Source organism: Periplaneta americana, chromosome 7, assembly GCF_040183065.1.
Source record: "Periplaneta americana isolate PAMFEO1 chromosome 7, P.americana_PAMFEO1_priV1, whole genome shotgun sequence".
NCBI lineage: Eukaryota > Metazoa > Arthropoda > Insecta > Blattodea > Blattidae > Periplaneta > Periplaneta americana.
In genome coordinates this window covers 144,451,702-144,595,880 of record NC_091123.1, presented here as the reverse complement: position 1 = coordinate 144,595,880, position 144,179 = coordinate 144,451,702, and the positions used below count along the sequence as shown (strand labels likewise).

The following is a 144,179-nucleotide window of genomic DNA, read 5'->3' as shown; positions in this document are numbered from 1 at the left end:
GCGCTGTATTTTACTTTAAACCTCATTACCCAATTTTGACTTACACCACTTCTGCTCTCAACGGCTCAAATAGCGACCAAAAGACAAGGGGGAACAAAATTAACATTATGAAGTCGAGATGCAATAACTCTTTATATTTTTGTTCACACATTTTTAATAAATGGAAAACAATTATTTTACACTAGAAGATGTTGTGTATGTACGATTTTGAATAAGCAACAAAATGTGTCTTGTACATTACAATACGGATTGAATAATTTAAAAGTAACTGCGTCCACTTACACAGCTTTCGAAACTGCTGGAGTATTACATCATTGTCGTCATAGGCCTAATAGAAATATTATTATGCGAAAATAAACCTTTTGAAATAAAATTTCGCCAGAGCCTCTTCTTCGATTTCCACCTCACATCAGCCTTATTACTTCTGGCAAAATGTTATTTAAAGAAGCAATTCTAAGCCATAGGGCGCATAATATCGGCTTTGTTTGGTTCGTGGAAATCTACCGGTACATATTTTATTTGGTTATTTAACGACGCTGTATCAACTACGAGGTTATTTAGCGTCGATGGGATTTATGATAGCGAGATGAGGCCGAGGATTCGCCGTAGATTACCTGACATTTGCCTTATTGTTGGGAAAAACCTCGGAAAAGCCCAATCAGGTAATCAGGCCAAGCGGGAATCGAACTCGCGCCCGAATGAAACTCCGGATCGGCAGGCAAACATCTTAGCCGACTGAACTACGCCGGTGGCTCCGGTACATATGTGCTGGTAAAAATCGTAATATACTAATTTTCGCTGCAAATTTACGAATCCTCGAACACATATCATGGTCTAAGGAATTGTAAAAGCTAAAGAAGTCCTTGTCCTTATACGTACATTTCAGCAGTGCAGTATGTGGAAGATCAATTAATTTTATCTGCCACTCTAGAGGCAAATTTCCTGCATTTGCGGAAAGGGGGCGACAGAAGAGCTCTATTTTGTGTTGAATCATTTCCATTTAGCGTCTTCGAATACTTCATTTCTTAATAATGCAATGTTTTCCACATATTAAGGACAGTATATTATCTCCTTGTTGGCTTCCAGGTTAAATTGTCCACTTCAAAATAACCAGAGGAAAAATGGCCACAAACCAAAATTTCGAGAACAAAATGTTCAAGGGAAGAAGTTCAGTAAAAAATGTCCACAACAAAATGTCCAATATAAAAAAGTCCGCATTCAAAAATGCCCACAAAAAAGTGCATAATTAGAAAAAAAAATCCGTAATCATTTTTTACAGAAACAGTAACCAGGACTACAATGTAAAATGTTTTATTGAGATTGCTAAGTAAGAAATTAATGCATTATCTCGATCTTTCATTACTTAAATATTAGGCCTACACGTAACACAAATAAGTAACAAATTTGTACATTCATATCTACATTTTAGCCCATATTATTCTGAAGTTACGTGTAGTACTCATTGCGACAAGTGCAGCATTCAGCTTTTTCTAACCGCTTTCTTGAATATGACCGGTTTAGACAATCATGAAATCTTGATCATGAATAAAACAGGTTGTCATTCCGTGGATACTTATTTCTTAATGGTTCTGGGTTTAGGCGGCCATGACATCGTGATCTTATAACCTCTCCAACTCGAAATATTTATTTAATGTGAATTTATGTCATCATAGAAAAAATATATTGTATGATACACATTCGTAAATTTATATTTTTGCCACGAGTGTAAAGATTGTGAAACGAGGCGAAGCCTGTGCCTAAAAGAGGCCCTTTGCAAAATTGTCTCACAAATAAATAAGATATGAAGGAGTCCGAAGCAAAGGGGTACAAGTGACATTTCTGGGAATATGAGTTAAGTGCATGCAGGGTAAGCTAAAGCATATGAAATTTTAGTGGCAAAGGGATTTATATTTTAAGCACATCACACGCTAGAATTTAAATATAAAAATTCACGGAATTTACGAAAGCTTAGTACTTTCGACCACATTTTCTAAAAAATAACTTAAGTGCACGTTTACCCCTTTGCTTCTGACCCCCTGCTGTCTGATTTATAAGAAAAATGTATAATTCTAATTATTATTAAATATTATTAAGAGAATTAAGTTATCATTGTTACTAAGTTATGCAAGAAAGGTCACGTGGCCGCTGATAAGAGACTTCTAAGGGACACTAAATGCAATAAGAACACTTTGGAATCTGAGTGTCTTTGCTTTTAAATTAATGCTCATGTAGGATTTAAGGGCTTGGGGATGGGACCAGTCTCAGTCATGGCTGAAGTAGGATGGCCCATCTGTCAACTCGGATTCATGGTTGCTTTCAGATCACCTGTTGATATGTTACAGGTCTAATAGAGTAAATGTTATTGAATGATTGCGTCTGAAATAACTTTCTCCCTTTGCACAGCACACTGCGTAGGCTGCATCTACCATGTGATGAAATAATTTCGGAATGACGGAATTTTTCAGTTACGAAACCACTTCTTCTGTAACGGGAAACTTCTCATCTTCCGATCTTTACTCTACAAACACAATAAATCCTAGTTAACGTCAGTGATTGAATCGGCGTTCATCGCACTCTAACACAAAATTCAGCTGTGGAATATCTCACGGTCATAACGTCCGTTATTGAATCGGAGTTCACCGCGCTCTAACACAAAATTCAGCTGTGGAATATCTCACGGTCATAATGCCCGTTATTGAATCGGAGTTCACCGCGCTCCAACTCAAAATTCAGCTGTGGAATATCTCACGGTCATAATGCCCGTTATTGAATCGGAGTTCACCGCGCTCCAACACAAAATTCAGCTGTGGAATATCTCACGGTCATAATGCCCGTTATTGAATCGGAGTTCACCGCGCTCCAACACAAAATTCAGCTGTGGAATATCTCACGGTCATAATGCCCGTTATTGAATCGGAGTTCACCGCGCTGTAACACAAAATTCAGCTGTGGAATATCTCACGGTCATAATGCCCGTTATTGAATCGGAGTTCACCGCGCTCCAACACAAAATTCAGCTGTGGAATATCTCACGGTCATAACGTCCGTTATTGAATCGGAGTTCACCGCGCTCTAACACAAAATTCAGCCCTGGAATATCTCACGGTCATAACGTCCGTTATTGAATCGGAGTTCACCGCGCTCTAACACAGAATTCAGCCCTGGAATATCTCACGGTCATAACGTCCGTTATTGAATCGGAGTTCACCGCGCTCTAACACAAAATTCAGCCCTGGAATATCTCACGGTCATAACGTCCGTTATTGAATCGGAGTTCACCGCGCTTTAACACAAAATTCAGCCCTGGAATATCTCACGATCATAACGTCCGTTATTGAATCGGAGTTCACCGCGCTCTAACACAAAATTCAGCCGTGGGATATCTCATGGTCATAACGTCCGTTATTGAATCGGAGTTCACCGCGCTCTAACATAAAATTCAGCTCTGAAATATCTCACGGTCATAACGTCAGTTATTGAATCGGAGTTCACCGCTCTCTAACACAAAATTCAGCCGTGGGATATCTCATGGTCATAACGTCCGTTATTGAATCTGAGTTCACCGCGCTCTAACATAAAATTCAGCTCTGAAATATCTCACGGTCGTAACATCAGTTATTGAATCGGAGTTCACCGCGCTCTAACACAAAATTCAGCTCTGGAATATCTCACGATCATAACGTCCGTTGTGAGACTGAGAGAACATGATGCAACAGATGTCACATGAAACATGAAGTCATCGGCGATAGCTAGAGCTTTGCAGGCCGGAAGGACGATTCTTCTGATTCATTGTCTCCCCGGTTAAATATCAATACATTCCTGTAACTTACAACTCAACACTACCAAGAAACGGATGGCTTGTTGGTGATGAACATGACCACATACATGGAATGTGGCCTCATCATTAAACACAAACACAATCTTCTCTAAGAAATGCTCATCTCATCAAGCATCTACATCAAACTCAGATCGTTTGGGTTTATCAGTTGGTTGGATAGCGTGTAATAACTACAGTTTGTAACCCGTAAAACGGAGACATTTCTTTAAAACTTGATGAACTGTAGTTTTTTTCAGACGTAGATTTCGAGCACAGGTACGCGAGGATTTTTTGGGGCTTCTTAGGTGGCTATCCCATATAGCTTCAACAGACTCGTCACTAACCGAAGGCCTACCAGAACGTTTTGGTCCAAAAAGCTGCCAGTTTCCTTCAGCTGCTTATCCCACAGGTGAATGTTATTTCTACATATGTGGCGGCTCTTCATTGTACACGTGACGATATTCACGAAGAACACGCGTCACGGATTCAAATTTTCTAAGCCACAGAACGCATTGAACAAACAGAATATCCCGTAAATATTGTTATTTCTCATATAACCTAGTAGGGCCAAGCTTATATTAACTTTCTGTAGTTATGCATGTGTTGTGCACGCGTCTGTTTCGCATCATGTAAAAAAAAACAACTGAATAACATTTTTAAATATATTGCAACTCCTCCCACATGGACTATAATAAAGCTTTCCTACTAACTCCCCTTGTGTTTAGGGATGGACTCGTTTACTTTTTCAGATTGTCATTTTATCGGATATGACGTGAGCATTTCCATGGCAACTGAAAATGAATTGAAGGGTTCAGAATCATAGTGGACCAAGCGCCATTTACTAAAACTGTAGAAAACAAGAGTTAAAATGAAGTTATTACCATAATTCAATGGGAACATATAGCAAGTAATATAAAGTGTACACATTCAAACTAAATGATATGTCAATCTTCATTAAACAATGGTATTCACTTAACTTTAACCCTTGCTTTCTCCGTTTTTAATAAATGGCTCTTGGCCCACTATGACTCTGAACCCTACAATTTTCGTCCCAAAATATTGTTTCACTTTTTCTATTACTGTAGATCGAATATACCCTGAACATTACATGTCAAAATACACTTAACACGTTACCGATTTCTGTTGAATTCACATAGAGAAAAAACAGATTGTCTGTTCATTGTAATCCTTTCTTTCTACTGAAAAATGGTTAAATAATTAAGCAACAGAAAATGTCGTTAAATTTTATTTCTCAACGTTAGGGGAAGTGAATGTAATAAATAAATTATCTGACAATACATGGCAAACATGAATTTATAAAAAAAAATATTAGAACAGACTGAAAAGAGAAGGTCGAGAGGGGAAGACCAGGCTGGAAACAGTATTCTAATTGTGTAGGATGTCAAATGCATTAGTTACGAGGCACTTCAGAGGAAGTCTGATAACAAAGAGAAGTACAAAACCGCTGGAAAACGATCTTCTGTTTTTTTAAATGTGAGGAAGTCAGAAGCAAAGGGGTACAAGTGATATTTGTAAAAAATGAGTTAAATGGGTCCAGGGTAAGCTAAAGCTTAAAAGAATTGTGGCAAGAGGATATATATTTTAATGACATCGCACATTAAAATTTAAAATCGAAACTTCATGGAATTTACGAAAGCTTAATCATTTTCAATCACATTTTCTCTAAAGTAACTGAAGTGTACTTGTACCCCTTTGCTTCTCAACCCCTCATATGACGTGAAGCGGTCACTCAAAAAAGGCTCCAACGAGCAATTTTTTCAAAAATATATTTTTTCCATTTTATTGTATCTCTTCAGAAGGCGCATCTGGGCAGTAGAAACAGGTCCCAGTCATAGTTATAATTCCAGCAGAAAACACGGTTGGTAGAGAGAAGGGCCCAATTATTGCTTTGGGACCTTAGCTATTGTAATAATACCGTATTTCAGTTTGTAGGAGATCGGTCCTTACAGTTGGGCCCTCCTTCTCCCAGCTTCGTTCGTAAGAATATTATTTCATAGGTTATAATTCAGTAAGTTCACAATATTGCACATTTTATAGTTTGGAGTTCCAGTTTTGTTAGTATGACGTCACATCCGTTTCAATTTACTTAATGTAATATTTTAGAGTTTCATTTGTGTTCAAATTATATTAATAATAAGAATTTAAGAGGAATTTTATTTCTAAAATAAATTGTAGTATTGTAGAAGAAGGGTCCAGTTCTGTTATTTTCAAATTATAATTAAACCCTTTTCAAGCAGTCGTTAAAAGAATAAAATTATACTACATATTCTTGGAATTGCTTTAAATATATGATGTTAAATAATTACTCGTAACTTTGTATCGGTATTTAATACTGAGGTATTCCGTTTTTTTGTTTATCTCGTAAAATGACGAGTTGGACCCTTCTTTGAATGACCGCTTCAATTGAAGATTATATTCCGTCACCGCACAGCAAAATTTGAGAACGAATGAATTGGGTTGGATATTGTTACAAAGTATTAAACGCATATTTCCTGAAATGGTAAGGAGAAAGCGTTTATTAACGTGGTTGCTCCATAAAAGAAAAACCTCCAATAATTAATAAATATCCTGACAACGCAGCTATATCAAAATTGAAAATTATGTAAACTTAAAGTGTAAACAGCGCACCAGTAGTGAATAAATAAATAAATTAATTAATGAGTGAGTGAATGAGTGAATAAATGAGTTAAATAAATAAGTATATAGAGTAGAGCGTCTCGTTTAGGCACAGTGAAAACGTAAACAAAGTGCAGGTAATGTGTGGGGAGAGCGAGCTGTACGATAAACACGAGGGATGCACAAGGTTTTAGTTTCAACATTTATGGCGGAGTATTAATTGAAATTATATTTTCCAAAAACACACAAAACAAAAGAACACAAATTGCATAACGTTATCATATACACATTTTAACAGACGAGCAATTGTAGCGTTGAAATAATTCAATGTAACAAATCAAATTTGCTACTTATATGATGTTGCTTGAAAGCAACATTTTTTACGGTCATGAATTTCATTCTCTGTATGACTAACGTAATATCACCGTCTTCTGTACTGTACCTGAATAAATTGAAGTTTAGGAAATAGTGTTGTCACTTCAGTGTAGTTTTGTTAATTCGACTACAGAAGACGCTGGTATTATGTTAGTCATACAGAAAATGAAATTCATGACCGTGAAAAATGCTGCTTGAAAGCAACATCATATAAGTAGCAAAATTTGATTTGTTGTATTGAATTATTGCAACGTCACAAATTGCTTGTATGTTAAAATGTGTATATGATAACGTTATGCAATTTATGTTCTTTTGTTTTGTGTGTTTTTGGAAAAAATAATTTCAATTAAAGCTCCGCCATAAATGTTGTAACTAAAATTTTGTGCATCCCTCGTGTTTATAGTACGGCTCGTCCTCTCCCACACGTTACCTGCACTTTGTTTACGTTTTCACTGTGCCTAAACGAGACGCTCTACTGTAAGTAAATAAATAAATAAGTAACTGAATAAATAAATAAATAAATGAATGAATGAATGAACATGAAATTTAGTTACAAAATGTTATAAGATGGAACTAAATATGTGCTCCAATGGTAGCAGAACAAAATAAAATAAAAACAAATTAATGCCACTTATATATAGAAAGAATGAACGACTCTAGAACAATAAATAAATATGAACTTACTAATTGGTAGGTAAGACACTGAGAGGCCCAGGCAATTTGGCTCGATCAAGAACGGAACAGTTTGCAAGCCTAATTCGTAAAGTAAAGTAGAAGAACAAAGTTATTCTATCCTTGTCTGTATAAAAATCTTATCTCTAGATGATCAGAGCAGGGGAAGTCATAAAATATGAAACAGCGGCATTCGGAATTGTGCGTGTGGTTAAGGTAGCGTCAAGGAAGCTTGAGTGCAACCACAGCATGCGTAACAGGCCTGCATGGACATTTGTTTCCTGTAAACGGTCGTCAACAAATCGAAGTGCACACGATAATTTAAGAGCTTGCATAAGCTAACCAACATAAAGATGTAAACAAACGGTGACTACACCCTATAAATTGTTATATGCTTCATAGGATCACATTAATTTTATTGAGTAACTGATAAAACCGCTATTTATGTAGGAATTTGTAAAATAAACTTTCCACGATCGCTCTCTTCAGATTTCCAGTTGCCCTTAAACTTATAATAATAATAATAATAATAATAATAATAATAATAATAATAATAATAATAAATTATTATTTATTTATTTAATCTGGCAGAGCTAAGGCCAGTAGGTCTTTTCTTCCGCCCAGCAAGACTCTAATTCTAATTGAATACAATTGGCTTACAATAGTTATTACATTAATATCTAGACCGTACAACAACATGAAAGTGAATAATTTTATGTTTTATTTAACGACGCTCGCAACTGCCGAGGTTATATCAGCGTCGCTGGTGTGCCGGAATTTTATCCTGCAGGAGTTCTTTTACATGCCATTAAATCTAATGACATGAGCCTGTCGCATTTAAGCACACTTAAATGCCATCGATCTGGGCCGGGATCGAACGTGCAACCTCGGGCACAGAAAGGCCAGCGCTATACCGCCTGTGCCACCCAGGGCGACATGATGATGAAAGTGAATAATGAAAGTAAAGGTATATAATGAAAGATACATAAGTAATGTTAGTGAAACAATAATAAATATTGATAAGAAATAATAATAATAATAATAATAATAATAATAATAATAATGAGATAATTTAAATATTTATTCTGTGATATATATAACCATTAAACATTGAGAAACTTGTAACAACTATATTAAGTTAACGAGAATTGTTTGAAAAATATTTCCTTATTCTATTCTTAAATTGGTTTGATGTCTGACAGTCTTTGACATTACTCGGTAGGGAATACCAAAGTCGAGGAATAGCCACAGTGAAAGAAGATGAATATGAGGATGTTGGGTGGCAGGGAATGGATAATATTGAGGAGTGTTGTGATCGTGTGTCTAGATTATGGTGGATGGATAAATTTTGAAAACGAGACTCAAGATAGACAGGAGTGGAGAAGTACGATATATGAAAGAGGAAGGAAAGACAGTGGATTTTCCTCACGAGTGTTTGCATTAAAATCTTTCTCAGGGAAAAGGGTAGAAAGTTCTTGAATCGCCTAAACGAGTGGATTAGTGAGAATAGTTTTTTACAAGTTTCTGCAACTTGAATGTTCCAATTTAAATTTTTATCCATATAAATACTTAGGTTCTTTACTGATTCACTGAACGGAATTTCGGTGCCGTATATTTTAATTGGAGACAAATTTGGTATGGTAGTAAAATAAGGTTTAACGAGAATTTAAGAGTGGAAAGACGGCCGAAAATCACTGGTGTATTTTAACGAAGTTCTTCAAAAATGAACTTTACAACCACGGAAAGAAAATTATGATCACAACATTTGAGGAGGTGGGTGAAAAAGGGGCTATTTTTCAAAATTATACCGTTTAGTAAATTTCGATATGTAAAAAAAATAATTAAAATAATCATGTACATTTGATATTAAAAATTTTCCTCTTTCCATAAGATGAAAAACAAAGTTGAAATAACCTTATATTAATGATTTCTTTTGTATTAATCAAAGCATTAATATTTTCTTTTTAACATATATTGACTAACTAGTCCATGAAAATCAGTCTTTTTTTTTAAATGCTCCTGTACGCCTATATTGACACTTTCACATTAAAAATACGTTTTCTTCTTCTTTACTGTCAGTCACTCTTTTTTTTCGGTTTAGATGGTACCAAACAATGGACAACAATATTGTCTTGGATATTTTTATCTACAGTTTTCCAGAATGAATTGAAACATGTACTTTGTTGTGTCATAGTTGTTCTTAAAACAAGCTTACAAATACTATCTTAAAACACTTGCTAGTGGATTTGAATACTTCTTTACCAGAGTTGGTCACATATGGTAACTTACCATTGTCTTCACTAACGTCTTCGTTTCGAAATTCCGTAAACATGTCACTCGTATGGTAAATTATCACTCCCTGTAGGTCTACGTAAATAATTTTTGTACACCAGCATTATAGATAATCTTTATCATTATTCAAAATCGTTCATAATATGTTACATAAAGCGTCATGACTTCTATTATGACGGCATAACATGTGCCATAAAATTATTATGAAATAATTTTCAGTACAATAATTGTTAGTACATCACTGCTGTTATTTCTCTATTCATTCTTTTATAATGTCGTATAAAAATAGCATATGAAACATGTTTTTAATGTTACACAGTTATTGCATTCGTTAAAATTAATGTGCTTCGCTCATTTCCTAATCATTTACTCGTACAATAAAGTATAACATTATAGACCTAAACTAGTTTATTAGCTAATATACTATTATTATTGTACATATTTTTAAATTGAATATGTGAATTTATTTTAAATTTTTGGATATTTATTTGGAGCGTTGCAGGATGATAGAGCATTGGAAAGGCAGATTTTGTTTTGTTTAGACATTAAGTGATCTAAATATAGATTTAACAAAATGGCCGACATACAACAGTGTTGTTTTACACTACTTACAAATCCAAAAGTAGCCTCGGAAGGGATGTCTGTTTCTGTTGCTAAATAGTATAATTGACGCGCTTAGCGCACAAATGACACAACCCACAAAATTTACATATTCAGTTTATTGCTTTAAAGAGCTTCTCATATTGTTCTTTTCAGAGTGTACATCGGCCTAATCACCATTCCCAGTTTTTCCATGACATTTCAACTCAATTTTCGTTTGTGTATCGCATTTCGCGCACTGTTACAAAGAGATAAAGTGAAAATATAATTTTGTGGGTCGGGCCATTTGTGCGCTGAGTGCCTCAATTTCGTAATAGTTAATAATAATATAGTCCTGAAGCATAAATCATATGAAATGAAATATAGTACCTATATTGATTTTTTTTTCATTTTTTATTTACGTTTCACAGTATTGCCTCCAAGTTTCGACAGATTAGGCTTGTACTGGATGTAGACGGAAGTTAAAGTTGCGATAAAATTCACTTGTTTATAACCTTTCAGTTATTATGCAAGATTCCGGTTACCAAACTCAGCAGGTTTCTGTAAATGCGTTCCATCGTTTCCTCGATCATCCGCGAAATTCCAGGGCAGCTGGAACTCGGTACTTCCCTCTAGCAGTCACAGTGTATCCCACTTACTCACTCCGACAGGACGGCCGGCACCTTTGCGTGCCCGCTGTGCAACAAGTTCTCAAGTTCGATTATAAAGCGAACAATAAAATGAGAAAAAGCTGTCCATAGCCAGAGTGGACCTCCACCGCTGTCTGAGTCTCGCCTCATACATTGTCGTGTACACAGAGATTTAGGAGGAGCTTTAATGCTGAGAAGAAGACACTTCCTGCGTTCGAACCCCACGAATGCACTGTGTCCCAAAAGTGGTGGAGTTTCAGAGGGTTATATTTTTTGAATGAATAAAAGTAGACATGTAGACATGTAATATTACTGCCAGTTGAAAATAAAACTCTCAGAGTTTTTCGTCTGTAAGTCTGAGGCACTGAACCAAAAAAAATACGATAACAATCGAACAAATGCAATAATTTTCAGTGTTGTTCTGTATGGTTGTGGAACTTGGACTCTTACTTTGAGATAGGAAGAGAGGTTAAGGGTGTTTGAGAATAAGGTGCTTAGGAAAATATTTGGGGCTAAGAGGGGTAAAGTTACAGGAGAATGGAGAAAACGTTGGAGATGGGCAGGTCATGCAGCACATATGGACGAGTCCAGAAATGCATATAGAGTGTTAGTTGGGAGGCCGAACGGAAAAAGATCTTTCAGGGGCCGAGACGTAGATAGGAGGATAATATCACAGTCTAGTACTCGTATATACAGTCACGAAGCTTGAGTTGTGAGGGTGCTAGGAACAATAGACTGTGCCGGTACTATTTCGCATTGTCTGTAATGAGGCGATATTAGCGATCCTAGTGGTTAGCAACTATCTATGGATGCATATTTACTACGTATTGAGTTTCGTGACTGTATACAGGGTGATTCAGACCACCCGTAACAGTCATTATTTCGGAAACTAGTGCATTAAAATTTTTGAGACAAAAATATTTTTAACTAAAGCACATGTGAACTTTCACTTGAGCTTGATTTCATCAATCAATCTTAACAGGAAGTAGGGTCAGTGGCGTATCACTTTAAAATTTCAAATGGGAGTAGTGGTCAAATATGGTAGCTTTTGATAGAGCTCTTCAAAACAAACAACTTTCAGAGGAAACGTTTTTATTAATTCCTACTCTTTCTATGAGAAAACGTACAAAAAAGCAATGGGTGATTCGGACCACCGTTAAGTCATTTATTTCGGAAACTAGTGCATTAAAACTTTGGAGACAAAAATATTTATTACTAAAGCACATGTGAACTTTCACTTGAGCTTGATTTCATCAATCAATCTTAACAGGAAGTAGGGTCAGTGGCGTATCACTTTAAAATTTCAAATGGGAGTAGTGGTCAAATATGGTAGCTTTTGATAGAGCTCTTCAAAACAAACAACTTTCAGAGGAAACGTTTTTATTAATTCCTACTCTTTCTATGAGAAAACGTACAAAAAAGCAATGGGTGATTCGGACCACCGTTAAGTCATTTATTTCGGAAACTAGTGCATTAAAATTTTCGAGACAAAAATATTTTTAACTAAAGCACATGTGAACTTTCACTTGAGCTTGATTTCATCAATCAATCTTAACAGGAAGTAGGGTCAGTGGCGTATCACTTTAAAATTTCAAATGGGAGTAGTGGTCAAATATGGTAGCTTTTGATAGAGCTCTTCAAAACAAACAACTTTCAGAGGAAACGTTTTTATTAATTCCTACTCTTTCTATGAGAAAACGTACAAAAAAGCAATGGGTGATTCGGACCACCGTTAAGTCATTTATTTCGGAAACTAGTGCATTAAAATTTTCGAGACAAAAATATTTTTAACTAAAGCACATGTGAACTTTCACTTGAGCTTGATTTCATCAATCAATCTTAACAGGAAGTAGGGTCAGTGGCGTATCACTTTAAAATTTCAAATGGGAGTAGTGGTCAAATATGGTAGCTTTTGATAGAGCTCTTCAAAACAAACAACTTTCAGAGGAAACGTTTTTATTAATTCCTACTCTTTCAATGAGAAAACGTACGCAAAGACAATGTCATCAATATTGAGAAATGTTACAATACGAAAAGGGGAAGGGGTAGTTTACTTGTATTCACGCCTGCCGGCCACCAGGTCTACACTCAGCCAGGTGATTGTGCGTGTGTACTATGTTAATATTAAATGTATTTATCTAGTTTACATTTTCTTTTCGTAACATTACTCAGTATTAATCTTACTCCTTATAAACTTCAATTGTTACATGCACTTCATCCAATGATTATCACATTATCGTTCATTAGTGGTTTGTCTTTTTCTACCTTCAGTCTACGAAGACTACAAATGTTCCTACATTACCATCGCGGAAGGCTTATCCTGGTGAAAAGGTCTCAATTAATAAGAAAAAACTGGAGGACTTACAGAAACTATTGGAGTACGCCCACCGTTAAGCAGGAAAAATAGTATTTTCCCAATGTTTGCAGCGCTCTATTGCGGTAATGGCCCGAGAGGAATGACTGATTGCTGTACAAGAAGATAGGGTAAGAATAATCTGAACACTTAATGTCTCGATTTTTTTTTTTTTTTCAAATTAAACTCTTTATCCATTAATTTAAATTTAATAACAGCGAAAATCGTTGAAATAAATCTTGCAACGCAGCTCACGTCGTGTGTACTAAGTACAGCAGAGGGGGAGGGGAAGGTAAGGAGTGCAGGTCGCGCTTGCTTAGAGTTATTGCACAAGCCGTGATGTTGCCAAATGCTTCATAGAAACATAACGATTTCCGCTAAAACGGTGAATGTTAGGAAACAAACTTATTTAGATTTTTCAAATCTCTCCTCATTATCTATTAGCAGTTTCATTTTGGTGTAGAGGTTCCCATCCACCCTGTATTTTATTTTGTTACTGAATTTCTCAGTCTAATTTCAGTCACATAGCTGACATTACATTTTGTAAGTTCTGTGATGCCAAAGAAGGTACGGAGGAAATTGTTTTACGAGAATATCCGTTTCTATTGCCATTTATTGCGTCGTAACTCGTCGTTGTGATGTCATTTCATCGTTTTCCAATAACCTCTATGTTGAAAACGGACGTTAAATAAATAATTACAATTATGTGGTATGAAAATATCAACAAAAAAGTCCAAATGCATGACATTCAGCAAGAGTACAAATGTTGAACATTTGAGCATAATGGAATAATAACAAAACAGGAAAGGGATATTGCTACATCACGGATGTGTATACAAAAGAAAAAAAATTCTGAAATGTCTATATTAGTGTCCACAAGAAGTTTATGTTATAAGAATATTGATATCATGCTCATTTTCCGTATGCTGCTATTGTAAACACTATTCTCTGCTGATACATTCCTTCTGCACACCTTTCAAAATAATACTTTGCCATTTTCATTGAACTAATGCTTCCGAATTTCTTTAAAAAGTATCAAGAGCTGCAGAACGTGGTACTTCTAATAGAGTAATTAAAATAATACTTTGTTGGGTACTTTCACCACGTCTTTCAAAAGACGGCTCAAGATCGAGTGGCGAGTAGGACTATCAGAAGACTTTCAGTCCTAGGATCATTCAGTCCATTCCAGGTCAGTTTGTCCACTTTACATTGTCCACAGTCAGATAGTCCATCTTCATTTGGTACACGGACATTTTGTACACTTCTTTTTTTATCAATAAAGGATTCGTCCATTTTCAGTATTGTCCTTTAATACCATAGGTCCACAAAATATGTTGTCCATTTTCTTTGGTCCACATTTCTTGTCCATTTTTTCTACAGTCCATTTAAAATACAAGACAAGTTGAATCGCAGTTAATAGAAAACAATTTCGTCATTATTAATGTGCTTCCTTCTGGTTTCCATGGTAGTGAAATCGAACTTAAGGGAAGGGGATACTGGAAATTTGAAATTCCTTGTTTTCTCCTTAAATCTTAAATTTTTTTGTGTTCTGAACAACCATATGTATAAAATCTAAATCTGAATATTAGGTTTTAAGGAAAAAAGCAAAAAGGGGCCCAAATTTGGCACTTAGCGTCATTTGTAACTATTTACAAAAATTGATATAACTCAGTTTTTTTTAGATATTTGAGAAGTTTTTTTTACGATTAGATTCACAGCGAAGATTTACTACAAAATGGCTTCACTTGATTTTTAATATGCTCTACAGAAATATTACAATTTATTTTAGAATATCTTGGATTTTAGTTTCCGAGTACATTTCTTTGCATATTATTAATTATTTTCATATTCAATTTGAACATCAAATTTCTTATGAAGCCAAATCTTCTTAAATAGTCTGTTTAAGATCTGTACAAAATTTGACCTTCCTATTTTTGTTAGTTTCTGAGTTATATGAATTAATGTTTAACACGGTGACCAAAAAAGCAATTTACGGAAAAACATCTATAGGGTCACTTGATATAAACTTTCACTTGAAGGGCCAGGCAATGATTGTTGTGAGCTTACTATATTTACTACTTTTTTTTTACATTTTCTGCCTTATTTTTTAAGCAGTTCCTCACAGTTTTCATATTATTTACAAGTCTAGTCTTCTATCTGCTAATCCTGCCCATGATGTGTAGGCCTAACTAACTATATATACAAATGCACTATAAAACACAAAACTACACTAACTGCAACCTATGTAATACACACTATTTACATACTAGAATCTACGGATATTCGGAAGGCGGTAGTCTGCTAGCGTTTGCGTCGAGAAACCTTAGCCGTTGTATACTGTAAGCATGACACCAAACAAACCCTCCTTCCTTCACTAACAATATTCTTTGCACGATTCTCAATCCCACACCACATGCTTCTGCAGTCGTTTCTTGCGCGTTGGCAACGTTGCAGCCAGCATCAAGATGGTCGGCAGCGTTCTGCTCGTCAACGTTTTTAAAATAATTATACACTTTAAACACTATTTTTCGCGTCTCCCTGTGCAATACTTGTCTTTTTACAGTCTCTCCTTCCATTTATTTATCTTATACACACATAGTAAATGTTAGTTTTACTTATTCAATGTATTGAAACAATCACATGTAAAAATCGAACTCGGAAAGTACTTGTTACAGACTGATTCCGATTGGTTCTACTGTACAAGCTTGTGACGTCACAAGCCAGAAATGCTACGGCGCATATAGCAGCTGACCGCCTTCCGTACTGTAAATTCAATCTTCACTTCTGCCCGACCCGCACGGATAAAATTACTCAGACATGCTATCTACTGTCCGTACAAGTGGTTAATTACTTAACGAGGCCCTTTTATTTAAGTTATTTTAAACAGTTGTATAATATTACGTAAACGTCCAATTCCTAACAGAAATTAATGTTTTCAGAAAAGAGCTAAGACAGCCCAGCCACTAGCTGGCGAATAAAAGCTGGTGGGGGGAAACCGAGATACGACGTAGGCAAATGGACGATAGTACCTGTGCGAAAATGATTCAATATTGAAAGCTCTTTCGTCACTGGAAAACGCGAACATATTTTTGGAACGTACTGTTTACTATGACTGTATATGCGGTCTTGGATCTGTGTGGAGGACGATTGAACTCATTAGTAGAAGGGGTGGGAGTGAAGTACATTCAAAAACTCAGGTACAATAAAAATTGAAGTAAAAATAAAATGATGTCCCTGTATAAATGTTTCAGACACTATTTCTGCCAATACGTAACAACTACATTTCTATACTTTAGATCAAAAAATATTTTCAGCATGTCTGACAAAAACAACTGAAGGAATAATACAATCTCCTGCTATCTAGTGAATAAAAAGAAAAACAATTGGAGAGAGGGCTGCCACACTATTGAAGAATGAAATTATACAGGGTGTCCAGGGCGTTTAGGGGTAAGATGTGTACGGTAATAAATTGCAAGTACACTGTGTTTCTAAACTGTGTAGTTGCTGCTGGAGTCCATGCATTGGCTTGTGACAACAGCTAAACATGTGTTCTGTCGTCACAAGTAAGCTTACCGGAAAAGGTTGCTATGGTGTTAAGTAACACTGCCATGAACACGAAAATTGTTAATCAATTTTAAAATTCGTATCCTAGTTGGGAATTCTTCCATGCCTGGAACTCGAAACTTATACTTGTTTTTTTGAAAGATGGGACATGACAGTTAAGCGGCCGAGCTTGGAACTACAGTGCTATGTTGCCAATATGGACTATCATGCAGCCAGCTGATGGAAGCTAGCAATTGACGTTAAGATGGCTGACGTTAAAACATTCATTGACAATTGACGCGAAGGCAAGAAAACAATACAAAAATCGACAGAGAATCAAAGACGAAACGTACCAATGTTAACATTGTGTGCACAATAAATGTCGCCAAGAGAGCTATTAAGCACTCGCCATGTGGGAAGGGTAAGTTTGGCAACTCAACCGTTGTTACCATAGCAACAGGTCTACCACGCTATGTGACATTCAGTTGTTTTTTCCGATCGCAACGCTCCTGTCATGTCCCATCTTAAAAAAAAAAACAAGTATAGTTATAAAATTTCTTTGTTTGTGCACAATGCTTCCAGTTAAAAAAAATTTCTATAGAAAATGCCTATTGATTTATTGAAAAATATACCATGTTTCAGCAAACTGCATAACACAGAAAATAAATTAGTAACATTATGATATGAATAGGAATGAATGAACTAATTACAAAAGAATTGAAAATTACACCTATTTATGAACATCTCAACCACTATAGACAAAAATGGCTTAACCATGTCAATAGAATGGACCGTTCCAGACTCCCAAGACAAATTCTCCGCTATATACCACATGGAAGACGATCTTTGGGACGCCCCCTGAAAAGATGGACGGAGACCGTAACAGGCCACTAGGCCTAATACCTGCCAGGACGATGATGATGATGTTGATGATTGTCAATTGTTTTCGTTCGCATTCCTCAGTCTACTAAAATCCACACGTGTCCAGTGACCAACCCTGTGCAGCTATCGTAACCCTAGCTACTACACGCATGTTAACAATGCTTCAATCCCACGAATTCCCAAAAGCGTAACGGTCACAAGCAGTTATAATACAATACCAGTGCGTTTAAACCCAGATAATTAAATGCGATTATTTATTCGATTACAGTGCTCTCAATACGGATTTTGTTTATAATTGGTTCTGTAATTTGAATAATATAATCAGATTTTAAAATTACGTTCTCTAAGTTATGATATATTCGTTGTATAGCATTGCAATTACAACCATGCCCATGTAAACTCTAGAATGTTTAAGTGAGTGCCTATTCGGGAAAAATATCCGTTACCATTTCTGTAATAATTTACGCCAGTGGTTCCCAACCTTCCCAACCTTAGAGTGTCACGGACCTCTTGAAGCTCATATTTCATTTTGGCGGTTCCCAAAAACATTATGTATAATTTAGGTTGATAATCATGTTCTTCTCATTAAACCTTTGATTAATGTAGTGAATTAAATAGCCTTTTATTAAATTGACAACAATATAAAATTTCAGATTTATCTTTTGAATAGGCTTAGGTATGCTTAGGTAATCCGAAAATACATAAAGAGGCCTATAAATTGCTGCGAAAAATGAAACCAGTTTTTTTTAGGCTTACATAATACCAGAAAATGTGCTCTCACACAAAAATATGCTGCTGCAAATGGAATTAAATATTATATTGCATTTCGGGAAACAGGAATATATGCAACAGAGACGTTGTAGGAAGCCCCTTTTTTAAACTCGAGTCAGAAGATGATATAATAAATTCCAACTGTCCCTCTTCTTTATAGACAGGCAAACTAATATTTTCCAATTCACTGTGGCTAAAGCAAAGAGATGCACTATCACCTTTACTTTTTAACTTCGCTCTAGAATATGTCATTAGAAAAGTTCAGGCTAACAGACAGGGTTTGGAATTGAACGGGTTACATCAACTTCTTGTCTATGCGGATGACATGAATATGTTAGGAGAAAATCCACAAACGATTAGGGAAAACGCGGAAATTTTACTTGAAGCAAGTAAAGCGGTAGGTTTGGAAGTAAATCCCGAAAAGACAAAGTATATTATTATGTCTGGTGACCAGAATATTGTACGAAATGGAAACATAGAAATTGGAGATTTATCCTTCGAAGAGGTGGAAAAATTCAAATATCTTGGAGCAACAGTAACAAATATAAATGACACTCGGGAGGAAATTAAAAGCAAAATAAATATGGGAAATGCGTGTTATTATTCGGTTGAGAAGCTTTTGTCATCTAGTCTGCTGTCAAAAAATCTGAAAGTTAGAATTTATAAAACAGTTATATTACCGGTTGTTCTGTATGGTTGTGAAACTTGGACACTCACTTTGAAAGAGGAATAGAGATTAAGGGTGTTTGAGAATAAGGTTCTTAGGAAAATATTTGGGGCTAAGAGGGATGAAATTACAGGAGAATGGAGAAAGTTACATAACGCAGAACTGCACGCATTGTATTCTTCACATGACATAATTAAGAACATTAAATCCAGACGTTTGAGATGGGCAAGGCATGTAGCACGTATGGACGATTCCAGAAATGCATATAGAGTGTTAGTTGGGAGACCGGAGGGCAAAAGACCATTGGGGAGGCCGAGACGTAGATGGGAGGATAAGATTAAAATGGATTTGATGGAGGTGGGATATGATGATAGAGAGTGGATTAATCTTGCACAGAATAGGGACCGATGGCGGTCTTATGTGAGGGCGGCAATGAAAGTGGGGGTTCCTTAAAAGTCATTTGTAAGTAAGTAAGGAGGAGGTTTTTTCATACAATTGTATTTTCAATTGCAGAAAGGACAGCCTAATATTAATGTCAGTCAATGAAGATATACGGGTGGAAGGGAAATAATTCTGCAGATGTAGAAAGACGGTAGGACACATATAAATGAATAGAAAACCTATTTTACGTTTTGTGATTAAATACACGGTTAATTAGAAAATTAAGTTGGATGTTTCAGCAGTCAGGCAACATCGCCGCTAACATACTCCTATTTCTTCTCGTAATACAGAGGAACGAACTCAGGTCTGTCTCCCTAGGTGAACTACCTTCCACCTCCCTCTCTGGCTACAATATTGCAATCCGGTCGCATCATTCAGTGGCTTGAAATTAGTGGTTTTTAAATTAAATTTACTCGAAAACCGTTCACGCTATTGAAATACGCCTGACGGATAACTACAATGTGGCAAGTGATCTTTCGGTAGTGAATTACTTATTTACATACGTAAATTAAGAATTTTGGGTCACTTGCTCAAAATGTCTTCCATTACGTTCTATAAGCTACACATGTGGCTCCTATGTAGGCTATCAAGTTCTGGGACACTAGCTGTAATTACATCATGTAACACTGCGTGGATTTTACCCTAGATCATATATTATATCCCAGATAGGTCGGCCTTATAGGCTTTGACGTTAACAACTTTTGTCAGGTTTACTACGCTGCCTTCTAGTTGTTACATAAGGAGTCACGTCATAATTCCCATTTTAATTGCATTAGCGACTGTACTGCAATCTCGCGTTCGTTTACGGCGGACGGGTGGCGATCCTGGCAGTTGTTCTCTTCAAAGTGCAAACGATTTTAACATAGCGATGACCTATCTGTATCTATTTTACTTAATCACTTATTGCACCACCCACTCACTTAGCTGCCTGACTTCTATTGACGTATTTTTAAACATGTTAGATACACAGTACAGCAACGCAAACGTATCTACCTAAGAAGTCGTATGAGTTCTGTTTACGCACGTTTCGACAAAGCTTTCCAAAGGCTACACAACCATCGAAGAATTGTGTTGTTAAATTATTTAATAAATGGTGAGAAACAGATTCCTTTCTGGATACAAAAGAAGAGTTGTGCACGGTTATATAATACGCAATATCAGTGAGGATGAGCTCTAGCGAGTGTCTCACAACTTCATACTTCGCTGCAACATGTGTATGAAACTTAATGGAGGACATTTCATGTATGATTCTTCCCATTTCCTTAAACAAATAACTCACTAGTTAACGCGGAAGGTTACTTGCTGTACGCCTACTGTAGTACCGTGAGACGGCAAGAACGTTTTTTTTTTTTTTTTTTTTTTTTGTGCTAGTTGGCGATCTGATTGTCAGACTGTAGTGCCTACAGATGGCAGGAGTGACAGTCCCTTAGATTTGATTCGTTCTATATTTTGTGATTGGCATTTCGTGCGTACATGGGCGTTAATTCTGACATGAGAAGGTTCAACTTGATGTTGGCCAATCACAAACATTAATTGTGATTGTCATTGGACAATAACAAGACCAGCCTCCTACATGTGAGAGTTAACGTCGTCTATGTAGTCCACGAAATACCAATCGCATTGCACGAGGTATTTTCTCACATACAATAAATATTCAATGTTTTTAAACGAAATATCCATATGGGGTGGCGCTAGAGTTTCTGGGATGTGACCTTGACTACAGTGCCCTGTTACCTTTGCAGCTGTGAATGGTACCACCTCCTGAATAAACGTCACGACAGCGATCTGCCAATCCCAATTTGTCAGCCTAGTTGTCCACAAACTGTTGCAAAGGTAAGATACTCGCACTTAACCTCTCGATTAATTATTTCATATGCCCAAAACAGTGGCTTTGGTTTTATACTATTTTTATTGGAATTTCGTGCTTGCGTGCGAGATGATTCAACTTGGTATTGGCCAGTCATAATCATTAATTGAAGACCTCCCCGGAAAAAGGATGTAACTTAACATCAAATTTTTGAAATATGTAATGTAGGTGGAAAAAGTAATTTTAAAGCATTTATTTATAACAGTACATTTTTACGTTCGGTCAATATAGAGTATTCACCAGCCACCGAGCGAATAGGCCTATTGTACACTTTTATCACCGCCAATGTGGCGCTATAAACCATACTTTTATCACAACCACAACACATTTCAATTCTTATTGTACTATATATATATATATATATATAGTCCACACCTGTGGAGTAACGGCTAGCGCGTCTGGCCGCGAAACCAGGTGGCCCGGGTTCGATTTCCGGTCGGGGCAAGTTACCTGGTTGAGATTTTTTCCGGTGTTTTCCCTCAACCCAATATGAGCTGGACCCCGGACTCATTTTACCGGCATTATCACCTTCATCTCATTCAGACGATAAATAACCTAAGAAGTTGGTAAAGCGTCGTAAAATAACCTACTAAAATAAAATAAAAAATATATATGTATAGAATTATTACTACATTAACACATTTAATACATCACAAGACATAGACTGAACGAATTAAACGTAATTATTATGAAAGTCGCCATATTTTCTTCATGGAATTACGATCCATTTCCACGAGATGGCTACCGACACCAGCAGCAGGGCCAGTAATATATGCAAACGAAATTATACTAAATATGAGAAATGTTACTTCAGGTATGTAGTATTATGTGACAGATTAGGTTAGGTTTGATTAGGTGTGTAATATTATGAGCGAGGTTAGGTTAGGTTTCATTAGGTGTGTAGTATTATTACTAAGTTGGCGACACTGAAACCCACTGTTACATTAAATAAATATGGTCGAATTCTTCATTCACTCGCGACGATTTTCGTATAATTATAAGTAAGGTACGTATTTAGGGTGGATTGGGTAGGCTTACAGCTCTCCCAGTGATCACATCAATTTCTACTAATCAATACTATAAATCCAAGACATTTTCACAAGGTACCTTATGTTCAACGACTGAATACACTTGCATCCTTGTTCAGTCAAATGTAGTCTAATGAAATATGCCCCTGAAATTATTTTATTTTCTCCTGAAACATGAATTACAGTCAGCGGCGGCTCTACATAAAGGCGAAATAGGCTGCCGCCTAGGGCCTCGCGTCTGAAAAGGCCGCGCGACTACGAATAATATTTAAAATTTGATTTTTCATTAAGATACCTGCATATGTTTCCTTTTATTTACGTGTTATTTCTTCTTCCGTTCCCACATTCTTAATTTATTTTCATCCTTAATGGAATGTAATAATAATTGACACCGGAGTCAAGCTTCCGAAGTGCAGTCAGCAATGCATTCATTCATTCCTTTCTTTTCGATTGGCTTTCTTGGAACTCGTATTTCCGTTTCTCCCGCTCCACGCGCAGTGTTGCCAACTCAGAATTACATTTATCGCTGCACAAACTTAAAAAACGCTAAACTGTAGTTAAAAAAACTAGATTTTTCTTAATACATCACTTCCAAATTCGAAATACAAACTATACATCTTGGGGCAAGGCGTAAGTGCAACAACATTTTTCAAGTCTTCTCAATCCTGCTCGAATGGTCAAAATTGTATTTAGCTTGGGTTTTTCCACCCTGTTCCTGTGCTTTTTCACAAGATTAATCTGGCTAAATAGCCTCTCAGTCTCTGCATTTGAGAATGGCAGGATAAGGAAATAAAATGCCAGTTTAGCTAACTCTCTGAACCACATGCATCACTGAAAATCTGCAACCTAAAATTTTGGAATGAACCATAATGAGATTTAGTTGTATGTTCAACTATGTAAGCAAGTTTTAATCCTGGTTGAGTGTAAGAGAGGCCTTAACTCTGTCAGGTTAAATAGAGCCATTATTATTATTCTTCTTATTTGGTTATTTTACGACGCTGTATCAACATCTAGGTTATTTAGCGTCTGAATGATATAAAGGTGATATTGCCGGTGAAATTAGTCCGGGGTCCAGCACCGAAAGTTACTCAGCATTTGCTCGTATCGGGTTGAGGGAAAATCCCGGAAAAAACCTCAACCAGGTAATTTGCCCCGACCGGGATTCGAACCCGGGCCACCTGGTTTCGCAGCCAGACGCGCTCACCGTTACTCCACAGGTGTGGACGCCATTATTATTATTATTATTATTATTATTATTATTATTATTATTATTATTTAAATTTTAAACAAATAAATAAAGCCATTATTATTATTATTATTATTATTATTATTATTATTATTATTATTATTATTATTATTATTTAAAATTTAAAAAACCTAATATTTCTAATCCTTTGGAAATTGAAGTAACACTCACCTTTCCCCAGAAGCGTGTAGTGTTGGAAACATTTTTCCTATCCCCAAAGTTAATTTTCCGCCACTGTATCTCAGCAACTATTGCCGAGCAACAGAAAAACACTCGCTACTCTTTTTGTGTTTATCTCTAACAGCATGGGTAATTAAATCTGAATATTTTGCATTCAGTATCACCTTACACCATTTACACCGAGCTTTCGAACTATCACCGGCAACTTCTTCCACCCAATTTTTCAACAGTATGTTTCTTCCCCACATCTCTAAATTTTTGTACGTATGGAGTTTTACGCGGCATCGTTAAAATTGAATGAAGTAGATCAAAAATATACTGGACACTTCGGAAATAAATCACAGTCGGTTCGAAATCTGATTTCACATTGAGCTGGAGCTAGAGATGGCCGATATTTCACAAACCGATATTTTGTCACAGGTATTTTTTTTTGTCACAGATAAACCTGTGACTGATGACGTGAAATATCTGTGACAAAATATCGCTATCGAAATCTGCTCCGTATTCAGTATTCTGTGACTGATATTTTCTCCTCTACGTCGTGAGTTTGCGCATGCGCATAATACAATAACAGCAATCGGGTGGAACGATTTAAACAACAACAACAACAACAATAATATTAATAATAATAATAATAATAATAATAATAATAATAATAATAATAATACTATTGGTTACCAGTACTTTATCTTATGTAAAATCCTGTCTAATCAACTGTATTGTTTTGTAATTATTTTCCAATATTTTTCCGAATACTTACAGTATGTTTCGTTAATTTTTATTCTATGACTCAATATTATAATGTTAATGCACGACTTAAAATAATTTATTCAGTTTATATATAGAATAAAAAGGATCAATTTTTAAAACGATTAGAATAATCACATAACCTCAATTTCTCCATATCCAACTACATTTAAAAATTATCAAATGATTCACTATCGACAATATAACCTCTTGGTACATCAGGTTAAGTTTCGACATGTTACTGTTTAGTTAGGTAGGTATTTATTTGTTAATGGTACATGTACATAATTTATTTGTTGGATTTTCCCATAGGCTATAAATCACTGATGTGGGGTGTGTATAGAGAAATCGTATTCACATTTCATTGCTCTCTAATATTTCCTGTTAATTTTTATCAGTGTGACAAAATATCGGTGTAATTCATGCATATTGTGCTTACTTATCGATATAAAATATCGGTGTGACAAAATCACCGATAAAAGTCACAGATATTTAATTGTCACAGTCACAGTTGTCACAGATACTTGAAAATATCGTTTAAGCTCATCTCTAGCTGGAGCACAGTCGACCTTGGCTGGAGACGTGCCTGGCAACAATGGATTTGGTTTTAAGTTTTAAGTAGGCCTATGTCTGGTTACATAAACTATAATGCGGAATGAAAAATTAAATAATAATTTAGTTTATTATCTATTCTCTTCATGATTAAATACATCAATTCATTTACAAAAACAATGCATACATTAGATCAAGAGTTTAACGAATGCGGCATACCTTATTTGTACAACAACAATGGATGAGGCAGGAAATGGACGTGGTTGCACGAAAAGTAAATAGCTAGCCGCTGACGGTAAAATTCTGTAGCTGACCATAGTCCTGAAAACACCAGATTTAGCTACAAAACCACTGACTTGGCAACACTGGTGCATGTTCGATCAACAATGAGGAAACATTATAAATAATGATAATATTGAAATAATTATTACAAATTGTTGAATTAAATTTGAAATATTCAAAACATGTTATACAACGCCGATAAAATAATGTATATTTTCTTGAATTATAAAGTTCATAAATACAGTATTCCATTACTTAATAAAGATGTAAAATTACTTGACATTGTCACTCAATACAGATAAATTCTAATGCGTCATATTTATGTTACAAGCAGTATCACAGTTAACATCTGACGGACAAGTAAGCCAAATGGAGTTAATAGAAAACGATATTTTACACTCGCACAATGAGAATGTGTGATAATACCAAACTAAACTCTGGTTTATGATTAACTAACATTGTTGTCCGCAAGTACATATAACATCTTTAAAGAAAAAAAAAACTTAAAAATATCATCTCCTTCTGCCAGAATCATCAAAAAACGCCAAATAAATAGCTAGTCGCTGACGGTAAAATTCTGTAGCTGACCATAGTCCTGAAAACACCAGATTTAGCTACAAAACCGCTGACTTGGCAACACTGGCGCAGGTTCGATCAACAATGAGGAAATATTATAAATAATGATAAAATTGAAATAATTATTACAAATTGTTAAATTAATTTGAAATGTTCAAAACATGTTATACAACGCCGATAAAATAATGTATATTTTCTTGAATTATAAAGTTCATAAATACAGTATTCCATTACTTAATAAAGAATTTAAAATTACTTGACATTGTCGCTCAATACAGATAAATTCTAATGCGTCATATTTATGTTACAAGCAGTATCACAGTTAACATCTGACGGACAAGTACAGGTAAGCCAAATGGAGTTAACAGAAAACGGTATTTTACACTCGCACAATGAGAATGTGTGATAATACCAAACTAAACTCTGGTTTATGATTAACTAACATTGTTGTCCGCAAGTACATATAACATCTTTAAAGAAAAAAAACTTAAAAATATCATCTCCTTCTGCCAGAATCATAAAAAAACGCCAAATAAATAGCTAGCCGCTGACGGTAAAATTCTGTAGCTGACCATAGTCCTGAAAACACCAGATTTAGCTACAAAACCGCTGACTTGGCAACACTGGCGCACGTTCGATCAACAATGAGGAAATATTATAAATAATGATAAAATTGAAATAATTATTACAAATTGTTAAATTAAATTTCAAATGTTCAAAACATGTTATACAACGCCGATAAAATAATGTATATTTTCTTGAATTATAATAGTACATTATGCAACGAGCCTATAATGAAGGTAATTAAGAAGCGAGTATGGATATTTATGAAACGAGCGCAAGCGAGTTTCATAATTTTCATACGAGCTTCTTAATTACCATTATAGGCGAGTTTAATACGACTTTTAATGCTCGACCATATTTCTAACTTGATATTATTAATTTTCTTTGTATCTGACCTTGACCAATGTCCCGTATGTTGTGAGATGTGCGCAGACGCGAAAGTATTGATTTTTTCCGAGGAACAGATGTCCACATTGACCTTGCTAGGCCATAAGAACCTACAGAGATAACACTGAAATTAAATTAGACATTGAAAAACGAGATGACAAATTGAATTTATTTGAATATTATTTACAATTAACGCTAATTATTATAGTAACAGAACATAACCTTCTGCGACAGTATTGGATTTCCAGCCTCCGTGACTTTTCGCTAATTCTCTTTCGATTGCATATCCGAGAATAATCGATACTTGCGGTTTTATAACGGTAGAAAGCTGACCTGTCATTGGCTGAACAGTTGTAACCTGAGTAGTCATTGGCTGAAAGACCTGACCTTTAATGAGAAGGTGTACTTTAATGACATGCATTAAAGGTCTGCTACCAGGTGTATAATTACTACATTTTGGCATGGTCGAGCATAAAGTTCATAAATACAGTGTTCCATTACTTAATAAAGAATGTAAAATTACCTCACATTGTCACTCAGTATATATAAATTCTAGTGAGCCAAATTTATGTTACAAGCAGTATCACAGTTAACATCTGACGGACAAGTAAGCTTCGTTCTTATTACGGTACAGTAAAGTTCCAGTGTTGTTTATTCAGTTATTCTTTCCCAAGAGAGTTATCGTTTTTTTTTTTAAGTTTACCGTGTTATGTTTTCCTTGTGATGTCCGGGAGAGAACGGGACAGAGGTAGGAAATTCGAATCAGGACATTTAAAAAGGAAAAAAACGAGCGGCGATGGAGCAATTAAGGAAGAAGTTATGCGCTTCAGTGTATATTAAGATCAGTGAAACAGTGCCCATAACTGAGTATCCTGCGAGAAGTGATGATTTGACCCTTCAAGAACCCCCCACTTCTACAAAGAGGCTAAATGTGAGTACAATCAATCTAATGAAAGTAATATAAACGGTGACACTGGTGGTGCGTCTTCTAATGAAAACGTTAATGCAGCAGGTTCAGTTACTGAAATAAGCACTTTTGAACCCCCCCCCCCTCCCCAACGATGTTTACCCTCTTCTGTTTCCCAGCCATGGACCGCTCTATTGCTGTATAAAATTTCTCCACATCATCTGGCATTACCCTCAGATAATTCCGCCTCTTTCTCCATATGTCACTTCAACAATGACACTCGCGATCTGATTGGTGGAAAAACGGTGCCGTTCACCAGCAACGGTCCTTGACCCTGAGTGCTGTGATTCCGGAAGCACGACAGGCTGACCCTGATCCATCTGACCCCGACCTGATTTACCGTGACGTCACAACTAACAGATCTCTTATGGCAGTGTTGCCAGAATGAGGGAAATTGCCGTATGCGAAGGGAAACTTTTAACATGTGACCGGAGAGAACGAAAATTAATTGACAATTGAAGCAACATTTTAGAAAAATTAGTGACGATTTCCGTTACTACAGTACACGCATGTGTCCCTGCTGGTTTATTAATATGCCTAGAGGAAGTAGTATGGTAGCAATTGGAGACATCTTGAAATATAAATTATCCATTCACAACTTGATGTGATGAGCGACTGCCGGCAAGAACAATATTCGTGTTTGCGATGACAATATCGGGCCGTACTTATGGCAATCAGTAATGGCATAATAATAATATGCGTTACAAGAGCGGTATTGAAGTTTTCATGTTTGAGGAAAAGTTTGAAAAAGCGAAACGTAGTTGAGCTTTTTTAATTTTCGAGAATTGAAAGAAAACATACCGCTCGTGTATCGTACATTATTTTGTGCGAAGATCGTTTATTACATACCTGAAAGAGGAATTTCTAATTAGTTGCAATGAAATCTCCATCTTGGTTTCTATTCAATGACGGCAACTTCGGAAAACCAAAATATCTTTCTTTAACATTGTTGCTATAAAATGTTTTCTGTGTTTACTATACTCCAGCAGGCCGTGATATACGTCTGTCTTTTTTTTCCCCCAGTCTATAAATGCGAACTTAAAACAAACGGTAAGGTTATGTAATGATTTATTTTTCATTTTAATATTTTAACAATATTATTTATATAGGTAACATATTGCAGTAATAACATCGGCATCTGGAATCTTGTTGATTTTTTCACGGCTTCCTTAATGTTACTTGCATCACGAATGCAGTAACTTTAGTGGAGTTGTAGAGTTTACTTAATTTTTGCAAATATTTAAAAACAATAATTAACAGTGCAATTTAGGTGAAATTGCAGTGGTAAGTTTCCAATTTATAATTATTACTATATTGAACGTCTCTAAAAATAATATGTTAGAAGCCTAAAGCAGTAAAATCAGTATGTCACTTAAGAGGTAAGAAGAGGAAAATTGTTATGTGTGTTAGGTTGGGAATACTGAATGTGGAATTTTAGACTTACCGCGGATTGGTTTTGTGCGGAAACCAAGCAAATACGCACGATCTCGCACAAAAGTAAATTGTAGAACACACTCTTGAGGTTCATTTCTTGTTTGCACGCACTCTTAAGAGATGTCGGTGACAATATTGTTCTTTGAGTTTATTACTTTATTTTTATTTTATTTCTTTTGCTTTCTAACGCAGTAAATTCCTCGCATTCCGTAAACTTATATTTCACATCGCAAGTTAATATTTGAGTTCAACATTTATACAATCCTAATCCTTTTCATTCTAATATAACTTTACAGGATGTAAACGATATAAACTGCTAAAAAAAATACTAGTGATAAATTACTGAACAAAAAAGTGTAATAAAATTTTTCTGTAACTTTTGTGGTTTCCCTAGAAAAAAATGTTATCTGGAAGTCTAACGTTTTTGGAAATTATAGTAGAACGTCATAATTTACTTCGGTCCGCCACGTAGGCCTACATTGCAACTTTGATAATATCCTTATTTACAAATCAGAGTATTCTGTTGTCTCTCTGTTGTGGTGGTGTTAGCGTGTATTGGACGGAAGGTCATTGGCAATGACGTTCACATTTACTCGAACAGTAAATATTAGACTACTATCAATCTTAAAAACATGGTATTTTAGGAATTAAGAACAAAAACAGAATTTCACTAGACATCATGTTTAATAGACCGAGATGTACAGTCTGTATAGTTTTGGCAGTAACTTCCACTACTCTCCTTATATTGTGTGTATGTGTATGTGTGCGTCACTTTGAGAGAGGAACAGCGAAGATAATATTAAAATGGATTTGAGGGCGATGGGATATGATGATAGAGACTGGATTAATCTTGCTCAGGATAGGGACCAATGGCGGGCTTATGTGAGGGCGGCAATGAACCTCCGGGTTCCTTAAAAGCCAGTAAGTAAGTATGTGTATGTATGCGTGTTTTTTTTTAGTGAAACGTTTATGGTTGATTATCAAATGATAAAAATGTTACAACAATTCAACATCTGGCGTTAGTTTCTTAGCAATGACAATAAGCTACGTCATACTATTCTGACGTCACTTGCTTAGTAACGGATAATTCAATAATTGTAAACACTTCTAGAAATGTATGGTACAAATTCAGTAAAGAAGTTAGTAAACATAGTCATTAATATAATATATTTAAATTTAAGAATAAAATTAGTAAACAGAATATTAGTGTCATTTTTTAATTAATAGGCCTACTATGTTTATTCATTCAAACTTATATTCTGTTCTTGATTTGATTTTCTGGTTTTTATCTTAATAATTCCGGTTTTGTAATTAATTTTATCGAATTATTATTATATTATATTTTTTGTAATTAATTCTGTTGAATTATTGTTGTATTTTAGTGGGCCTACAAATTTACTGAACTTATTTATGGGAACTGCCCCCGAACACGAGTTTGCACAAACAGGTTTGCCCTTTGTTTATTCTGTGACTATTAAAGTTTGTGTTGCAGTAGTCTAGATATGTAGGAATAAAATACGAGTACAATAAAATATAAATAGATACAGCATATAAATTGCATTAAATTCAATTCACTCTAAATTATATTCACAATTCTTAAAACTAAGATCCAAGTTGTTAAAGATATAAATATTACAATAACACTTCCGACATAAATGTTTCACAGGGATCCCATGAAACCTCTTGTCACATTTTTTATTTTTATATTTCCTCACAATTTTTTTTCCAATAGTTCATTTATGTTTCTTACGATATTTATTGTTTGTTTCTGCTGCTGATAGCGTTGTTATTTATGAACGTAATCTATACAGAAAAATTATCATCATCATCATCATCATCATCATCATCATCATCATCATCATCATCATCATCATCATCATCATCAAGAGACCAGGCTAGTACGCACAATGAAAGTTGGCCAAAAAGAAAATTCACCCAAAAAAGTTCGCCCAAGAATATTAATCCAGGAATATTCGCCCAAAGTGATTACATTCAACGATTTTCATTCTCACCCTCATTCACGGAAAATTCACCCTTTGTGATAAAGTTTAGTTCATTTCATAGTAAATATATTTTTAGCAATTCGTTTCCGTGGCAACGTTTGTACTCCGAAATGTGTAAGAGTATATGAATATCTATTTCATTTTCAAGAATAAAGTGCATAAGGTTTGCTGTGGAGCTAAATGACAGCTGTAAGAAGTAAGGTATGAAGATAAAATACAAACAAGACTAAAACGATGGTCATAAGAAGAAAAATAAAGGAAGTAAACGTACGAATTCTAAATGAGACATTAGAACAAATGGACAGTTTCAAATCCAGGAGTTGGATCTAGGACGAAGAATAAAAGAACCACAAAAACGAAAATACTATAAAAACTTAAATATAAGCCTACAAAATATTTCACAAAGGTATGATGAATTCAAAGACGAAGGAATATTTGTTGTTGAATATTTGCGTGCCTGTTGTTACAACATTCAAATCTGAAAAAATCCATCTAAGACTCGGGTTCTGCAATAAAATAGGCCTCCTGTTTTTCAGGAGAAATGTAAACCATTCAAAACTTTGTTCCACCTAAATTATTGCAGCATCAACTAAAAAAATTAATATATGTGAATTTTCCTTGTTCTGATTTTCTCTTGGGTCAGTTTATTTGGGTGCACTCTCCGATGAGACAATCGTCCATGGGTCAAATTTAATTTGGGTGAATATTCTTCGTGTGAAATAGCACCGAACCCATCATCAACCGCATGTACATATCGATACTTTACTTGCGACACTGACTGTAATTGGATTCGATATTGGGTTTTCGATATTTTATTGGTATCGAAGAAAAATAGCAGTATCGAAAGCTGCAAAATGAATCGGATGTGTAGTTAACCATAGTAAGACCTAGTTAGTGTGTTGTGATTAAACAGCTAAAATGCCGCCTCCTACAAATAAATTGAGAACTTATTTGCGCAAGAAGAATGTGTGGACGGAAATCACGGCAGGGAAAAGTTTTTTGGGTGTAAGTTAAATAATATGGGATTCAGTGTCGCTTAAAATGCAGTATCGAAGCGTCCCTGCCTGTAACCGTGCACTTCTTAGACGGCACTATTTCGTACCTATTAATGTTTCTGTGAAGAAAATGGACTCACGGCACGGCACACTCATCACCAGGGAAAGGATTTATATGTAAATACATATTTACTTATAAAGCTAATATAATTTATATTTTGCATTATCTTTATGTTTCACAATGTGTAGGGTTGAAAAATCCTACTTTTATTTTCCATATTTTTCCATATTTTAGAGTTTAGTACATATTTTCGTTAATTTCCATATATTTTCCATATTTCATATAAAACAGTCCATATTATATTAGGTTTAACAATAAAACAAAACAAAATCCCATTAACTTTTAAAAATACATTTCAACAATAGAGATTTAAACACATGTTCAGTAATCCCTTTAACATCAGAGTTATTTGAAAATTAGCAGTCCTAACAACAATGGGAAAGTAAGTTACAAAACTGTATTAATTTAATTTAAAATTTTTAACAGACTTCAGTTGTGCAGCTCAACAGTTAAATGCCAGTCAGAGTACACATAGGTTCAGTTTTGTAAATCATACTATAAAGACGGTAAATATGCCAAAAGTACGTCATTCAGTCAATTTAAAATCAAAACTAACAAGTTACATTTCAGAATTTAAAGAAGATGGTTTATCAACTGACAATAAAATATTATTTTGTAATTTGTGTCAGTGTGCAGTATCATCTACACAAAAGTTCCTGGTGCAACAACACATTACAACTAGTAAACATCAGGCCAACAAACAACTAAATTCCAAGCAGAGACAATTGTTTTTAACACAACCAACAACATCGAATGTAAGATCTGAGTTTAACATCGACCTGTGCCGTTCTCTCATCTCTGCTGATATTCCTCTCTACAAACTAAAGAATAAGGTCTTCAGGGAATTCCTTGAAAAATATACTCAACATACAATCCCGGATGAGTCAACACTTAGGAAGACGTATGCTCCATCCATCTACGATGAGACAATACAGAAGATAAGAGATGAAATTAAAGATAGTTCAATTTGGGTTTCCATTGATGAGACTCCCGACAAAGAAGGTAGACTTGTTGGTAATGTAGTTATCGGTTTGTTAAGTGAACAATATTCTGAACGAATTCTTTTACATTGTGATGTTCTAGAAAAGTGCAATAACAAAACTATAGTTAAACTGTTCAACGAAGCTATGGGTATCCTGTGGCCAAAGGGTATTATGTACGATAATGTGTTATTCTTTATTAGCGATGCTGCCCCTTATATGGTCAAAGCTGGACAAGCATTATCTGTTGTATATCCTAAATTGACTCATTTTACTTGTGTGGCGCATGCATTTCATCGTGTGGCAGAAGTGGTCAGAGACAATTTCCCTAAAGTAGATTTGTTGATTTCATCAGTGAAAAAAGTATTTCTCAAAGCTCCCAGTAGAGTTAACGTGTTGAAAGAAATGTACCCTGAAATTCCATTGCCACCAAAGCCAATTTTAACTAGATGGGGTACATGGCTAGAAGCAGTTGAATATTATGCCGAACATATAGACTCTATTAACAATGTTCTCCTTGCATTGGACTCTGAAGATGCAGTCTCAATTGATACTGCGAAAACAGTTACCTGTGACATAAGTGTGAAGAATGACTTAGCTCACATTCAGCATACATTTTCATGCATCATAAAAACGCTCAAAAGTCTCCAAAATAGGCACCTTTCACTATCTGAAAGTTTTGAAATTATAAATAGTACTGTGGAACAACTGAATCGTGGTAGAGGTAAAGTTGCAGATGCAGTAAGAGCTAAGGTGGACACTGTACTTTCAAAAAACCCTGGATATGAAGAACTACAAAAGGTTGTTGCTGTGATGAGTGGTGAATCAACAGTGAAGATTAACTTGGACTTATCCCCAGCAGACATTGTGAAATTGAATTATGTACCAGTTACTTCTTGTGACGTCGAACGCTCTTTTAGTCAGTATAAATCTATCCTCAGAGACAATAGAAGAAGATTCACTTTTCAGCACTTGAAAGAAATGTTTGTAACCTATTGTTATGGTAACAGACAATAAAAATTGTGTTTTGTTGAAACTACATTGGAAGATAAGGTACGTCCATTATATTTTTTGTTTAGTTTGATTAAAATGTACCAATATTTAACGTACATAGTCATTTTTTTATAATTTTAAGTCCATATTTAATTCCATATTTTGGTAAAAATCCATATTTAATTCCATATTTTGGTAAAAATAACTACATATATATTTACATATTTCATATATTTTTAGTCCATATAAATCCGTTCCCTGCTCATCACCAAAGACCGGAACTTTGGCAGAATGCCTTCTTAAACGTGTCAAAGCTATCTTCATTTTGAAAGTAAATCTGTACGAGTTATACCTTTGTGATTGGAACGTCACAGTTTTATGTTGCTCTTTTCTGCCTTTTTTTTAAAATATAAGTGCCTAATTTACAAATAAATGCTTTTTTGGCCTTTATTTGATTATTTATCTATTATTTATTAATTTATTATTAAAATTGCCTACAGGTATATTTTAATTTATTTCCATAACCGCTACAATGAAAGTGACTTCACCGAATGTATATTATTGTCTTTCAATCAGTTCATATTCTCTTTGCAACAATGAGTGCTGCCGTGCAAAAATGTATAACAGTAAGCGTTTTAATATCGCTTGTGTTTATTTGACAAGGCAACAATGAGTGCGGGTCTAACTTTATTTTTAACTTATTTTTTCTTTCAGTTTTATTGCGACGTTGTTGTAGCTAGCTAAATATTTCATATCGCAACATATCAGTACAACCAAACACAAAAATGCACTTTCCAAGGCTACTGGGAAGAAGATTTCTTTGCTTGCAACATCGAGTCGAAAATCTCAATTTTCATTCGACTTATGTAAAGCTTTTCTTGCTGCCGATTCCTTTGTGGGAAGTGCAAGGTTTTTGTAATTGACTTTTATTGCGTATTTTAACTATTTATAATGCCTTTTTGCCTGCCTATTTTAGCTATTTATGGTGCCTTTTTGCCTGCCTATTTTAATGATTTATAATGCCTAAACTTTCAGTCTCTGCTCATCACTATCTAAGTAAAATAATGCTGGAAATATTCAATAAATGGGGGCATCTAAGGCTAAATAAATAAATAAATCGTCACCGATAATGGCCCCATACAGTGGTGTTCCTGAATTTTAGCGATACCAATCCAACTATCGATATTATCCTTCCGATGTTACGGGAGTATCGATAATGAATAACAGAATATTTAGTATCGCAACGTAACAAATTAGACATTCATAATCCTCGTATGAATAAATTTGTACCACAAATAGGAATCATATGCAATAGTCTCCTCCAGGAAAATGAGCACTTCGGTATAACCGTAGCACGGTTTATCAGAAAAAGTGATGGATGAAAATCGATGGGAAGATAGAAGATGGGAAAACTTGTAACTAGTTAATAAAAGTCTGACAATTGAAAAAAACAATATTCCAAAAGTAAACGTGGTATTAATTCAACTAAATATTACAAATAACTTGACCTGTTATTTAGCTGGTTTGTTTGGAATATTTTACAGAGGCAATTCTCAAAATATGTGATTCGAACACACTAGAGTTGGGTCGATTCGTGAACGAATCGTTCATTCGAACGACTAATAATAAAGAATCGTAAGAATCGATTCGTGGTATCAACGAATCGTCGTTCAAAAGAATCGTAACGAATCGGCATGGTATCGTAACCCACGATTATATTTACTTGTTTGATGTAACCTGTCAGCGGACATTTCCGAACCGTGCCGAATACTCCCGAGCGAGATTGGAATCAAAATACTGAATTTGTTAGGTGTGAAAAATGAACCTGAAATTTACATGGTTAAATAGAGATGTAATGCAAAAATGTACTTGATAATAAGGTTCAATTGATAAATTATAATTACGAAACACTATCTTGGATAATTTTGTAGACTAATGGAGGTCATGATGAATCCAGTGTCTCGCCTCTTATGCCATCTATATAGAGAAGGCCGATATTTCACAAACCGATATTTTGTCACAGGTATTTTTTTGTCACAGATAAACCTGTGACTGATGACGCGAAATATCTGTGACAAAATATCGCTATCGAAATCTGCTCCGTATTCAGTACTCTGTCACCGTTGCAACGTCTGTGACCGATATTTTCTCCTCTACGTCGTGGGTTTGCACATGCGCATGATACAATAACAGCAATCGGGCGGTGTATTTGATTATTTTTTCGTGATATTTTGTTCAATATTTTTTTTTTTCAAAGTGATGATGTGTTGCAAAGTTATTAGCGGCAATATAATGATATAATCATGAATCTGACATTTTGTTTTCATATTTTAGTCTGTATATATGTTTTATAAATATTTTATGTATTCCCCGAGATCTTCACATTTTCATATTAAGCTTACTGTCAATTTATATTAATTTGTAAGTATTTTCCACTCAATTAAAACCGAACGAGACAAAACTGGCAAATATGATGGGCAACTTATTTCGCTAAACTAACCTTGAGGTAGTTCCCTTCGTATTCCCCTTATACACCTTGCATATACGAATCTGTGACAGGTCAGGTTTGGTTGGTTTAAGCTTTTATTATGCCTAGACATAAAGGATCAACGACTAAACTAGCGTTGAGGTAGTTCCCTTCGTACTCCGCATATACACCTTGCATATACGAATCTGTGACAGGTTAGGTTTGGTTAGTTTAGGCTTTGTTATGCCATGGATATACGATCAACTGCATCTCCACGAAAAATCAAATTCAACGATTTTCACTTCCGAAATCACCTAAACTACCTCAGCGATAGTTTAACCCGAGGAACTCTCTCTCTCTCTCTTTCTCCACAAAAAAAAAAAATCCTTATAAATGCAACGATTTTCACATTCGAATTCGCCGAAACTACTTCAGCGCTAGTTTCACCATCTTATTATAAATTATATAATGACTACACGATTTAAATAGTAATAATACCATTGGTTACCAATACTTTATCTTGTGTAAAATCCTGTCTGAACAACAGTTTTGTTTTGTAATTATTTTCCATTGTTTTTCGGAATACTGATGTTTCGTTAATTTTTATTCTGACTCAATATTATAATGTTAATGCAGGATCAATTTTTAAAACGATTAGGATAATCACATAACCTCAATTTCTCCATACCCAACTGCATTAAAAAATTATATCTACAATCAACTACGATATTCCCTCTTGGTATATGAGGTTAACTTTTTACATGTTTCTGTTGAGTTAGCTTAGTATTTATTTGTTAATGGTACATGTACATAACTTATTTCTTGCATTTTCCCATATACACCACTGATGTGTGGAGTGTATAGAGAATTCGTATTCACATTGCACTGCTCTTCAATATATCCTGTTAATTTTTATCGGTGTGACAAAATATCGGTGTAATTCATGCATATTGTGCTTACTTATCGATATAAAATATCGGTGTGACAAAATCACAGATAAAAGTCACAGATATTTAATTGTCACAGTCACAGTTGTCACAGATACTTGGAAATATCGTTTAAGCTTAACTCTACATCTATACGAGAGATTTAGGACGCTTTTGTTCTACCTGTGATTTTGCAAAGGAAAATGTCCTGTGAATAGCTGGAATTGCAGACTGGGAAGAATCGTGAACTAGTTGTCTATTCAAAAGAATAGTTGGAATCGCAGACTGGGAAGAATCGTGAACGAATCGATGCGTAAGGTATGGTTGAATCGTTGGAATCTACTTCTGAAAAAGAATCGTGTTGCCCAACTATAGTACACACCCAGCAAATTAGTATATTGAATGAATGTACACTGCCCTTAACATAAGTCTAATTTCCTCAAGGTCGCACCTTGTTAGTCGATCAGATCACTATGAGACGAGCCGTTTAGGGCACGCTGCGATGTTGTCTAATTGACATAACATGACAAAGTCGCTGGCACTTGTATCTCACACGATGTAAGTACAATTCGAAATGAGACTTAGAAATACAGACATAGTAATGTAACAAACATTAATTTTGTGTTCAGATATTTAGCTCCCGCAGGAGCTTTCAAAAATTGCCGAAGCCGACGATATTTCACGTCGTCTTGGCGGGGTATTGGTATAAGTTTTCAACTAGCAATAATCGCACCTCGGATAAACCTCATTGGTTACGATATTGCCACTGCGCAAAGCTGGCGAGTTCTTCGTCGCTCCTCCTAAACATAGCAATATTCACTAGTACACGCTTGTTGGTTTAATGTGTTGTTTTATCGTATTTCGTACAATATCTCAGCTATAAGAAGAATATACAGAACTAACTGAATGTAACTGAAAGTACTACTTTGAAATAAATGTTTAGAAATGTATTATGTATAAACATTTTCACAAAATTGTTAAAAATCTTCATTATTAGTACAAATATACTACGCCTGCTATCTAGGGACAGTAACTCAAAGCTTGTATTTCCGACTGCGACCAGTAGTTGATGCTGGTGCCAAGTCTGCAGAGTCACTCGTCGGTGACGTCACTGACGCTGCGCGCGCGTTTCACACAATACTTGCGCCTGCCCTCTCACATGTGATGGCTTCGCGATGCTTGTCTCCTGTGCGACTGCGACAGTTTACTGACTTTGAACATCATTAGAAATTATTTTCAAAGTTGTTTATGAAAGCAAAAGAAGCCAAAACAAGACGGTTTAACATCGCCTAACATATCTACTGTATGCCAAGGATGAGATCGATTAACTTGCTACGCAAATCTTCTGTAGCGTGAATACTCAACCAGGATGCGAATTAAAATTTCTGATGGAGGGGGGGGGATAGAATTCTAGATGGAAAATATCATACATTATTATTACTCTCATTCGATACGGCTCAACGCTTGGTCGCACTGAGTTGCTTGTCTTGCATCTTGGTTATAATAATAATTATATACATGAGCAGCCTTAAGATAAAATGTGTAATTCCAAAGTTATTGATTGTTGTCAGCTTGCCGGTGATGATAATACATCAATATTATTTTCTTTGATTACTTTATACCATACTTTATAAATTATACTTGTATTAAACAATTATATTTTGTGAGGGGGGGGTAGAAGTTATCCCTGGCAGGGATGTTAATATTAATTTATGAGAGGGGATAATTTTCCAACGGGGGGGGGGAAATCTCGCCCATCCCCTCCCGTTAATTCGCACTCTGTACTCAACAGATATAAATGTGACAGGAAGTCGCAATATGACTTTTGTTTTAAGAAAAGGTTTTAATGCTGAAACAAGTGACGAAAATATATAATTTGGTTTATCGGTGCTTCATGCACAGATAACATTTTCAGAATGCATTTTGCACCTTTCATATAAAACTACCTCTGAAAAAGTGGAAAGAGCGGGGACAGATAAACAAACAATTAGTTGCCGAGACGAAAAAGAAGATACAGATGGGATTCAAAAATTAAATGGGTCTACTCATCGACAAACCGAAGCCTGGGTATGAAGCTCTAATAATGGCAACACCGCCAGGCGCTTTTTTTTTTTTTTTTTTTTTTTTTTGCAATCCAGAAAACTCGCCATCCCTTATACGAGTTAGTGTTGTAATAATCAAAAGATTCAAAGTTATATAGTAAACAATATAAACTGATACTGAAAAATTCAGAACATATGCTTTGGATACGGCAAAAATATTCATCGAGGAATATTCTCGGATCCAATGCCACTAACCGTTCACAAGATTTTGATTCACGGTCCTATAGTAATTTCTAGTCTTTGCTTCCTATTGGACAATTACGCGAAGAAGCACAAGAGGCCATTAATTAAGTATGAAAAGGTACAGAGAACGTTTCACAAGAAAAATGTCTCGAGAGAAGAGTAATCAAGATGTGCTTGATAGGCTATTGACTGCATCTGACCCGTACATTTCAAGCATGGAAGAATTGCTCATTACTACAAAGCCATATTTTGATAAAGAAGTGTTAGATGTTATTGCCACCAAACGTTAACTACAGTTCCGGAAATGAGTCAGGCGAAGATACTTCAAATTCTGACTTAGAATTTCACATAAAATGTATGTTTAAATCTATGTAGGCCTATGTGCAGTTCATTGTATTCGTTATTCTTAATTATTCTATACAATTTAAATCCACTAAGTTATAATTTTTATTTTAAGATTTTCATAACTAATATTTTTCCAATAAATTTATCAGAAACTTGACTATTGACAGGTAATAAATGTAGTGAATACGGTTATTATTATTGTTATCATTATTATTTTGTTATACATATATGAAGACATGGGGGGAATAATGATGAAGGTCCATTTTTTTCCTTTTTTAGATTATGGTGTCAGTTGTTAGAGAAACTCATGTAGTTTCATTATGTATATTCATTTGTGTCAAAAACGGTAAGGGTCCCGTGATATTCTTAATTTAATATAAGTTGGAAGATTGAAAACTGATGAGAGTCCTAGTATTTGACGAAAAACGATGAATGTCCATTCTTTAAAATTTAATGCTTTAGTTGTTTTTAGTTCGCAATTCTTACTATTATTTATGTGATTAGTGTTACATTGTTGGAATTGAAGTCAAGTTTTATTTCTATTGTCGTTAGTGAAGCTAAATATCAGTTAGTATTGAGCTAAATGTGGTGAAAGATTGCTGTTGTGTTGGATCTACATACAAACCCAGAACTGAGTCAAATTACGAAGAAGAAACGAAAGCTTGGCCGTGTATCGATGATACAAAGAAAACTGAAACACAAATACATGAAACAGGAGAGGACCGTAAGTGCACTAGATTGAAGTGTTCTCAAAACTTTAGTGAACTAAATAGGAACATGTTAATAGTCTTCCGGATCGTGATGCTCAGAGATTTTATTTGCCTCAAATTGTTTCAAATTTCAAATGTTTCAAATTTATTCATAATTTACATTTGAAATGGTACATTTGAATAGATACCCGAAATAAGCATAACATTTTATTTGAGTGGTTTAATTGCGATAACACTCTTAAAATGGAGACGCCCTAGAAAAGGTCAAAATGAAGCTCTTCTTTATGGTTACATGTATTCGTATACAAAGTTCGAACAAAGAAAGATGGTGTATTGATGGACGTACCTGTTTGTTATAAAGGTATCTTGTCTCTCCATGGGATATGTGCAAGAACATTACAGACCATTCAGGAGCAGTTGAAAGAATTTGGAAAGGTTGTACAATGGAAGCATAAAAATCGACCAAATGTTATAAGTGATAAAACTGAGAATGCAATTCATGACCATATTCAATATCAATAATATCACCAACTGTAGTAACAGAAGTATCTAAAGACTGGTATGAAATTATACGGCACAGCAGACTTAAGCCAAGCCCATTCCAAGTTGTTGAGTGCAATCAGACATTTTTTTAAAGAATGGACAGTGTTATTCTCCTCTAATAGAAAATACAAGAGTAAGTTATATGTACCTACAAGACCTCTGACACAAGTAAAAGTGGAAATTGAACAGCCACGTATTATGTCATTAAGATCTGGGAGCTACAACACATCATGGGATACAGTAGTTATAGCGCAGATACAAGGAAAACACCTTCAAGGCTGCAAGAGGGGGACTTTACTCTACCAGGCCCTGCTTACACCGAGCTCCTACCAATACCTTTGTTAAAGTGGAAAGATTTGAAGGTATTTTTTTATAATTAACATTTAGTCACTAGTTTACATCTGTAGTACTATACAATATTTTACTTATTTAATCTTTTACTTCCAGGAATTGTCAAAGCTTCTCACAAAAGAAGGATGAAAACTATTCTATGGCAATATACCACACTGTGAATGATTTCAGAAGATATGTAAATACATTCTCTTGCTCCATTATTTTATATAATTACAGTGTTAAATTGCATTTATGGTTTTACACACGTCCAAGTTTGAGTTAAATCAAGTAAAGTAGGATATTAACAGTGTTATACAATTAAGGGTTTAGACATTCACATTTATTTCCGCTTTTATTTGTTCATTACAACGTTATTGTTGCTCATTCTCCATTGTTGGTAAACAAAACTTCATTAAATTTTGTGAATCCATTGTTATAATATGTATGTGTAATTTAATTGCAAGTATTGTATCCATTTAGAGTTTCAAACTTTAAAATTGTAATATCTCAGAATAATGAAAATGTGACATTCATCATTATTCCCCCCATGTCTTCATATATTTCTGTCCATTATCTTGCCTAAAATCATTTTAAAATAATTTTTGCCAACTTTTCCCTCTCTTGGCCCCACTGTGCGTCGAATCGAACACAACAGAATTCAGGAGCTAGAATATTTGAGGTCCGCTCCCACTTAGCGGAATCGAATCGAACAGAATCTCTCTTCACAATGTATTTAAATGGAAGATAGCAGAAAGCGGCGCTTCGAACAGAACAGAATTCAGGAGCTAGAATATTTGAGGTCCTCTCCCACTTAGCGGAATCGAATCGAACAGAATCTCTCTTCACAATGTATTTAAATGAAAGATAGCAGAAAGCGGCGCTTCGAACAGAACAGAATTCAGGAGCTAGAATATTTGAAGTCCGCTCCCACTTAGCGGAATCGAATCGAACAGAATCTCTCTTCACAATGTATTTAAATGAAAGATAGCAGAAAGCGGCGCTTCGAACAGAACAGAATTCAGGAGCTAGAATATTTGAGGTCCGCTCCCACTTAGCGGAATCGAATCGAACAGAATCTCTCTTCACAATGTATTTAAATGAAAGATAGCAGAAAGCGGCGCTTCGAACAGAACAGAATTCAGGAGCTAGAATATTTGAAGTCCGCTCCCACTTAGCGGAATCGAATCGAACAGAATCTCTCTTCACAATGTATTTAAATGAAAGATAGCAGAAAGCGGCGCTTCGAACAGAACAGAATTCAGGAGCTAGAATATTTGAGGTCCGCTCCCACTTAGCGGAATCGAATCGAACAGAATCTCTCTTCACAATGTATTTAAATGAAAGATAGCAGAAAGCGGCGCGTCGAACAGAACAGAATTCAGGAGCTAGAATATTTGAATCGCACTTTTTAGAAAGGAACTAAGTCAAAATATGCTACATTTCTGGAGAGCAAAAGAAACTTATTTTATGAATAAATACCAGTTTACCAGCGCCGTATATAAATATCAACTTGATGTTAAAGATACAGGGAGAGGTTTGACTAAGTGTTTTTCTCCGCAAATTAGTGCGCATTGAAAGTATTAATCACTTCATCGGTTAAAATAAAAATCGCAAATTTTTACTTAGTCCCTTTCTAACCGGAACAGAATTTCTTGTTTCGGGTATGATCGTAGGTTCTCGTGAAGCCTTCGTGAAAAAAACAAATGAGCCACATCCATTCTTGGCGGCTTAATTTGTTTACTATTGAAAGTTATTGCTGAAATAGTACGTATACAAAACTCACAATTTAATATGAACGAAGAAAAATTAATAAATCTTGTGTAGAATTATCCTCTTTTGTACGACAAAACACAAAACGCAAAAGTACTGTTCGGTTCGAATCCACTAGATGTGAGTGGCACCAGACTTTTCGTTTCGATTTGATTCCGCTAAGTGGGAGTGAGCCTTTAGAAGTCGCATTTCTGTCGCTCAATCAGTTTCCTTTGTTTCGAGGGGCCATTTTTTTTTCAGTATCCATATTGTTACGCTTTCTCTGTATAGTATTAGAGTCCTTCGATAATAATACCACAATATTGAGAAATCCCACATGTCCATTTTTTTTTACGAATTTGAGTTATATATGATTTCATATTCTAAACATGTAGACTCATTATATTATAATATAGTCCAATTAACATTAATTTTAGCTTAAGTGTTAAGAAAAAAATAATTTGAGCACAAATCTAGGATCTCATATTATGTTTTTTTGTATCTCCTGAAAAGTTTAGTTTTCTAGACATGTGGGGTTTCTCAATATTCCGGTTCAATTTGAATGCAAGAGTTGAGACAATGGCCATATTCCTTCTGATTGGTTGGATCCAACCATGACTTTCATTAACATAAATTAATTAATCTAAGTACACATATCTACGCAAATAAAAATAAATTAGATAAATCCCTTATTATCTGTAATGTCTAGACTCTAGAGTTCCTTTATAATGAGATTTCAGACATTTCATGGACTCTGGTCACCTTAACAATTAAAATACTGAATGATTTAATACAACTGAAAATAGAAAAAAATGAAATCTCCTATGAGAAATAAAACCACAGACCTGTATATTATATGCAGATATTGCAGATAATTTGCTATAAAATGTTATAATATATTATATTATTTTATAATATAATTAATTTATAAATAATACATAAAAACTATTTTTACAGTTAGTTTATCACTGAGGAATAAGGAAAACCTGTTAACTTGTATTTACTAGAAGCAAAGTCGTTTCAAGTGCTTATACAGGGACATCATTTTATTTTTACTTCAATTTTTATTGTACCTGAGTTTTTGAATGTACTTCACTCCCACCCCTTCTACTAATGAAGCTCAACCGTCCTCCACACAGATCCAAGACCGCATATGCAGTCATAGTAGCCTTACGGTCATAGTAAACAGTACGTTCCAAAAATATGTTCGCGTTTTCCAGTGACGAAAGAGCTTTCAATATTGAATCATTTTCGCACAGGTACTGTCGTCCATTTGCCTATGTCGTATCCCGGTTTCCCCCACCAGCTTTTATTCGCCAGCTAGTGGCTGGGCTGTCTTAGCTCTTTTCTGAGAACATTCATTTCTGTTAGGAATTGGACGTCTACGTAATATTATACAACTGTTCAAAATAACTTAAATAAAAGGGCCTCGTTAAGTAATTAACTGTCACGTGATTTTCCCCCCTTTCTACGACCCTGCGACATAACCACTTGGACGGACAGTAGATAGTATATCTGCGTAATTTTATCTTTTCGGATCGGGCGGAAGTGAAGATTGAATTTACAGAGCGTAAGGTACTCTTTTGTAGAGTAGGTACAGAATTATTTCAACATGAGTTACTAGTACGAAGGACGAAACTGGTAATTGGGATTAACTACAATAGTCTATAGTGCGATAATATGCACATTAGAACTGAAGCCTGTATCGAAATGAACGGCCACCATTTTAAAAAATGTGTTTAAATATCCATATTATGATTATTTTTCAATTTAACTTCATTCTCTATATTGTACGCTAATGTGTTGTAACAGTACAATATACACTGCATAATTAATACGTCCGAATGGATAGCTCAATTCGTCAGTAAAAACACTAAGTGTTAATACAGTACTGTATTTTGATTAAACAAAAACCTAATGAAAATTATCAAACTCAAAATTGCGATATTTCCTAGTGTACATAAATGGATGAACTACTTTTCTTCCCTCCTATACCTAGTAAAGTGATTTGTTTATACATTACGCCAATATCATCGAACTCCAGTCGTGGAAGGGGGTAGCAAACGGCGTTGATCCAAAGGTATAGCCAGGTTAATATTAAAAATGTTAGTAAAAATAAAATAATGTCCCTGTAGAATCAAAAGTCTAGCACAAAATTGCATTATTTTTTTTATTAATACGTAACATACACTCTATTTTGTTCATTGTAATATATAAGGCCTACATAGTATTTCTCACAGGAAAACTACTGACTTAATGAGTTTGGATGAGTAAAAAGAATTGGAGGTGTTCCAAGACGTGCAGTATTCCTCATATATCTTCATTATTCTATCTGTCATTACGGATTCTAGTTATAGGTTATAAATAAGCCTACTAGCGAAATGATCCGAGGGCGCATTGTGGGAGGCAGGACGTCCTGTCGACGTCGTATGTCCTACGGTCGAAAACGACAAACAAAATGTGTATCAAGCATTATAAACAGCGGTTTTTTCAAGTTTGTTTTTGTTTGTTGGCAACGCTGACTATTAACTGCGCTATCTATTCATACAAGTAATAAGTAATTTTAATGAAGCCACACTTACACGAACAAATTATCAATTCTATCGATTAGTTAGGGATTAGGTATGTTTGAACACCAGTGTACAGATAAGTAAATGTGATAGATCATATACTTATCTTCTCCGGTTGCACATTATAATAATTTTATGCAATACGTTGACTTGTCTTCTAGCAGGCAAACTGCGCGGCGCCGACTGTCCTAGCGTGCAAAATGTTTACGAGACAGAACGTAACAGAACATGTTCGGACTTTACAATATTCCTACAATAGAACGTTCGAAGTTAACCCTTTCCGCTCGAATGAGTCCATTTGGAATCACTAACATTTATGTAATCTCTGACTCATATGATTTGCCTGATGATTCCATTTGGTATCGTCAGAAGTAGTTTCGTTTTTCACCGATAGAGTGCAGCACCCGCCAGTTCCTTGGCCAGCTGTTATTAGGAAGAGGATTACTTTGTTTTTTCGTTTCTTCATGGTGTCTCTATGAAAAAAATTCAGGTCAGGAAAGGTTCAGAAAATACCATTAGGTAGCCTATATTGGTGTTTTCTTACCAGACATCTCCCTCTTCATAATGTAACTAAAATGAGTTATTTATGTATTTGTTAACATGTATAAAATAGGTAACAGAAGTAAATCTAAATGCTGTAACTAAGCATTGCTTTAAATATAAACGCTTTATATTACTTACAAACATTATATTAGTTTATTTGCATTTATAATAACGGAATGACGAAGAAGAGCATGGACATAGGAAGAAAAATACAGAAGATAAACCTGTGAATTCTAAATGAGGCAGTAGAACAAGTGGACAGCTTCAAATACTATAAGCAGTAACATGAGCTGCTGCCAGGAAGTCAAAAGGAGGATAGCAATGGCCAAGGAAAAAGGAGCATTTTCAGAGGACCTCTGGAAAAAGAACTAAGGAAAAGGCTAGTAAAGTGCTTTGTATGGAGTGTGGCATTGTATGGGTCAGAAACATGGACATACGACGAAGTGAAGAAAAGCGAATTGAAATGTGGATATGGAGAAGAATGGAGTGTGTGAAGTGGACAGACAGAATAAGAAACGTAGCTGTCCTGGAAAGAGTGGGTGAAGAAAGAATGATGCTGAAACTGATCAGGAAGAGGAAAAGGAATTGGTTGGATCACTGGCTGAGAAGACACTGCTTACTGAAGAATGCACGGGAAGGAATGGTGAACTCGTCTGCTCGTTTTTCAAACTTTTCCTAGATTTTGTAAAAAATACTTCCCAACCTTGTATCGTAATGTACTAATTTTAGTTATATTACAGAGAGAGGGGACGCCTGCTAAGAAGATGCCTATATACCTAATGGTATTTTCTGAACTCCGAACGCTTATAGCTTACCGCAGTGAGAGTTTAATTCTATCTCTGCAATTCCACGTGCCGAACCCTCAGTGAGAGAGCGATTAAAATCGATAGCGAGTCTATAATTGCCGGCTGCTGTATTTGAAAACTCTTCCCTAAGGGACAAAAGAAACAACAGTAGTGGCTGAAAAATGTTACAGAAAATTAATGAAGTGAAATACCGAACAGTGACTGCGAACAATGCGTAAATCTACAAATAATACCATATTTATTATATAATCATTCCAATTACATTACAATTTGTAAACAGGTTGAAACGTACACTGTAGGCCTATATTGTAAAATACTTTTTCACAGATTGAACTGCATTGGACGATCGTTCTGAAACTTTTAGGGGAGGGAAATGACAGGGATTTGCCTCAACAGCCAAAAGAATTGTCATACGCTGCTCATCTCTGCCAGGAATGATAATTCCCTTTCCCTCCTTGCATTTTCTTAAGGGCAAATCGCAATATAGCGAACGTAGAAGCTCCGCCCACGACCCCTTCCACTTTTCCCCTACTAGCTCACCAGACACTCTACGTGATAGGCGAGTGTTGTGTCGAATACACATTTCATGTGGGTGGGGATAACTTCCCCTACTGGCGTTCGCTATATTGCGATTTATCCTTTCTTAAATCCAAATACTGTACCTATCTTACTTTTCAGATTATGAAATTATTCACGTTCTGGCGTTTAGTTTAGGTACAACGTTCTATTTTTTACACCAGTGGTATTCAGTCTTATTTCTTGCTAGCATACCCCCAAAATATAGGCTTATATTTTTTTTACCTTCGTACCTCTGAATTGCGTAGCAATTGTATTAGAAATAGCAAAAGACTATGATTGATGTTTTTTTTTTCTCTCTCGCTGTTATTTATACTCGCTTTAACATCTTTGATCTTATCGCGAGTTAATCTTTTGGTTGAAATCCGAAGGCCTGTGTACTATTGTTGAGACTGGTTCTATTGTTGTGAACTAGATGGCAACTGTATGTATTACTAATTTGTTATGAATATGATTTCGGTGATGAATGAGGCCGGTGATATTCAGGGATGTTGTGGCCCGAATTTCATGGCATTTGCCTTAAGGTTGAGGGAAAACCCTGACAAACCTCAACCAGGAAATTCAACCCGACCGGGAATTGAACCCGGGCCTTCTGCGTAAGAGCTAAGCATGCTGACCCCTACACGACAGAGGTGGTGATATGATTGATGTAATATGCAAAATAAATTATTGATATTAACTTATTATTATTATTATTATTATTATTATTATTATTATTATTATTATTATTATTATTATTATTATTATTATGTAAATCCAGAAATGCATATATAGTTGGAAGATCTGACGGAAAAATACTTTTGGGGAAGCTGGCCGAGACGTAGATGGGAGGGTAGGCTAATATTAAAATGGATTTGAGAGAGGTGGGATATGATGCCAGGGACTGGAGTAATCTTACTCACTTGTCAGAATAAGGACCGATGTCAGGCTTATGTGAGAGCGGCAATGAACCTCCATGTTCCTTAAAAGTCATTTGTAAGTAAGTATTATTATTAATTATTATTATTATTATTATTATTATTATTATTATTACTTCCTTACTTACAAATGGCTTTTAAGGAACCCGCAGGTTCATTGTCACCCTCACATAAGCCCGCCATCGGTCCCTATCCTGTGCAAGATTAATCCACTCTCTATCATCATATCCCATCTCCGTCAAATCCATTTTAATATTATCCTCCCATTTACTTCTGGCCTCCCCAAAAGTCTTTTTCCATTCGGTCTCTCAACTAACACTCTATATGCATTTCTGGATTCGCCCATACGTGCTACATGCCCTGTCCATCGCAAACGTCTGGATTTAATGTTCCTAATTATGTTAGGTCAAGAATACAATACGTGCAGTTCTGCGTTGTGTAACTTTCTCCATTTTCCTGTAACTTCATCTCTCTTAGCCCCAAATATTTTCCTAAGAACCTTATTCTCAAACACCCTTAATCTCTGTTCCTCTCTCTCAAAGAGAGAGTCCAAGTTTCACAACCATACAGAACAACCGGTAATATAACTGTTTTATAAATTCTAACTTTCAGATTTTTTGACAGTAGACTAGATGACAAAAGCTTCTCAATCGAATAATAACAGGCTTTTCCCATATTTATTCTGCGTTTAATTTCCTCCCGAGTGTCATTTATATTTGTTACTGTTGCTCCAAGATAATATTTCAATTTTTCCACCTCTTCGAAGGATAAATATCCAATTTTTATGTTTCCATTTCGTACAATATTTTGGTCACGAGATATTTAATTACTATTATTATTATACATACAGTAGTTATTGACGCAATAGTAGTAGTAATGATCTAATGAATTAGGTAAAATATTACTAGTAGTAGTAGTAGTATTTATTCCATATTTAAAACCCTATTTTACATATAGTATATTAGGCTTATATTTTAAACTAATCATAACAAATTGAAACTTACAGACTACCATACAATAAATATACACTTGTAAGAGTGTAACATATATAAATTAATTAGATTAATGCCTTGAAATTACAGTCGAAAAACATAGAGAATTTAACATGAATAGCATGTTGCACTTATAGATAATATTATGACACTTCGCTAATATACACACATACACACACATACATACATACATACATACATACATACATACATACATACATACATACATACATACATACATACATACATACATACATACATGCATACTTACGTATAGAGAGACATAACATATAGATACATACGGTGAATAAACATTAATTTGTTTGAAGGCTTGAAATTATAATCGAAATACCTAGAGAATTTAACATGAATAGACATGTTGAACTTGTAGATGATATTAAGACATTTCGCTAAAATATGTACATTTGTAGACATAATATAACAACATGTAGACATATATTTATAAATATACACATGCATACATACATACATACATACACTCACACACAGATACGTATATATATTATATATATATATATATACACACACAGCAAGATGTACGTCAGTAACAGATAATTGGAAAGGATGAACAATATTAAATACCTTGGACATTCATTATCACTTACACATGACTTTGATATACAAAATAAATTTACCAAATTTATAAAAACATAATGCATAATAAATACAATTTTAAAACCATCATTTATTTAGAGTTATACACGAATCGCAGTTAAAAAAGAACTCTTGCCCGACAGTTTTAATCGCTGCCGAGATGGACTTCATGAGACACAAAATGGAACCACGAAAGAAATAATGATATCCTGAAATAACTCAAAGTCGAATCAATATTACAATATGTTAATCATTTCAAAAGGATGGATAGAACACTGATACCGAAACAAATCCTGCAGTACGCTCCTCGTGAAAGAAAATTTGTTGGTCGCCCTGCTAAGAGTTGGACTGACGTGAGACCTTAACAGACCATCTAGTCTAATACATGTTTTGGATTATCATGATGATAAAGATGAAATTATAACCTTGAATATATAAGATCTATGAATTTGACGAAACGTTTGTAGCAACAGTGCTTTTGAAAAACAGTGCATATTGGTTGCTCATAGGTTATTTTACAGTTTAGAGCATGGACAGTAAGGTATTGTCTTTGCATGTAAAATATAGGACATTCAAACAGTAGATGTTCAACCGACTGAATATCTCCACACGAGCACATCGATTCTTCTCCAGTCTTAATTTTGAATCGTTCAAAATAAGCTCCAAATTTACCATGACCTGATATAAATTGTGTACTAATAAAGTTTGGAGAGTAAATTTTGCATTTCAGTCGATCATATACCTGAGGAAAAAATAGGTTTTTGGTGACTGAACCTTTATCACTTGCAGACCAGTGTGAATTCCAATTAGAAGTAATATGTTCTTTCATTTTACATTTGATATATGAGATTGGGCACTTTATGTATGAATAGGGTATGTCTGCGGAAGCAGCTTCTTTCGCAAGTTCGTCTGCTCGTTCATTGCCTACAATACCTGTGTGTCCTCTAACCCAGGATAGGCATATGTGATTATTGTGATTTTTAAATTCAGACCTTATATCCAAAGCAATGGGGTGAAGATTCCTATTGTTTCTAACTGACAGAAGTGCTGTTTGTGAATCAGACAGTATGCAGGAGTTCGTTTTGTTGATAGTACTCCATCTTATTGCTTGGAGTATGGCAAATAGTTCAGCTTGGTACACTACTAGAGCAAGGAAAAACAAGAATTGATATTGTAAAAGAAAATATATAAACTGCAATAATTATCAAGAAGTATAATATAATACCTAAATGTCTCAGCATTTTTACATACCTAGTCAGTAGGATTCGTATTATCCCTTAAGACAACCCCGCTTACCCCTGAAGGATTGAATATTACATTGTTTTAGAACAGCGTTTCTCAAACTATGGTCCACGGACCACCTGTGGTCCTCGAAGTCTGTCCTTGTGGTCCTTCAAAAGAAGACAGAATAAAAAATAAAATTCAAACGAATTGCGTATCACATTGTAGCTTAAAATCTGATAGTTTGAAAATGACACATGGCAATCGAATTTAACTTTTTTCCCAGGACTGACACTTCATGAAATTTATTATCCTACACGTCTACCGACTTTCCACTCTACTCTCAGCAACAAAAGAGGGATTTAAAGCACTATGAACGTGGTGTTTCTCGCCATCTTTTTCCTGCACATCTGGCGCCGTGCCTGTAATCCAGCCAGGGACCACCGGATTCATAACAGAGAACCAAAGTACCGAATCTTAATCACATTTTAATATATAAGTATACTGGTATTAAAATATGCTACGAAAATGATAAATTTGCTTTTGAAGGGAACAAGAGTAAGGTGGTCCGCGGAACTGTAATGACTTTAAAAAAAAGTGGTCTCCACTTCAAAAAAAGTTTGAGAAAAGCTGTTTTAGACTATGCGTAAAAAGTGTTTTCGCGCAAACCATTTTGTAGTAATACAACATAGAAAAAGTGAGATACAATCACTGGCATGGAGTGTATCACATTGCAATGACGACATAAGTTATCTCTAGTGCATATTTGTATTGCTTATTACATGGACTAGTATCACTATAGTACATATTTGCATTCTCATTTCAGTGTTAGTTTCTGCATACTCCTCTCCGTCTTAACGATTTTATTCGTCGTAATTTTAAAACGACGCTATTAAAGAAAACAAGAATATTTTTGTCTGTCGATCTGGAAGGCATGAGAATGTTGAAGCAACTAGCAGAGACAACCCGCTTTCTTTGTTTGATGGACTCAGGTTTCTCAAGGCTTGCAGGTCACACGGAAGTAACGATTGTAGCTATATTCTTTGGACTGGTAGACAGCTGTTGTGACCACTTTCTCCGTTGCACACTCACCTTCTTGCATCCCATCTTGCAGTCAACCAGTCAGCAGTAGTAACCCAATCAATCAACCAGTCAGTCAGCTAACGAGGCATCAAGTTTCAAAATCCTTCTTATCCAGTTTCTATGGTTTTCCATAAAATACCAAAAACTTTTTGCAAGTTTTTTTTTTATAATTTACTTAAACGTAAGTGTCAAGACGTCAATAAAAATAAAGAAGGAAATCAGTTTGCAAAATTTCATCCTTGAAACTTTAAGGAATTTGAGGATATTTGGAACCAAAACAAATAATATTGAACTTCTCTCTTCAAAAGAAGCAACTTCAACGTCTATTTCTTGAATCTCATAAAATAGTAAGTATTCATTCATTTATAGTGTTCTGTCCTAGGGCAGTTCTTCCACTGCAAACTCAGCTTTCTCCCATTTTTCCTATTTTCTGCCTTCCTCTTTGTCATATGATCCATATATCTTAATGTCGTCTATCATCTGATATTTTCTTCTGCTCCGAACTCTTCTCCAGTTCTCCATTCCTTTCAGTGCATCCTTCACTAGGCAGTTTCTTCTCAGTCAGTGACCAAACCAATTCCTTTTCCTCTTCCTGATCAGTTTCAGTATCATTCTTTCTTCACCCACTCTTTCCAACAAATCTTCATTTCTTATTCTGTCTATCCACTTCACACGTTCCATTCGTCTCCATATCCACATTTCAATCACTTCTATTCGCTTCTCTTCACTTGGTCGTAATGTTCTTTTTCTGCTCCATACAATGTCACACTCCATACAAAGTACTTCAGTAGTCTCTTTCTTAGTTCTTTTTCCAGGGATCCGCAGAAGATGCTCCTCTTTTTATTAAAAGCTATCTTGGAAATTGCTGTCCTCCTTTTGATTTCCTGGTAGCAGCTCATACTATTACTGAAAATGTGATGAAATTTATTATTTCAAAATCATGAATCAAAATATGTTATCTTAAGTCATTAGCCTCATGATGAAAACAGAAAAAAATGTATATGAAAAGAAAGATCTCTTGACCTGTACTTTAAAGTGCAAAATGTGAAATATGAATAGAAATTGGAAAATGATGGTGCTGGTGCTGGTCTTTAAATTTTAATTATTAAACTACAATGAAGCACTAAGAAAACGTAGTAAGGCTGAAAGACATAACCTTGCATAACAAACAACCTAAGCTCTATGTTGTAACTATTGTAGTACTAACTATAGAAATAAAATACCTTCCATAGTGCTTTTTTTCAATATCAGATTATGCTCATAGACTTTTAAATACTAATCAAATTCTTCCCTTAAACAGGATACGAATGTATAAAGAGCATTATAGAACCATCATCATTTATATCTAGTATGGTTACACGAGGATGAGGTGGTTAATAGAAACAACATGAACAAGCTGGGTCCTGGAACCGACACATTTAGGATTAGAAGTCTTTTGGAACAGTTACAGATTTTTAACATTTAAAATAAAGGGGATAAAATGTAGTTGGGAACATCATGTACCAATAGAATGATAGAGAAGAGGGAGTAGATACAGAAACTACTGCTGACACAATTTCTATCAAAAGTATATAAAACGGGTTTTGGAATATGGTGCCAAATTTTGTGAATAATATTATTGTCATAATATTTCGATTAGTAGATTATATGTTACACATTATTATAATTAGGTCCAGGAAGTTCATGCATTTGTATATATTTTTCCATTGCCTGTAATGAATTGCTGATTAATTATCTTAAGGAATCATCAACATTTAAGCTTATAAAAGCAAATTTTATTGCATATATTTACAAATTTTGTTTTTTTTTTTTTTTTTTGTAAATGCATAATATTTAATGATATTTATATTATTGTAGCATATTTTCGCGTTTAAGTTGAATAAAGCTGATTTTATTTTGCATAAAAATGCATAGTTTGGATTTCTAAAATAAAAGTCCCATATTCTATTTTTGGAAACTGGCATTGAATTATTTTTACCAGAAAAGTGCTGAAAGTTTTGCGGCACACCTAGCACAGTAGTATGCCACTCTCAACAGTAAATGTAAGTTTAATCTCATCTAGTTTAACCTATAATATTATTACATTTATTGCTTATTGTTATAATTATTATTTATTACTTATTTTTAGTGACATCAAGAAATATATAATTTTATTTGTGCATATTTATTGGCATATTTTAAGGTTTTTAAAGGGATACTTGCAGTATATTTAGTAACTTTTTAGGGCCTAAACTTCCTGACCTTAATTATAATCATTAATAATTTGTAAACTGTAGTCCATTAATCAAAATATTATAGACCTAACAATAATATTATTCAAAAATATATTTAGTAACAGAAATCTTCATATTTTCATAAAGAAAAATATATTATTTATCCGTTACAAGCTCTGCCCTTGTATCACCCGGATCCTTATATGGTGCCCACATCTATGGAATTTGACAGAAAATCAAGAATTTGCGTTTGAAGGGATATGAGGGTAATTTGTAATTATTCGAAATTTAAAGCGGACAGGTGCCTCTTTGCGCACGTGCTTCGACAGGTGAACCACTCTCGATGCTGGACCATGCAGAGCAGCTGCGATTATATACGTCTATTATTACTTATTTTTCTCGAGCACCACACCTTGCTGTGTGTTTTTCTACATAGTAACATTGAGACTAGAGTCTATAGTAGCGAAATCTCTATGTACAAATTCCCTATGCAAACCCACAATGTAATTACATATTCTGGTCATATATATTATGTAGTTATAAGAAAAACTAAAATGTCGGCGAATCATACCAAAGGGACCATTATTCCGAAGTTTTAAGTTACATATTTTTACATATTTTGACGCATAATAAATATTTTGGCATATATTACATATTTTGAAGGATATGGATATTTTGAAAGAATACACATTTTTTTCACCAATTTTCCCTCGACTTAACTCATAAACGTTTTAAAATTGGTTGTTCCTTCGTCTCTAATGCAAGAAGAATAATTTAATAATTGAAAATAATAATATATTCTGTCAAAAAGAAATGGACATTTCTTTGCCATGCTAACATTTTGTGTATCCCTTAAGAAGTAACGGTAAAGTAGAAACAAATACCAATGCGAAGGGTGGATCATTGTACTGCTACCGCGATGAAGGACAGACAATTACCGTGTTGGTATGATCGTTTGGCACAAATACCCCCAATCAGTTGCTCTGAAAGAAAACAGTAGTTCTTTCAGATTTCTTGAGAATCTTATTCTGACATCAGGTAATACAGCAAAATATTGGCGAATCACACCATAGAGATCATTATTCGAAGTTTTAAGTTACATATTTTTACATATTTTGGTGCATAATAAATATTTTGGCATATATTACATATTTTGAAGGATATTGCTATTTTGAAAGAATACACACTTGCGTTTAAAAACTTTCTTTATGTCACAAATAAAAGAACGTGCTCCGTCATAAAAGCAAGTTCTTCTTACACAAGTGGTGCTGGAACCTTCTTCGTCTTCTACCAATGAGTTTAATAAAGATTTATGCATGACAATGGTTGCTGCAACATACCGTGGTATAAACTTGGAGTGACAAAGTTTCAAGCATTTCTACGCAAATACTTACTTACTTACTTACTTACAGGCTTTTAAGGAACCCGAAGGTTCATTGCCGCCCTCACATAATCCCGCCATTGGTCCCTATTCTGAGTAAGATTAATCCAGTCTCTGTCATCATATCACACCTCCCTCAAATACATTTTAATATTATCTTCCCATCTACGTTTCGGCCTCCCCAAAGGTCTTTTTCCCTCCGGCCTTCCAACTAACACTCTATATGCATTTCTGGATTCGTCCATGCGTGCTACATGCCCTGCCCATCTCAAACGTCTGGATTTAATGTTCCTAATTATGTCAGGTGAAGAATACAATGCGTGCAGTTCTGCGTTGTGTAACTTTCTCCATTCTCCTGTAACTTCATCCCTCTTAGCCCCAAATATTTTCTTAAGCACCTTATTCTCAAACACCCTTAACCTATGTTCCTCTCTCAAAGTGAGAGTCCAAGTTTCACAACCATAAAGAACAACCGGTAATATAACTGTTTTATAAATTCTAGCTTTCAGATTTTTTGACAGCAAACTGGATGATAAAAGCTTCTCAACCGAATAATAACACCATTTCCCATATTTATTCTGCGTTTAATTTCCTCCCGAGTATCATTTATATTAAATATAAATAAATAAATTTTGTTACTGTTGCTCCCAGGTATTTGAGTTTTCCCACCTCTTCAAAAGATAAATTTCCAATTTTTATATTTCCATTTCGTACAATATTCTCGTCACGAGACATAATCATATACTTTGTCTTTTCGGGATTTATTTCCAAACCTATCTCTTTACTCGCTTCAAGTAAAATTCCCGTGTTTTCCCTAATCGTTTGTGGATTTTCTCCTAACGCAAATACGTCAACTTCAATATTCCGGATGTATCAACATTCCGGTAAATTATTTGAACTTCTGCTACACTGACACAATGGAAACGATTAGAGCTTAACTTGGCTATTCCTGCGGATGGGTTGTCGTTGACGAAACAATCAAGGACCGTAGAAAATATGGGAAAATATTTAATTATTAATTGCGCCTCCAAACAATAATTAAATGAAGTTGAATCACATGTGCACCTGTAATTTTTTTATCATCAAATAAAGCCTAGATTTTAAGTTATATATTTTTTTATTTATTAGACTAAAATTTATCTACATATTTGCCGTTTTTAGCTACATATTTCTTATTTTCATATTATATAAAATCCAAGCTCTACTTATCTCCCGTCTTTTTTTTTTTTTTTTTTTTTTTTTTTTACCTGCTTCACTTATTTTTCTTTCTCTTACTACTTGGCAGCATCTCATCCGAAATTCCATTTTAAGGTCTTTATTGGTGAAATGAGTTAGTGAACAGATTTCATGCAAGTACTTCGCCGCAATCATATTTCTTTCCTTCATTACTCTATTATTAACGCATCCCTCCGCGATTGGCTCTAAGTAGCGTTTATAGTTGAAACTGGACATTAAATAAATGATGACGCGACAAGAGGTTAATGACTCCGTGACATTTGAGTCTTGATCAAATATCGGAATTTATGTAACGTTGCGTGCGGTGCAGTTAACAGTGCTCAGTGATTAGCATATGACCCACATACCCGTATCAAGAGATGGAGGAACTCTGCACGAGGAGACGTGATCCTTCATCACCAAATGTGTACCTACAGGTTTCACTGTCCTTCGGGAAACTGGAGTAGATACCTCCTTTTGTCGTTCTAATCAATATAGGTTTATTATCATTAGCCTGAAGAACTGCAAGCGCGAAGTCCAATAAATCGAACTACTGTGTTACACTAACCACCGGCTAAGCACAATCTCGTCCACGCCAGTTGACTGTGCTGAGGTTCGCTGCATATACAATTTTCATGTAGTTATCCCAAAATGCCCTTATATAACTTAGTCTCAACACGTCGCCAGTTATCAGAGAAATGATATGAATACGATTATGAAATGGAGATCAACAGGCATTATGTTAAAGCGTATCATGGGAAAGAGAAAAGACCCAAGAAAAATCCTAACTGCCACCTTGTCAGCCACAAGCGTCACTATAATAATAATAATAATAATAATAATAATAATAATAATAATAATAATAATAATAATAGTAAAATATAGATCTGTTTAGTTACATGTAATTCCAAGAGTTAAACAATTACAATTTAGTGTTAAATAACACGATTTGTATGAAGAAATAATATTTCATAACGTAGGCGTTCAGAGCTAAAGTGGATCAAGTCCATGAGACGTAGTTTTGAGATAATCGGACTTAAAGTTAACTTGCTCTAGTGCAGCGGTGACCAAAACGGGTGTCGTGATTACATCATGTAATCACTGACATTGAAACGGGTACGAGGAGTTTCCTGTACATTGCTGTGTGTTTCATTCACGAACTGAAGGTACCATATTGCTCCACAAACTCTGTCTCTACAAGCAGTAAGAGGTGATTTCGAAAAGAATGAGAAGGAAAACTTTCTTGTTGTTCTGTTGGACAAAATGTAATATGTTTACTTTGCTCAACGGTTCAATGAGGAACATTAATTGCCACGCTGAATAATGTATTATTATTATTATTATTATTATTATTATTATTATTATTATTATTATTATTATTATTATTATTATTATTATTACTATTACTATTATTACTGGCCTCTAAGTATGTATTTCTACAATTCTTCTGTACGTCCATGAATATTGATATTTTTAGATCTTCTCCCTAGAACAGCGGTGACCAAACTGGGCATCGTGATTACATCGTGTAATCAAAGACATCCATACTGTTAAAGGGAGTTTCCTGTATATTTCTCTCTAACTCGCTCACGTACTGAAGGTGTCGGTACCATGTCGCTCTATAAACCCTCTGTCTCTAGCAGGAACAGAAGGTTTCGTACAGAATGGGAAGGGAAATTTATTCTCTGTTCTGTCGGAGAAAATGTGATATGTTGCTTTGCTCAACGGTTCAATTAGTAGTAGTATATACAAGCGACATTACAGGGCATTACGCTGAATACACAGGCATAATAGGTATTATTATTATTATTATTATTATTATTATTATTATTATTATTATTATTATTATCATTATTATTGTTATTATTATTATTATTATTATTATTATTATTATTATTATTATTATAAGTATTATTATTTATCAGCAAGTGTTACCACAACTTTCATATACGTGCCTGAATATATAGGCTTACATCTTCTCTTGAAGTATAAAATAATTACTAGACTGCGCTATATCGCGATTTTAATTTTTTTTATCTTTTGATGACTATTATCAGTTATTTACTACTTATTGATTTAATAATAATAATAATAATAATAATAATAATAATAATAATAATAATAATAATAATAATAATAATATAGAGAAACTGATTGAATATTACGTGCTAGTGTAGTAATGAAACGAGCTATTAAACTCCAAGAACTGAAATCAGTCATAAATCATCGTCATGAAGAGAAAGATGACATAAACAAATGTAAGGAAGTCAGCTATCTAGTGGCGAACGAAATAGCTCGTTCTCTTAAGCCTTCCAACGGAGGAGATTTTTTAAAAGCGTAATGATCAAGGTGGCTGAAATAATTTGTCCAATTAAAGTTGTTAATTAATTTTGAAAAACTGCGCTTTCTCGACTAAATGTCCAAAAGAGAATTCAGGAGATTTCTGATTGTGTTCATGAGGAATATTTAAAAAAGAAGCAAGAAAATTAAATAATTATTGGCTCTTGATGACAGTAGTGACATTACTGATACAGCAAAGCTTGCGATTGTTATTCGCGGGGTTGATGAAGAAGTCAATGTTAGTGCATGAACCACCACTGGTTGTAGTTTTCATGCCATGTACCTCTCCCCCGTCCCTTTACTTCATAGACTGTTTCTCGCGTGTAATCACTGCCGTTCGAGTTTTGGTCACCGCTGCTCTAGTGGATTATCTAATTTGCAATAATTTTATTGCTCCATTCTCAAATTCTAGATTTATAAAATATAAACAATTGTGATGTTAACTGATGCAACGCTTTGGTGACTTGATCCACTATGGCTCAGAACATCGTGAATAAATAATCTGAGCCAAAAGTGACTGGTGACATCTACCGCGAATACTTGGAATTGAGACTTGATCCATTACTGCTCGGAAAAGATCCAACTTCAGATAATCAGAAAATGAATTAAACTCAATTTATGAAGAATTTTGTCTTGATCCACTTTAGCTCTGAACGTCTCAATTGATATATTAAAAATAAAAATCATATTATACAAAATTTACTGTATATTTGAAGAAAGATCATATTCTAAAGACGAAAAGCAGTCTTTTTGACAATCGCCTTTTGAAAGTAGTCAATGTCTAAAGCCCATTTACACTATTTTCAAAATAAGTAGGCTGTAGCATAATGAAATAAAATACCTTGCATTACAATACACGACACTGTACATCAGCCGTGGCGAAAATGTAACTCGCGAGCACATTGTGGCTCGCAATGATAGCTGTGCATGTCTCTTGCTCCCCCAACCCCCACCCCACCCTCTCACTCTCTGGAGTCAAATTCCGTTCCATTTGTATTTGTCTCTGACCTGTGAGTGGCGTATCGTCGCAATGTCTCTCTCGAAACCATGTACTTCTACAAAAACGAAAGTTTCAAGTAGGATGGGAGGACGAATTTTTTTTTGCTGCCAATATGGTGAGAATATTAAATGTATGATTTGTTCACAAGTATTACGAGGAAAACGGTTGTATAACATAAAAGGGCATTATACTACATGTTACTGATGAAACATTAAAAGGTTCAGTGTATCCTTTTTCAGCAGATGTATGAATAATGCGGTTAGGTCTTCAATTTAAGCTCACAGATTTACAATTGTTACAATGAAAGCTAGATGTAAGGACTCGACAAATGTTGAACTTTTCAAATCTTTGTCAAAAAATAAATATCCAAAGTTTCGTTTTTTCGCTTGCTCTGTTGAAGCCATGTACGCTACAACTTACGTTTGGGAAAAACTATTTTCAACAATTAAAATAGTAAAAACCAAATTTAGATCATGACTGACAGACAAATACCTTCGTGATCAACTACGACTGGCAGAAAGTGACATAATTCCTGATTTTGAAACTCTGTCGCAGAGACATTCTGAATACAGTTAATAGGTTGTGATAATGTGTCCTATGTTTTCTTGTTCATTTCTTTCTTCGTTACACGTGCTAAACATTAGTTTGTAACCTTTCACTCTATAAAATTATATTTAAGTGCTTGACGTAAGGAAAATGAAAATCCGTTAATAAGTCAGTTGCTTCACTTCCCCTTCGGGTGTCCGCCTCCCTCCATAGGTGCTATGCACGTTGCAGGTTACACAATGGCTCGGCGCACGATTACATTTTCGCCACGGCTGCTGTACATAATAGCACAGTCTAGTATATACAGTCGTGAAGCTCAATATGTAGTAAATATGCAAACATTAGGTAGTTGCTCACCACTAGGATCGCTAATATCGCCTCATTATAGGCAATGCAAAATAGTACCGTCACAGTCTATTGTTTCTAGCACCGTCAAAACTCAAGCTTCGTGACTGTATATAGTAGACTGTGATAGTAGTGTAAATAATGTTTGATCAATGTATGCCTATTCTTTATCATAGTGTAACTAGCGAAAATAATGTATTATAGTGTACATAGTTTAATATAGTCCACACCTGTGGAGTAATGGTCAGCGCGTCTAGCCGCGAAACCAGGTGGCCCGGGTTCGAATCCCGGTCGGGGCAAGTTACCTGGTTGAGGTTTTCCGGGGTTTTCCCTCAACCCAACACGAGCAAATGCTGGGTAACTTTCGGTGCTGGACCCCGGACTCATTTCACCGGCATTATCACCTTCATTTCATTCAGACGCTAAATAACCTGAGATGTTGATACAGCGTCGTAAAATAACTCAATAAAATAAAAAAATAAATAATATAAATTGTAAATATTAGTGTAGTTGTTAAAGTGGTCCATGTTTTGTTCTGCCCAACTTGACCAAACAGGAGTCGCTGAGCAGAACGCTTCGTACTTGTATTATTATACGCAACTTCATCCGCTACAGTAAAGACTCAGGTATTATTAACCTTGTAGCCTCGTGGGACAAAGTACGGTCCCTAGTGATGAACACTATCTATTTCACTGTCACGATATACTCCTTATCTGGTATTTTTCGTTAAGAGTTTATTGATTTATCATAACCTAATACGGATTTGGTATCCCCTGCTTCCCATGAAGTAGTGAAATAAACTAAGAAAGATGCTTGTTTATAAACCTCGGACAAAGGAACTGCAACTTAGCATAAAATCCTCGTTCCGCACTGCCATGTTGCAATTCATGTGATAACAAGCGACATGACTGAGTAGAAGTGAGCGCTGCGATGTGAATGCAGATGAATGGATATTTCCGCGTCATCCTGATCGCCGTGATTGCCGCGTTACATCATCTAGCAAGGTTGTCTCATGTTACGACTGTTACGAGGTGCCCGGCAGTGACTCCTGGCATCAGTTTCGTGCACTACTCCGCAGACAGTCGAATAACTGAGGTGCGTATTACCATAAAAGTGATATTTGTAAGTCTAGCATCTTTGGTATGGGAATGTGATCTGTTTTGTGCTGCATCTTCATGACAGATGCAAAGTTTTAACGTGTTTTGAAACTCGACGAATTCCTGTTTGCTGATATAAGTGTAATGTTCGTTGTGATATGTAGCGTACATACAGGGTTATTCAGAAAACACTGAGGCATTTCAAATTTATGTTCAAAAACCAATATTATAAGGTCTATTTTTTTAGTTGGATGCGGCGCTGTGTAAACTAGTAGATTATTTCTCCGGTGGACAGGCAAAACAGCTTAAGTCATTTTTTGTGATATAAGATTTCCTTCATTAAACTCGTTTCCTAAAAGAGATCCTAAAGCCAGTGATGTCAACAATAAAGATAATCATGAAATAGCCGAAACCTGTCACTTTTCGGATTTACATCAGTTGTTTAAATCTTTGAAAATTCCTCCTGTAAATTTTGCATAGAGTGACTTAAGCTCGTTTGCCTGCCCAATAGAGATTTAGTGTTTTTGGAATTAGTGATAGCGAGATGGTATAGTTCGAGCGTCCAATTACTACCCAGGTGGAAGGCTTTGTGTTGGATATATTTTTTTGCACGCATCATTACTTATATTTCAAGCGGTGTTGTGACATTTTCGTTGCAGGGATTATTCCTGGTTACAATTATTTTTATACTGGCATCAATATGTTGATTTCTACCACCACCATCCACATTGAATAAATTTTAAGCCATAAAAATTACTTTTAATTAAAATTTTAATTAAAATTATTGATTTTTTTTGTCGTCATCAATCAACTCCAGATACGACAACATTGGTTTTTACTCCACGTGGAGTTGATATGATATTACAATAAATTGCTAACGTATCATTGGTAGACATGTTACCACTTTTTGTGATTGGAGCGACATTATGAGACAGCCTAATGAACAGGCTTCGAGACTTTGGACCCGATACAATAAGTTTACTGTGCATGCACTATAGGTTGTTGACTCGCTGCAGGTAGATAGAGATGTGTTGAGGTAACAACGTTGCTATTTAGAGTAGAGTACGGTAGTATGGGGAACACACACATATGTACATTCTGAAAGTAAATATACATTACACAATGACACTGTCAAAATAATATGAAAAGCATTTATTCTCCTGTCTTTTATAAGCATTTTTGTTTAACTATACACAGTGTTAATGGTGGAAATAAGCATGTAGCAATTTTAATTTTTTTCATTTATCCTATTGGTCGTCTTTAGGAAGTGCAGTTACAGTACCGAATTGCAATGTACCTACTGCAAGATACATTCTCAGTGTATCAAATGTAAATCTTTTTCTGTTACCCGGCAAAGTTTGTACTGTAGAAAGCTGCGCTCTACGTCGCATGACGTGATAGGAGCAAAACGAAAAAAACCTAACATCATTGCAGTCTCTAAGAGACAGTCCTTTATTCTCGGGTGACTCTATGTCCACTAATTTGCTGCTTGTGTTACACAATGTTCCATATCCGTTATTTTTACATAAAATTGATTTCCACTTCTGTTTTACACGTTCAGTAACCAGTGTACTTGATGTCTCATTAATTCTCTGCATCATTTTCTAAATTAATTTGAGGGCTTCCGGCCACTCTTGCTCTGACTTTTCTAACCGTGTAATAGTTTCAAACATAGTTTGAAAATAGGTTTGTATGAAAACCAAATTATTCGTCAGAACCTTCAAATACAGAGCGTTTTCCTTTGCGTATTTGTTGGCATTCATTCTACAGTACCCCCACCCACTGTACGCTTTACCACTATACTCAGTACGCCGTTATGCGGATTTCCCACTGAACTGCTCTATTGGGTCCGAAGTCTCGAAGCCTGCTAATCAACAAACAAACTCTTATTCTATCTTTCTCAAAAGAAAGCGCCCACTTTGACACTACCTGGGTATTAAATGAACGCCGCTCGGACCATACTATATTCTTTACGTCCATAATTCCTAAAGTCAACTTTAAGCACTTCTTATCGCACTTACCACGTGTAAAGGTTTGTAAATATGCCTGCACTATGCGTATAATTAGCTGTAATCACAACTCAGACGCTTTAGAGATCGGTCTCCTATACTGAGTCGTTTAAAACTATGTCAAATTTATTCCTGTCTTAGAAGAAGCTGTACCAAGTGAAAAAGCTGGTCCTTCTTTCGAGAGAACTCCGGTCAAGTAATAGTATTCTCTTCAATAGGAGGTATGTTGGAATAACATTCCTTAAATACTGCTTAGGTATCGAGTCACTATAGCTAAATAATATATCATAAGAACGTGGCAATACTGATGTTTAAATAAGAACAAACGGTATTGCTATTAAGAGGAGGGGAGTCGTGGACGTTATAGCATAGCAAAGATTTTATTTTATGGCACGAGGCCTAGGATTCGCCATGAATTACATTACGTTTGAGAAAAACCTAGGGAAACACCCAACTAAGCAATAAGTCCAAGTGGGAATCGAACCTACGCTCTAGCGGAGCTTCGTAACAGTAGGCAAACGCGCAACCGTATGAGCTGCGCTGGTGGCCCAGTTAAATGTATTAATAATTGAAATGTACAGTTTTTAATCAAGGAGTAATTCAAAATGTTATAGGGCCGTATTCATAGACATTTTTAGCGCGGGCTTTCGGTGGATGATCAGCGTTTTTCGTATTCATAAACCAGTGTTAGCGATAGGATATGATTTGAATTCTGTACAAGTAACCAGTGGATAGCCGAGGCTAGCTTAGTACGCTCGTAGCGCGTGCTGCAAAATGTCTATGAATACCACCCATAGTGTTTATGGGTGTGAACTACGGGCTCCATTTGTAACACGAAAAACATCGAACCGGTATTCCGACACTTTCATTACTACAGCCAGGCCTCAATAGCTGACCGTATTCTGCTCGGAAGTCTTCAAGTGATTGTGGCAAGGATACAGATAGTGTCCTTCACATACCCATAAGGGGGACAGAGAATCTGGGAGGCCAAGGTAAGGGGCCTTCTCGATCAGAAATTCATCTTACTTACAAATGGCTTTTAAGATATATATATATATATATATATATATATATATATATATATATATATATATATATATATATAACTGTTTCAATAATAGCTGTTAAGTTTAAAAATAAATTTGTTAAACTCTTTGTTAAGATAACATCAGAATTTTCTGTGTTAACAAAACTGTAAAAATAAACCATTGCTAGTGTAAATAGCACCACATTCTACTATATACAGTCACGAAGCTTGAGTTTTGAGGGTGCTAGAAACAATAGACTGTGACGGTACTATTTTACATTGCCTGTAATGAGGCGATATTAGCGATTCTAGTGGTGAGCAACTATCTAATGTTTGCATATTTACTACGTATTGAGCTTCGCGACTGTACCCATACTAGACTGTGATAGCACTGTAGATGCAGAATTACTGTAGGCATATTTAGAACTTTTGAATTTACGTGTTTGAGAGAGATGTAAGGATCAATGATGTTGAATATTTGAGGACGAATTTTTAAAGTTACAGACTCTCGAAAACAGTTGTCAGGAAGGTAGTAGACGGAATTCGAGACGGGCTAAAATGCACAACGGAAATATGCTACAGGCATTAATTAGACTGAAACTTTACGCCACTGCTTCTTTTCAATCACTAAAAGGGGATAATGTTGGAAATATCTGAAGCAGCCGTGAGTGAAACCATCCAATAAGTTTCTAATGCTTTAGCCAGAATGAGACGAAGATATGCAACGTTTCCATCAACTGAAGAGCGGCAAAATATTACGTTTCTCTGACGTTCTTCCGGTAATCTCCTCAAGGCAATTTAATTTTATGTTATCATTAGTAATCCGCTCCCACTCGTCATCCCTGGCTTTGATTTCCACACCGTTTGTTTTGTTGCATTCCACAAAATCATTATATTATCCTGATTATAAAGATTTAAAAACTATTTTATTCAATTTTTTAAATACCGTAAATGAAATGTATATTTTAAATGTCATTGTTAAAGCTGATTTCTTCTTTAATATTTCGCATTCATTATTCTTTTATCACGTATGCCATATTTATTCATCATTAATAAATTAAGATACGCTTCAGTCATTTTTTTAATCCTTATGTCTAGTCACAGATGATTGTGTACTTCAGTAGGAATTATTGTATATTTTATTACAAAAACAATCTAAAGAATGAATACATAAATCTCAACAATGTGTTTGTCAATACATGCAATTTTTGGCCGCTTTCAGCTCGAAATTCTCTTGATTGATTGAAGCAGTGCTTATTTCTAACCCAACTACAGATCTCGGATTTTATCTCTGCCTCTGTGCAACGTCACATTTGCGGTGGGGAAGTGAGGAGAGGGGAGGAAAGTTGTAATACTTTTCAATACGCTGACGCCCACGTTGTACGATAAGCAATTTGAAATTTAACGGCCACTGACCGGCAGAGATATAATCCGAGATCTGTACACTAATCATTAAATATCGATCAGGAAGTCAAAATGTCGAAATATGTTGTTTTATGTAGAATGAGTGGTACGGAAATACGTAATTTATATAAAATAAAGGTAATATTGTAATAATAATCATTTGCTAAGACTCTTGCTTTTTAGACCTGATTAAGTAATATGAAATAATGTAAAAATCCGGGCTCTATTCAATACTGAGCATAAATATCGGTTTGTTGTTTCTCTGTTATGTATGTATTGCAAATCTGTGGACAGTATAAATACCTGAAGTGTTCCTTCGTTGATTGGTGTTTTTTCAGTAGTGGGTATCATAAGTTATTTGATATTTTGAGCATTACATTCCATTAATGTAAATGGTTCAATTATTTTGAATAACCCTGTATTAGTCTATTATTGCATATCTGCTGCCCTCTTAGGTCAATTATTGACGTCTATTAACGTAGAAGTTTGTACGATCCTATTAAATCTCAAATGAGATTATGTGGAAATTGTTACTTAATCCTAAACATTGCCCTATCGTTACAAAATAACACATTTAGATTTAAAATATTCACGCACTGATTCAGCAAGTTAAATCGGATCGTTCCGTAGTTCTGGGTGTGGCATAGTTGAGCTTAATTAAGATGTTTATAATTAACGGCGCTAGTGTTGCGGGTCAAAATTACACCATTCGAATCTTCTTGCGTCCTTCTCTTTAATACCGTATTCGTTGCGTGCCTGACTTCTCCTGTCCGTGATACTTTTTTGTATTCTTTCGTTTTGTTTCTACACTGGTTTCAAATCTTATGTTTTCTGGGACCGTCTCTTCTATTAATCTTCCCACATGCAATGTTGCCATGTGTAGAATTTTTCATACGAAAAGGGATGTAGGTTTTTTTTTTTTAATAATTGCAAAAATGTAGGGATTTTTAGTGTGTGTTCTTTTTTCTTTTTGCCTGCTTTTTACAGATGGACAATTATTTACTCTTAAACAGAACAAGAGCCTAACATATTGAGAAATTCCAAGTCACGTGATCCGAAATAGCCAATGTTCTATTGTTCTGTGGGCAGAATTGCCTTCACTTTTACGTTCAAGAGTGATGAAATAAGCATTCGTGGATTCACCAGCCGTTTAGGAATCTCTCTGTCTCTCATTCATATTATCATACAATCGCGCAAGAGCTTATCAGCTGTGTCTCTATTTATAGAGTTAGTGACAGACTACATTCATTCGGTACCATTTCAGAATTCATTTTTGACTTAAATTTCTTAATTAGGAACTCAAATGAAATGCGTGATCTTTGAACTATTATTTACGCGTTTGCCCAATTTTTGTTCAGCCGAAAAAATCGTCATAATTATTTAAGGGGAGACTCCACTGAAAATAATGAAAATTTTCCAAAATATTTTATTGGCTATTTCACTTCTTTAGAATGTATATTTTTATATGCCAAACGGATTTAGTTCAATTCTGATTACAAATATGTTTAATATATTTTTAACTCTAGTCTGTAAGGGATGTGGCTTTTAAAGAGCTGTCAAAATTAATTTTTCATCAAATTTTACAAATTCCTTATTACAAATCTAGTAACATTTTGTTCTAAAGCTGGCTCCCTGAAGTTACAAGATTAATGTAGCGGAGGAGAATTTTAATAGACATGTGTTACATAAATAATCATTTTACTTTGAAATCCATTTTCCGAAAGTTTATTTTTCTTAATTCAATACCAACTTTCTTATGCCAAATATTAATAAATCTGGATGAAATTTTACTGCAAGTATTTATAAGGTAGCTGCATGATTATATGCATTTATTTTGTAAGAAATACTGTTAGTTTATTTTATGAACATTTTTATCATGAGTTATAGAAAAAAATAACATTTTCAAATTTTCCAAAACATTTTGAAAGTGAATAAATGAGTTATTTCATAAAATGAATGCATAGAAATGTTTCTCTATGTCTTATCAATGTAACCAAAACAAAGGAATTTTAAAAATTGAGATCTTCTACTAAAATTTTTGATTTGAAAATATTTCTTTAAAAATAGAAAAAACAAATACAAAATTAAAGGCCAAAAACATTTGGAAGTTCAAAATGTTTATTTTTGTTAGTTCTTTATATAGTAAACATTTTCTCAAAATTTGGTTGAAAAAAATGATTAGGAAAAAAGTTGTCATTTATAGTGGAGTATCCCCTTAAAGTTAACAATACTGGAATTTTGGGAACAAATTTAGAAATGTTAGAATTTTAATTCTCAATTTTATTGATGTTTCAAAATATAGCGAAATTTTCCAAAATTTATCTTTTTCCACAGGACTCTAATGCTTCTGTGGAACACATATTTTCTGTGGTGGTTGACATTAAAACAATAAATAAAGAAATAAATTATAGACAGACACTGTTTCATTATTTGCACATACAAAACTAGGCATGCGCGATAGGAAAAAGATGTGCTATAACTATCCTGTAACATAAGAAATGCTTAAATCATTTAATTGAAAGCATGTACAAAAGGGACAAAAGAAAATACGGAATTATTGGACTTAAAATGGATGAAAGAGAGGTAGCAAATAACTAGGAAATTCAGTTTCAATTATAGCTGTAAGTACAATTTTTTTTTTGTCTAAATTGATCACTATCTTGCATTGGCCTAATTAGTACCTGGATACCAAATGGCACCGTTGAGCTTACAAGCAAACATTCTGATGGGGGCAGATAAAAAAGTTATTTTTTTTTCTTCCACCATGTTAATAATGTCAAAAGAAGTGCTTATACAAATTTTGGCCACTCGACCGCAATTACGAGGCCGTTCAGAAAGTTATTTTTCCTGAGGCCGTTTACAGAAAAAAGGCACAATTGCATGGAAAGATTTATTAAAACAGATACAGCAATTGTTGCGCTATTTGTCAACATATCCATCACTGGAATTGAGACATTTGTCATACCATTGAATCAATTTTTGTGTCCTTGTGTCGTAGAAGTCAGCCGTCTGGGATCGGAACCAGCGTTTGACAGCCGTCTGCACCTCTCTGTCGATCCCATGATATGACAAATGTCTCAATTTCGATGGGGAATATGTTGAAAAATAGCTCAACAATTGCTGTGTGCGTTCCAATAAATTTTTCCAATGAAATTGTGTTTTCTTTCTGTTAACGGTCCCTGGCGAATTTATTTTTTTACGGCCGGAGTTGCGGTCGAGTGGCCAAAATTTGTATAAGCATTTCTTTTGACATTATTAACAAGGCAAAAGAAATAATTTTAACTTTTTTATCTGCCCCTGTCAGAATGTTTGCTTGTTAGATTTGACCTACGTAGGGTTTTTTTAAACTTCTATAGGGATTTCCGTCTAAAAGAATCTGGCAGCACTGCTCATATGCTCTAAAATATCATCAAGGTTGTTATAATTTACGCTGTGCCTACTTAACCAGTTTTTGATGGAAAACTATTATTTTGGTAACTTGAAACTTAATATTAACATTTTGGGGGCATGAGTACGAGAAATGATGAAGAGGCAACATATTGAAAAACAACGGAGGCCCACTAGTGAAGTGAGGCGGAGAGTTTACGGACGTAGAACTACGTTTGTTATCAAGGGCGTTCTGGGCGAAATTGAAAACAAAGTGTCTTGAATTTGTTTCATTTATTGATAGCTGATTTGTTGGTTAATGACAGGTCTATAGATATCGATCCCGGGACCTTTCACTTAGCGCACGAATGCTCTATCGACTGAGCTACCCAGGAACTACACCCGACACCGTCCCAATTTTTCCCTTTATATCCACACAACTCAAGTGGGCTGACAAGGCGCCACAAGGGTCCCGGGATCGATACCCGGCCCCGGAACAATTTTTCCCTTAAAATAATTCAAGTCTGCTTCACAGGGAGCTTTACCTGAAAGCGAGATTTGCAGGCGCATAGAAAATTTTCGTAATTTTTATTAAATTTATTCCTTTGATTTTGAATTTGTAATAATCACGATTGCACATAAACAACGAAAAAAGATACAGATTACCAAAAAGTTATTTCTGTTAGAGACGGACGCGATATAAAAAAATATATGTCACATTAACAGTTGAGGAAGCCCATCAATATCGCGAAAGTTAGTGAAAACTTCCACTCACAGAAGTTAACCAAAATTTGTTTCCAAACAAGCGATGAAAGTTAACTACCAAGTGATTCTGTTAATAAACATGAAATTAATGTAGGCCTACAAGGATATCATTTATCAAGAAAGTTAATAAACAAAGTTAACTAAACTTACTCAAAGTGGACATAGTGAAATAAATTACAATAATTGTAATTTTCGGACATTTGAAAAGGAACATGATCGAGAAATAAGTATGAACATTGTGAAAGTAAAGAGTAATGGGAGTCATGTTGAGTTCTGAGGAATCTCCCATCTTTCAGTGTTGTATGCACGAAGTTTCAACAAATAGAGTTCAGTAGTAAATGTTTTACGATGTTTTTATTTTATGCGTACCCAAACGGATCACCTTATAGTTACTCTTCATATGAAGCGACAATCTGAAATTAGTCCCAGTTCACAAAAACCTTTTCACTATGGTTAACTCAAAGTTTATCGTACATGTCTATTATCACCAGGCTTCGAGACTTTGGACCCGATACAATAAGTTTACTGTGCATGCGCTATAGGTTGTTGACTCGCTGCAGGTAGGTAGAGATGTGTTGAGGTAACAACGTTGCTATTTAGAGTAGAGTACGGTAGTATGGGGAACACACACATATGTACATTCTGAAAGTAAATATACATCACACAATGACAATTTCAAAAGAATGTGAAAAGCAATTATTCTCCTGTCTTTTATAAGCATTTATGTTCAATTATACACAGTGTTAATGGTGGAAATAAGCATGTAGCAATTTAAATTTTTTCATTTATCCTATTGGTCGTCTTTAGGAAGTGCAGCTACAGTACCTAATTGCAATGTACCTACTACAAGATACATTCTCAGTGTCTCAAACGTAAATCTTTTTCGGTTATCTGCCAAAGATTGTACTGTGGAAAGCTGCGCTCTACGTCGCATGACGTGATAGCAAAACGAAAAAAACCTAACATCATTGCAGTCTCTAAGACACAGTCCTTTATTCTCCGTTATTTTTACATAAAATTGATTTCCACTTCTGTTTCACACGTTCAGTAACCGGTGTACTTGGTGTCTCATTAATTCTCTGCATCATTTTCTAAATTAATTTGAGGGCTTCCGGCATCTCTTGCTCTGACTTTTCTAACCGTGTAATAGTTTCAGACACAGTTTGAAAGTGGGTTTGTATGAAAACCAAATTATTCGTCAGAACCTTCAAATCCAGAGCGTTTTTCTTTGCGTATTTGTTGGCATTCATTCTACAGTACCCCCACCCACTGTACGCTTTACCACTATACTCAGCACGCCGTTATGCGGATTTCCCACTGAACTGCTCTATTGGGTCCGAAGTCTCAAAGCCTGATTATCACTTTTATTATTGCAGAACTCGTGATTATAAATCAAATGAGTGGTAGCACAGGTCTGTAACTGCTCTCGATGCCGAGATATTACTGAGAGAGGTTGCTCGGGACGGTTAATTTTATACGCAAATTCGGCGCCCTCATTCCCGTAGCGTGGGGAGGTAGCGGGCGTGGTCACACAAGCTACATGGTCTAACTACTAACAACATTAACGTTCGACTGTGGCTCGTAGTTCTGTTGAGTAAGTAAGCATTTGAAATTCTATAATTTTTTGTTTTACCACGGATCCCGGAAACGGGCGCCCATACTGGGTGCGAAGAAAGACGTAAAAAATTCTACCTTCGTCCCAACTTGTTTCATTTGAATACCTTCGTTCAACCAATGCAAAACACCAGAGAGACAGAATTTGCATCAGAAGATTGCGTAACGACAGCAGGATTCTGTGGTTTTCTTGTGGTTTGACTACGGATGATGTAATGTATGATGTGCTTATGAATTGTTCTTACATGTAATTCACCTTATCAAGGGTAATTTTACAGACGAACTAGGCCGGTAATTCTTAAACTATGGTCCGCGAGCTCCTGGGGGTTCCAGATGTAATTGCAGGGACACGAAAGTGGGATTTAAAACTACAATTTGATTTGTTATTGTAAATTATGTTTTATTTAACGACGCTCGCAACTGCAGAAGTTATATCAGTGTCGCCGGTGTGCCGGAATTTTGTCCCGCAGGAGTTCTTTTATATGCTAGTAAATCTACTGATATAACCCGCTGCATTTAATCATACTTAAATGCCATCGACCTGGGCCGGGATCGAACTCGCAACCTCGGGCACAGAAGGCCAGTATTCTACCGACTGTGCAACCCAGACCGACTTTATTTGTTATTTGATTATTAAAAACATAATGATTACATGATGTAATCCCAGCAATACATTTACCTTAAATTTTACAAAAATAATGTAACTATAACTTTTTTTATTATTATTATTAATTGTTGTTGTTTAGTCAACTGTCCGAAGACAGGTCTGAAACTCACAAGCAACATCCAGAAGGCACCACTTATGAGGCAACTAGGCCAGGAGATAATGGGGTAGAGTGGTCAGTTCCTTTTTCCCTCCATTGCAGACATCGCCTACTAGCTACATATTACACTAGTCAGATTTCAAATGCTTACAAACAATTGTTCTTCCTCTAACACACACATCGTCAAGTGAGATGTACTGCCTGATAATAGATGTAGCCTACGTATTATTAATTAACAAGGCAAATTTTTACAAAGTTTCTGAACTAAACTTGAATTCTACAGTACGATTATTTAATCCTGGTGGTTCCCAACAATGTGCGCCTGGGTCAGGCGAGTCCATGAAGTTGTGCCAAGGGGTGTTCGGGTTAGTCAGTCGCTTGCATTCAGAGCGATCGGATGTTACACGTGCGGTAGAACGGTGTGTTTCTAGTACAGTTAAGCTGTACTGCATTTCTTTATTGACCGCTCGCTCCTATCTCCACTCCGGAGTTGTCCCCACTACTCCTATTACTTCCCCTCTTTCATTTCGTCGAGCTGTCAGGACTAAATAATCGGTCTGTAATAATTTATAAAGTGGAAAATAAATAGCTTACTTGAAAGAAAATTTATTACCATATATTAAGCAAAAGTGTAAAGTTAATGTGCTAAAGGGTCCGGCAAAATGCACATCATGTGAGAAGAGTCCCCGAACTTTAAGAACCGCTGAACTAGACCAAAGGAGGCACAATTTTTCATTAGTAACTGCGTACTACAAATAGTATAGAGTAGTAGGAACGTGATTTTACTTTCTGGCATAGAGTACTTTCCACAGAAAAACCTAGAATTTTTCACCTGTTGTACGTAATAATGAATGGATATGTTGCCGCCATATTTTGGAACTATTGGCTGATGTGTTAACCATTCAGTGAACATGACGCGTATTGATAAGACATGTAATTTAAGTACCGTACTTAAATTTGCTAGACAGTGCAAATTTCTGGACAATGGGTCCTTGGGGATCAGCAATAAAACATTTTTAGTGCCAGTGGAGATAGGGATTACTGTCGAAGAAAGTCGTATTCCGACATAATTAACAATCAGTTTTACATTTAAATGGTGATCCGTTCGCTTGTGATATCTGATATGGACGATTTAACGGAAGAATGGCCCAAAGGCTAGCACTGCAGCTTCTCGTGGAATTTTAACCAACCAACCAACCAACCAACCAACCAACCAACCAACCAAGGAATCAACCTCATTGCACCAAACTTAAGAACTCACATGTCATCACTTGTAATTTCCGTAGAAAGATTTAAAATAATGAATCCTGTGAAGTTGGTCAGATGGAAAGGTGATTATCAGGGCTAGGAAGTTGGTATCGAAACTGTTAAGTTTTGTGAGCTTGGACTATATCTCTACCGAATGAAAAGTAGCAGCGCAGCTGTCAATATCAGTGAACCATAACGCCAAACATGTAAAACCGATTGGTAACCAAACTTATGCTACAATCGTCCACGGCCTTAGAACAAAAAACAATAAACGAATTATAATAAAAACAATAATTTGTAATTATAAACTTCATAACTTCCAATTTAAAATAATTTACGCATATATATAAAAATAACATAAAAAGTATACAATTGTGATTCTAGCCTCATGATAACAAATATCAATGAACATTTTCATTTTGTCAAAAAATGGCTACTCCTTTTTATGTTCGAAAAAAAAAAACAATATTTGTACTCTGAAAATATTCGGTTTACGTGACAAGACGTTACTGGAGCAAATCTGAAATTCTGATGGAGTATTTCTTATGTTCATCAGGTGAACAACAACTTTGTGAATCTAATAGTGTATCTCGTATGTGGCACATAATATTACACCCATAGGCCTAATTGTTTTTAAGAAAAATTTTTATTTGTATTGTAATGACAGCTAGGAAGTGCGTATCGTAATTCTGATGTTGAATGAACTTCGGCTGTAACGCAACCGAATGCATAGCAGAACGAGACGTCAACAGACCAGCGAAACAAACAAGTATTGACGGCTGGTAAATAAACTTGTCTTTCAACCAACATTTAACGAAGAATAATCCGGGAAAAAAATAAACGTGTTTCCTGTTTGCATAATTATTTAATAACAGACGAGTTTACATTTCTGGAATCATACATAATATTAACATTACATAAATAATTAATCCAATAATATGATATGATATTTATTATATTCTAGTTCATAGATAAAAGGTACATACACATGATCATTTAAAACCTTACATTATACACATTATAATTTTACACATAGATATACCATTTTAATACAATTAATACAATACAATTTAAGTATTTAACATAAGAAGTTTTGTTTTATCTTGCACTTGCGTATAGTTTTGTGCAAGACTCAACTCATTTTAGTATGTTGTTACAATCAATATTTGTTCACTTGCCTAAGTTGTACTTCACGTTTCAATCTTCAATGTGCAGCTAGCATATATAAATATTCCTTTGTTCTAGTGTCTTTAATTCCTCCTTCGCTACAGAAATACTTATATAGTTCGTATAAGCTCTCTCTCTCGTTGGTAAGCCTTCATTTCTTAATTTTATTTCATAGTATTCTTTTATCGTACCTTCAAAACCATTAACTTTAGAAATAAAAAATATAGCTAAGTAGTTTCTAACCAAGTCAAAATGTTATTATTGGTGAGTCTAGAAAATGCATACCTGCCAAAATTGAATTTACTTGTTAACTCAGTAACTGTTCTTTCATTTAATAATTCCTTCCTTTTATGTTTTATTTTAGCAATTTTCTCCGGTATTTTAGTTTCAGTGAATTTGTTCATTATTAAGAGATGCTGGCTTTTCTCCAATTTCTCCATACTGCAACACTTGATAATCCAATAATTACAGAATAGCTCACTTTGTTCAAAACCGAAACTATTAATATAAATTAACAGTATTCTTCAAACTATTCACGACTGTACACGGCTCCACAGAATGATACTATGCGTTGTTTATGTGAACTGCGTATCGTCTGTAGCGAGCGGGAGCTGGGCGAAGCGCTGTTACTCAGCTGAAATCTACTGTTTTGATACGAACTTCCTACCTATAGTGATTATAATGCAATAATTTTTCTTCGACTCTGTGTAAGTATTAGAAATATTACGAATTACAGAGAGAAAGAGTAAAGATGATACATAAACCCGAAGTAATCCGAGGAAACCAGCCCGATCGAATGTCTTTACAGATGAGATTCTTTCGGCTAACAAATCAATAAAGGAACTCCACTGTTAGGAAAGGAATGTCGTCAAGGTGGGTCCCGGGTAAGTGTTTGGTCTTGCTATTAGATGCTTCCATTCACAAGCTCTCTGCAAAGTTCATAAAAATTGTCCTTGAAAACTTAAAGGAAATAGTATTCAGAGAAATATTGTTATTGCTTCAGGAAATTTAAAAACTTCTACCTACAACCGTGATAGAATTTTTTTCAGCTTTAAGCCTGGAGGTTTTGTTCAAACAATGTTCGTTGCTTTATTCTCGAATGGAGATGGAAAGAGGAACAAGAGAATCACGGACCTGACACTCTGCGCTTGATAATGAGACAGCAATTAAGCTGCATTTTTCTATATTTTTGCTTAACCTTCTAGAAATATGGAGTAAGGTTCCAAACGTATCGTAAGAAAGATTATGAAAAATAACTGGACAGTCTTTTTCAAAACAGTTCCGGATAATAACAGATGATCGGAACACACTGTTCCAAAATAGGAATTGCTCTGAATTGTCAAAAGAGTGCCTTGCCCAGGCGACGTCACCTTGCACATGTTTAGTGTAAAGTCCAAGCTTCACTGCCATAACAAAGGACCGGTCTCGCTAGGGTTTTGTATAGACGACAGCGGGTATGTTTTTAGACTAGGGGAAGTTTTATTACACTTTTAGACTAATGATGCGCATGGTATTACATTTAACAATTTTTGCAGGAATATCTAAATCTCCTAAAAATGATAGTTTAAACTAGTGTTGTGGGATTTAATCGGTTAATCTAATCGATTAATCGATCAATTTCTGTTGTAAGATTAATCGATCAAAAAAATTTAATCGAATAATCGAGTCGATTAAAATTAATCGGTTGTAGTTGATATTTATTATTATTTTGTTAATACAAACTCATACTAAACATTCCGACAATATTTCTCTCTCGGATATTGCTTACTTAAAAGCATAATAGTATTGTTATTTTTTAATCGTAAACCAGGTAGCGTAGGGAAAATCTTTGCATAAACACTTCCGAAAGAGATAGATGTATGAATATAGTGACCTAGTCTATGTAATTATGTAATCACAGAATTCTTTTGCAGACATTTCTTGTACATTTTGTAAAAATATGCATATTTAATTTTTTTCCACTTTCCCAAACAAGTGACCACCTTACAGGTTATCCCATATTCATCACTGCGCAAAATACACATTTAATAAGCATAGTGAAGCATATTTTTCGTAAAATTTATTATGATATTATTAAATATGCATATTTTAAAACAATTTTATATGTAATTTTGTTAATTAATTATCTTTACTTTTCAATCCGAAAGCCTTTTCAAAAAGTTTTTAAAAGGTTTTTAAATTTTAAAGTTTGTAAAATTGGTTAAACTCTTGTAATATTGATTTATTCATTATATATATATATATATATATATATATATATATATATCTACACAGTTGTCTGATGATACCCATAACAAGGGGCGAAAACGTTCACGTGTAATAGGATGTATTAGCAAAAATAACTTTGTTGACATTTAAATAAATAAGTCAAAGATGGAAATATCAAACTTTACTTTTGTTTTTTTCATCGTTTTGTAATCATTTTGGCAAGTTTTTATTTATTTATTTTTTTTTACATATGAAATGAGGTGATTGTGTTAAAATATAGTCTACTGTTATAAGAGTACTACTGTTGAATATGTGGATTGATAGGTGGAAATTAGTGCAATAAAATGTCAGTATTGATATTTATTATATTATAGATCACAGACAAAGTACATACAAGTAATCAATTGAACTCTTACATTACACACTTTATAATAATTTTTTACACAAAGATATAGTATTATTTAAATACAATTTCTACAATTTATGTACATATTTAATAAACAAAAACAATTTTTTTTTGTTTTATCTTGCACTTGCTTTTAGTTTTGTGCAAGACTGAACTCATTCTAGCATGTAGTTACAATCAATATTTGTTCACCTTCCTATTTATTTATTTATTTATTTATTTATTTATTTATTTATTTATTTATTTGTTTATTTATTTATTTTCATTAAATTCTATTTCATTTATTCTTTCCATTCTAATTTTTTAGTAAAAAAAAAGATATAAACCTAATTGCTTTTGCAATTTTATGTTATTATTATTATTATTATTATTATTATTATTATTATTATTCAGTTTTTATAGGTATTTCTTTATTTATTTGTAGGAACTTTTCATTTATAAATTTCATCCATATATCTTTTGTATTTTGACATTCAAGAACAATGTGAATGTCATCTTCTCTCCGTCCACATAATGGGCACGTGCCTTGAGGTATATTGCCTCTATTACTTCTTAATTTCCAAATCCCCAGTCTGAACCAGGCTAGTCCAAATCTTTCTTTCATAGTCATATTATCTATATATGTACTTCTTCACCATATTTTTTATATTCATTAAAAAATATTAGGGATCGCATTTCATTGTTACTACTAAAATCATTTTGCCTAGTTATATAAAATGTCAGTAACGTTTGTGTCCCTAATTTTTACTTACTAAAGTTGGCAAACATAGTGATAGTGGATTGAAAGAGAGGACTGTAAAGGTAAGCGTTCACTACATCGTATCGCACTCCTCGTACGAATCGCACGCAACGGATATTTTAAGTGCAGTGCGTTCACTGTAACGGCTCCATCTCATCGCCTCATCGGATTCCCCTATCAGCTGTTTAAAACATGACGTCGTACGATATTGACATTACTGAAAGCTGAGGAGTTGAGGTTAGGTCTATTAATTACGTCTGTTAGCGAATAAGAATTTGTAATTGCTTCATGCGTCTTAATTGAAGAGGAAGAAACGAAAGAAATATTGGTTACATAATATATTTGCAAGAAACGACTTCATTACTGTAATGGGAACGCCTCAAATTATATAATTATTCGCAATTTTCTACACGCGAAATAAGTTTTCCGTCTGCCATTTTGGCGCGACACTGAACATGGCACACCATAATAGTAACAGTTGACCAATCAAAATTGATTTATTAAAGAAGGCCATGATCGCACGCATCGGAAAAGTTGCCCATCCGAGAAACGTGGACGGGATTGCCGAAAGGTGATGCTTCCGATACGATGCGATGTAGTGAACGCGGTTACATAACAATTACAGCAAAGATAGTCTTTTTCCGATCCGTACGATTCGTCCGATGCGTGCGATACGATGTAGTGAACGCTTACCTTAAAGGTGGAACATGACTAAAATGTTAGGTGGTTTGACATTAAATATCAAATTATTATGTTGTTGACCTAGTAATAGAGACAAATTGGAAAGCAGCGTCAGACGGAACGACATTGTGAAGACTGCGATAAGCAGGCCGAGTGCTAAGATAACAGTGTCTGCTAGCTGATACGGTGAAACTCCTTGTTTACAAGGAAGCTGTCTCCGCTGCCGGAGCTGTATTAGCCGCAGTCTGTAGTCTGGTGTGCAACTGCGAGAATGCGGCTCGGTTCGATGGTTCCGAACTTCTGGGCCGAAACCACGTTGGGACCCATCAAATTCCACGAATGGCTGGGAAGGTCGTAAGTACTCTTGTTTGCTTGTAACAGTAGATACATATTACGTAATAATGTGACTCGATTACTTGTCATGTATTGTGAAAGAAAATTCATTATCACTTCGTATAATACTGAGAAGCCAGCAGCTGCTGCTTTCCTTGAAACTATGAGCCAAAACAAAGCGCGCCAAGGTAGTGAAATTATTAAAACTATAGTTGAAATCTGTTATAACGTCATCGAAGGGACTGAAGATATCGAGGGCATCATACTAGAAGGGTGTACCGATAAATGCAGCGTTATTAAAATATTTTAATGGGACCTATTTAAGTTTGAAAACATTCGTTTGACAATTACAATGGACATGAGGAAGCATCAAAGAAAGTACCCTGTTAAGTAGATAAGGATTGGAAAAATTATTCTGTATTTAAATGGCTCTAAAGTTTTGCTGATACGCCCTTCTGACATGATACCCTCGATATGATGTAGCAATAAACGAGTGCCGCTATTAGAAAAAAATAAATACGACAAATAAAATTGAAAGTCTTCGATTCCTCCCCACACCATATACGGAACTGATGTCTGATTTGCGTTTTGTTATGGGTTAGATCAGCGGTGACCAAAACTGTGATTACATGCGACAGTCAGCCTATGAAGTAAGGAGACGGAGGGAAGGTAGTTGGCATGAAAACTACAGCCAGTGGTGGTTCCTGTACTAACATCGTGATCAATCCTGCGGATAAAAACCTCAAGCTTTGCTGTATCAGTAATGTCACTGCTGTCATCAAGAGCCAGTGAATAATACACGAATTTTCTTGCTTCTTTTTTTAACTTTCCTATTGAATATAATCAGGAATTTTCTAAATTTTTCTCTCAATACTTGGTCGAGAAATTCGTAGTTTTCCAAAATTAAAAGCTTCTTATGGATAAATTATTTAGGCTATTTTAATCATTACTCTTTTGAGAAATTCTGTTCTATTAAAAGGCCTTAGAGCACGAGATATTTCAAACCCCATTAGGTAGCTGACTTCCTTATATTTATTTATGTCATCTTTCTCTTCCTGGATATGATTTAAGACATGTCAATTCCTGGCGTTTAACACGATGTAATCACGACACCCGCTTTGGTCACCGCTGGGTTAGATGGTTAAATGAGCGGATAGCTAAGGGACAGGTGTGTGAAAAGGTTAGTGGGTTAGTTGAGGGATAGCTAAGTGATGTGAAAAGTTTTCAGTGATTTCAGTAAGTTTTGTCTCCCACATGTAGTGTGAGGAAATATCGAAGTTTCGCCCAAAGAAGAAATGCATTTTATTTAATACTTACAACGTTTTTTTTAATTATTATTTTGAAAAATAAATATACTGTACTTGATAGTAGAAATTAGTGGAATACATGCAGTACTCACAATTAAAAACGTATGTTAAAGAAATCTATATACTATTTTTTTTTTTTTTGCTTCCGTTTCGCAGAACACTACAGCTGTAAATCATTCTTCGTTCTTCCTTAACCAAACGAAACTCACGACACAAATCAGCTTTCGGTAATCATTTACTTCTGTGCCAAATTGAACGTTGGTGAGTATGGCGGACATCGAGGATCAGTGACAGGTTAGGTTTGGTTTGTTCAAGTTTTTGATATGCCTACAAAAAAAAAACGTATAATATGCAAGGCGAACCAAAAACCTGAACAAGCCAAACCTAACCTGTCACTGATCCTCGATGATGTCCGCTATACTGACCAACGTTCAATTCGACACAGAAGAAAATAATTACCTAGCTTTCTTTTACACTCTCGATTTGTTTTATAACATTAATGTTATCTTCCACACTTACAAATTTTTTTTCTTGCTCCTTGCTTCATTGTATTGTATGTAATATATAATTATTTGTAAACTGAATGTTTGAAGCTTCAGTCTGAACTGAATTTCTCCCTTACGGCACGCTACACAACTTGGCCTGCTATTGTTGGTAAGAACTTTTGTAACAACAGGAAAAAGAGTTTGACCTATCATATGCTTAATCCTAATTTCTTAGCGTTCTCGTTATTGACCCGTACAATGTTTTTGCCACAGTGACTGAAAACAGTATTGGTCTCTAGGAATGCCTCTCAATGACTGTTGTTTAATGTAGGTACAACATGTATTTTTAAAGAATTTACGTTGTGATTAAATGTCGCTATAATTGAGTTGCTTTTAAAAATGTGTCGTTATAAAAATTAATAATTCTCATACGTTTAATACAGTACATACGACGACATTTTGTGACTCGCGAGTCAGCCCACTGGAAAACGAAGCAAGTGAAGCGTAGTAGAAGCTATACCCCCATCCACAACGGACTTGCAGTTTCAGTGTACACAACGTAACTAATAAATATCACTGGTGGCTTGGCTTCATAGTATCATGTCATGACGACCATTGAAAATCCCACGGAAACGTGAATTTCTGCCAGAATATCAATCCTTGTAAAAGATATATAAATTATTATTATATGTTAAAACTTATAACTTCATTTCCTATAATTTTACAACTAAAGATTGATAATGATATAACTTTCATCCAGTATAATTCACCAACAAGAAATATGAAAAATGTTAGGCCTATGGAGTTGGTTGTTGACACTACAAACCAAATAAAATCAAAGTCATTAAAACATCAGCATTTCCAAAAACTCCTACAGGATATGGGGAAGAATACCAGATTTGCCATAAGTATTATAGAGCTGTAAGGAGGGTTAGCCGTGGAAAAATGCTTCGTCGGCTCTTTGACGCGCTGAAAATAATTTATGCTTTTATGAAGGAAAAGTTGCAGTAATATATTTCGATATTATAATATATTTTAAGTAGGCCTACCGATATTGTCATGTATGTTTGAAATATATTTGCTGGCCTAGGATTTCAATATGTTAATAAATAATTAACTGTTAATAGGACATAGAAATTCTGTAGTTGGGGAGACGAAAATTGTCTGCTAGATTTGGTATTCCTTGCCGAAATTTCAGAACACCTCAACATATTAAATCGGTAACTTCAGGGGCATAATAAAAATGTAGTTCATATTTACGACAGCATCAATTCTTTTCTTTCACTTACAGACGTATGGAAGCAAAATTTACCAGGAAAGAACATATTTAATTTTCCTTGTTTACACTCATTTAGCAATACTGTATATAAAATTACTAGGCTTATATTATATTGACCTCTTGAATGTACTACAAATAGATTTCCATAACAAAAGATTCCTTCAATTTAAAATAATTTGAACTGTAAGCTTACAAAAGTAACTGCTTGTATATCGGAACGTTTTACGCTATTTTAAATCAATTTTTCTGTCGTATTTTGCATCTGCGTTTTTGTGCTTCAATTTTTGTTACATTATTTATTGGTGTACGATTTTCAGATGGTGATGATGGTGATAAACAGAAGACAGATAAGGAAGAAAATAGACCGTGAATCAGTGCATTCTTATTTCATAAAACTTGGTAGCAATGTTACGTCACTCAGAGAGTTGCATCGTTTTTATTAGTCAACTGTTATCAATAATAATATTTCAGAAACGCGAATGCGAATATTCTGGGAAAATTTAGATAACGGCTTACAGTTAAACACCATGACAGGGCACATATCTTGAGGTTGCAACTCAGTTCGCAGAACGCTGACTGAGGCTGTTAGGCCTAGCAAAGAAACAACATTCTTCAGTGACCGATGAAATTCCGTGCAAACTGTGTCACTTTTAGTTGCAAATTACTGTACGTCCGAGTGGTTATGTTGCATCTCGGTTCCCCCCTCCCGTTTCTGCTGGCTTGTGCCTGGACTGCTTTAGCTATTTCCTCGAAACATTTGCTGTTCGGAATTGGACTTCTACGTAAACTTTAAATAACTTAAAGAAAAGGGCCACGTTAAGTAAGTTACTGTCACGTGATTTCCTCCATTTCGATGGCCCTGCGATATAACCGCTCGAACAGACAATAGCGTGAATATATATTTGTCACTCGTCATGAATTCTCGAATCTTCACCTATTAATATCGATGTCACAAGAAGTTAGATTCTTTCAAAGCTTTTCCATCTTCACTTGAATCCTTATTCCCTTTCTCGAACGTGTCACATATTCATATGATGATGATGATGATGATTATTATTATTATTATCATTATTATTATTATTATTATTATTATTATTATTATTATTATTATTATTGTATCATAAAATCTCTACAAAGAGTTGTACATACCGAGGATAAAAGTACGAAATCAATTGTTTTGAAAAATGATCAAGAAGTTAATATATTTATTTAAAAACAAAACAATATTAAAACTCTTTAACGATATTATATTAAAGTCCTGTACGTGGCTTTTATTAAGAGAGAAAAGATCTCTCTGATTTTGTCTTAGTTGCTTAGTTACAAACTAAAATAATAAAGATTGTAAGTACCTAATTAAATCTTTGAAACTATTAATAGAATTTTTTAAAAAGTACAGAGACACGGATCAAATTTTACAAAAATGATGGCCATAAGTACATGTGTATATGGAAATGAATCTGTATTTTAAAAAGTAGAATTAAAAAAAATTTAATTCGTTCATTCATTCATTCATTCGTAGTTTTCTGCCCCCCAAGGGCAGGTCTTTCACTCCTATTTTCTGTCTTCCTCTTTGTCTTCGCATATGATCCATATATCTTAATATCGTCTATGATCTGATATCTTCTTCTGCCCAGAACTCTTCTCCATTTCACCATTCCTTCCAGTACATCCTTCAGTATGCAGTTTCTTCTCAGCCAGTGACCCAGCCAATTCCGTTTCTTCTTCCTGATCGTTTTCAGCATCATTCTTTCTTCACTCACTGTTCTCAACACAGCTTCATTTCTTTAAAAAGCTACAGAGAGTATAAATTGGATTTTTAAGAAATATAGCAAACTTTCGGCTATCAGATAAGATCAGAAATACAGATATTAGAACTAAACTTAAGGGTATAGGTACATCATCTAAAGATTAAGAAGATTAAAATTAAGATAAAACCTGATAATTTTATCCTTTTAGGGAGAAGATCTAAAAATATCAATATTCATGCACGTACAGAAGAATTATAGAAACACATACTTAGTGGCCAGTAGTAATAATAATAATAATAATAATAATAATAATAATAATAATAATAATACTTACTTACTGGCTTTTAAGGAACCCGGAGGTTCATTGCCGCCCTCACATAAGCCCGCCATTGGTCCCTATCCTGAGCAAGATTAATCCAGTGTCTACCATCATATCCCACCTCCCTCAAATCCATTTTAATATTATCTTCCCATCTACGTCTCGGCCTCCCCAAAGGTCTTTTTCCCTCCGGCCTCCCAACTAATACTCTATATGCATTTCTGGATTCGCCCATACGTGCTTTGAATAATAATAATAATAATAATAATAATAATAATAATAATAATAATAATAATAATAATACATTATTCAGCGTGGCAATTAATAGTTCTATATACTCCTAATTGAACCGCTGAGCAAAGTAAATTTGTCCGACAGAACAACAAAAAAGTTCTCCTCATTCTTTACGAAACCACTTCTTACTGCTTACAGAGACAGAGTTTGTAGAGCGGCAAGATACTGCCACAGCTTCCCTTCGGTACGTGAATGAAACACACAACAATGTACAGGAAACTCCTCGTACCCGTTTGATTGTCTGTGATTACACGATACAATCACGACACCCACTTTGGTCACCGCTGAGAGGGACTAAGAAAAAGGTTGAATGATACTAGTAACTGAAGCCGTAACAGGTTTACGTGAAGAAACCTCATTCAGAGACGGATTTTATTAAATTTAAAGTATGTGAAAATTGAGCCATTTCTGAATAGACACATAAGATACGGAATAAATGAAGGAATTTTTTCAACTGTGATAATAATTATGAGCTGAAGAAAGGGGTTTGATGACATTTTAGCAAGAAAAGATAAGACGAAACATCACATTACATAATGTGTAAGTGACATTCCATTCCAAGTAAGGTCGTAGTCATACTTCTTTCTTTTTATGAAGAAACTGGAACATTGAACAGATACGACAGTTCATAACTAGAGAGGGGCCAACATGGGTTGAGTCTGATGGGATAAGTGAACGTTGTTAAATGCAATAGATAGAACCCGTGCTGTCTGTTTATTATTATCCTGAAGGGAGAGGGCAAACCATAGCGCTACGTTCATCTGAGTCAACTGCTACGAGACTCTCACATAGAGCATTCCTACATACACCAGCCGACTGTGCTGAGGCTCACTATGCACCCATTTTCAATACAAGCAATCACATACGTTCCCAGGCCAGTCTCTTCGCACTTCACTGGTTATCGGAGAAATCCTGTAGTATCATAATGAAAACGAGACCACCTGGAATTACTTTTTACTTGTTGCTTAACGATGCTGTATCAACTGCTAGGTTATTTAGCGTTGATAGCGAGATAGTATTTGGCGAGATAAGGCCGAGAATTCGATATAGATTACCTGACATTCGCCTTACGGTTGGGCAAAACCTCGGAAAAAACCCAACCAGGTAATCATTCCAAGCGGGAATCGAACCCACGCCCGAGTGAAATTCCGGATCAACAGACAAACTCGCTACTATCTGAGCTATGCTGGTGGCGATGTTGATGCCTTTTAAAAGAAAACGGGAGAGTCCCGAGAGAAGCCCAACTGCGACCTTGTCCGCTACAAATTTCACTATGTAGGCTATTTTTCGTGGAGAAACTTTCAGAGGAAATTTCGATCTGATGTTGTGGTAGGCTTAATTCGTATTTAAGAATGCTGTCGCAAATTTTGTGTTGCCTTTCTAATTTTGCTTGGCGATGATATATTTATTTATTTATTTATTTATTTATTTATTTAATCTGGTAGAGATACAGTAAGTTTATCATGTCTTCCCTGCCCACTACCAGAAATATAAATACAAACAAGCAAACAAAAAACAGAGAAAAGAAATATGTAAGAAAAGAAAAGTATAAATACAAATATAAAAAGGGACAAAAATACAAGTATTGCATTGCGGGTAGCATCAGCTCGAGGCCGCTAAGGGGTAAGATGCTCGTGGTAGAAGGTAGAGTAGAGTTCAGATAGAAATGATCCAATCCCTGCAAGCGATTGCTAGCTTCGTTCAACCAACACCACCCCCCCCCCCCACAGCGATCATTGGCCCTAGCCCTTCCACATACGACTTGCGCAGAGGTCTTGTTTCGTCTGTGTTGCTGTTGCTATAAAAAAAATCTTCTAGCAATAGTGCATATTTCTGTACAGATTACTGTGCACATTACTGTGGAATCCCGGCCACACTGAGTGCGCTCCTTGTATAATGGCAGTTGACTTAATAAAATGTCAACATACATGCCCAACTTGGAGTCAGGCCACAAAGGGAAAAACACTGGAGGAGGGGAGTTCGATCCGGTGCTGTGGATTGGATTTCGGCGTAGCTCATTGGTGAGAGCGCTTGGTACGTAGAACCAAGGACCCGGGTTCGTTCCCCGGCGCCGGAGCGAATTTTTCGCCCCTAATATTAATTGTTACCATAACGATATATTCTGTAGGACCAAAAAAAATAATCTTTAGTAAATTCTTACTTATAAGTTCATGTTTGCCAAAAATCCTTCTGATGTTCAAGATTGAAGTGCCGTCTGATATTATGTTTTATTCTAAATGTAAACTGAATAGTTGAGGCATTGAACTTTAACTTTATTTATAATAACAAGACAGGCCTCTTCTTGCAAATTAAAACGAAACCTAAAATTTGCTCGCCATATTCCATCACTTCACACACCACTGATTAGAACGCTATGGTACCGGGGTAAATCTTTGCTTACTATAAATACACGCAGACAGGTAGAATATTTGTGGAGGGAGAAATGAAGGAGTGGTGTTTTATGTTTTCTTGTTCTGAAAAATAGCAATTTTGACTAGGGCTATTTTGATAGATTCGTCCTGACCAAACAGTGTAGGCGATATTCGTGATTAATTATAATGAATTATATGGATACCTATAATTGCGTATGTAACTTGATTGGAAATGTTTAATGTAATTACATGCCGCATTGGTTTTGCACACCCTTGAGGTATATGTACGTGAACGACCACAAATATTATCAGAAAATCCAGACTCTAAATTTCTAAAAATTTTATAAGGAAATGACTCCACAATTGGACAAAAATTACAAGGTAGCACAACAAGACTTATTAGAGCTTAAATATCTGATAAAAGTATAAAAGAGGTTATTGATAATATTTTTAAGAATTCACTTTATACTTTAAATTAAATTTTCCAAAATTTGAACATTTTCGCACATACGAGTATTATTTCATAACTCTACAACCATTAGAGATGGAATTCTGAAATTTTGTACACTGATTTAACATGCATTTATCCAAACGATAGACTACAATAATGCCCAAATCTTTGAAAATAGAAATATTAGGTCACAAAACATAATGTAAATTTTAAAATATTTTATATAGGACAATTAGAAAATTAATTGTATTAAAATAAACAACTGTACATGTCTGAGAGTAGTCTGTTTTTCAGAAATAAGTGTTTATTACATGCAGGAAAAATATTAAAGATGTCAGAGAGACCTTAACAATGTTATGGTTACCAAATGATGTAACTACAGAATTTTTTTGTTTTTTTTTTTCACACTCTGATAAAAGAAATTTGAAAAATATTATTAGTAACCTATTTTTATGCTTTTGTCCGATATTTAAGTTCTAATTAGTCTTGTTTTAGTACCTTGTAATTTTTGTCCAATTGTGAGTTCATTTTCTTATAAAATTTTAGAAATTTAGAGCCTGCATTTTCTGATATTTGTGGTCATTCACGTACATATGCCCTTAAACGGAAGAGAAGCCAAGTTCATGTAGTTACTCGTTGATGTAAACACAAGATACTACGTCCGAAATATTGTTGTGGAAGGAGTGAACAGGATAATCTATACCTCCTCACCTTATTCCCATGCCTGTACTGTATATTCAATAAGAAAAAGCTGACGTAGTATATTTCTGAATACCGTTAAATTTCGACAGTCCCTGATGTCGCTGGGTAGGCGTAGGGTATTCCACAAACGCGATGCGAGATAGTGAATTATGATGAATACGTGGATGTTTTACATGTTGGTATGGATAATATATGGCTGTTTCGCGTGTGTAGAGATTATTATATGATGATAGGCAACTGAAGCGGGAGGCAAGGTAGGTAGGTCTACTTGTGAAGGACTTGGAAAGGAGAACAAAAGAACTACATTTTCTTCGTTCTCAGTTTAGAGTTTGAAACGATGGGGTAATGTGGTCAGCAGATGAGGCGAATACACGACGTACGAACACGCTGTAATCTTTGTGGCTGATTGACGTTGAGATCGATCAGTAGACAAAATTATGGTTTATTTAACGACGCTCGCAACTGCAGAGGTTATATCAGCGTCGCCGATGTGCCGGAATTTTTGTCCCGCAGTTCTTTTACATGCCAGTAAATCTACTGACATGAACCTGTCACATTTAAACACACTTAAATGCCATCGACCTCGGCCGGGATCGAACCCGCAACCTCGAGCATAGAATGCCAGCGCTATACCAACTGCGCTACCGAGAGCGAACTATCAGTAGAAAATCACATTAATCAAAATGAAGTATTACAAGTGTTCACTTGCACTAGTATTTTTTTTTTTCAGTGTCAGCGGAAGAAATTTTTGAATGCTGTATAAAGAATGAAGTACAGAAAACACTTCTTTCTATGAGTTACTTCGGTGTTTAATGTACTGTCCGCACTTCGGGAGAAGATCCGAGCAAGGAATATGAGTTTTTCCCCCTTCTCTTACAACCAACTCCCCAACATGGAACCGACCGGCCAATGACTAAGCTTTGTTTGTCCCAGCCGACCAATGACACCATCCCCATCCACCTGCCCCTTCAGAGGAGCTGAGTTACTAGTTGAACCTCTCCTCTCACCCCGCAAGAACCATACCCCCCTCGCAGGTATCTTCTCGTGAAATTTGGAGTATAGGCTAGTAAGTGCGTATAAGTAAGCTCCAAGATTTTTAACAGAAGAAGCACTTTAATTTGACTGAAAAAATGGGAACAATGTTGCATAACAGATGTTGATGTCCCATTAGCCTTGCTTGAGATTTTCCTGCATTAAGAGTCAGTCCGAATTTTCTGATTCATGCAGATCAAGATTCAATGTCTTAATCAAGTTTGCGTATTGCGTCATGGAGTGAGTCAGTGGATGAATGGATATATATTTCTATACAGAGTGAAAGGGGACCGATGCACCAAAATTTAAGAGGTTATTTTACATATGTTAAATATAACAAAACTTTTATTACACTTTTACTTCGATGAAGCACCGTTAAGCAGGAAGAAAATAGTCTTTGCCCAATGTTTGCAGTAGGCCTACATTGTAAATAGTAAAAATAGCATATTCTAGTGTAAACGGTAAAAATAGCGTATTATAGTGTACATAGTTTAAATAATTTAAATTGTAATTATTAGTGTAATTGTTAAAGTGGTCCAAGTTTTGTCGGTCACATTTTATGAAACAAAAGTAGAGTGAGCCGGCAGACAAGTAGCTACTTGCGTTGCTAGACACTTTAAAACTCCAGGAATACTCAATCTTGTAGCCTCCTGGGATCAAGTACATTCCCTAATAATAACACTTACTTACTTAAAATGGCTTAAGGAACCCGCAGGTTCATTGCCGCCCTCACATAAGCCGGCCATCGGTCTCTAACCTGTGCAAGATTAATCCAGTCTCTATCATCATATCCCACCTCCCTCAAATCCATTCTAACCATTATCTTCCCGTCTACGTCTCGGCCTCCCCAAAGGTCTTTTTCCCTCCGGCCTCCCAACTAACACTCTATAGCTATGCATTTCTGGATTCGCCCATACGTGCTACATGCCCTGCCCATCTGAAACGTCTGGATTTAATGTTCCTAATTATGTCAGGTGAAGAACACAATAGCCCCAAATATTTTCCTAAGAACCTTATTCTCAAACACCCTTAATCGCTGTTCCTCTCTCAAAGTGAGAGTCCAAGTTTCACAACCATACAGGACAACCAGTAATATAACTGTTTTATAAATTCTAACTTTCAGATTTTTTGACAGCAGACTAGATGACAAAAGCATCTCAACCGTATAATAACACGCATTTCCCATATTTATTCTGCGTTTAATTTCCTCCCGAGTGCCATTTATACTTGTTATTATTTATCCAAGATATTTGAATTTTTCCACCTATTCGAAAAATAAATCTCCAATTTTTATATTTCCATTTCGTAGAATATTCTGGTCACGAGACATAATCATATACTTCGTCTTTTCCAGGTTTACTTCCAAACCTATCGCTGTACTTGCTTCAAGTAAAATTTCGTGTTTTCCCTAATAGTTTGTGCATTTTCTCCTAATGTATTCACATCATCAGCATAAACAAGAAGCTGATGTTCAATTCCAAACCTTCTGTGTTATCCTGAACTTTCCTAATGATATATTCTAGAGCGAAGTTAAAAAGTAAAGGTGACAGTGCATCTGCTTGCTTTAGCCCGCAGTGATTTGGAAAACCATCAGATAGAACCTATTTATACGGACACTGCTGTAAGTTTCACTGAGACACATGTTAATTAATGGAACTAGTTTCTTGGAAATACTAAATTCAATAAGAATGTTATATAAAACTTGTTTCTTAACCGAATCATAAGTATTTTTGAAATCTATGAATAACTAATGTACTGTACCCTTACATTCCCATTTTTTCTCCAATATCGAATACAAAAAATTCCCTAATAATAATAATAATAATAATAATAATAATAATAATAATAATAATAATAATAATAATAATAATACCTAATTGAATGCCATTCAGTCCTCCATCTTCGAACGGAAAATATCCTGAAATCTGCAGTCACCTGAATTATCATTAATACGGCAGACAAAAGCATGTTTCGGTCAGAAATAGATCAGCATACTAAAGTGCCCATGGCATTATTTAATCACATTGTCGTTAAAATGAAAACAACCGCCAATAGGCCATTGAAGACTGAAGTTACTTGTGAGTACGCTGGATTTAATCCAGATCGGCGTAGAAACTCAGTGTTAAAAGTATTATTCATCTTACAGCTTGAACCGAAGTCCGCTGAAATAGAACTGGCTACTTGAATCCTTGAATCCCTGCTTGTTACATGCTCCCGCTTGTTGGAGCGTTCAGAGGGATGGGACGTGGCCAGGACAAGAGAATCAAGCGGTTGCCATGGAAACCACCTCCAAGAGACACGGAAATTATTATAGGCCGGGAACGAATCGGTGAATCACGCGCAGAGAGAAGAAACATTTGCGATCTGTCGTGAAAGAGTCAGGAGTTTTAACCATTAATATAAAAAGTCATTATCATTAGAGAAAAATGTTAGAGAATTGAAGTTCTTTCTCAAATAACGATTAAGGTTATATAATAATAATAATAATAATAATAATAATAATAATAATAATAATAATAATACACTATCTACCAAAAAGTAATTGGGCACCCAGGATTTTACGTGCTAGATGCCATGTTTCGGTGGCTACTATGCAGTGGTATGCAGACAATAATGTTCACCAGTTGGACTGGCCTGCACAGAGTCCTGATCTCAATCCCATTGAGCACCTTTGAGACGAATTGGACCGGCGATTGAGGTTTCGGGAAATGCGGCCAACTTCCATTGTCCAACTGAGAGCCATATTGCAGGAGGAATGGCGACGCATTCCAGTGGATATCCTACACAAACTAGTGGAGAGCATGCCTGACGGGGTGGCTGCTGTTATAGTAACAAGAGGTGGTACCACGAGGTTCTAAAGGGGCAAAAACAGTGCCCAATTACTTTTTGGTAGATAGTGTAATAATAATAATAATAGGCTTCATCATCATTACTAATGTTATCATACCCAGTTGTAGCATCTAACAAGGAACCATGGTTTATTCTTACCTTGTGTTTATTTTTGTTGTGTTAAACTGTGATCTTATGCCATGCTAACCACATTACCAGTGAGTTCCGCTACTTGTGAATGTCTGTTTTAGTTCAAAATCCTCTAAAGAGTGAGGACTGAATAGAGGAGAGGACTCATTTCTTCAAAGCAAGTAATGAAGTAGTTATAATAATTTATTATTATATGTGTTTATTTTTGTTGGTCTACAGAGTTTTACAAAAATGTGTGTTAAAACTTAGGGGAAACATTCTTCATATGTAGGTTATGAAAATATGTTACATGAACTTTTTTACAACCCTGCTCACATTGAATGATGTGCTATTTTGTTTTTGTGTGGATTGCCATTATTGCTATCGTGTAGGCTACATCACATCCCATACCAGAACACTGAACATCAGAATTGTGGAAACACACAGAAACAGAAACCATGGCATATCATTCCCACCCTATTCTCACCCCATTTGTAATTACATTCTAACAAGAGGTAAACAAGAGCGTTTACGTGTAATCAGACTATTCTGGTGTGGGGTTATTGTTATATTATAATATTATGATGGCATTCCACACTATTTTTTTTTTCAAATAGCAGACCTTTTTTTATTCCATGATGACTATACAAACATTTACAGAAATATTTCACATGAAATGACAATAATAACTTAATGGTAATAACATAGGCTAATAAAAATAAACTTAATATTTTTACGTACTTAAATAGTCTACTTAAATTAAATAGTGGTCATTTTTGACAAAATACAGAAGGATCAACTTGATGAATGACATTAATTTGATAAAAGTATATAAAACTTTTTAGTTCTAAAATGTTTCGTTCGTTATTAATTATTTCTATTTGGCCTAACGATATAACTTTTTTTTTTTACAAATATATAACCTTATTTATTAAAACACCATAAGTTAAATACAAATACGAACAAATAATTCTTCTATGAACATAATATATCACTCAGCAAGCCATCTCATATATAATTCAGTAAATTACCATAAAGTCTTTCTCCGTGTTTCTTATTATAAGCTCTATCGCCGCGCTCTCATGGTTAACATGTCGGCATCATACAATAACGTACGGTGTGCTTTTAAAACATAATTTTGCCGACCGATTGTTGCTCTGTAGGTTTCACTCTAAGCATCACGTTGTCACGTCTACTTCCTCGATAAGAATAAGTTAAGCACTGTAGTCCCGTCGCTCTAATATCCGGCAGCCAGTCACGTTGCAATTCGGCTACATTTAAACGTGTGCGTCTTGTGATTCGCTGATGAAGACGTTATGCATTTCTAAGGCTCGATAAATACTTAATATAATCGCCCGCCATTTTGGCTCTTTCGTTGGCGTTCGCAGAAAGCACACAAGGACGTTATTTGCCGCTCAATTATTTGCTGAATTACAGTGTGTTTGATTTATTATCATAGGAGCTACGACATGATAATGTTTAACGATGCGGCAAATAGATTCCTCGTCTGGTAGCTCGGCAACGAAAGAACAAAAATGGCGAACGATAGTACCTACCTAGACTTTATAGAGCCTTCACTTCCTAAGACGTAAGCAAAGAGGAGGATTCACGACGGGAATAACAGCGTCGCGACTATAGTTTGTTATATTGTTAAATGGCTATTATTATTATTGTTATTATTATTATTATTATTATTTCATATACGAGTACGTTGACATTCTTAACTCTTAATAATATCTCTTTAATAATAATTTTAATCACATACCTTAATGTTCGTCCTCAGCACAAGATATTGCAACCTCGGTTTTAGTCCACGTGGATTAGACAAGTAGGTGTCATTTAATAATGGAAGCAGCTTATTGGTTGGAATATTGAAATTGAGGCGAGTGACTGGAGCGGCGACATAAGAAATTAAAAACAATAATGCAATGACATTTCAAAGACCTGCCGAATGTTATGCACGAGGCCGCTCAAAGATCTGCCGAATGTTAACCATGAGAGCGCGGCGATAATGCCGAGAACGTTTTAAGATTTCCATGAATTATTCCAGTTCCATTTCCCTGTTGTAGTCCATAATTAGAAATACTACATTACTGATGACCCAAATCACTGCATTATGTTTTTGGGATGGTGAAAATTGAAAGTCAGGTGGCATAATCATACTAGGCTGTATGGATATGTACGGTGTATTAATCCACTTACTTATTATATGTTGATTTTGTACCGGTACCAAATTTCCTTCACGGTACTAGCTAGAGTTGTAGGAAAAGAAACTTTAATAAAAAAAATAAAACGTTTCCGGACCATGTTCATATGACATATCTTCATTCTCTACATGTGAGGAATATTTCCCTGAAGTTTTGTCATACCTTTTTGTTACATGTTATATATTATTATTATTATTATTATTATTATTATTATTATTATTATTACTACTTACTTACTTACTTACTGGCTTTTAAGAAACCCGGAGGTTCATTGCCGCCTTCACATAAGCCCTCCATTGGTCCCTATCCTGAGCAACATTAATCTAGTCTCTATCATCATATCCCACCTCTCTCAAATCCATTTTAATATTATCTTCCCATCTACGTCTCGGTCTCCCCAAAGGTCTTTTTCCCTCAGGCCTCCCAACACACACTATATGCATTTCTGGATTCGCCCATACGTGCTACATGCCCTGCCCATCTCAAACGTATGGATTTATTGTTCCTAATTATGTCAGGTGAAAAAAATAATGCGTGCAGTTCTGTGTTGTGTAACTTTCTCCATTCCCCTGTAACTTCATCCCTCTTAGCCCCAAATATTTTCCTAAGCACCTTGTTCTCAAACACCCTTAACCAATGTTCCTCTCTCAAAGTGAGAGTCCAAGTTTCACAAGCATGAAGAACAACCGGTAATATAACTGTTTTATAAATTCTAACTTTCAGATTTTTTGAGAGCATACTGGATGATAAAAGCTTCTCAACCGAATAATAACAGGCATTTCCCATATTTATTCTTTGTTTAATTTCCTCCCGAGTAATGTTAATGTTATGTTTTATTTAACGACGCTCGCAACTGCAGAGGTTATATCAGCATCGCCGGATGTGCCGGAATTTTGTCCCGCAGGAGTTCTTTTACATGCCAGTAAATCTACTGACATGAGCCTGTCGCATTTAAGCACACTTAAATGCCATCGACCTGGCCCGGGATCGAACCCTCAACCTTGGGCATAGAAGGCCAGCGCTATACCAACTCGCCAACCAGGTCGACCCTCTCGAGTATGATTTATATTTGTTACTGTTGCTCCCAGGTATTTGAACTTTTCCACCTCTTCAATGGATAAATTTTCAATTTTTATATTTGCAATTATTATTATTATTATTATTATTATTATTATTATTATTATTATTATTATTATTATTATTATTATTGTCATCATCATCACCACCATCATCATTATTACTGGGTGTGCGCCACAGCTAAAGTACGTATCCAACATTAGGTCTACGTACAAGCTACAGTCATGAATTTGAATTCAACCCTGGCCTAGATATCTCCTGGCAGAAGTCAATGTGACAATGTGATGTTCTGTCTTATCTTATGTGAAGGTCCGACGTCTTGCTGACCCCACGTCTGCATTTCCTTCATCCGTTTGCTTTTATTGTCGCATGGTAAACAGCAAAAGAGTGCAAATGCTAGACTACTAGGAGTACCAATAATCTTATCAGTAGGGCTCGGAAGTTGATGACCTAAAATCACAGAAAAATGATCTATAAACTGATCTCAAATTTCTGAAAATAGGGTAAAGTTGCCGAATTCCGTGATAACCCTAATACCGTGATACGTTTTTTAACTAAATGTCCTGGGATTGGGTATCTTGCTAGGAAGTTCACCGATGTCTCAAAATTAGGCGAAGAATGCACTCTTTCAAGAAAGATGTCTGGCGCTATGGTCAAACGTCAAAGCTTTGACTAACATTCAATTTAAAAAATGTATCACGGGATGAGGGTTATCACGGAATTAGGCAACTTTACCCTATATCAAAATTTAAAAAAAATGACCATGATTTTAATACTAAAATACAAACACAATAATAGTATAATTTCATTTGAGGAAAATACATTCTCACCAAACTCAGTCGCTAACTGTCGCCAAAAATGTTCTCTGCTTTTTTTTCTTTTTCCTTTCGATTTCTTATTGAATTAAGTTTGTACATTGATCATTATTTTTTCTTTGGCAGTGCGTAAAATGAATAGTATTGTGTAAAGAAAGTGTTTACTTACTTTTTTACGCACTAGTATTTTTTCTCCGTTAATTTAATTTGTATTGACATTTTCGAATTACTTTCATTGGAAGCTGATTTGTAATACTGTAGTAATTATTTATGTGTGTAAGCAACGACTGCGTGCCGCAGGTGGTGCGTGCTGTTCTCGCATCCCGCGGACTTCACCCCGGTGTGCACGACGGAGCTGGGCCGCATCGCGCAGCAGGCCAACGAGTTCTACCGCCGCGGCGTCAAACTGCTGGGCCACTCTTGCGACTCCCTGGAGAAACACAAAATTTGGCTCGATGTGAGTATTTTTACAGGCAGCGGCTGCAGATCCAGGTTTGATTTCCGACTAAGAAATAGGTATTTGTCACCATTCCGAAGAAATAGAGTTCGTTCCTTCCTTGTATGAGATGTTTGTTCTGTGTTATCTTTAAACAGTGACCTTCAGCCTCTGTATTTGAGTCTATCTGATGGGTATACGAAAAAGGTATTTTCTAACCTTTCTCCTGCAGTTCAGTTACAAAATGTCGAAGATTTAGTGAATGTTCCTACATAGCCAACAATCAATGAACAATCGAGAGGTGCTGATGTGACTGGTGACATTGATTTAGAATTAAATCATAGTTCACCGTATAAAGACTTCAAATTAAATATAAATGCTCATCAAATATTTTAAAACAATTTATAAAAAAATCTATTGGGTTTGTGTGCTTCATTTTTCTTATCTTATTCTAATAATAATAATAATAATAATAATAATAATAATAATAATAATAATAATAGTAATAATAATAATATATTTATTTATTTATTCTGGCGAAGTTAAGGCCATCAGGCCTTCTCTTCCACTTATCCAGAAACAAAAGAAGCTGATACAATTTTACTAATATTTAAAGAACATTAATAACAAATTTATACAGCCATACAAGCACAAGTCGAGTAAATTAATGCAAACATACTAAATAATAATTACAAAATATTATGAGGCTAGAAGTTACATTCAATCAATATGCAAGCGATAAGTGAACCAATTTCCCGTGTGGTGACCGGGAAAGATAATAGTTCCACAGTGAGCTCATACAGATCGTAAAAGGCGATCAAATTAGCACCCAGAACCTGGGAGTATAGCTGGGTCACCCTGTCTTTGGGGGACATAAATACAGAGACCTGTTTCTCTAGGTTGAGGGTTGATTCATGGGGCTGACACCCCCACAACTATAAAAAAACTACTTGTTGAGAAGCCTCAATTGAAGCCTCGGAACTGGTTGAAACATCGGCAGCGAATTAAGCGACGGAACATGGTCTTTGAGTTTGGTACCTGGAATGTTAGGACATTATACAAAACAGGAGTCGTATCGGATGGTAGGGAACAGAATACCAAAGAAGATCTTAGAAGGGAAAATACATGGTAAAATACCAATTGGAAGACCCAAAAATAGATGGATAGATGCGGTAACGATCGATTTTCAGGACTATCTTGGAACAGCTGCCTGGAGAAGATTAGCATAGGACAGAGAGAGTTGGAGGAAGAAAATTGAGGAGGCTAAGGCTCGACTTTGGGCTGTGATGTCATCGTAGTTGTAGTAAGTGAACCAATATTACAAATTACAAGAATAACAAATTCAAAGTAAATTATAACTATACAACACTGAGGAAAATTACATATGTATATACACACACCACATACACACAGACACACACACACGAGAATTAAACATGAATACTGGCCACGTGTTTGAACAATTTACTTTTAAATTGCAATGTCGTTCGACAGTTCCTGAGGGAGCTGGTAGGGAGTTCCAGAAACGAATTGCTGATACTGTGAAAGAGGAAGAATAGTGAGGTGTTTTATGGCAAGGCATGGATAATAAAGGGTCATTTTTAGAACGAGTACCCAGGCTGTGATAAGAAATTAAAACGCACCGAGAGATAGGCGAAGAAGTATTGATGATGCGATATAGGAAAATTAGTGAATGGATATATCTTCGGTCCTGTAATCTTACCCATTGGAGCGATTTTAGATAACTTAAACCAATTGAAGGGGTAAGAATGAGATAGACTAATGCCACATTTTTAACGAAAATAATTTTTTGAGCAAGTTAATTTTTTATATACATGGGGCAGCTACTATTAAGATATTATAAAATTTACTAAATAGATAATATAGTTATACCGCTGAAGGAACAATGATACAGTACCTAATAGCACTGGACTCGTAGGGCCGTATTCATAGACATTTTTAGCGCGGGTTTCCGGCGTTTTTCCTATTCATAAACCAGTGTTAGCGATAGGATATGATTTGAATTATGTACTAGTAACCAGTGGATAGTCGGGGCTAGCTTAGTACGCTCGTAGCGCGTGCTGCGAAATGTCTATGAATAGCACTCTAAACCTTTAATACGCTCTCCTGTTAAATTTTCTCGTCGTCACTTAGAATCATATCATTCTCAACTAGTCAATTGTTGTTTCATTTTTAAATTCTGAAGAGTATTGAATATAAAGGTGTTCAGAGGCATATGCAAGAGGGGGGTTACCGGATTTGAACCTCCCCTTGAATTAAAAAATTTAGATTTGAATATTTTTCTATCCATAATCGTTTTCCCTTCTCTAATTTTTTTTCACTGTCAGAGTAACAAAATCTACATCGATATAAGGCATAGTCCTCCTATCCTGCCTTCAATATTATCCCTGTGCTTGATGTTGCGGCACGTTCGAATTATAACAATGCTATCTTTATTATAGAGAGAGCTACTGCCACAATATGAAATTTAACTTATTGTGAAACATATTGAAAAGGTTGTTTTGACAGTTCTGCAGCGCAGATGTTAAATATGATTCATTGTCGATTTTAAACTTAGTTTAAGAGCGGTATTCACCCGTTCGTGGGTTTGAGTTCTAACTTTATTATGAAACGTTTGTTTAACACTTTGTGCATTTGACAGTTCATATTTTTAATAATAATAATAATAATAATAATAATAATACTTACTTACTTACTTACTGGCTTTTAAGGAACCCGAAGGTTCATTGCCGCCCTCACATAAGCCCGCCATTGGTCCCTATCCTGAGCAAGATTAATCCAGTCTCTATTATATCTCACCTCCCTCAAATCCATTTTAATATTATCTTCCCATCTACGTCTCGGCCTCCCCAAAGGTCGTCCTCCCTCCGGCCTTCCAACTAACACTCTATATGCATTTCTGGATTTGCTCATACGTACTACATGCCCTGCCCATCTCAAACGTCTGGATTTAATGTTCCTAATTATGTCAGGTGAAGAATACAATGCGTGCAGTTCTGTGTTGTGTAACTTTCTCCATTCTCCTGTAACTTCATTCCTCTTAGCCCCAAATATTTTCCTAAGCACTTAATTCTCAAACACCCTTAACCTATGTTCCTCTCTCAAAGTGAGAGTCCAAGTTTCACAACCATATAGAACAACCGGTAATATAACTGTTTTATAAATTCTGACTTTCAGATTTTTTGACAGCAGACTGGATGATAAAAGTTTCTCAACCGAATAATAACAGGCATTTCCCATATTTATTCTGTGTTTAATTTCTTCCCGAGTATCATTTATATTTGTTACTGTTGCTCCAAGATATTTGAACTTCTCCACCTCTTCAAAAGATAAATTTTCATTTTTTATATTTCCATTTCGTACAATATTCTCGTCACGAGACATAATCATATACTTTGTCTTTTCGGGATTTACTTCCAAACCTATCTCTTTACTTGCTTCAAGTAGAATTTCCGTGTTTTCCCTAATCGTTTGTGGATTTTCTCCTAACATATTCACGTCATCCGCATAGACAAGCAGCCGATGTAACCCGTTCAATTCCAGACCCTGTCTAATAATAATAATAATAATAATAATAATAATAATAATAATAATAATAATAATAATAATAATAATAATAAAATTAATAATAATAATAATAATAGTAATAATAATAATAATAGTAATAATAATAATAATAGTAATAATAATAATAATAATAATAATAATAATAATAATTTAAAATACCGAATATGTAAATTTTAAACAATTTTAATGATGACTTCCCCACCCCTTGACAAAATTCTGTGTAGGCCTACGCCATTGAATATGTTAAATTTAACCATAATTTAGGTTTTTTTTTTTAATTGCAGGAGCATTTAAAATGATTGCTACACTTTTACAGCTTAAGAATTTTCAGTTATGCCGTATAGAGAGACTACACTAAACACTCATTTTTTGTTTTTAAATTACATAGGCTACTTGTCGTTAATTTACATTGAAAACCTGCCTTTCCTTTTTTTTCTTTCTTCCTTTCTTCCTTCCCCGATCCCCATGACTTCTGCACTCATAATCGCTGTCACTAAACGTCATAAGTTTCGGAAAAGGCATGTTGCTTGCGTAAATGATTTCGGTGTATCTACTGATATGCTCATAATAAAACTGATTATTCCGGCTCTTCAGCGAAAATAGCCAGATTCCGAGCTATTGCCACAACTTCTATGGCATCATAACCATTCTTGTTACGTATGTGCACTCGTTTCTTTTGAACTTATTAACTGCGCTAAGCAAAGATCTCAATCACATTGCATAAGAATTTTCAGTTATTATAAATAGATAAGAATGCTGTAAAAGGGAACAAAGAAGTCTGTTTCAAATGCTTTTTTAAATAAACAGAAATATTTTCTGAGATAAAAAATACATACATACACAACAGTAGGCCTGTTCAATTTTGTAATAATTTCCGCGTAAGATTAGCATATGCTACTGAATAGACAGATGTCTACTGAGGATTTATTTATTACCATAATTTGTGTACACAGTATTCGTCATTTTGTGCCGACAAATATAGTAGTACATGTATTAGTTTTCCTCTTAAAGAATTGCATCATCAATTACTTCGTCTCTCGGTTTTTTTACTTACAAACAGCCAAAATCCTCGATTTGAAGTGGTTCACCTTCGTCGTCGTATTTTGAAGCTAGTCAGTGACTGTTGTGTATTAGGGCTATCTTGTTGCCTATCAAAATTAAAGATATACTTAATTTAATGATGCTCCTGTTGTAAAGAAATTGATGAAGCACCTGTCTGCCAGTACGCAGAAATCTTGCACGGTACTACTTTGTCCCTTCTACATACATTTTTGCAGTATTCATGATAATACTAAATTTTTGGCTGCATTTTCCTCATTACAGAGTTTTACCATTTTACCCATTTGGCAAATCTTTGCTGAGTACGTCACTCACTTTCGGACAGGTGGCAGGCAGGGAAGATGTTAGAATTACATATATGAGAAGTGATGACGAAAGGATAATGAGGATTGGGAAGGAGTCGAGTCATGGCCCTTGAAATTGAACTATCCAAGCATTCTCCTGGGGAGACTTTGGAAACCACGAAAAACCCAAGTTAGGATAGCCGGCTCCTAGAATCGAATCTCGGATCTCCGAAATGATAACACTTACACCATCGTGCCCGGTATAGTAGTAGTGGTAATGGTAGTTCATACAGAGCAATGCCAGAGCAGCCGACTGTTGGCTAACGTCCACATGCCTCATCAGAGGTGAGCGATCATCCACCTAGTATGGAGGTAACGTGTGGTTAGCACGATATTCCCGTAGTCGTTATAGCTGGCTCGTGGAATCAGATTTCGCTACCAACTGTATCTAGCCAAAGTCATCGCGATGCTGGTTGGCACTGGTCCCATTTTATAAATTGAATTTAGGGAGAGGAGCACTACGACCCACCTCTGCGATCTAGAAAATCTAATGCTCTTATCCTCTGGTTAGGCGCTCTTCCGTACCACACCGTCTGACTACACTAAGGTTCGCTACGTATCCAGGTTTCGAGCAGGCAACCCCACTCGTCTCTTCGTGCTTCGCCACCCGGCTTTCGGGAAATGCTGTGGAATGACGACGAAATGGAGAAATGTTGACAGAATAATGTAGCTGCCTAATTTTGGGTAACAGGAGTAACGAAGAAAAACCACAACTACAACTGCGACCTTGCCCCTCACAGATGTCACTTACTTACTTACTGGCTTTTAAGGAACCCGGAGGTTCATTGCCGCCCTCACATAAGCCCCTATCCTGAGCAAGATGAATCCATTCTCTATCATCATATCCCACCTCCCTCAAATCCATTTTAATATTATCTTCCCATCTACGTCTCGGCTCTCCCTAAAGGTCTTTTTCTCTCCGACCTCCCAACTAACACTCTATATGCATTTCTGGATTCGCCCATACATGCTACATGCCCTGCCCATCTCAAATGTCTGGATTTAGTGTTCCTAATTATGTCAGGTGAAGAGTATAATGTGTGAAGTTCTGTGTTGTGTAACTTTCTCCATTCTCCTGTAACTTCATCCCTCTTAGCCCCAAATATTTTCCTAAGCACCGCATTCTCAAACACCCTTAATCTATGTTCCTCCCTCATAGTGAGAATTCAAGTTTCACAACCATACAGAACAACCGGTAATATAACTGTTTTATAAATTCTAACTTTCAGATTTTTTGACAGCAGACTGGATGATAAAAGCTTCTCAACCGAATAATAACAGGCATTTCCCATATTTATTCTGAGTTTAATTTCCTCCCGAGTATCATTTATATTTATTACTGTTGCTCCAAGATATTTGAACTTCTCCACCTCTTCAAAAGATAAATTTTCATTTTTTATATTTCCATTTCGTACAATATTCTCGTCACGAGACATAATCATATACTTTGTCTTTTCGGGATTTACTTCCAAACCTATCTCTTTACTTGCTTCAAGTAGAATTTCCGTGTTTTCCCTAATCGTTTGTGGATTTTCTCCTAACATATTCACGTCATCCGCATAGACAAGCAGCCGATGTAACCCGTTCAATTCCAGACCCTGTCTAATAATAATAATAATAATAATAATAATAATAATAATAATAATAATAATAATAATAATAATAATAATAATAATAATAATAATAATAGTAATAATAATAATAATAATAGTAATAATAATAATAATAGTAATAATAATAATAATAATAATAATAATAATTTAAAATACCGAATATGTAAATTTTAAACAATTTTAATGATGACTTCCCCACCCCTTGACAAAATTCTGTGTAGGCCTACGCCATTGAATATGTTAAATTTAACCATAATTTAGGTTTTTTTTTTTAATTGCAGGAGCATTTAAAATGATTGCTACACTTTTACAGCTTAAGAATTTTCAGTTATGCCGTATAGAGAGACTACACTAAACACTCATTTTTTGTTTTTAAATTACATAGGCTACTTGTCGTTAATTTACATTGAAAACCTGCCTTTCCTTTTTTTTCTTTCTTCCTTTCTTCCTTCCCCGATCCCCATGACTTCTGCACTCATAATCGCTGTCACTAAACGTCATAAGTTTCGGAAAAGGCATGTTGCTTGCGTAAATGATTTCGGTGTATCTACTGATATGCTCATAATAAAACTGATTATTCCGGCTCTTCAGCGAAAATAGCCAGATTCCGAGCTATTGCCACAACTTCTATGGCATCATAACCATTCTTGTTACGTATGTGCACTCGTTTCTTTTGAACTTATTAACTGCGCTAAGCAAAGATCTCAATCACATTGCATAAGAATTTTCAGTTATTATAAATAGATAAGAATGCTGTAAAAGGGAACAAAGAAGTCTGTTTCAAATGCTTTTTTAAATAAACAGAAATATTTTCTGAGATAAAAAATACATACATACACAACAGTAGGCCTGTTCAATTTTGTAATAATTTCCGCGTAAGATTAGCATATGCTACTGAATAGACAGATGTCTACTGAGGATTTCTTTATTACCATAATTTGTGTACACAGTATTCGTCATTTTGTGCCGACAAATATAGTAGTACATGTATTAGTTTTCCTCTTAAAGAATTGCATCATCAATTACTTCGTCTCTCGGTTTTTTTACTTACAAACAGCCAAAATCCTCGATTTGAAGTGGTTCACCTTCGTCGTCGTATTTTGAAGCTAGTCAGTGACTGTTGTGTATTAGGGCTATCTTGTTGCCTATCAAAATTAAAGATATACTTAATTTAATGATGCTCCTGTTGTAAAGAAATTGATGAAGCACCTGTCTGCCAGTACGCAGAAATCTTGCACGGTACTACTTTGTCCCTTCTACATACATTTTTGCAGTATTCATGATAATACTAAATTTTTGGCTGCATTTTCCTCATTACAGAGTTTTACCATTTTACCCATTTGGCAAATCTTTGCTGAGTACGTCACTCACTTTCGGACAGGTGGCAGGCAGGGAAGATGTTAGAATTACATATATGAGAAGTGATGACGAAAGGATAATGAGGATTGGGAAGGAGTCGAGTCATGGCCCTTGAAATTGAACTATCCAAGCATTCTCCTGGGGAGACTTTGGAAACCACGAAAAACCCAAGTTAGGATAGCCGGCTCCTAGAATCGAATCTCGGATCTCCGAAATGATAACACTTACACCATCGTGCCCGGTATAGTAGTAGTGGTAATGGTAGTTCATACAGAGCAATGCCAGAGCAGCCGACTGTTGGCTAACGTCCACATGCCTCATCAGAGGTGAGCGATCATCCACCTAGTATGGAGGTAACGTGTGGTTAGCACGATATTCCCGTAGTCGTTATAGCTGGCTCGTGGAATCAGATTTCGCTACCAACTGTATCTAGCCAAAGTCATCGCGATGCTGGTTGGCACTGGTCCCATTTTATAAATTGAATTTAGGGAGAGGAGCACTACGACCCACCTCTGCGATCTAGAAAATCTAATGCTCTTATCCTCTGGTTAGGCGCTCTTCCGTACCACACCGTCTGACTACACTAAGGTTCGCTACGTATCCAGGTTTCGAGCAGGCAACCCCACTCGTCTCTTCGTGCTTCGCCACCCGGCTTTCGGGAAATGCTGTGGAATGACGACGAAATGGAGAAATGTTGACAGAATAATGTAGCTGCCTAATTTTGGGTAACAGGAGTAACGAAGAAAAACCACAACTACAACTGCGACCTTGCCCCTCACAGATGTCACTTACTTACTTACTGGCTTTTAAGGAACCCGGAGGTTCATTGCCGCCCTCACATAAGCCCCTATCCTGAGCAAGATGAATCCATTCTCTATCATCATATCCCACCTCCCTCAAATCCATTTTAATATTATCTTCCCATCTACGTCTCGGCTCTCCCTAAAGGTCTTTTTCTCTCCGACCTCCCAACTAACACTCTATATGCATTTCTGGATTCGCCCATACATGCTACATGCCCTGCCCATCTCAAATGTCTGGATTTAGTGTTCCTAATTATGTCAGGTGAAGAGTATAATGTGTGAAGTTCTGTGTTGTGTAACTTTCTCCATTCTCCTGTAACTTCATCCCTCTTAGCCCCAAATATTTTCCTAAGCACCGCATTCTCAAACACCCTTAATCTATGTTCCTCCCTCATAGTGAGAATTCAAGTTTCACAACCATACAGAACAACCGGTAATATAACTGTTTTATAAATTCTAACTTTCAGATTTTTTGACAGCAGACTGGATGATAAAAGCTTCTCAACCGAATAATAACAGGCATTTCCCATATTTATTCTGAGTTTAATTTCCTCCCGAGTATCATTTATATTTATTACTGTTGCTCCCAAGTATTTGAATTTTTCCACCTATTCAAAGGATAAATTTCCAATTTTTATATTTCCATTTCGTACAATATTCTCGTCACGAGACATAATCATATACTTTGTCTTTTCGGGATTTACTTCCAAACCTATCTCTTTCCTTGCTTCAAGTAAAATTCCCGTGTTTTCCCTAGTCGTTTGTGGATTTTTTCCTAACATATTCACGTCATCCGCATAGACATAGCAGATGTAACCCGTTCAACTCCAAACCCTGTCTGTTATCCTGGACTTTCCTAATGGCATAGGCTACTCTAGAGCAAAGTTAAAAAGTAAAAGTGATAGTGGATCTCCTTGCTTTAGCCCGCAGTGAATTGGAAAAGCATCGGACAGAAGCTAGCCTATACGGACTCTGCTGCACTTTTCACTGAGACAGATTTTAATTAATCGAACTAGTTTCTTGCAAATACCAAATTCAATAAGAATATCATATAAAACTTCTCTCTTAACCGAGTCATATGCCTTTTTGAAATCTATGAATAACTGATGCACTGTACCCTTATACTCCCATTTTTCTCCACTATCTGTCGAATACAAAATTTATTTTTAAAATAAAATAATCTCAAGCCAAACTCGAGCCTAGACCACCTGCGCGACAGGCCGAAAGTCTGACCAATCAGCCACTGAATGATTCTTACCTATGCTCATTCCGTAACGCTAGTTCAGGAAATGATGCCGTAGACCATGATGCTACGGCGCGAGACAGTGTATTTAGTAAATTATTATTATTTTTAGAAAAGCATGATTTCATTTTGTCAAAGCGTATAGATTTACTTCGTCGAAATCTCTGTGTCAAGTGAGAAGCTTCAAGAAGGTAGATGAGTTGTCCTTACCAACTTGACAGAGATGCGAAAACCAGGCCAAGGAGGAAGGAAGGCACGGGGCATTACGTCAAAGAAATCAATAGACGGGGCACGCAACGTGATACCTCGCTCAGGTGGTCACGCGTCGCCTCCGCTCGCGTGTGGGCTGCGCCCCCTTCATTCGTTAAGTGTAATGAACAAACATTGCCATAAACTTCTACCTGTCTTACAATGGGCTGAGGAAGAAATCCATCTCAAGCAATTGTCTAGCGTGGGATTTCCATATCGAAGTGTATTTTTTGCGTAGATAGTGCAAAAGTGAACAATTTACCAACCGATCATTGCTATAGCGACAAATTGAACGTGTCTAAGAAATTGAGTGCGTAAGATCACTAAAAGGACGAGCATGTCTCCGTCTACAAGTCGGAGATGTCGATTCCAACTCTTATAATGAGCATTTATCATTTATTATTTAAACTGCAGGGGGAAAGTACTTAAAGTTTCTCTAATTTTTTAATGTTTCCTTGCATTTTAACTATGGAATAAAGACTTCTAAGAGAAAGTATCACAATTATTTAGGAATTATTATAGATCAGCATTTACGTTGGGATAAACAAATTTATTTCATGTGTACAAGTATAAGAAAGGCAATTTATAAATTCATAATACTTCGAAATTTTATCACTAAGGAGGCATTGAGAATAATATTTTTAGCTTTAATACAATCATTAATACGATATGGTACCCATAAATTGGGTGGAGTAGCATCATCTGTACTTAATCCATTAATTTTATTACACAGAAGATTAATAAAAATTTGTCTGACCAAAAATATGGATTACCCAACAAATTTAATTTATACAGATTTTAAAGTATCAACTATTGAAGAAATTTATAAATATAGTTTACTAACTTACTACCACAGAAATCAAATAAAACCTAAATCTAATCGACATGAATATCGTACTCGAAGACAAAAGTCTACTTTCCCATTCATTAATTGAGCCTAAATTTCATACAAGTGCAGCTCTTAAACATGGTGTTAGTTTCGGCCCAAGACTTTATAATCAAATTACAAATCATTTTCCAAATTTGAAATATTTTCAAATTGAAGCTTTCAAAAAAGAAATTTATAAAATTATTCATGATATATAATATTAACAAATGTATTTTTTTTTTATTTTATTTCTGTCGGCTATATTCATGTTTTTATTAAATATCACTGGCTTCTGTCTCATTGTCAATTTATATTTAATTCTCTCTCTCTCTCTCTCTCTCTCTCTCTCTTCGCTGTGTGTTATTTATTAGTTTGAATTAAGTTACTGTATTTAGTAAACTGTCCTTGTAAATTTTATGTTATATTATTGGCTAAGACCACACCGTACACGAGCCTGGCTCTTACGGTAGTGGCTAGAAATATTTTTGTTTTGTAGTTTTAATTTGTACTCGCTAGCTAGCTGGCTAGTTAAATATATAAAATTCTTAAAAGTGGTTTTCGATCTCTACATTAAATTCTTATTCCTACTTATGAGAAAACCTATATACAAAATCATCTCACCATCATTATCATAATTATCATCATTAATCATCACGAACTAGACCTGAATATATCTGTGCCTGTCTCATCTAGTCGTCTCTTCATTGATCTTCCGGATGTGTCCAACAAGTATTTGTAAAAGAAATTGTGTTATTGTCCGTTGGATAAATTTGAAGAGTCCACTGCAAGAATGATGGATGTCACTTTCTTGTCGAAAATGAACCAAGACTGTCAATGCATAGCTTAAGACATATAGAATGTACATAGAGAGTTATATGGCATTAACACTGATAGTCATTGTTCAGTAATGATCGGAAAATGACAGTTAAGCTTTGAACGCTATGCATTTCAAACTTTCAATTGCTTCTCCTGCAAAATGTATTCCAAATGACATCCATCATTCTTGCAGTGGACTCTTCATATGTAACCAGTTTGTTTACATAATTTTTAATTCTCTTTATAGACGATGTCACGTTTAATTCTTTTAAAATATCTTCATTTTTGTGATCAAAAATTCTATAACCTGCTGTTTTTTTAGCTGTATGCGATATATTTTTTTTTTTTTCATTTTGATTTACTGTCCAGATTTCACTACCATATAATATAGTTGGTAGAATCAAAGTATTCTGTATTTTTAATATTGAAGTTCTTTGTACAAGACTTGGTTTTAATCTGTTGTCTGTATTTTTAGAGTGATTAATTGCTACTTCATTAGTATAAGGTACATATAATTCACGACCATTAGGCAATAGAGCAAGTGGACAGCTTCACATACTTGGGGTGTACTTTAAAGTAGCAACAAGCTGTTGCCAGGAAGTTAAAAGGAGGATATCAGCGACAAAGGAAACTTTTAATAGAAAAAGAAGCATCTTCTGCAGACCTGTGGAAAAATAACTAAGGAAGAGACTAGTGAAGTGCTTTGTGTTGAGTGTGGCACTGCATTGGGCACAAACATGGACATCACGACGAAACATGTACACAAAACAATGGGTTTCTTTTGCACGATACGTACCAGTACATCGATCATTACTGGACAAGCAATTCCTTACTAAGCACAATTTAACAGTTCTGGAGCATCCGCCATATTCTCCGAATTTCTCACCACCAGACTTTGTTCTGTTTTTGCGGCTAATAAAGGTTCTGAAAGGACAACGATTTATAGGCGCCGACGAAGTCATTTCAACTACGAAAAGGGCACTGAAATATAATATATTATATCGAAAAGTGGTTTCTAGGATGTTTCCAAACACTTACCAATCATTGGCAAAATGTGTCACTGACGAAGGGAACTGCTTCGAAGAAAATGTTGTGTAAATGGCTGTAAGATTGCTGATTTTTGTGTAATAAATAAATGGATTTATACTCAGATTTTTCACAAATTTGCAGGACATCCGGTCCTACTACCGTAACATCCCACTGGATTTCCCGTACCCCGTCATCTCGGACGAGAGTCGCGAACTGGCCGTTCGTCTGGACATGCTGGACGACGGCCATCGCTGGGACCCGGTGTCGGCCAACACAATCCGAGCACTCTACATCATCGGTCCGGACTACAAGGTGAAGCTTTCCATGTTCTACCCCAACTCCACTGGAAGAAACATCGAGTAAGTAGTGGTATCTGCTGCTAGGTCAAGAGTTTCGCTGAATGTTTTTGTCTTTATCCGGTTCAATAACGTCTGTCTCAGCTCCATTTTCGTCTCTTTGTCTGCTGCTGTGTTCATAAATTCTTAGGGCCGTATTCATAGACATTTTTAGAGCGGGTTTTCGGTGGATTATCAGCGTTTTTCGTATTCATAAACCAGTGTTAGCGATAGGATATGTTTTGAATTCTGTACTAGTAACCAGTGGATAGACGGGGCTAGCTCGTAGTGCGTGCTGCGAAATGACTATGAATAGCACCCTTAGAGTTCATAACTGCTTCGATCCCCATGCCTTCTTTGGATAATTTCTTTTTCATCCCTACTTTATAGCCTCTGATCCGGCATTCTTATAGCGTGTCACTGAAGATCATTGCTTCCATGCCTGTTGAGCCAGTCTATCAAAGAGAGTCACATTGTCTTTAAGAACTGAGCTTCTACACGTGATTTTGAGCAAACAGGTCAAGGACCTATTGTAATTTTTCCTGGAATATCTCCACATACGCCTTATGGCTAGTCTTCTTCTCTGCCTCTCAAGAGATTATTTAGTATAGATTCCAGGCGTTTCCCTGTTACAGAAAATTTCTCCGTTTCCTATGTCCGGTGTGTTGCCTACATTCGGGACAGTCCCAAAACTTATTCATTGTCCCTCGTATGTATTACAGTCAAATATATTACATATTTTCCAGCTGTAATTAAAACAAGATCAATTATTCTATTTAAGAGAAGGTCAGATGTAATTCTCATTTTTAAATTGTGAATCAGAAAGCATCAGATGTAATTCAGATTAATTGTAATTCAGAAAGCGTCAGATGTAACTAGAAAACATCAGTTGCAATACAGAAAGCGTAAAGTTTAATTCAGAAAGCATCAACCTTAATTCGAAACATTTATTATTGCTTACATATATAAAATATACATAGGCCTATATGAAACAAACACGAAAGTAAGTTATACGTGATACTGAATGTCGTGCTATAGATACAAGGCAAATCTCGCAATTATCTCTAATTTCCATACCTATTAAACATTTTCACGTTGACATTAAATTTATAATACACAATCACACAGACAAAACAGTCAGTTGTAAATTAATTTAATTTCTTCCTGTAACCACTACAGGTTGCCATCGACAAAGAGTACCATGATACAACAGAGTAAATGCCTTGAGGCTTAGTGATACATTGTTGTTAGAGTGAAAAATAACAATTTGAATTATTATATTGAAACACATGATATTAAACGAAGTAACGTCAAGGAGATGCGAATTAGTCATGGTCCATATGTATGATGCCTGAAAATAGCTATTGAGCCTTTGAGTGCTGCAATTGTTAGATCTCTGAAAATATTTTTATGCAGGCCAAAAGATTTACAGAAGTCGACTAGGAACCGGGGTATGGTCCCACGGGCTCTTATCATTAGTCCCGTAATGACGATGGATTCCAGATGGTATTTGTCCTTATAAAAACTGATGGAAGGTTCATATATATTCCTTTTTTCCTCGTGTACTTCTTCTGGCTGGTGTTCGTCCGATTCGAATCTCACAGTAGGGTCTATGATGTAACCTTCAAGAGAGGGAGGTTTAAATGCAATTATGTCGATTCTTCGATTACTGCGTTCACTGGATATGCCGTGTACTTCTTCATATACTGAATAACCTTTGTTCCTTAAGGCAGTTGCTATTCTAGATCTTACTGTATGATGCTGCATATTTCGTAGAAGTTCACCGTGTGGACAGGCCCCCAGGACAACATCAAGGGTTTCAACATCCCTGTCGCAACGTCGACAGAGGTTACTGCCCGAAGACCTGCCAGGTACACTACGCACAGCTGATACGCTTCCCTCCACTCACTATAGGAAAGACCCTTGTGATTCCGAATCCACTTATTGGCCGGGGTATATTGTTGGTATAAGATCACGCCTTTGCCTTTATGTTTTTTCTGACTCCAGTTCTCAAATGCTTTTTCTCTTAATACTTGCCGTACCTTTCGCGTACCTTACCAAACAGATTATTTTTTCAGAATTTCAATTGCACAGTCTGAATTACATTAATTGAATAATCTCAATTGCAATATGATGTTTCCTGAATTATATCTGAAGCTTCCTGAATTACAGCTTGAAAAGTTTTAGTGGTTTGAGCAGAGAAGGCTTTATCTTGTATGTTCTTGCCCTGGTTGCAATATTCATTGAAAGTTACGTGAAATTTTCATATAAAAAATTGTTCTTATTTTTGATCCAGGAGCATACTCACGCGTTTTCCAAACATACTTATAACCAGGCTTCGAGACTTCGGACCCGATAGAGCAGTTCAGTGGGAAATCCGCATAACGGCGTACTGAATATAGTGGTTAAGCGTACAGTGGGTGGGGGTACTGTAGAATGAATAACAACAAATACGCAAAGGAAAACGCTCTGGATTTGAAGGTTCTGACGAATAATTTGGTTTTCATACAAACTGTGTCTGAAACTATTACACGGTTAGAAAAGTCAGAGCAAGAGATGCCGGAAGCCCTCAATTTAATTTAGAAAATGATGCAGAGAATTAATGAGACATCAAGTACACCGGTTACTGAACTTGTAAAACAATCAATTTTATCTAAAAATAACGGATATGGAACATTGTGTAACATAAATAGCAAATTAGTGGACATAGAGTCACTCGAGAATAAAGGACTGTCTCTTAGCGACTGCAATGATGTTAGGTTTTTTCGTTTTGCTCCTATCACGTCATGCGGCGTAGAGCGCAGCTTTCTACAGTACAAGATTTACGTTTGAGACACTGAGAATGTATCTTGTAGTCGGTACATTGCAATTCGGTACTGTAACTGCACTTCCTAAAGACGACCAATAGGATAAATAAAAAAAAAAAATTAAAATTGCTGCATGCTTATTTCCACCATTAACACTGTGTATAATTAAACACAAATGCTTATAAAAGACAGAAGAATAAATGCTTTTTATATTCTTTTGACATTTTATCATTGTGTAATGTATATTTACTTTGAGAATGTACATATGTGTGTATTTTCCCATACTACCGTACTCCACTCTAAATAGCAACGTTGTTACCTCAATACATCTCTATCTACCTGCAGCGAGTAAACAACCTATAATGCATGCACAGTAAACTTAATGTATCGGGTCCAAAGTCTCGAAGCCTGCTTATGACTCACCCTGTATATATAGCTGAAAGTTGGACCACGAATAGAAAAGAAGGATAATCATCTGAAATGAAGCTTTTGAGATAACACCGCCATGTATTCCTCTAAAGATCACTTTCCGATTCATATTATAAGAAAGGAGCTTGATATATTAGATTTAAGCGAAAAATAAAATACGGTAAATAGACATTGTTACAACAAATTTAAAGAACGAATGCAATCAGATTAACAAAATAAATTAATAGAGACAACTAGACGTCGTGATGCGGTAAGACTCAAACTGCGATGGGATGAATTATTCTGAGACATATTTTGATGATGATGATGATGATGATGATGATGATGATGATGATGATGATGATGATGATGATGATGATGATGATGATGATGATGATGATGATGATGGTGGTGGTGGTGGTGGTATTCGTGTTGGTGTTGTTCTTTGGCTTGAAATGTTTGGTATCACTTGGAGGTTGAATCTGCCTTCGTCTTCAGGCAAACGAAAGAGTGAGAAGAATAGCCTACCCTACACATTGGAGTTTTTACAAATGGCCAAATGCACGTAACAGATGGATTTATCAATTTGCTTTCTGTAGTCAAGGTAGATCCAATTACCGAAACTTTGTGAGTTTTGTATAATATATACTTCTTCTGCAAATGGGGAAAGTCGAAGCTACATCTCTTCTTTATAAGCCACCGTTGCTTCCCTCCTCCCCCCTCTTTAAGAACGTTTCTATCATTTATTTATTCAGCACATTTATAACGTCTTTGACATCTTCCTGAGCTCTTATTATCTTGTTATTTCTTTCCCCAACTTTCTCGATCTTATTACAATTCTTTTTTTTTATACAGTAAAACCACTCCCATAACCACTTATTTCAGTTATCCAGCTCATCACGAAACCGGCGAATCCCCATTTAAATATATGGCTTTAAACTTAAGTTGTCCATCTGTATAGCTTGAATATTGAACACAAAAAATTCTGCTGTAATATTTAATATATTTTTTAACTGCGCAACTTGATTACCATATAAATCCCAAGTCCAAAATTTTTTGGAGCTCTCGATGTGACGATAGTGAAAATTATACCGAAAATTAGTGTGACAACTTGCCCCAGATACGTAGTAAAGCCCTAAAACCTACTGATCTGCCATTGAAATAATTGCTATTTCATCGTACGGAAAGAGAAAACTATATACATACATGTAATGGCTCTAGTACTCTTAAATTCAAGTTGGCCAAGAAGCAAACAATTACACAGGTTTGCGATTAAAAACTTTTTAAAAAAATTTAGCTCTCTTTTATGTATTTTTGTGTGCTGAAGCCAGAAATGACATAAAAATGACATATCACACACCATTTTTACACAAAACTATATTTTATGTTTTATAGTACTATTAATATTACCGGTTGTTCTGTATGGTTGTGAAACTTGGACTCTCACTTTGAGAGAGGGATAGAGATTAAGGGTGTTTGAGAATAAGGTTCTTAGGAAAATATTTGGGGCTAAGAGGGATGAAGTTACAGGAGAATGGAGAAAGTTACACAACACAGAACTGCACGCATTATATTCTTCACCTGACATAATTAGGAACATTAAATCCAGACGTTTGAGATGGGCAGGACATGTAGCACATATAGGCGAATCCAGAAATGCATATAGAGTGTTAGTTGGGAGACCGAAGGGAAAAATATCTTTGGGGAGGCCGAGACGTAGGTGGGACGATAATATTAAAGTGGATTTGAGGGAGGTGGGATATGATGATAGAGACTGGATTAATCTTGCACAGGATAGGGGTCGATGGCGGGCTTATGTGAGGGCGGCAATGAACCTGCGGGTTCCTTAAGAGCCATTTGTAAATAAGTAAGTATTAATATATTGGTGATTTTGCTGCATCCATAGCTCAGTACTCTATTGTAAAATTTTGTACTAACCTGTTAATGAGGATTATACTTTGTCTATGTATCTGTGATACCACGACTGTTTTTATCAATAAATCAATAAACATCATCTAGAAAGCTGTGTGATGTATAGAGTGAAAGTCCTGAAGAGTTTACCGGTTTGTAACTTTTCGTGCTGAAAAGGAATTTTAAAATGTTACATTTGTTCGGATCAAATTTCTGCACATTTAAAGGACAAAACTAAAATTCTTTCAATAATTTATTATCATAATACACTGCTCTCTTAAAGTGACTGAGCACGTTGGGAATTCAGTCAATGGCTTTCCCAAAACACGCTATGAAATGTTTCATATACGAGTAAAACAGTTTTTATCTCGAAAAGGAAGCAAAAATGAGGAAAATTGTATTAAACGTTTTTATACATCTTGATTACACAAATTTTAACACTATATCACTTCGTAATATGTATTTTATGTCTTTCTCGTGTTAAATTTTACCGTACCTGGTTAACATGTTTCGGCCTGTTATTGGCCTTCTTCTTTGTTTAAAATACCTCATAGAATAACGACCTGAAATTAATGACATTACTACAGTTAACCCCGTATAATTAGAAGGAGGATCATAGCTGACAAACAACTTCCGGTGAAAATAGATATAATAACAACAACAACAACAATAATAATAATAATAATAATAATAATAATAATAACAATGAGGTGTAAGATTGTATATTAGCCACCGGCGCAGCTCAGGCGGTAACGCACGCGTTTACCTACTGATCTGGGGTTGCAATCGTGCGTGGGTTCGATTCCTGCTTGGGCTGATTACCTGGTTGGGTTTTTTTTCGAGATTTTCCCCAACCATAAGGCGAATGTCAGAAATTTATGGCGAATCCTCGGCCTCTTCTCCTATCATCATTTCCATTGACGCTAAATAACCCAGTAGCTGACGCAGCGTTATTAAATAACCAAGTGAAAAAAATGGATTGCGTATTGGAATTGTTTAAGCGAGGTCAGAATTCTGTTACGGAGTCAGAGACTCTGCTTCAATTTAATTTCGAATGTTATAGCTGTGCTTGTGTACTAGTGGTGAGTCAGGGGGAAATCTGTTATGACACCAGGCTATCGATTCGGGCTCTTCTAGAACAAAGAACAACATACTATCAATTCTCTAGTGTTACCGTTAAACCGAATGGTCATGATATTACATTACATCCGTCATTTTCAGGCCGTATGCCTGAAACTACGCCTTGATATAAACTACACATATGGAATTTTTTTACTTGTCTTATAAGGCAAACTTACTTTGCCCTCCACTTACCTCAAATATACAATTCACAAGTATATACATAACATACAAAAATATGTGAAATAGCCTGAAAGAAACAGATTTCTAGTTTCGTACCTATTTTGTTTGCTACGTCCTAGACGTATGCTATTCAGATATCTCTACGTTTCATGTAGCCTACATAGGATCAGCCTATTAAAATTCTATATGACCTGAAACGCCTAAATGAACCAAAAACTCCTGTAAATGTCTAAACACTATATTTGTGTCTGAAAAGTGCGTTTTAGCACCGTATTTTATTTATTTGTTTGTTTGTTTGTTTGTTTGTTTGTTGGTTTATTTATTTATTTATTTATTTATTTATTTATTTATTCTGGTGTAGTTAAGGCCATCAGGCCTTCCCTTCCACAACACCAGGAATACAAATACAATAATAGAAATAAACGGAAAAAAGATACACTATATACAAGAAATAAAGAGAGAGAGAAAAACACTATAAACAAAGTAAATCCACAGGTTGCAGTCACACAAACTTTAAATGATTAATTAATTGTATCCTAACTAATTAACTAACATAAACAAGAAACTTGCAATTTTAATCTAGATTAAAAAAGGAATAGAAAAGAACACAAATCAATACTTCTAGCAATACCTAAAAACATTAACTAAGACAAAATTTTCCAATTTAATTTTGAATTGTGATAAAGTCCGGCAGTTCCTGAGGTCATTAGGTAAGAATTCCTGAGGCCAAGTATTTATACAGTATAGGAGGATGAGTATAAAGACGTTCTGTGTTGAGGGATAGAAAGAAGTGCTTGATGTCGGTATATTTAAAATAAATATGCTGGTACTAAAAATGAAAAAATTCCCAAAACAACAAAAACGCTATTTAAAATGTAAAAAAAAAAAAAAAAAAAAAAAGTCTTACAGACAAACGCTGGTCTGCCAAGTTCCCAAGTTCGTTCTAAATTGGTCTTAGTAAGGGAGGAAAGAAGATTTCGCCTAATTTCCTGGAACCGAAATTTTTTTTAAGTCCATCCTAGCATAAAAAGGATGGTAGGTTATTCGGGTTAGGCGAGAGCTTACCAATTAGTTTCTGCGTCAATGCATATGCTAAAAGAAACTTACCAATCAGCAATCTGTCTCTTTCACTGGTAGAATTTCAGTCTTCAATTCGGAAGCACTCATTGTTAGCAGCACAAGTTTTTGTACGTAAATTCCACCTAAAGTGGAATATCTACTAACATTAAAATTATTAATTGTTAATTTTGTATAAACTCCCAAAAGTCCTAAATTGGATTTTATAAAGTCCTAAATCTCTCTTTTTAGTACCTAGAAATCCGTTCGCTAGATATAACTTACTAGATACTGTTTGTATAATATACGAAATACACAAACCATAGGCCTAAGAAGCATGCAGACCCACAAGTCAGAAGATACGAAACACACATACTGTATTGCACAGCAATTAAAATATCACTGCTCTGTACTAATTGAATGTTGATCAGATTATACATGATAACGTTGTTACACATATCTTAAATTAGAAAAACCCCATAATTCCCATTACTGGAGTAATCTACCTGATTTCACTCTTAATCCAGCTATACATAAAACCTGATTCACACGCGGATAGTTTACAGGAGTCAAGTGCTTGAAGCCTCTAAACTTGATGCCATATTTCTGATCACACGGAGACACTAAACGTGAAACCATGTTCCACACGTAAAAAACCCGCGCTGAATGTTATATGCTTAAAGATACACTGTTTTAAGTTTTTTTACCGTTTTTTGCGAACCACTTCTACATTAATGTTTTGGACACCTTGTTCTCTAAGTTTCGTAACAAGTTTCTCAAATTTTTGCCTCTTGTTTAATTTTAATTTATGTTATTGTTGAAGTTTTCTCGTGCCGTGTATTCCACGTAAGTTCGTACATCTCATGCACTTCTCAAAATAGGGTCTATGTATTTATTTTTATTGATTTATTATGACTTAAAGGAAAGTAGGTACCTACACAGGCTATATGCCCATCAAAGCACTTTCTTCACATAAATTTAATTTATAATTATTGATAATGATTCATATGGACAGTAGTTATAAAATAGGTACTAATGTATGCAACTTATTAGCAATAGAACTAAAAGAAATGAAAACATGAAAGAGATATTGCTTATTATGATTCAAAACTCAGAAATTTAATAAATCGATACCGGTAATAAATTACAGGGCCAAAACAAGGAAACGTTTTGACATTTGTCTCGATCTAGAGATATTAAATACCAAATTTCTTCAATATATATTTGGAGGGATATAAAATGGAGTTATTTTGAGTATTTCAACGGAATCAGTATTATTTTTGTTCATATTTTTCTGATAAATATCATCGAGCAAGTCGTTCTTATGTCATTGAGCGTATGGAAACCAAAAATTAATCTCAGTAATCTAGTTGAGAACTGGAATGGACAGGGTATTTTGAATGGGTATCTTATAATATAGGAACCTAAGGAATTTATTCTGTATCAACTGAATTACAAATCCAAACGATTTATAAGCAGAATTAGTAATTGTTAAAATGTGGGGTGTGAAAATTAAATTAATCCCAAATTCGATATGTAAATTAATTAGCTATTAATTTAAACAAACCATACACGCACACTATCCACAGTATCTGCTTGTAAGTTGCTACAACTTAGCATTCAGACGAAAGTGGTGGAGTCGAGTAGATCATGTGACGGGAAAGTGGACACAAAAGTTGACGAGTCGTCAACTCAAATTCTGCTTGACCGCCAAGTCACAACTTGACTGTCTCGAATACATCACCCGGGGAAAGTCGAGTTGCTTCAAGCACTTGACTCCTGTAAACTATCCCCGTGTGAATTGGCCTTAACATACAATAACAATGAAAAGTGTCACCTTCGACAGTTGACGTGATTATAACTACACCAAACACAAAACCTAGAATCTAGAAAGTAAAAAATGTTTAATATGGTTCAAGACTTGAAATATAAACTACGTCATCTACGTAATGCATAATCATGATCATCGTGAATGTTTCCGGATTAGGTCCGCTAGGTTTTGTTCTACTGCTGTTCTTGAAGGTGTTCCTGATCATTGAACTATGAAATATTTTCCTCCTATTAGCTTATTTGGACATCCTTTCTCCACTCATTATTTGTATTGTAGGTCTACCTGATCTTTCCAGCTATGTTGGTATAATTCAATTTCTTCAGTTTACTCTACTTATTCTGAACATTGATGTGTTCTGGATATTTGCATTTTTCTGTCTGTTTAATCTAGTAAAACCCAGCAAAATTGTCAAGAACCTCGTTTCTTCCAGAGTACAGCTTTTGGACGTAGAATAAGTCTTTCCCTGCATCGAGTAAGGGATCCATGGTGAAACAAAAAATGGCAGACTTTCAAATACTTATTGTAACAACCACAGCCGAATGCAGTAATGTTGTTAGTAGTTAGGCCATGAACAGTGTAACTTGTGTGACCACGTCCAATGACCTCCCCTCGTTACGGACATGAGGGTCCCGAATTTGTGCATAAAATTAGCCGTGCCGCGCGAACTCTCTCAATAATATCTCGGCATTGAGAGCAGCTACAGATCGGTACGACCACTTGTTTGAGTTTTAATCGAGAGTTCTGCAATATTGAAATGATACTAGGCGCATATGTATCACTTTGAGTGAACCAAATGGTTTTTTTTTTTTTTTGTGAGCTTGTACTAATTTCGGAATGTAACTTTATAAAAAGAGGAAATATATTTCATACCTTTCATTAATTATTTCCCTTATCATAGATCCATAGGCCTACTCTCCATTTGTAAACCGGAATAGAAATAAAACATTCAAACTAACAGAATAACAGTTTCATTCCTAATATTGGGTGACGTATTCTACGTGCCGGTGTATCCCTCATACAGCACAGATTTTTTTTTGCATTTTTTTTATGATCCAAGTTTCTCTTTCTTACAGACCTGAAATGGTTCAGAATGCGTAATTTAGTGCCGTAACCCATGAACTTAAATATACTAGGCTATATAGAAACTCAATTTTGCTTCTTTTGCAAAGGAAGTCGCTCTAAGAATTTTATTGTCCTTTAGACCCATCGTCATCGGTGGAGTATGAAATCGTAAATGATACCAGACCTTCGAGGACGAACGATTGCCTCGTGACATAGAAGTTGCTGATAACACAATGACCTGAATGTTACGCAAAAAAAAAAAATTGCTCGTCGAGAAAACAAAAGAAGTTAAACAAAACGATAAAGCTACGAGTTACGAGTCGCGTCACCTGCAGATGTCACCACTTAACATGTACAGCAGACAGGTAGAATGACATTTAGTTAAGCCTTGTGACGTAGGAAAAGCAAACAGACCCAGCGGTAGTTCTCAGGGAAGTCCGAAGTGAATTCCCATCTCTTGTCAACCGCTGAACGTTTTTATCAATCTAGTGTGCAACAAAGTAGACCTATCGATGTATAAGCTTCACTTTGCCTTTTCTAGTTTCGGATTTATTCCTGGAAGTTATCGTTTAGTTATTTGTTTGTTTGTTCATTTGTTTACGTGTTCATTTGTTATTTATTTATATAGTATTTGTTTATTTATATCTAGTTGTTTTTGAATAGTTTCTAGGGAAAAATTGTTCCGGGGCCGACTGGTTATTTGTTTGTTTATTTACTTATTAAATTCATTTATTCATTCGTTTACTTATTTACTGTTACCGGGTCTTTCCCGGGGGTAAAAGGCGGTCAGAGCGAGGTGCCGACCACACCACCTCATTCTAGTGCCGAGGTCATGGAAAGCATGGGGCTCTACCTCCATGCCCCCTAAGTGCCTTCATGGCATGTTACGGGGATACCTTTACCTTTACTTATTTACTCTACTCATTTAATTATTTATTTACTCATTTATTTAATTATTTATTTACTCATTTACTTCATTATTAAATTAATTATATATTCACTTACTCCTTACTCGTTTATTTAATTATTTAATTCATTTATCATTTATTTACTCATTTATTTAATTATTTATTAATTAATTTATTTACGCATTTATTTATTTATTCATTTATTTATTTACTCATTTATTTAATTACTTATTTATTTATTTATTCATTTATTTATTTACTCATTTATTTATTTATTTATTCATTCATTTACTCGTTTATTTATTTGTTTGTTTGTTTTTTTATTTGCTTGTTTTGGTTTTTTGTTTTTTGGGTTTTGGTTTTTGGTTTTGTTTATTTCCGTTTTCGAGTATAGGCGAAATTGACAATAAACATTAAATAAAATTATATTTCATAAAAGTAGGTAAATTAATCATGAATCTATTTATGTCTCTGACACGTCCACATTCATTTAATTTCGCTTCTCTTTCACTCATATTTGACTGAGAAATAGATGCCCGATTTGGATGAGTTTCGTTAAAGGTGTGCATACTTCTAGTTATGTACGTCTTCTTCACCAAACCCTATTATCATCAGAATCTCAGTTCTTCCATTTTCTATTAAGAACATGTTTCATGTTGATTTCATAAAACTGCTTTCATAATACAGGCACAGTTTAGTAGGTTCTACATACAGTCACGAAGCTCAATACGTAGGGAATATGCATCCAATGACAGTTGAACTTAAGTTGCTAGCCATTAGGATCGCTATTATCGAACAGTCTATGGCTCCTAGCACTCTCAGTTGCTAACCGCTTGGAGCATTGTATCGCGAGAAATGCATAATATCACTCAAGCTTCGTGATGTATGTATTAGACTGTCAAACAGGGACAAACAATAGTAATATGCGTTACAAGAGCGGTATGTTGACGTTTTCATGTTCGAGAAAAAGATTGAAAAAGCGAAACATAGTTGAGCTTTTTTAATTTCCGAGAACATGAAAACAAACATACCGCTCGTGTATCGTACATTATTTTGTGCGAAGATCGTTTATTACATACCTGAAAGAGGAATTTATAATTAGTTGCAATGAAATCTCCATCTTGGTTTCTGTTCAATGGCGGCAACTTTGGAAAACAAATATATCTATCCTCAACATTGTTCCTATAAAATATTTTCTGTGTTTACTATACTCCAGCAGGCCGTGATATACGTCTGTCTTTTTTTCCCCCAGTCTAAATGTTATGTTTTATTTAACGACGCTCGCAACTGCAGAGTTATATCAGCGTCGCCCCCCAGTCTATAATGAGTCTGGAATCTTGTTGATTTTTTCACGGCTTCCTTAATGTTACTTGCATTACAAATGCAGTAACTTTTGTGGTGTTGTAGAGTTTACTTAATTTTTGTAAATATTTAAAAACAATAATTAACAGTGCAATTTAGGTGAAATTGCAGTGGTAAGTTTCCAATTTATAATTATTACTATATTGAACGTCTTTAAAAATAATATGTTAAAAGCCTAAAGCAGTAAAATGAATGTGACGCTTAAGCGGTAAGAATAGGGAAATTGTTATGTGTGTTACGTTGGGAATACTGAATGTGGTATTTCACACTTACCGCGTATTGGTTGTGTGCGGAAAGCAAGCAAATACGCACGATCTCGCACAAAATAATATATCAACAGTAAAATTGTTGCCATAGTAACCATAACCGTAGTGCTTGTGTACAAAACAAGTGATATATTACATTAATAAAAATTCTCTTTCAGATGATATTACAAAAATTATAGCGTGTCATTTAAAAGTGTTCTCCTTGATGTCATAATTCGCACAATAATATCCGCAAAAATATTTTGTTTCCATAAAAATATTCCTTTCAAAACACAAGGTTTACGTGTCGAAGATTTTTGCCCAAAATCTCCTCATTAAATTTTAATTGCAATTATACGTTACTTTTAAAAACCTTTATGAATTTAATTAAACGTGTAACTTTGTAAATAGTTTTGTAAATAAATAAATTTATTAGGTAAATCCTTTCATTACGTCAAATATTGTCGAGAGAACTTATTGCAAGGTTAACAACCCTGAATTGATTGAGACAGAATGTGCATGCTGGAGTATATCGTAGTCGAAAGACGTGCGTTGTGATCTAAACTAACAGGCGTTTCGTAGTACGCGCATTTTTTTTTTATAAAACAGCGGACCGTAAAATGCGTGACACATTTTTCGGGAAAGCTATCCGCGCAGGAGAGAAAGTACTGTAAATAGTGAGTTTTATATGCATTTTTCTTAAACAAAAGTAAAAATATCTGCACGTATACCCCTTGTGACCCTGGACATAGGTAATTAAATGGTCACTTAAGCAAACATTTGTGTAAATAAATAACTGAATAAAGAGGTGTACATAAACATACGAGGAAACAAATATAATTAAATGGATATAAAGTGTTAGTTGAGAGACCGGAGGGATAAAAGACCTTTGGGGAGGCCGAGACGTAGATGGGAGGATAATATTAAAATGGATTTGAGAGAGATATGATGGTAGAGACTGGATTAATCTTGCACAGGATAGGGACCGATGGCGGGTTTATTTGAGGGCGGCAATGAATCTGCGGGTTTCTTAAAAGTCATTTTTAAGTAATTAAATAAGGTAATTAGGCTAGTAAATATTAGTGTAAATAATTGACGGAATAAAAAAGTACACATACATAGGACCTATTACAAGAAGCAAATATAATTGAATGGGTAACGAGTTAAAATATTTGTGTAAGGGCCAATAGTACAAACAGTTAACCTCAGATTAAGTCTTCAATTTAATCTTCAGTTATACTTAACTGCGAATTTTTGGTTGTATAAATACTAACTTCAGTTTATTTCGTCTTAACTTATAATTATTACTAAATGACTGATGAATCTTCTCAACTTAATCATATTTCCGAACGAAAAGAAGAGAAAAATCTTTTTGTAAGTAAAATGGTGAACTATTGTATGTCGCAAGGCAAACCGAAAATGTTGGGTCAGACTAATAAATAAATAAATTAATTAATTAATGTATCGGTTTCTAAATATGAGTAGTGTAAGTAGTTTATCATTATACGAGAATTTTTATAAAAGACTAATCAGTGGGTAAATAAGTGGAATTTTTAATAAATAGCTAATTAAGTATAAATATGCAAATTGGTCAGTAAATAAGGAATTAAATAACAGAAATTTAAGGATCTATATAAATAAGTAAGTAAATATATGTATGAATGCATAAATGTAATATATATATATATATAAATAGTGTAAGGTCACTTCTCTCATGTTCTGCGCTCGTCAACAGTTAAGCCTTGAGAGATATCTTGGGCGTCATTGCAAAACTCGATCGTACGACCTTCAGGAACGGAATGTGATAGCAGCGTCACCACATAAACGACAGTTCCCCGCGTAGGGATGAAACGCTAATCTCTCGTACACGTAATGGAGGGCGCTTATCCCCCCGCGTACAACGTGTCGTACATGCCAGTTCCACATCGCTGTTACAGATAAATGCCATTAGATTTGTTTAACAGTTTACTAGGTGAAGGTTTCCACTCCGTTTAGTGCAACTGTGAGAGCTGCCTGCATGCCTGCCTAATCTTAGTTACCATTCATAGTATCGTGGTCACACTTCAGAAACACTACCACTCGAGACGTAGAAGTTAATAATAATAATAATAATAATAATAATAATAATAATAATAATAATAATAATAATAATGTTCGCCTTCGATCTTGTTAGTGCGAACCTATGTGATCACTGTGACGTGTAATTTTTCATTCTGTGTTCATGGTGTAAGTTAATGGTTTATTTTGAACATTTCTTGAATGTCGACGATGTCCATTTTGTGAAGTGTAATAAATACATCCCATAGAGACTTGATCTCTGCACCTCCCGGACACTTATTTTATGTCGCCCTCTTGATACACATGGTAGGTCATTAGCAACTAATATTTTTCCTGTCATAATTTTGTTAACACAACACTTTCAAATGAACCTTACTAGAGATTGCATTTGCCACGTCGCACTATACGGGTTCCTAGTTAGATATACTTTTCTAGATAAATATTATGTATCTATAATCTAGCAATAAATATTTATTTATGTATTTATTTATTTATTCATTCATGGGTTTATTGATTGATTGATTCAATCACTCACTCACTCCATTACTTATTTGTTTGTTTGTTTAGGCACTGTAAATGTATTGTAGCATATTTTGAACAAAATCTGATAGTTACGAGTATAATGTTGTATTTTGGGTATTCTTCAGATGAAAATGCATTTTATACCTACCATTATGAAGACTCTGATTGAGGTTCTGGCTGATATGTACAGTAGTAGCAAAAAAACCGGACCGACCTTGTAGCTGATTTCATAGCCTTGTTCACTCCAGAGCACGATATACTGGTAACTAAGACTTTCGTGTTCGAATCCTGCCTGGGAAGGAAACTGTTTTTTGTTCCTTATTCAAATTTATTCCCAATACTTTTCGATTGCAGCGATATTTTACTACTTAATTAACTTATTATTCCCAGAACATGAATTTTACCAGCTATCGAAAAGTATTTGGAATAAATTTGAATAAGGAACAAAGTTTCCTTCCCAGGCAGGATTCGAACCACGAAAGTCTTAGTTGCCAGTCTATCGTGCTCTGGAGTGAACAAGGTTCTGAAATCAACTACAAGGTTCGGTCCGGTTTTTTTTTTTTTTTGCCACTACTGGACATCTATTATCAGGCAGTACATCTCACTTGACGATATGTATCAGAGGAAGAACAATTGTTTATATGCATCTAAAGTCTAATTAGTGAAATATGTAGCTAATCGGTGATGTATGCAATGGAGGGAGAAAGAAACCTATTATCTCCTGGCCTAATTGCCTCATGAGTGATGCCTTATTAGTGTTACTTATGAGGTTCAAACCTGTCTTCGGACAGTTGACTAAACAACAACAACATTATGAAGCCTGAAACCATACAAATTTTCAGAATGTCTTTAAAACAGCGTATTCCGAATCTCACCGGACCGGTGGACAACAATGACGTCACGCTGCAGCGAAATAAGAAAAAAAAACTGCTGGAAGGTTCGATGGCTATCATGGCGGCTGTACAAGTTGTTGTCTGTGCTACGCTAGCAAGATTTTGCGAAATTTCCGTACTGTCATCTCGTTCAAAGAAAAGAGAGCATAAACAATTTATTTCTTGAACCAATAGTAATAACTGGTTCGTTGACATGTTCGCTCATAAGCCATTAACATGTTGTTTTTACGTTGTACTCATTACAAACAATACAGCAGAACTAAAGCAGAACACACCGCCATGACACAACAGTGCACGATGTCATTCGTCTGCTAATTCCCGCCCTATACAAGAACCAATCAGATTCACTGATGGAGACTGTCTCCACCTCTGCAAGCTGATAGAACCGGTGCGACACCGGTGGAGCATCAGTGACGTCATCGTTGAAATTCGGAACACCGTGATGCCATCAGATTGCTCAGCGCTGAGATTCGGAATACGCTCAAATACAATGTTGTTGTGAAGAACCGTTACAAATATGATGAATTGTGTTTATGGAATGCGAGTTTCCAAGGAGAAGGTAAAACTTTTTCTTATCTTTGGAATCTGTACGAAAACATTAGGCCTACTGTATAGACAGAAAGTCAGTGCAGGGAAGGGAGAGTGTTTTCCCTCCACGGGCCTTAGCTGTGGATATTTTTGTAGTTTTCACTCTCTCCTTGACGTATTGAATAATTTTGTCTAAAGTGAAGGGTTCAGTTAGTGAAGTTACGGATTTATGTTCGAGAATTTGACGGAAAACTGTGTTCTTTTGTAATCCATTGTGGAAGGTAAAAGTTAACGGCTGAAAAGCGTTTTAATGAAAGTTTTTTTTTCAGTTTCTAATAAGCCTGTCTTCCATTCCAGAGAGATCATCCGAGTGATTGATTCGCTTCAGCTAACAGAACGGCTACAGGTTGTCACACCTGTGGATTGGACGGTATGTACTCGCTGACTGGCAAAGTTATAGCCGAGGCTATTATGGGTCATTAGAAAATTAGTGACAACACTTAATTGAGATCAAAAACTTATTTATTCACAATTGACATACCAATTACAGTTCTTAAAAGTAATAATCTCCTCCAGTATTACGTACCCATCGCCACACCTCTGGAAGGCGACGGATGCCATCCACAGCGTCACTTTGCCCTAAGCTTCTAATTGACTGCTCTACAGCTGCTACCTGTTTAGTTCTATGCGAACCCCTCTCATTGGTTCTTTCATCTTATGGAAAAAGTTGTTGTAGGAATTCATATCCGGAGAATACGGAGGATGCTCCAGAATTACCCAGTTTCATCTGTTAAGGATACTGGGTAGAGCTGTTTGCAGTATTTTCTCTTATAAATATGAATATATAAAATATTTCCTTCATTTGTTTCTATCAAAACTGACTAGGCCTAATGTCCTTTTCACCGTGTGATAAACAAATGTTGGTGAGTTGTGAGCTGGCCACAGAAACATTATTTTTCATTGTTTTAATATAGGCATGACAAAAAAAGAGTATTGATTAAAAAATTATTGTTCTTAATTCAGGAACCATTTATTCAGAAACTACTTTAGATAAAGGGCTGAAATTTTATATGATAATGTAAACTACACTGTTATTAAAAATGAATAGACTACTATTTTAAAATATTTAATTCAAGTACTAAAAATGTTGTTACCGGTTGTTCTGTATGGCTGTGAAACTTGGACCCTCACTTTGAGAGAGGAACAGAGATGAGGGTTTTTGAGAATAAGGTTCTTAGGAAAATATTTAGGGCTAAAAGGGATGAAGTAACAGGAGAATGGAGAAAGTTACACAACGCAGAGCTGCACGGATTATATCCTTCACCTGACATAATTAGGAACATTAAATCCAGACGTTTGAGATGGGCAGGGCATGTAGCACGTATGGGCGAATCCAGAAATGCATATAGAGTGTTAGTTGGGAGGCCAGAGGGGAAAAGACCTTTGGGGAGGCCGAGACGTAGATGGGAAGATAATATTAAAATGGATTTGAGGGAGGTGGGATACGATGATAGAGACTGGATTAATCTTGCTCAGGATAGGGACCAATGGCGGGCTTATGTGAGGGTGGCAATGAACTCCGGGTTCCTTAAAAGCCAGTAAGTAAGTAGTAAAAATGTGGCGAAAAGACAATGTATATGATTATGTCTCGTGACCAGAATATTGTACGAAATTAAAATATAAAAACTGGAAATTTATCCTTCAAAGAGGTGGAAAAATTCAAATACCTTGAAGCAACAGTAACAAATATAAATAGCCTCGGGAGGAAATTAAACGAGGAATAAATATTGGAAATGCTGTTATTTTTCGATTCAGAAGCTTTTTTGTCATCAAGTCTGCTGTCAATTATACGATGAAGTGAAGAGATGCGACTAGACACATTTGAAATGTGGATATAGAAAAGAATGGATAGTGTGAAATTGACAAACAGAATAAGACATTAAGTTGTGTTGGAAAGAGTGGGTGAAGAAAGAGTAAAGCTGAAACTGATCAGGAAGAGAAAGAAAAATTGGCTGGGTCAGAAGTAGATATCAGATGATAGGTGACAATAATATATATTATGGATCATATGCAGACTGAGAGGAAGGCAGAAAATATAAAAGATTGGAGAATGTTGGGTTTGCAGTGAAAGATCTGCCCGTGGGCATAAAATTATGAATGAATGGATGAATATTTACTAATGGCGAATACTTGAATTTCTGTCATTCTCCCACTAGGCCTATGTAATTGTTTGTCTTGTTGAACAGTTCCTTTATTTTCCATGTTAGTTTTCATTTGTAACGTCTTTCAGATGGGCAAGGAAGTGATGGTGGTTCCAGAAGTCGAGGAAGAAGAGTTACCAAAGCTGTTCCCCCGCGGGGTGGAGAAGGTCAGAATGCCTTCAGGAATAGCGTACGTGCGAACCACGCGTGACTACGACAAAGTCAGCGAGTGCTGGGACGGCGCCATTCTCTGATGAAATAATTCTCTGCCTCATCTTCTGAAAAGGAGAGCCGAACAAATGAGCAACGCATGTACAAACGTTCCAAATGATATACAAGTTTTGGAGTGGAATATCACGTCATATTTTATTATTGATATTTTTTAAGCTAATAAATACTAATACTATATTTTTATTCAAGAAGATATTTTATATTATTGATTCTTCCTATTATAACATCTATCATTAGGCTTTCTCAAGACCTATTCATTCTACTTCACAGTTTATCCCAAGTCCTAGACTTGATGGGAAAGACTTTCTTCGCTTGCTGAGGATCGCGCTTTCAAAAAAACAGCGTTAAGGGACTGATTATAATAACTGATAGAATGTGGACTTTTAAGTATCATTTTCACAGTGAGTGGAAGGATCAATATATTTCTGTATCAAAGAGGGCAGTTCAGTCGAGTGCTTCATTTGTAAAAAAAAAGAAGTAAACATATTGCTCTTATTTTAATATCAAGCGGCTTTTTCAAAAATAATAGGCCTATTACATAGATCACGGCAGCCACATTCTTTCAAATATGTCAGTAGTTGAATTTTAATTCAATTTAATTAATCTCAAGTTAATTATATTCTTTGCAAAACTGAAAAAAAAAAATAGCGGAAAATACAAATGTTTAACCATCCTTTCAAAGTACCGTGCAACGAACTGCAAATTAAATCAGTTTTCAGAATTCTATGACTTAACATGTTGTGAAAAATATGGTTGGGACCTATATAAGTCTTAAGTCTTTGCTCGGAGATAAATATCTCAAAGTGAAATATTTACATCCCAATTAATAGCAGTCTTTGGCTGTATGTAGAGTGAAATCTCTCCTTACGGACACCTCCAAGCTACGGACACTCCTCATATACGGACAGATTTTTATGTCCCAATTGAAATAATATAGAAATAATGACAAATTTAACTCTCGTTTATGGACACTCCCAGACACGGACACGGACAGCTGTTTCACAGTCCTAAAGCTTGCTTTACCTCCTGACTGCGGACAGAACTTGGATTTCAAGACCTAATGTGTTACAAAAATGGAATATTTAGTTTTGAGAACTGTACAGAAATTCCTTAACATGAAAGAAGACAATAAGGGTCTCGTAGGCTACCACTAGCCCAGCTGGTTACCCCTTGTTAGCTGGAAGCGGGTGGATAAACAGAGTCATAAAATTTAACCTGTCTGATGGGGTCCAAGGTTTCCGCAATCGTGAAATTGTATTCGACACAAGATTTGTTAGTAGGATTATTCTCTTCACTTCAATCAGTTGTTCTTTTCGAGAGACATGGCACCTGAACGTAAAGGTTAAGTTGACAACTGCAAATTACAGTACTGCATAACTGTAGACGTAGAATAAAATTGCATGGTACAGTACTGTAGGCCTTTTTCGGTCTTATCTACTATAGTTCAATGTTGCAAAGAATTTACTGCAGTACAGTAGACTGTATTTAGAATTAAACTACAGTAATACATTTCATTTAAAGTGAAGGGATACATAATGCATATTATAAATTTACTGTTAGATTGAGGAGTCTCCCTCCCAATAAAGGACACCTCCCAGATACGGACAGATTGTTACGTCCCTTCGATGTCCGTAAATAATAGGTTTCACTGTATACAGTATTTTTTAGCAAATGTTTTCTGAAATGAATAACATTAAATGCCAGCATTGCAATGGTCATGTGGTATATTATCTTTTGAGATTCAGCACTTCATCTTGAATATATTGAAGCCCTGGTTAGAAATTAAATCACACAGAAAGAGAAAAAGAATGTAAAGGATAGAGAGGGAAAAGAAAGAGAAAAACAGAAATGATCTGCTTAAAATAAAATGGTTGCTACAGTACTTACATATATCAATACAAGAATATAGCTATATCAGATTCATTACAGAGGCTGGAATATTGTAACTAACTTCAGTTACTGAAGGAAATTCTTATCTTATTTTTTATTTATTTTCTAATTCATAATTGTAGAAGATTTTGTTTCGTTTTCATAAACCAAGACTCTTCTGAAGTCGCCAACACAACACACCAGCCATTTATTAGACATATTTCTGAACATAAATTATGTACGAATACCGGTACTTCATACATCCGCAACGAATGGAAAGGATAAATCCACACTCCTTTCTTCTGCTTGATGTTGGACAAGTCTGAGTTCTGTACCATAGACAAATCTTACATTGTTGTTGATGGGTATTTTAATGTACTTCTGACCAAACTGATATAATAGAATGCTGACTGATGGATTTGTAAACAATTTTGAGTTTCATACGGCAAATCCAATTGAGGGTCCACACCTGTGGAGTAACGGTTAGCACGTCTAGCCGCGAAACCAGGTGGCCCGGGTTCGATTCCCGCTCGGGGCAAGTTACCTGGTTGAGGTTTTTTCCGGGGTTTTCCCTCAACCCAATATGAGCAAATGCTGGGTAACTTTCGGTGTTGGACACCGGACTCATTTCACCGACATTATCACCTTCATCTCATTCAGACGCTAAATAACCTAAGCTGTTGATAAAGCGTCGTAAAATAACCTACTAAAAAAATAAAATAAAAATCCAATTGAGGACCTAAATTCTAAAACATGCTAACTCTAAAAAAATGAAAAATTGAGTAAGCACATATGATATTTTTATGTCTCAGGGTATGATGTCGTTTGTTAAAAACAGTCTAATACTTTTTCTTTGTCAAGTTTATTGGTCTCATGAGAAACGACCTGAATTCTAAGCCATTTTATATCCATGCAATTGTTGTTTTTAAAAAATACTCTGTTATGGCTGAAGTGTGCCTCTCTTTTAATCTTCTTTTTTTTTATTATATCCTGTTTCTTCTCCTTTCGTTGCTTACGTTTCTTCCATGGTGTTACTTCTGCACCTAAAGATGACTCCATAACTAATATAACAATTCACGTGCCAAAGTATTTTTCTCTGAAGTAGTTTTTGCCGCGTAAGTAAGAAGCATAACTACTAATGTAGGCCTGCTACAGTTTAAAATTGTATGGATAAATGTTTGAAAATGGTATGAATGGGATATTTGTAAATGCTACCATCGTCCTGGCTGGACAATGACTGTTTTCACAAAAAAAGAGTTTGGACTATGGTTGTTTTATGGAAACCACTGAAAATTTCCACTCATATGACATAGACTTATGGTGTTTTCTTCCCCTAACAACTAATTCAGTAGATGGCCGCTACAATATGTTCACCATATGCTTAATATCTCGAATTGGCATTTTTTGAACTAGGCCTATGGTTCTTTTTTCAAAAAACCTTTCAGTTAAATTTCAGAATAATACCCTATGTAACTCCATACTTCCAAACACTAGCGCACCCACCATCAAAGCAACTCCAGAAGAAACCGGAAACAAGCAAGAACAGCACTAGTTCTGAAGATACTGTAACTAGCCATGCAGTCGGAACTGTCGACGAAGGCAGTTAATGCCCCATAAACCTTCACAGGGCACGGTACCAGACTCGAGGCAGATGACGTAAAGCAGGCGACAGTTCAATCGTACCTTCATTCAATGTTCTGTGACCGATCACATTGCCTTGTACGAATGTAAGACCAGGGAAATTTCTTGTGCATGATTAGCTACCGTATTTAGCGAAAAGCATATTATGTTCTCGAACTTCAGAGATTCATTGGGATGTAGATTCTTTGCTGTTGTTAAAATGCAGTCCTTAATAAATTGTCCGTCTGAATAAGTCCCATGTCTTGCGACAATCATGCTCGCTAGTTCATAATTTGCTCTCACAGCATCAACACTATAAAAGTTCATGTTCCACGAAAATATATATGTATAAAAAAACACTTAAAGAACAATGCGCTAACCGACAGGTTATTATCTCAGTTTTCACAGAACCCCATGAAGCTTTCACCCATTTACAGAGTTAGTATCGACGCGTAAGATGCTTTTCAGACTTATTTTCAAAGAAAAAGTGTGTCTTATGCTCCGGAAAATACGTTACATACCGGGAATTGTATAATAAACATTAATAGAATACATAAGTAATTATAATAAAATATGTTTACCTTCGGAATAATTAATGTTTATTTATGCTCGACCATGCTGAAATGTAGTTTTATTTATTTATTTTATTGGGTTATTTTACGACGCTGTATCAACATCTAGGTTATTTAGCGTCTGAATGAAATGAAGGTGATAATGCCGGTCAAATGAGTCCGGGGTCCAGCACCGAAAGTTACCCAGCATTTGCTCGTATTGGGTTGAGGGAAAACCCCGGAAAAAACCTCAACCAGGTAACTTGCCCCGACCGGGATTCGAACCCGGGCCACCTGGTTTCGTGGCCAGACGCGCTGACCGTTACTCCACAGGTGTGGACCCGAAATGTAGTAATTATACACCTGGTAGCAGCCCTTTAATGGACCTCATTAAAGTACACCTATTCATTAAAGTTCAGGTGTTGCACCAATCAGAAAATACCATTGTAGCAATATGAAAGCGCAAGTATCGATTATTCTCGGATATGCAATCGAAAGACAACAATAAATCACCTATATTTGAAATAAAGTCAGTTCTGTTACTATAATAATTAGCGTTAATTGTAAATAATATTCAAATAAATTCAATTTGTCATCTCGTTTTTCAATGTCAAGGTCAATGTCGACATCTGTTTCTCGGAAAAAAATCAATACTTTCGCGTCTGCGCACATCTCACGATTTACGAGGTATTGCACAAGGTCAGTTCCGCTCCTCAGTCAGATAAGAATAACATGAATACTTATGAATAATTTCATAAACATACTCCCGTCTTAATTACTACCATTATAGGCTCGTTGCATAATGTATTATTAATATCACTCTTTAAATTTCTGGTCATTCCCTTCAAACTCTAGTATGAATTTAGTGATCAGTTTTATATTTCTTGCGTCATCGAAATGCAGGTCCCGGTCATTAATATTATCTATTATTGGTACGACTTTTTGTACATATTAATTATGATTCTATGAAACAGATTTTTAGTTTCTTCTTAGGGTTGTACAGCAATAAATAGGCCTACATGTCGGCAAATTCCATGAGCTTTAAAACTGTGCGACAACGGTAGCGAACTACCTACATCACATTTATCTACTTTTAGACATTTTACTAGAACAATTCGTTCTTCTCTATCAAATCCTTCATAGTCCGCGTGGTGTTTCAGCTCGTAATGTCGTTTTATATTGTACTTTTTTTTTTATAAAGAAGTACTGTTTACATACTAAGCATTGTATATGATTTCCTGCAATCCTACATAAGAACACATTCTCCTATTCTACGTATATTAAAAAAATTACGCAAAGTAAGTGATTCAGCGTGGATCATGTCTATGGATTTAGACGCAGCCTTTTCTTGAACTTCGAGTTCTTACGTCTCCGCCTGTCAAAGCACTGTGCTAGCAGATCGGGCGACGAGAGGTCCTGGGCTCGAGCTCGCGGCAAACCTGTGGCAGCTGCCACAAGTATCCGAGCTTTACATGACTGGACTAAGGTATTTACATATTTAGTTTCAATTTAACATTAGAAAGTTGTTTCTTTAACTAAATCTTACTAAAATCCAAGTGATTTTGAAGCCGAATTAACAGTTGACATATGCCATATAAAACTTATGATAATGATGATGATTATGGTGACGACTATGTGGTGGAGGGGAAATGATAGTCGTGGTTACTATTTTAATTATCTAATAATGAAAATACTGCTTTTATAAACCAAAAATATGTTTGATTTATACGTTTCGTTGTAGTAGTTACTTAACCTCAAATTCCAGGAAACACAAATCTCTGACGAGACGAAGCAGTTTCGTTCTTGTTTGTGGTGAAACCGTCAAATCAAGGCGATCGCTACAGCGGGACGTTAGTCGATTGTTGTCCTATGAAAGAAACTCACAAACATATATACAGTGGTGGAAATGTCGGAAGGGGGAACGTGGAAAATGCTTTGGGGGAGGAAACAGGTTTTAATGGCGGATGGTAATACACCTAAAAGCATACAGATCATCTGCCTGGCAGGTCCGAGCCAACGCGTGCCTTGCTTGCTTCGTTTACATTGTGAGCGAAATGCGTCTTGAGGATTAGTCGGATATTGAGAACAGAGCTGACCAGCTCCTGCGACCTTGGCCATTTATTTTATATTAGGTCGTCTAATAAGTAATGCCGGGTTTTTATGTTTGGTTTTTGTAAGATTTTAACGGGACACTTCACTAAAAATGACCATTTTTTTCCTAATAATTTTTTCGATCAAATTTCGAGAGCATGTTTACTATGTAAAGGACTAACAAAATCAAAATTCTGAACTTCCAAATGTTTTTGGCTTTGGATTTTTATTTGTTTCTATTCTTTTTTTTTTTTTTAATATTTTCAAACCCAAGTTTTAGTAGATCATCTCAATTTTTAAGCTTTTTTTTTTTGTTACATTCACAAGACTTAGACAAATATTTCTATGAATTCATTTTATGAAATATCTCATTTATTCACCTTAATTTTTTTTTAAGTTATTTTTCCTATAATTGAATACTTCGGGGGTAAATAATGATAACCCACATATACAAATTGCATACATTTTAATTTTTACTGTACACAGAAGAGGATTGCCATATTTTTCAAGCAGCATAATCCAATGATTTGTTAACATTTTACACAACTATTTATTTATTTAGTTATTTATTCATTTACTTATTTACTTATTTCATTATTTATTTATTTACTCTGGTGGAGTTAAGGCCATCAGGCCTTCTCTTCCACACCATATAGCCTGTTAACAACCAGAAAACTTTCAGTCTCAATTTTGAGGGTTATCACTATTTTATCAATTGATGATAAAATTAATAAAATAAACTAGCCGCATTTCTCACAAAATAAATGCATAGAAACATGCAGCTACCTCATAAATTACTCGTAGCAAAAATTTCATCCAGATTGATTAATATTTGGCATAAAAAGTTGGTGTTGAATCAAGAAAAATAAACTTACGGAGAAATGGATTTGTAAGTAAAAACGAATATTTATGTAACACATAAAATCCTCCTACGCTACATTCATCTAGTTACTTCAGGGAGCCAACTTTAAAATAAAAAGTTACTAGATTTGTAATCAGAAATTTTTAAAACAAGAATTCTTTGATGAAAAAGTAATTTTGACAGCTCTTTAAATTCTACGCCCCCTTACAGCCATAATTAAAAACTAAACATATTTGTAATCAGAATTGAACCAAATCCATTTGGAGTATGAAAATACATATTCTAAAGAAGTGAAATAGCCAACATATTCTTTTTTTTAATATTCATGATTTTCAGTGGAGTCTCCTCTTAATGACTTTGTCTATTTGGACAATGCACTTCATAAGATGTTATGATTAATATAAGATGTAGGTGGTAAAGCATGAGATTAGTTCTTCTAAAGCACTACAACTGAAACAACTGCTGCATTGACTCGAAGAATAATTGAGGTGTAGGGTAAAGGTATCTTTAGTGAGCGTGTAACACAACGATGGTTCCAGCGTTTCGATAATGCAGGAGACATAAACATTTACAACATCCTGGAATACTAAGGTATGGTACATTCATGATTTTCAGTGGAGTCTCCTCTTAATGACTTTGGAAGAAATTCACAAAAAGTACTCATAGGTTGTCAGAAGAATATGTTACGCACATTAAGACGTTTAGCAAATCATACAAAAGTTGTAATACGTCTGTACTTCATGAATTAACACCGGAACGGGCTCAACGCATAGTGGATATCTGTCGTCAGCTTATGGCTAATCCCATGGATGATAGATTTATCAGGAAAATTATCACATGTGGTGAAAAGTGGGTACATTACCGCAACCCTGACCAGAGTTCGAATTAAGATTTCTGATGAGGAGGGATAGAATCCTGGACAGAGAAAACCAAACATAAAATTATTATTATCCTCATTCGATATGGCTCAACGCTTGGTCACACTGAGTTGCTTGTCTTGCATCTTGATCATAATAATAATTATGTCCATGAGCAGTCTTAAGATAAGATGTGTAATTCCTAAGTTATTGATTATTGTCAGCCTGCCGGTGATGATAATACATCAGTATTATTTTCTTTGCTTACTTTATACTTTTATTCGTATTAAAATAATAAAATTATATTTTGTGAGGGGGCATAGAAGTTATCCCTGGCAGGGATATTAATATGAATTTATGAGAGGGGATAACTTTTCAACAGGGAGGAAATCCCCCCATCCCCCCGTTAATTCGCAACCTGACCCTGACGTCTCAAAACAATGGCTAGTTCCCTGTCAGCCTGACAAAGTCGTCGTTAAACAAAATCGGTTAGGTTATGTAATGTTATGTGTCTGGTGAAATTATAAAGGTGTGATTCATTGGAAATTTGTTCCAAACGAACTTCCAGTCGATGAGGATCTTTATTCTCAACAGCAAGAACGAGTTCATGAAGTTTTGAGAGAAAGGTGCCTGGCATTATTTAATCGAAATATAATTTTTTTTTGCAACAGGACAATGCGAGACCCTATACCACTTGACCAACCATGGAAATGCATGAGTAATAGCTTGCAACTGGACTTCCATCTAGCGGTCGTTACCAAAAAAATGTCTTTTCGACAGTGGAGGCTCTGGTGGTTGTCTCTTTTTATGTTGCCATTTCATAACATGGGAATGGCCAATCTGATATTGGACACGTGCTTGGACAATGCCCTAAAGGCGAGCTGCTGATCAATGCTAGACATCATCGTGTACGACATGCTTTGGCGACATCGTTAAAAACTTTAAATTGGGAGATTCATGAGGAAGTACATTGTGTATCATCAGATGATTCTTTCAGACGGGCAGACATTGTTGCTATTAACGGACACTTAAAACGGGCTCTTGTTCTTGACCCTACTATCCGTTTCGAAAGAAACCTAAATCAGGCCACCGAAGTTGATATTGAGAAGAAGTCCATATATGAACCTTGTCTGCCGTATCTTTCTCAAAAGTACAACGTCCCTCTTAAACAATGGTCTGCCATTGGTTTGCTGTTTGGCAGTAGAGGTTCTATTTCCAAATTCACATGGAATTATCTTAAGGAACTTCACATTCCTTTTGATTATGTAATGTCTGTCCTTATAAATATTATCAAAGATTCTCTTCAAATATTACATCACCATCTGTATTTCAATTAATCCACTTATATTTGCCTCGAACAATTAGCTTTCTTTTTTCTTTAATGTATCAGATCGCATTATATTGTACATGTTTATTGTATTCGGGACCCTTGTGGTCACTCAAATTCTTTGAGCTGATGTCTATAATTTAGAATTTATATGTATGAAGGGTACACGGGAAAAACGATCAATGTCACAGTTCCATTAAGGGTGAGATAATTATTTATTTCAGTATATTACTGCAAAATTTATTGGTGTTTCTGCTGTAAATGAAGGAAATGACGAGTGTATTCGTTGTTTTAATTCTCCTTTACCACTTTTGGTAAAAACAACACTAAAGTTCGTAGTAATACAGTGAATTAGATAATGACATCACCCTTAACAGAATTGTGACCTTGATCGTTTTTCCCGTGTACCTTCATATGTGATCAGGGGTTTTACTTAACAGTTTTATTTTGCATTGTGTTTGCTGACATTCCTTGCCGAATAAGTTCTTTGAATTTAAACTTTTCAATCAATATTTAATTTCCAACTTTTTGTGTCCATACTCTCCTACTAAGCTTATTGTTACTGCCTTATAATTAAGCTTCTCTAATTTTTGTTCTTTCTTCTGTATTTCCCATCCTGATCGTTTACATTGCTATCAAAAGTTAAGAAATTATTTCTAAAATTAGAGTTGGTTATGAAAGTTGATCGTTAGTATTAGGGCTAAGTGGTCAATGAAGACAATTCTATCTTGTAATCTTTGTTTCAAAGTGGCCATCTTAATACTCTTTGTCTGAACTCAAGAGTAATTTCTTTTATAGGTGTTGTTGAAAGAATTCTAATTGTCACGGTACAATTAAATAATTAATTGTTAATTTGACCTTCGTCAAGCGAAATCTGACGAATGTTGTTGAAATATGCCTGCTCCGACAGAGATGAAATTGTAGACATGAGAACCTAGTCCCAGAGTCTTTCCACAGACAGTGGTTTCCGTCGAGTTTAATCCAATTAAAGCTTTAGAGCGTATAAAAATGTAAAATATTAATTCAGATCGAAATGCACACGCAAGCTTTCAGAGTTGGAGCAGCGATAAAAGAATAAAACAAGAGACGAGCATTACAATCTTCTTATTGATTCTCACGGAGCATGCAACATTTCCACATAAAAAAAAGAAAAAAAAAAAAAGCATGACTCCTACTTGTTGCCATGTTACGGAATAACATTCAGTTTTCTCCAACGTCTTTTGAAAGTAATTGCTATAATGGAAATATCTATCTCTATTTATTAGAAGGGGTGGAAGTATTTTTCTGAAATATAATCTTCCTCTAAAGAGTTTCTTTCAGAATTCATATACTAGAAATAAAGTTTAACTTGAGTGCAATTTCAGAATGCACGTTGCTGAATCTAAATGAAAATGAAGATGGAGCAAGTTATGAAGTATGTAGACGTAAATTCAGAGAAACTGATTTAAATACGTTCTGCACCGTAGCGTCGTGGCCTAAGGCGATATGCCTTTGTCTTGTGTCACGCAATGAGCGCTGGTTCGCGTCTTCATAGGCGAAGAAATTTTCTCATGAAATTTCGGACTATGTATGGAGGTGTCCAATTAAAGTAACAACAAAATGTAACATTAACAAAAGCATGTAAATTACAGCACCTGACCATAGATTTGGAAAGAGCGCGAAAAAATATAAAAACTAAATTTCGATAAAAAAAAAAATGGCGTATGTTCGTCTTTGATACCAGACTCCTCGTTTACACAATCGATTACAGACCTAGACTGGGTGTGAACAGCAAATGCGATTTCTTGTGCACATTGCCAGCGATCACTGAAGAGATATTCAGACTAGTCGAAAGGGAACACTTTTCAGAACTAATTAATATACTGCACCAGTGACAGTATTGTTGTTTAATCACATGATAATGTAGCATGGAACTTCCCAAGGATAAATCTCAATATAGCGAACGCCAGTAGGGAAAGTTATCCCCACCTACATGAAATGTGCATTCGACACAACACTCGCCTATTACGTAGAGTGTCTGATGAACTAGTAGGGGAAAAGTGGAAGGGGTCGTGGGCGGAGCTTCTACGTTCGCTATATAGCGATTTGCCCGTTCCCAACTTTATATGTTATTATGTTTTGTACTATATTGCATTTTGTTTATAATAAAGAAAATTTAATCTTTCAAACTTTGGTAGCAAGCTCTAAATTTCATCTAAAATTGACCAAGTTTTGGAAAGATTTTTTTTTTAAATATTGCAATGAGATAGTCTGTTGGCCCTATCTATACTAATAATAAATCTGTAGCCGAAATTTTTCTGGTAATTTTCGATTTTCCAAAAATAATTGGCCCTAACATATATAATTAACCACCCTGAAACCGAAAATCGCTTTTTTGAAATCTTTGTTTGTATGTCTGTCTGTTTGTTTGTTACCTTTTCACGCGATAATGGATGAACGGATTGCGATGAAAATTGGAATATAAATTATGTTCGTTGTAACTTAGATTTTAGGCTATATGGCATTCAAAATACATTATTTAAAAGGGGGGTTATAAGGCGGCCTGAATTAAATAAATCGAAATATCTCGCTTATTATTGATTTTTGTGAAAAATGTCACATAACAAAAGTTTCTTTAAAAATAATTTACGATAAGTTTTATTCCTTGAAATATTTTGATAGGACTGATATTTAATGAGATAAATGAGTTTTAAAATTAAAATAACTGCCATCTAAGGCCGTATAATGAAATAAAAAAAAAATGACTTCGTCTATAAGGGGCTTTGGACAGCAACAATCGAAAGCTATGAAAGATAGCCTACAGAGAATGTTTCTGTGTTTGTAAGAAGTAATATCGGAAGCTAAATTAACCGATTTGTATAATTAATTATTATTTCACCATTGGAAAGTGTAGTTTCTCTAGATGGACATAATACAATAATGTTATTACAGTAACTTCTGATATAATATAATATAATATAATATAATATAATATAATATAATATAATATAATATAATATAATATAATATAATATAATATAATATAATATAATATAATATAATATAATATAATATAATATATGTAATGTAATATTTGAAGGGTTCAGAACCATAGTGGGCCATACGCCATTTACTGAATACGTAGAAATCAAGGGTTAAAATTAAGTTATTACCATAATTCAAAGGAAACCTATAACAAGTAAAATAAAATATACACATTAAATCTAAATGATGTCAATGTTCATTAAACTATGGTTGCATGTAATAAAAGTTAAGAAACATGTTAAAGGAATTGTCACTGCACCAATGAGTGGTCTCTGGACCAAAATGATCGCATTTTAATTATTTGGATGCAATTTAAATTAAGTAACATATTAAACTATTTATCCTTCTATCAAACACGAATGTTCCCTGGATCAAATGTCCTATTTTAATTATATAATCACTTTATATTTATTTCTAACGGGTGCAGCGGAGCGCACGGGTACGGCTAGTTCTAAATAAAAATTTTGTCCCCCCTTTCCATTATAAGGACTAACCTAAACATATACGGACACAGCACCGACTTCGTGACTCGAAAGAATGTCTCCAGCGGATGCCAGACATGCAGTGGTTACACCTATGCCAGAAGACAGGTTTGCTGAAGAATAGATTTCTGAAATAATGTACTGTAATGACGCCTACCTCGTTATTTTGTTAATCAAGCTTCCAATCGGCATACATAGGCCTAGATAGACGATTCAGTCATTTTGATTGATTG

The 144,179-nt window shown here is 35.3% G+C and overlaps 1 protein-coding gene and 1 non-coding gene across 5 annotated transcripts; one reads left to right on the top strand and one right to left on the bottom strand.

The window, feature by feature from the left end:
- Positions 1 to 38,631: 38,631 nt before the first annotated feature.
- Positions 38,632 to 38,772, bottom strand: LOC138703843 (U4 spliceosomal RNA). The gene has a single exon (XR_011333274.1). It is a non-coding gene; the product is annotated as a U4 spliceosomal RNA (small nuclear RNA).
- A 24,489-nt stretch (positions 38,773 to 63,261) lies between these two features.
- Positions 63,262 to 131,454, top strand: LOC138703516 (peroxiredoxin-6-like). Of its 4 annotated transcripts, none has more exons than XM_069831426.1 (6): positions 63,262 to 63,417; positions 81,025 to 81,171; positions 98,497 to 98,653; positions 111,745 to 111,962; positions 129,189 to 129,261; positions 131,122 to 131,454. In XM_069831426.1, the coding sequence occupies exons 2-6, from the start codon at positions 81,089 to 81,091 to the stop codon at positions 131,284 to 131,286; spliced, it is 696 nt and encodes a 231-aa protein (XP_069687527.1). In that variant the 5' UTR covers positions 63,262 to 63,417; positions 81,025 to 81,088; the 3' UTR covers positions 131,287 to 131,454. The 4 variants fall into 4 exon arrangements, with proteins under 4 accessions (XP_069687527.1, XP_069687528.1, XP_069687530.1 ...); XM_069831427.1 differs by having other exon boundaries at positions 63,289 to 63,417; positions 80,903 to 81,171; XM_069831429.1 differs by having other exon boundaries at positions 63,294 to 63,417; positions 81,029 to 81,171.
- The last annotated feature ends 12,725 nt before the right edge of the window (positions 131,455 to 144,179 follow it).

Excerpts from the sequence above, each read along its gene's own strand:
- LOC138703516 (XM_069831426.1), top strand. The coding sequence starts at position 81,089 with ATGCGGCTCGGTTCGATGGTTCCGAACTTCTGGGCCGAAACCACGTTG. Across the intron at positions 98,654-111,744 it reads AACACAAAATTTGGCTCGAT|GACATCCGGTCCTACTACCG; the intron begins GTGAGTATTTTT and ends ACAAATTTGCAG. Across the intron at positions 111,963-129,188 it reads TCCACTGGAAGAAACATCGA|AGAGATCATCCGAGTGATTG; the intron begins GTAAGTAGTGGT and ends CTTCCATTCCAG.